The sequence below is a fragment of the Jaculus jaculus genome, chromosome 5 (genome assembly GCF_020740685.1).
Source record: "Jaculus jaculus isolate mJacJac1 chromosome 5, mJacJac1.mat.Y.cur, whole genome shotgun sequence".
In the NCBI taxonomy this organism is placed as follows: Eukaryota; Metazoa; Chordata; class Mammalia; order Rodentia; family Dipodidae; genus Jaculus; species Jaculus jaculus.
Genome location: NC_059106.1, coordinates 36728756 through 36869271, shown reverse-complemented (window position 1 = coordinate 36869271; position 140516 = coordinate 36728756). Strand labels below are relative to the sequence as shown.

Sequence of the window (140516 nt, the reverse complement as noted above, 5' to 3'; positions counted from 1 at the left end):
AAGACATGATCTTAAAAAATAGGCTAGCTTGAGACTACATAGTGAATTCCAAGTCAGTCTGGGCTAGAGGGAGACCCTACCTCGGAAGAAAAAAAGGGAAGGAAGGAAGGAAGGAAGGAAGGAAGGAAGGAAGGAAGGAAGGAAGGAAGGAAGGAAGGAAGGAAGGAAGGAAAGAAGGGGAAGAAAGAAAGAAAGACAACAACAAACCCTGTTTAGTAGACTAGAAAAAGAAGGGATTTTCCTCAAAAGAATTTATGAGCCTTCCCTTTCAGGTCCCTTCAGGGGCAAGACAAAGATGCCTGCTTTTGCCACTCAACATTGTATTGAAAGTTACAGCTATGGTCTGAGAGATGGCTTAGCAGTCACAGCGCTTGCCTGCAAAGCCTAAGAACTCATGTCCCACTCTCCAGGTCCCACGTAAGCCAGATGCACAAGGTGAAGCAGGCAAGGTCACACAAGCACACAAGGTGGTACATGTGTCTGGAGTTTGATTGCAGTGGCTGAAGGCCCTGGCATGCCAACCCCCCCACCACACCCACCCACACACACACACACACTGTCTCTCATTAAAAAAAAAAAGTTACAGCTAGAATAACTAGGCATGGCTTCTATGCAAACATACTGCTCCAAGGACACATGGCAAATCCTGTGCCCAGCCCAGTCCCGGGAAACCCACACACAGGGCCCAACCCCAAGCTCTGGCCTGAGTGCCCTGCCTTGCCTCCTTGGCTGCAGTGGGAGCAGCAGCAGACTGACCGTGAAGGTGGTGAAGACCCAGTCTCTGGGGAGGCCTCTGGTCTTCCTGAACTTGTTGTTGATATAGCGGTTGAGGCGCTCCATGCTCCACACGGTGCTGTCCTTCAGCAGCACGTACAGGGGACTCTTCTTCTGCATGAACTACAGTGAGAACAGGTCCCTGAGGTCACCTTATGAAGGGGCCACTCCATGACAGCCTCCCTCTAGCCTCATGACCCCTTTTCTCCAACCCCTGTGGGACCTGTGAGACTTTCCTGTTGCACACACTTTCATTCTTTGTGACCGCCCCCAGTCAGCAAGTCCTCAAAGACTCTCACCAGGGGCCCCTTGCCCTGGACTCTCCTTTCAGGGGCTTTCCTCGGCACTGTTGGCAGCCGAGCTGGGGCTTGCAGGTTTTAAGGTACTTCTCCAGGTCACTTGAGTTCTTGCTGTGGTAAGAGGTGAGCAGGGTAGCCAGGCCACCTCCAGGCCTGTGCTATGTCTATTGTTGACCCCTTCTTTGTATTCCCATGCAGCAAGAGCCTTCCTCTAAGCTCATCCACACTTATAGAGAAGGGCCTCACCTGGTTGGTTAGGTGGCCACTGAGGTCGTTGGAATGAGGGTCATACAGGCTGAGTGTGAGACGAGCATAGCCATGCCCAAAGAAGACCATATATGGCATGGCGCAGGCAATGAGCAGGTAGGAGCGCACATCAAACTTCTTCCCATCCAGAAGGAGTGGGTTCTGGATATACCTGGGGAGGGGGTTTCCACAAGGGACAGCTGGGGTTGAGCTGCTTGGCTAGCTGGCCTGGGTCCCTCATCCCCATCTGGACCATTTCCTCAGTCCTTCTACCTATCCCAGGTATGACCTCTGGTTCATTACGGTGTCTATAGCCAGGACGTTTATGAGCCTGAACTGGTCAGGGGACTTGAAAACAGGACCTAGTACCTAGATTTCCACCCACTGCAGGTATCTGGACCTTATTAGAGATCTTGGGAGAGAGCAGATTGGGCCCCTGTGGCAGAGAGGGCAGTATGATGGAGGAAGAAGGATTGATATTGAGCCATGAAGGGAGACTGGCAAGATGGTTTAGCAATTAAGGGCACTTGCTTGCAAAGGCTGCTGGCCTGGGTTCAATCACTCAGTATCCATGTAAAGCCAGACACAAAAGTGATTCATGTGTTTAGCATGTGTAGTCACAAGAGGCCCTGGCAACACACACACACACACAAAATTAAAAAATGATTGGCTTTTGCCACAGTTATCCAATCTGATAAATGCACGCATCCCCCCCGCGAGGGGGATCAGCGCCCGTCGGCATGATTGGCTTTTGAAAAGGGAGGAACATTCCAGATGGGAGCTTTCAGGTCTTGAAGACCCAAGGCAGGGTACAGCCACTTGGGAAGGCCCTATGCAAATGAGGGGAGGGGCAGCAGCCAACAGCTGTACCTAAAGCAAGGGTTCATGCTTGCAGAGGGTAAGGGCCCATTGGGACCTTTCTAGGACTGTGTGGCACTCTGTCTGCCCAGTTCTATGTAAGGCTGGGTCTGACCTCCAGGTAGAGGCAAATGAGCCACAGGTCAGCTCTGGGCTGCAGACTGACTGCAGCTGGCTGGCTGGCTGGACTGGAGAGCAAGGAAAGCTGCTGCCAGCAGGACAAAGGCATCAAAGACCCCCTTTCAGCCCTTCCCCAGGGCCTATGTTTGGGGCTGTCTTGTCTGCCATCATAGCCAGTTTGACGCCGTCCCTGAGCAGGCTATATGCAGGGGCTACGTGGTTGGGTACTGGGGGAGCTTCAGCCTACACCCAAGGGCTCCTCCACAGCTCTACTGACCACCATCAGCGCTCGCAGACATCAATGGGTCCAGGTTATCCCTGCCAAGGCCCAGGCCCAGTCCCCCCCCTTCTGGCCACTCCCACACCTCTGCACCACCCGCGCCTGAGGTGCTCTGAAGGACATCTTGCAGAAGATGGGGTCGTCCTCTATGTTCTGAGTCTTGGCCTTCAGGGTGGTGACCTCCTCCTGACTCCTGATCAAAAAGATGCCTTTTCCCTGGTTGGAGGCTGTGGGCTTGCAGATCCATATCTGGGTTTCTGCAAGGAGTGACCTCTAAGCCTCTGGCCTTTTCCACTCCTTGCCCTACCCATCCTGAAGCTCTGCCCTGGTCCTGACCACATCCAGGTCTTGACAGGTTTCTAGGCCTGGTCTTGACCCCTTCCTTTCCCTCTTCCCGGCCCTTAGCCCTGACCACTCTAACCAGGCCCCAATGCAGCCCCACCCCTGATAGCCTGCATACTACCCTCTGTCCCTCCCCCTTGTGCCTGGCCCTGTCAGTAGCCTCTTACCATCAAACACACTGAAGAAGGCCTGTCTGTCATCCTTGATGTCCAAGCGATAGGTCTCTGGGAAAAAGTCTTCCATTTTCAGGACCCTGGGAAGGCAGTGAGGTAGAGAGAGGACATAGGAAGGTCTTTCCCTTGTCCCAGAATTGGCCAGTATTTTAGGAGCCTGTGGGCATCTGCTGGAGACCCTTGTGTCATCAGCCTTCAAAGCTATTTACTTCCTAGGAACTTTGCTCCATCATACCTTGTGTGGTGGTTTGAATGTGAAAGGTCCCCCATTAGCCTCAAGTGTTTGCAATTAAGCCACATACTCCAGCTCCAGGAAGTGGAGCCTTTGGGAGGTGGATCCTTGCTGCAGGAGGAGTGCCGTGAGTGCAGACTTTGAGGTTTGTTAGTCGTAGGGTGTTAGTAGCTTGCTCAGTCTTGCTGCTGCCTCCCAGCTGATGTGGCAATATATGATGCCCAGCCTCTACTCTGCTATGGTGAAACTTCCCCTTAAGCTTGTAGGCCTAAAATAAACCTTTTCCTTCTCATAAGCTGATTTTGTTTGGGTATTTTGTGCCAGCAATGAGAAAGTAACTGCTATACCTTGCAAAGCACTCTTATGGATCTCCTGACCTCTCCTCAGCTGCTGACTTTCTGGTTGTTGGGCCCACTAGTGGCCCTTCTCTATCTCCCTGCTCGCTCCCTTCCATGGGTCTCCCATGTGAACTGGCTTCCCAGTGCCAGGACAGTGCCTGGCATATAGCCATGGCCAATATGGATCGGAGCTCCTCAGTTGAACCTCGGATGTCTCTGGCCCTTTCTGCCTTCTACCTGACACGGGGTCATCCTCTGTTCAAGTCAGGATGACCCCTCCCAGCTTGGCTTTGTGCATTGACCTCTGAGACCCAAGGTGTCCTGGGTTGGCCCATGTGAGCTCCTCCAGGATTGGTGCTACATCCTTTCCAGATCTGTACCCCAGGAAGACACAAGACCTGGCCTAAATGACCACCCCCACAATATTTGGAGGAGTGGGTTGGTAGGATCTGCAGAGTGTGAGGATAGGTGGGTGTGGAGATAGATAGGTAGATGGGCAGATGAATGCTTTAGGAGAATAGATCTGAGCTTCTGGTAGAAGTGGGCAGCTGGGCATGCAGATGTCAGGATGGAGTCATGGACGACTAGGTGGTGAGTGAACTCCAGCTGGCTGCCACCATGAGACGCATGTGGAGGAGGTGGTGGATGACAGGCAATTGGATGAGTGGCGAGATGTGCAAATGTTTGGGTGAGTGAGTGGTTGGGCAACTCATCAGTGAAGTAGCAAGTGGCTCAGTATGGCTGAGTGGTGGGGGTGAAGGAAGGCGATTGGGCATGCCTGCTTAGAAGGATGGATGAGGGCTGGAAAGATTGCTCAGTGGTCAAAGGTGCTGTCTTGTAAAGCTTAAAAGCCTGGGTTCAGTTCCGCAGTACTCACATGTCAAATGCACAAAGTGGTACATGACGTATGTGGAGTTTGCAATGGCAGGAGGCCCTGGGGTGCCCATTCTCTGTCTCTCTTTCATTCTCTCTCTCCAGCAAATAAGTAAATAATTTTTTCAAGATGGGGTCTCATTCTAGCCCAGGCTGACCTGAAATTCACTCTGTAGACCTAGGCTGACCTTGAATTTACAGTAGCCTTCCTACCTCTGCCTCCTGAGTGCTAGGATTAAAGGTATGCACTGCCATGCTCAGATGTTTTTTTTTCATTTTCTTTTCTTTTTTTATTTATTTAAGAGAGAAAGAGGAGAGAGAGAGAATGGGCATGCCAGGGCCTATAGCTGCTGCAAACGACCTTGAGAAGCATGTGCCACCTTGTGCATCTGGCTTATGTGGGTCCTAGGGAATCAACCCTATGTCCTTTGGCTTTGCAGGCAAATGTCTCAACCACTAGGCTAGTCCTCCAGCCCAAATAAAGATTTTTTTTTAAAGGACGGATTAAAAAAATAAAAAAGTCTTCCATATGACCCAGCTAGAGCACTCCTAGGCATACATCCTAAGGACTCATTTCCTTAAAAGTACATGCTCAACCATGTTTATTGCTGCTCAATTTATAATAGCTGGGAAATGGAACCAGCCTAGATGTCCCTCAACTGATGAGTGGATAATGAAGATGTGGCACATTTATACAATGGAGTTCTACTCAGCGGTAAAGAAAAATGAAGTTATGAAATTTGCAGAAAAATGGATGGATCTGGAAAGGATTATACTAAGTGAGGTAACCCAGGCCCAGAAAGCCAAGTGCCACATGTTCTCTCTCATATGTGGATCCTAGCTACAGATGACTGGGTTTCTGCGTGAGAAGGAAAATACTTAGTAGCAGAGGCCAGTAAGTTAAAAAGGAGATATAAAGGGAAGAGAAAGGAAGGGAGGAGGGTACTTAATAGGTTGGTATTGTATATATGTAAGTACAATGATTGAGATGGGGAGGTAATATGATGAAGAATGGAATTTCAAAGGGGAAAGTGCGGGGGGGAGGTATTACCATGGGATATTTTTTATAATTATGGAAACTGTTAATAAAATTGTGAAAATAAAAAATAAACAGAAAAAATATAAAAAATAAAAAAGGTGGGGGCTGGTGGGATGGCTTAGCGGTTAAGGTGTTTGCCTACAAAGCCAAAGGATCCAGGTTCAATTCCCAAGGATTCATGCTAGCCAGATGCACAAGGGGGCGCACATGTCTGGAGTTCGTTTGCAGTGGCTGGAGGCCCTGGCGTGCCCATTGTTTCTCTCTGTCCTTCTTAGTCAAATAAATAAGTAAAACTTAAAAAAAAAAAGAAGGTGGGGTGAATGGATGGAAGAGTGGGTGAGGAGTGCTGAAGGACGCTTAGGAGTGGCTGTTGTGGATGTGGGGGTAAAGATTGCTGGGTGGCAGATAGTGAGCTGGCGTTGGGGTGGAGGCAAGAGGTACGGGGATTGGTGGGGACAAGGTAGGAGCACGTGAAGACGACAGTGGTCAGGACCAGCTTTGACTGACATTTGGGGTGGGTGGATGAATGCTGAGGGACTGCAGAGGAGGTGGTGGGTTTGTGGAATGGGGAGGGTGGTCATAAGAGATAGATGTAGGTGAAGGTGCATGCTGCTGTGGGCCTGGGCAGAGTAGGCCCCAGGCCAGTGGGCTTACTTGGGGTGGGCACTGGACAGCATCTTGGATTTGCTCAGGATGCGTGCATATTCCCTCAGGGCGCTGAGCAGCCCAATTTTGGTGGTCAGTAGCTTGTTGTTGGGGAGCTGAAATAGCAGCTGCTGGCCTGGCAAGACAAGAACCAACATGTGGGCAGTGCCTTGGGACTGTGCCTCCCACACCCAACAGGGGTGCCCCCCCCACCTTCCTGGAAGCTGTAGTAGTTTTCCTTGCACTTGATCTCACACCACTTCAGCCTGTAGTCTTTGCAGTGGCTGTCTTGGGTGCGCTGCCAGCCCTTGCTCTCACAGTAGTTGCTGATTCTAGCGGGGTGGGAGCTGGTGTTGGCTGGGGCCACAAGTTTTCCCCAGGAGGATGGGGGGTGGGGGGCTGTTGCAGGCAGTGGCAGCTCAGAGCTGGGTCTAGGGCAGGGGTGGGAGCATGGACTCGGGCTGCACAGGACTCACTCACATTGAGGCCCCGTTGGTGCCTCCGATGTAGAACAAGGGGCCCTGCCCAGGACTGGGCGGCAGCTTGTCTTCTTCCAGCAGGAACTCCTCCAGGGGGTCCAGTGTGGTATTGAAAGAAGCTGCTGCTTCTTTCAGGAGGTCTGTAAGCATGTGGGTGGCTGGAGGTCTCAGGCTTATAGCCTGCTGTGGCTTTTCCTGACCCCCGGCTGCCACAGGCCTCACCTGCATCTTGGTTCAGCTGGTTTAACTGAGGCTGGAGCTCTTCCTTGACACTGCTTCTCATTTGTCTCTCATGGGTCCAGCCTGGGAACCAGTAGGGTTAGGCATGTTGAGGGGGGGGGTTGAGGCACCTATTCCATCTGCCCAAGCACAGCCCATACCAGCAGTTGCTGGTACTCACCCGGCCCCCTCTTCAGTCTACCACAGACCTGAGCAGAGGCCCTGGGAGCTATCACACCCAAGAAGGGAGGTGGTTACCACCAAGTTTGAAACAGGCAGGATCCAAATAGTGTGGAGACTGTGGCATGGGCAGCCCCTCCCCACCTCCTTACCAGCAGGGCAGGCTCCGTGTAGGGAAGGGCTGGAATGTGAAGCAGGAACCCATGCAGACATATGTGGGGATGTCCTCAGAGGACAGGGGTCACAATGTCAATGATGATGTCATGGATGACCTAAGGGTCTCTGATTATCCAGAAAAGGTAAGGGGCTACCTTGGACTACCCATGGTGGTGACAGAGCCCTCAGACCCTGGAGGATAGTACTCCTGGCATGTGGGCCCCTGCAGGTCTCTCTTAGGGTCTGGCTGCAGGCTAGGCATGACCTAGTCTGATCCTAATCCCCTCCCCATGAGATACACATCCCTGGAGAGCTGACTTAAGGGTAGTCGAGCCAATCCCAAGGCCACTCTGCTTTCACCTGGCACCTGAGTGTGGCACCTCCGAACCCTGGACCGCTTGGGTCTCTTGGACTTGGCGTGGGTCCGAGTGGGCTGACCCCGGCAGTGGATGAATCTGGTGTGGCTGCGCGTTGCAGGCATGAGGGCACCAGAGCGAGGAACCCTTAAAGAAAATGCAGTCCCCACACTTCTGTGGGGCCTTTGAACAGCCCGAAGTCTCAGCCCTTGGATGGGACACACAGTCAGGCCCACCTTGCCTGGAGAAGGGCATGTCTTGGCATCCTGCCCTGTGGCTTCTGCTTGTGGCTCACTCCCTTCTCTGTGGTGGCAATGGGGCTTGCCAGTCTGTGGGCGCAAGGCCATCTTTGCGTCCTTCCTCTGCCGAGTGAGTCTTCCACTGCTGACACTGCGCTGGACTCACCGAGGGCAGCCTCTCTGTCTGCTGCAAGGGGGTGGCCGTCAGTCCTGCTGGAGGCAGGGGGCTCTCCGCAGGCTTGGAAGGCAGAAGGGCTCATAGCTCCAAGCAGGGGTCTTCCCAATCTACATGGCTGCTCAGGAATTCAGCCCAGGTCCTGCTGGCATAGGCCCTTTGTAGCCATGGACAGTCCTCTCCAAGCATCCATGCCCTGAATGCTGCTTTCCTTTCTAGCTTTGGAACAGTGCAGGGCATGTTAAAGCCAGTTCCTGGGTAAGTCCTTCTGCCTCACATCAAGGAAATACCCAGTTTGTGGGCTGTTGATCAAGGGCTTTCTGAAGCCATCTCAGAATTCAAGAATACAAGTCAAGCATGCCTTTGTGAGTAGGATAGAGAAATGTTGTTGACAGCCCTGTGACTGGGAAGGAAAGAACAAGCTGAGGTCTTTGGATGGGAGCAGGTCATCTCCAAAGAGGAAAATTGGTCTGTGAATTGACAGGGCAGCAAAGAAATGCTAACAATGACAGCAGCCATATGATGGTCAGTAACACAAACTTTGTGTCTGCCCACAAAAAGACTAAGTCCATGGAACAGAGAGAAAGCCTAGAAAGAGGGAGGAGACCCATAACCTCTGCAGAGGGCAGGCTACTAGTGCCTGGTGACCCCTCCCCACATAGAACAGGAAAGTTCCTGGGAAAGGAGCCTGAAGGATTAGGCAGGAGTGTGGATATGGGTGACTGTAATCACTGGATGACCCGAGTACCTTCCTACTCATTACCGAGCATCCAGTAATAGTCTAAGGAGCCCTGCTTTGGACATGACATCCCTGGTGTTCAGCATTGTCCACAGCCTACATGGCTGACTGGCCCCAGGAAGATCTGGGGAGGTCTCCCAGGTGTGCACAAAAGCAACACATAGACACACAGATAGAAAGGAAAGAGGGGAGTAGGGTTGATGGGGAAACTGAAGGAAGGCAGAGCTTGATAGATTGAAGGTTCTACCCCTCAAAAGGGAGCTGGGTGCTACCAGAGCAGGAAAGAGCCCACAGGAACTAGATATGCAATGTAAGGGTCAGAATTCAAATCAAGGAATTGCCGGGAAGAAGTGGGGACCTGGCCCAAAGAACTGAATCAAATACAGACCCACAGGGACCTAGCGTCAGAGCCATAGCCTATTGATAAATGAGGAGAGAAGTGCATTCTGCATGAAGTGGGGGGCAGGGTGGCCTTGAACTACCACACCTGGCCCCTAAATTTATATTCTTTTTTTTTTAATTTTTATTAACATTTTCCATGATTATAAAATATATCCCATGGTAATTCCTTCCCTCCCCACCCCCACACTTTCCTATTTGAAATTCCATTAAATTTATATTCTTAAACTATGATTTGTTTCTTGTCATTCAAATTGATAAAAACAGCATAATGACTGGGCATGGTAGTGCATGCCTTTAGAGGGAGGAGTATCACCATGAGTTCAAGGCCACCCTGAGACTACATAGTGAATTCCAGGTCAGCCTAAGCTAGAGTGAGACCCTAGCTCGAGGGCAGGGTGGGGGGAAACGAACAAACAAACCAAAAACCCCAGCATGATGGTGTATGCCTGTAATCCCAGCACTCAGAAGGCTGATAGCAGCTGAATCCAGGCTGGAGTTTGTCTCAAACAAACAAAAAACAAAGGCTGGGGGTATAGCTCATTTGGCATAGTGGTTGCCTAGCATGCATGAAGCGCTGGGTTCAATCCCCAGCACTACCAAGTATTGTGGCTCATGCCTTTAATCCCAGCATTTGGAAGGCTAAGGTAGGAGGATTACCATGAGTCAGAGGCCAGTCTGGGCTATAAAATGATTTCCAGATCAGTTTGGGACCTTGCCTCAAAAAAACCAACCAACCAAACAAACAACAAACAATGCCCAGTACCACATAAACCAGGTGTACTGGAGTACACCTGTAATCCGTATACTAAATCAGAAAGATCAGAAGTTCAAGGTCATCCTCAGCTACATAGTGAGTTTGAGGCCAGTATGGGCTACATGAGACTCTGTCTCAGGAATAAAATGACAAAAACTTTGTAAAAGATCAAGTGTGGGGCTGGAGAGATGGCTCAATGGTACAGGTCCTTGCCTGCAAAGCCTAACAACCTGGGTTTGATCCCCCAGTCTGCACATAAAGCCAGATGCGCATACACCTTTAATCCCAGAATTCAGGAAACAGAGGCAGGAGGATCACTGTGAGTTCAAGGCCAGCCTCAAACTACATAGTGAATTAATTCCAGGTCAGCCTGGAGTGAGACCCTACCTCAAAAACAAAACAAAACAAAACAAACAACAACAACAACAAAAAGAACGATTCAGGGCTGAAGAGATGGCTTAGTGGTTAAGCACTTGCCTGTGAAGCCGAAGGACCCCAGTTGGAGGCTTGATTCCCCAGGACCCATGTAAGCCAGACACACAAGGTGGCACACGCATCTGGAGTTTATTTGCAGTGGCTGGAGGCCCTGGCGTGCCCATTCTCTCTGTCTGTTGCTCTCAAATAAATAAATAAAAATAAACAAACAAAAACGATCCAGTAGGCAGGCATGTGGGTATATAGTTGTCTGTACAAGAGAAGAAGGGCTGGCATATAACATCTAAACTCCCAAGAGGCCGCCAACCCTTTTCTTCCCCTCTCTACCATGTTTTATTTTGAAAGAATCTCATTCTAGCCCAGGTTGACCACTTTGTAGCCCAGACTGGCTTTAAACTCATTGGGCTCCTTCTACAACAACCTCCACTCCAAGTGCTTGGCTTTAAGGTGTCTGTGTGCTACTTGCCTTATAACTGGCCAGCCAGGCCAAATGAGCCAATAGGTGCAATAGTGGCAGGTCTGTCATGGTGGAAACCAACTGCCCTCCAATTGGACTGGAGGCCCGTTCCATGGTGGGGGGGGGACAACACATCCCTGATACTGAAAACTTAAAACAGGGTAGTCATGAGCCCTAGGGGTGTAACATCTGCTGATGTCTGGATAAGTGTATATACTATGCTTATCAAATTGCCCAGTAAGCACTTCTTTTAATATTTATACCCTTATATAAACACTACTCTCACTTTGGGTAGAGAATCTTCTCTTTTCAGGTGGCAGTGACCTTGGGATAACTCAGAAGATATCATAGTGCTGGAAAGAAGTGACTGGAGTACTGACTAACATCTCGATCACACCTTCCAATGCTCAGGGTCTAATGCGGAAGAGGTGGCGGAAAGAATGTAAGAGCCAAAGGAAGGGCAGGACTCCTTACACCGTGTTCCCTCCAGACATAAAATGGCCTGGATATCCATGACCTCACAGTGCCTGACACTACCTACACAAGAACATCATAAGTGGAGGGAAAGATCATGACATCAAAATAAAAGAGAGACTGATTGAGATGGGGAGGGGATATGATGGAGAATGGAATTTCAAAGGGGAAGGTCGGGGGGAGGAGAGAGGGTATTACCATGGGATGGATGGATATATATATATATTTTGGTTTTTCGAGGTAGGATCTCACTCTAGCCCAGGCTGACCTGGAATTCGCTATGGAGTCTCAGGGTGGCCTTGAACTCACAGGGATCCTCCTACCTCTGCCTTCCGAGTGCTGGGATTAAAGGCGTGCGCCACCATTCCTGGCACCATGGATATTTTTTATAATCATGGAAAATGTTAATAAAAATTGAGAAAAAAAGGTGTGTGTTTGTGTGTGTGTACACATGCACATATGCCATGGTGCATGTATGGAGGTCAGAGGAAGAATTTTGGGTCAGTCCTCACCTTTCCACATAATTTAAGGGTTTCTTTCTTTGGATCTCATTCTGCTGTTCTGCTACATTTACTGTGAGTTTCTGTTTCATCAGCAGCAGGCTGGAGTTATAAGAGCCCACAGTGACTTTTTGCTTTTGTTGTTTTTTCGAGTTAGGGTCTCACTCTAGTCCAGGCTGACCTGGAACTCACTCTGTAGTTCTAGGCTGGCCTCAAACTCACAGTGATCCTCCTACCTCTGCCTCTGAGTGCTGGGATTAAAGGTGTGAGCCACCACACCTGGCTCAATGGGATATTACATAGAGGTTAAGGGAAAGCCTGGGGTGAGGGGTCAGGCAGAAACCTAATGAATTTATAATAAATTATAAAATAAACTTTTTACCTGGTCAGATTAAAAACTCAGCAGGAAATTGCACCCTAGTACGATGGACAAGAGATACATGTAAATCTGAAGAAGATGGGCAAGAAAATGACCAAAAGTCAGTGTCCTGCTGAAGTTTCCCCCAAACACGTTTGGTGACATAGGGTTCTGAGAAGGTGCTGACATGATTTGAGGGGCTGATGCTCTGGGCAGCGCTCACTATCTGGGGATATTTTCCCTGCAGATCTCAGGAGGTGGCCCTCCTAGGGGTCAGTTCTGGGGAGACAGACAGTTCTAGGCAAAAAGCTTATCCTGAAGGGGCCCAGTCCTCTCCAGAACCTGAATGTCCCACAAAGGGCCAGTCCCAACTCACAAGACATGCCCTTCCTGGCTTAGGCACTGGGATCTGCATCAAGAGTGACCTTGGCAGAGGCCTCAGCCTAGCCAAACCACCCAGTTTCTGCTCAGACCCCTCTCCCTCCATCTTCTGGACAGGGTCCCAAAAGGGACACAGGAAGGCAAAGCCTCAGCCCCAGCTAGAACCCCTAGCTGGTGGCCAATCTGTCCCTCTTACCTGCCCTATAAGGTCTTAGGAACTCTCTGCTGGGATACAACAGTGGTAACCTGGCAACTGTCTCCAGGTAACTATGATCCAGCTGAGTCCAGAGGTAAACATGAACTTCAGGTGAATGGTGAAAGGGGCCGCGGTGTCAGCTAAGAGCCTCTGGGAAGCTGAGCAGAATGAGGGTAGAGGGTAGGGGTCAAGCTGGGTAGATGGAGGCTGGTGGTGGCCCAGGGGAGGGGGAACCTGAGGCTAAGTAGGGATTTTATGTGGACAACCCCTGGGCTGTATCTGTGGTCTACCCCTTCATCCTTCCATGAATTCATCCCAGGCCTTCTCAGGGACCCTTCAATCCAGACGCTGTTAGTGCTCCAGGACCCAATGCTGTGCATGGCTCAGAGCAGCTCTTGGTACCAGTTTGTAGAACTGCCTACTGAGGCCACTTGGATATGGTGCTACTTGCACTCCTGACCCCAAACCTTGGCAGTCTTTTGGAGCCTACACTCCTGCCATCCTCCAGAGCCTTATAAGGGTCATGAGGGCACCCTGGCAGGGACATGTATGGTGTCCCCAAAAGACAGGAGGACCACACCCTGAGACCTGGAGCACATGAACAGGACCACATTTAGAAAATTGTGTGGATGTGATTAAGCTAGGATTTCAGGTGTGAGAGAGAATCCTGGATTAACCAGGTGGGTTCTGAACCCAATAACTGGCATCCTCCAGAGGGAGGCAGAGATACAGGCAACATGGTTGCAAGGCAGGGGCCGCATGAGCTGCTAGGACCTGGAGGAAGCATGAAAGATCTTCCTAGGACTTCAGTAGGGATCAAGACCTGACACCACCTGCACTTTGGACTTCTGGCCTCCAGAGCAGTGCGAGAATAAACTTTTGTTTTAGGGCACCCAGTCATCAGTAGTTCTTATCCTGTGGGCCTCTTCATCCTCTAGGGTCCTGGATGGCACGGTCCACAACAGGGACTCTATCACCTACCCAAAGGCTGTGTGCCCATGTAGCTCGTTTAACCATGTAGCTCCTCAGCTGCAAATCTCCTCAGTCTAAGCAGCCAGGGTGGTATGTTGTGCTGGGGCATGATGGGAAGGGCACCATCTATCAGCTGTGCCCAGAGTCCTATAGGAATAGAAGTGCCCTATAGATTTCTATTCTCCACCCATTCTCTTTTTATGGGGACTGTTTCCTGTCATTGACCCTGCCCACCTCCCATACCTAACTGTGCTAGAGGCTCTTGTCCTAGTAGCCATGGGTCTGCTAAGCAGGGTAGGGCTTTGGGTGGGCTAGGGCAGACATTTACTTTACTGAACCCTAGACTCAGTGATCGGGGCTCATAACCTTTAGCCTGGGCTCTGGACAGGTCTACTGCTGGCCTAGGGAAGCTCTGACCTTGTGGTAGAAAGGACATGCCCAACCCTCACTGTAGTGTTGACTCTGGATTGGGAGAGGGAGCCCCATCCTTATGGGGCACTGTAATCTTTGGTACGCTCCAGGTTACACATTACAAATAACCTTCTTGCATCCCCGTGCCAGCTTGTGTAGTGACCATGGGAGGCAGTGGCTGGGAGCAGTGGGATTCATACCTTTCTTCCTTGGTGGGAGCACAGACCTTCAGAACTTCCCCTTGTCATCAGTCAGGTCCTTGGCAAAGCTGCTTGTCAGTGTTTCATGTGGTTGAAATAACTCAAAGTATGATTTCATGAACTGCATAATTTATTGTCATACAGAGATTCTCTTTCTGTTTACAATGCTTAAAAGAGGAAAGCACCCCTCACAAGGAGCACACTGGGCAGAAAACTGCCTCAACCACATAAAGAGAGCCTCTGCGGCAGGCCTCAGTTACTCACTTAGGGCAAAGCAAGCCTCTGTGGAGTAAAGTCCAACCTCCATATAAGTGGTTCTCTGGAGAAACTGGCCTAACAGGAGACCTGGAAGGGCATGTTGGGTCCCTCAATGCCAGAGGGCAGTAGATAAGGTGGGGCTTGGCCCTGAACGGCCCAGCTTTTTGTAGCTAACCTTGGGATTGTATGCTGAGGTAAATGGCTTATATACGGGGTCTGAGAATTGGGACATCACATTCCCAAGGGAGGGGGGTTCACTCCAAGTTCTTATCACAGTAGAGCACAAGTCACTCACACAGTAATTGATGTAAGAGTTTGGAGCATTTTCAGAGTTGCCTGGCAGCTTTGCAAAGGGTCTTTTGCAAATTCTCAGGTTCAGTATCCAGAGGCTAGTTTTGAGGGACATCATCTGAACCTCAGTGGGACAGAGCTGGAGGTCTTTAAAAATGAGGCTCGGGGGCTGGAGAGATGGCTTAGCAGTTAAGATGCTTGCCTGCAAAGCCAAAGGACCCAGGTTCGATTCCCTAGGACCCACATAAGCCAGATGCACAAGGTGGTGCATGTATCTGGAGTTCATTTGCAGTGCCTGGAAGCCCTGGCACGCCCATTCTCTCTTCCTTTCTCTATCTTAAATAAATAAATAAAAATAAAAATGAGGATCAGGGGCTGGAGAGATGCTTTAGTAGTTAAGAGGCTTGTCTGTGAAGCCTAAGGACTCAGGTTTGATGCCCTGATACCCACATAAAGCCAGATGCACAACATGGCACATGTGTCTGGAATTCATTCGCAGTGGCTGGAGGCCCTGGTGCACCCATTCTCTCTCTCTTTCTCTCTAATAAATTCAATTTTAAAACTTTTTAAAATGATGCTCAGGGCTAGAGAGATGACTTAGCAATTAAGGTGCTTGCCTGCAAAGCCTAAGAACTCATGTTCCAATCTCTAGGCCCCACATAGCCAGACACAGTGATGCAAACACTCAATGTTGCACATGACCCACAGGGGGTGCACAGGTCTGGAGTTCATTCACAGTGGCTGAAGGCCCTGGCACACCTGTTCTCTCTCTCTCAAAATAAATTTTAAAAAAATGAGGCACAGGGGAAAGCTGACAATACAGGAACTAGAAGCCTTTCAAATACCTGTCTTTCCTGAGTATGGGTCACTGTCACCTGGCCTGGTATCTGGGTAGTGCTCTTGACCACCTAAGCCCCAAACATGGACCTGTGGGGACTGGAAAACAAGACATATGGAGAGAGACGTACCCTCACCCCACTCCGGGGTCTGCCTCTGGCACCTCTTGAGGGTGTCTGAGTCCTGTCTGGTGCTCTCAGATGGGCAAGAGGCTGGACTATTGCCTGCCATCCCCACATCCTCTCCTCTGCTCTGGGTTTGTGCTCACTTGTATGGCCTGAGTCTGTCTGATTTTCCTTGGCCCCACATCTGAGGATTAAAGTTCTGGCCAAGGCTCTGGGCACACTCTGGATCCATTCCAGTACCAACAATATGGAGGCTGCAACATCTACAGGCACCAGCTGACTGTAGCTGGAGGAACCTTAGTGTGAAGCCCATTGGGATGTGGGGCCAGGCAGCACTGTAACAGCCTCAGTAACTGCTCCCAAGAAGGGCAAATGCAAAGGCCTTGGGGTCTCACATCTTTGTTGTACCAACATCTGCTGTGGCTATAATAGAAAGCCACCATGGGACCAAAGGGAAGCATTCGGGTCCTGGGACAGGAAGGTCCCTGTGGTCTTGGGCTGTGTGGCCTGTACTGGGTTTGGAGTATAAGGGTCCCAGCCCTGGGCATTTGTATCAAATGGACCAAGACCTCATCCTCTATACAGTGTCCAGTGAGGGCCAAGGGTGTCTTCTTCAGCGGTGATCAGGCCGTGGATGGACGGCATTACCAGACAGTATTAGACAGAGGCATCCAGATCTAACTGTGTCTGGTAAGACCCCCATCGGCAGGCGGTGGTGCAGGGGCTCCCCATCCAGGATACCTGTGGAGGGAAGGTGGTGATGGCTCCCTCATGTCTTGCCCTCCACCTACATCTTCAGAGATGGCTCAAGGGTCATCCCTGGGGTTATCTGGGACCTTGTAGGACCTAAGACTGAGAACTTTCCTACCAGGCCCTGTCCTAGTGCCCAGCCCCCAGGTATGGAGATTTGTAGGTATAGCCAGGGAGCCATCTGCTCATTTCTCACTCTTATTGGGCAAATGATCATCACGGCACTATGTTGGTTTACTGAATGGCTCCCAATCAGGTTAATGAGTAATGGGGAAGCCAAGTACAGACCCTCGTCTTTATCCTCTCCCCAGGGAGAGGCCTCAGGGGCCCATGCTGGGTGGGTTCCCAGGTTCTGTTCTCTGGCTTCAGATCAAAAAGATAAAACAATAGGCAATCCTGGATTGTGGTTTTGGGCAAAGTTCCTACTCACAACAGCCATGGGGGGAATGGAGACTCCCTGTCCTTAATCAGGAAATCGTAAAGGACATTTGTAGTACCCGGTGTGGAACTGACACCTGAACCCACCTTTGCTTCCCTGGTCTCCTGGACCCCCTAGGGGTAAGTCCTGATGCGAAACAAAGCTGGGTGATGAGAGCTCACTGCCCACCAGGCCTCCTTCCCCAGCCCAGTGTCTTGACCCTGCTGGTTTCTCCAAAAAGGCAGCATGCCAAAATCCAGTCACAGGGGAGTCAGGTAAGGTAGGCAGTGGGTACTGTGGGAGTTGGGGGGCAGGCTGCCTCTGATCCAGGGTCCCTGGCATGGCAAAACCATCCCTTATCCCAGCTTGGAGTAGTGTACCAGGGTTCTCATCCCAGGCAGAAGCCAGCTCCCCTCCTCCCATTGGTTGCTTAGTTGCAGAGCTGAAACAGCCCCTGCTGGCCAGAGCATCCTCAGCTTGGCCTGTCCAGAATCCAGAAGCTTGGATAGCACATCCTCAGACTGTCTCCGGCGAGCAGTGGGTCACCTTTGAACATCGTTACCAGACAGTGTTAGAGTCAAGTCAAGAAATCCAGCACTGTCAGGTAAGATGCCCACAGAAGCCCAGGGGCACCTTGGCGTGAGGGTGCAGGGTAGGACATGCAGTTTCCACTCATGGGGAGGCCCTGAAGACCTGGTGTTATGAGTATCCAGGGACTGTGCCTGTACTGAATGAGGCCAGCAAAGACAGAGAGTGTTTGAGGGGCCCCAAGACTCTGAGCCATACTGTCTGCTCTGTTTCGTCCACAGTAAGGAACCTGGAGACACTGACCCAGGACCAAGGCTGGAGATACTGCTGGTCTGTGCTCACTCCAGTGTCCACCCGGGATGCAGGAAGGGAAGAAGTCCCAGGCCTGAGTGGGCCCCACCCAAGGTGAGCACACAGCTCCCAGGTCTGGGTGAGGCAGCTTCTGGCATGAGGCCCTCTGGGCCCAGGCTGGGCCTTCGCCCTCCAGAGTCCTTTGTGGCAGTTCTACTCAGCCCATACTTTGTCAGGTGTGGTGGCAGACCTGCCAGGTGCTATGGGCAGAGCCCACATACTTCAGTGTCCTAATTCCCAGAGCAGTGCCTGGGGTTGGGAAGGGGGGTTATTCCCAGGACAATGATAGGGGAGACTGAGAGCGACTCTTAGAGGCACCCAGTCTTGGGGGAGGGGGCTGCTCCTATAGCTACCATTTCCAAGGTTAAATTTCTGCCAAATAGTCCTACTCAGAAGCCATTAGGGCAGGATGGGGTGGGCAAACTAAAGGATGGGAGGCGGCCCCATTGCTGCGTGCAGGGCTCCGCCGTCATCATTACCAGGCAGTATTAGAGATCAGACACCATCCAATGCTGCCCAGTAAGATGGCCACGGCCGCCCAAGTTGGGTATGGGGACCGCCTGCCTGGGGTCAAGGAAAACTGAATGGAGGTTGTCCAATATCCTGAGGCAGAGCCATGTTTCCTTTGGACACTTACTTGGGAAGCAGCCGCTTGAGGGGTCAGGGCTACAGTGGAGTTCTTGTGAGCCCTGAAGCCTTGGCCTGCTTTTCTGTATGGCTCAACACCAGGGGCCTGGAAGCCACAGAAGAACTTCACTACCCATCCAGGCCCTTCCTGCCTGTGGGGCAACTAGCTTTGGGCACAGATGGCCTGAGATGTTGAAGATGTCCCTCTCAGTGCTGGCAGACCCAAGGGCTGGGGAAGGCAGGTTACTGTAGCACATACCAGGTGACCAAGGGCCAGGTCAGGGTCAATTCACAGCTCAGATGGAGTCACCATAGAAGAACCTGAGCATCAGACCCAGCCCTATTGGGTTTCTTGTGTATGTGTGTGTGTGCATGCATGTATCTGAGGCTGGTGGGGTTGTAGCTCTGTCTCCAGGATGCTGCCCAGTGGCCATTTTCCTGCCCCATCCCTGCCTGCCTGCCCCTCTCAGAGTCAAGAAAGTGTACTAGAATGAGGAACCATGTAGGTGATTTGTTACCTGCTAGTCTGGGGTCTGATTCCAGATCACATGGGATGGCTGCCCTCAATAGTATGTATCATGTCCACACCTACAAGGCCAGGCCACATCTGCACAGTGGTGTTTGAAATGAGGGTCCTCTTTGGCTCCCTTGCTGCTCAGGGGGCTAAGCTGTGGCCTCAGTATGGAACCAGAAGACAGAAGCACCTGCCATGGGAACATTCGGGACTGAGGGAGGCCCAGCCTATGCCCCTTCTATTCTTTCGCTGTCCCTACACAAGTGTTGCCTGGGCCTGGAGAGATGACCAGAGAAGATCTTTGAGATTTCTGGCACCTTCTATCCAGAGAGGCTATGCAGGGGGCTCGGGCTTTGTGTCAATTTTCCCTAGGCCAGTCACAACAAAGGACGCACTGCCCCCTGGAAGCTGCCAGGTCCACCTAGTTCTCTAGCCTTTCCCTCCCCACAGTCAAATTTTCTCAGAGGCCCTGACCCCAGCACAGGCCAAGTAGGTGGGGGTGGAGGGTTGTGCAAGCACATGAGCCCCTCAGTAGACTTTCCTGGTTTGATGTCCATTCTACTGTGTACTGTTTCTGTCCTGTTCCCTCTCACACCTCCTGGACGTGTTCCCTTTTCCTGTACCTTTTTAGTTCTTTCCCACTGGACCTATAAAATCAGTGCTGTAAGAAGGCTCCCCCCCCCCCCCCCCCCGCTTCTTTCTGAGCTTTGAGAAACTAAGACTTCCCTTTCAGAACTGAGTGAAATTTCAGCTGCTCTCCTGGCTGCCAGGCCACAGGGGGAAGGCAGTGGGGGCTGGGTAAGGGTGAGGGCAGGTGTGCTGCCTTTATCCCTCCTGGTAAGTTTGAACACATTCCCCAGCACACAAGGAAGAGAAGCTGGTTTCCCTTGTACGGCCTCAGAAGCTGGAGCCTGGTGTTCTCGATGACCTTGGCCATTCAGAGCCAAAGCTAGTTCAGTCACAAGCCAGAGGAACAGGCCACTCTGTGCATTGACACCAGGTATGTCAGACATCATGTTCTTGCCTAGCAGGCTGAGAGGTGTGGGAATAGGTGTCTAAGCCTTGAGGCATGGAGGCGCGCAGGACAGCCTTCCAAGCTCAGAGCCCGCAAGTCCTACAGCAAAACTTAGGCCAACCTGGCTCCAGAGCCAAGGGTAGGGAGAGGGTGCCTCAATTCCAGGGCAGAGTTGAACATGCGGGAGACCCTGGCTTCACCCAGCACAGGAGTAAGAGAGAGCCACAAATGTGGCAGAGCTACAGATCAAGAAAAGGAAAGTGAAAACAGGCTCCATTTGGAGCCTTGTGTGGTGCCCACCTTGTCATCTGTGGCTGACAAGAGAGGCTGGGTCGGTCCCAGCAGCTAGTTAATCATCAGCTTCCACTGGGCTCAGCTTGGGAAAATGGAGGAGCCGCTCAAGATGCCCAGAAGCCCCCAAGTTCCTTTGCAGAGCAAACACCCCCCTCCGGCCGGGTTGCCTTGAAGTCCCACCTGCAATACTGGTGGTGGTGGTGGGGGCATCTGGCAGAGGAATGTAATCCCAGTGTGAAAAAGTGAGTTGCCGGTTAACCTGCCCAACGGGCCTTAATCAATGGTGAGGCCACAGAGAACAAAGCTCTGAAATCCAACCTCTCCTGAGGCGGATCGGCCAAACCTAGCCGCCGGCGGCCGTGGGGGGCGGGGGCAGGGAAGGCTTGGCTTGTCTACACAGAGGCTATTTCTTAGCGTCCATTGGGGCTACGTGTCTTAGAGGCAAAGCCGCCATTTCGCCTACGCGGCGGCCAGCATCATCCTTCAGCCCTTCCTTCTTAAGCCCAGTAGTGCGGACTGCGCACCCACCGCACCTAGGAGGAGGGGAGAAGGGCAAGGCTCCTGAGGGTGGGGAACTTCCTTAAGCCATTTCACCTGAGCCTAAGCACACTAAGGATGTCCTGACAAACTGATTTTGCAAATAAGATATTTGCAAGTTACCAAGATGTCTAACAAATAACAGTGGACTGCATCCATATTTTATGTCCGAATTACATTTTCATAAATGCAAACCATTTTGCTTAATTCAACAAGATGCCAGTCATTCCAACATTTTATCTGGGTACTGAAAAACAAAAAACAAAAGACAAAACAAAACACATCCCCAACTATATTTCCAGATGATCATCCTAAAATGTTCACCATGGATTAATCAAAGCACCCTACAAGTTTTGTTCAAGAACAATGAAAACAACGCATTTCATATTATACATAAAGACATCAGCTTCTAATTTAAACTGAAAAAGAGCTGACCATCTGGGTACAAGCTCAGGGCTGGGCATGCCTGGCAGCCATGGCACAGAGGCTAAATATTAGCAAATCCAGGCATGATATGGCTACTCGGGGCTGCAGTGCTATTTGGCCTTTATGTAAATAATAATAATAATAAATAAATAAAAATTTAAAAATCTTTAAAATAAATTCTGGCCTTGACCCTGGGTAATGGTTTGAGGGCCAGGGAACCTATTCTACCTCCTCCAACGTGGTTCCGGCTTTGTTGGCAACTTAGAAATGGGCAGGTGAGAAAAGCCCAAGTCTAGGCCTGACCAGCTCCGACCTCATGCTGTCACTAGCCTGCAGGCCTTGGCTGACCCACAGGCACTCTCTGGGCTATACTACTGGGGAAATCAACCCCTTCCCAGCACAAACTGCATAAACCCACCAACAGAGATGAGGTCTTTAAGCCCGCCAGCCGCACCCTTCTCAGCACCCACCTCTGAGATTGCAGCCTTCTGTGGTGGAAAAGTAGTTTAGAAACAGCAATGGCTGCTTTGAGAAGGAACTTTCCAGAAGGTTCTATTTCCAGGAATGGCAGGAATCTGTCCTCTGTTCTTTGGGTTCCTGAACCCACCTGGCTAGTGGACCCTGGGAGGCTCCCAAGCTCAGCCCAAGATGGCTCCACACTGAATCTCAGCCATGGCACGATCTGAGAGGCCACCTTCTCCCTCAGAAAGGAAGAACTGTGCCGCTCTTCTGCACTCACCGACACCCAGAGCCTCCCTGGCACGGGCTGATCGGCGAGTGGCCCGTCTGTCATTATCATTCGTCCTGCTCCATGTCAGCCACACTGGAGCCCTCAAGCCTCTCCCTGCAGAGTGGCGTCCTCAGGCCTGTCTGGCCTCCCTCCTGCCCGCCCCTACCTGCCCCAACAGGTTCCTGACAGGAGCCTCAGCAACTGAGAGCAAGCTGCTCCACCCCTAGCCCTGCGGCAGCACTGTCCCTGCCCCTAGGACCCACCAGGTGGGGTGTGAGCCAAGCTTCAGAAAGGACATGGAGAGGCTTGGGCATCTGTCACCCCCATATACCTGTCAGCCACGGTGGACAAAGCTGGATACCCAACTCTGGCTTCAGCCCAAGCTGTTCCCAGTCAAGATCCAACCTCAGGTGTCGTAGCTCGAGAGGCACAGGAAGGAATGACTGTGCCTCCTTCAGGAAGGACTCAAACAAAGAAAAGCTAGGGTGCACAGGTGGACAGCACAGGTAGACAGCTCAGAGGACAATGGGGAGGAGAGACACGGCCTGCGGCCAGGAAGGGGAAGGACGGTGTGGCCTGGGCTCGCCTTACAAGTAGCTCCTCACCCCGCCCCATGCAGGTGTCTGCTCCTAGCCAGCCAATCTCTGCTCATGGCCTCCGACAGGTGTGTCCCCCGGGCTCTCATAGGCGGAGAGGGAGGTAGCTCTGGTGACGCAAGCCAAAGGAGGCGGTAGGCCTTGCACATTCCTGCCCCTGCCTTGCCCGCCAAGCCCAAGTTGAACAAAAACCAGGGTGGGGAGGCCTCTGTGGGGCCTGGCTGGCATGGTGCATGGGCGGCAGATCACCCATGCCCAAACCACAGGGAGCAATACAGGCCACAACTCCCTTCTAGGCCCATGGGCACTGCTTACTGGTGGCTCCTGAGGCTGCCTTAGAAGGGTGCATAGTGGGGTCATGACTGTACCTAGGTGCTAGACCTGACTTCTGACCTCCCAGGCCCCAGCCCACACCTGTGATGGCAATGCTGGGACAGGAGAGCTGCCACCTCCAGCTGGATCTCAGAATTCGGTTCCTCACTAGAGCTTAGAGCTACATGTCTCCAGGCCATCCTGGCAAGTAGGTGGGCCCAGACCCACACAGTGGGAGCATGGGTATCTCAGGGGTCCCCATGAAGTGGAACTAGCTTGGTGAAGAGGCTATGGCAGTCCTCTGCAAATGAGTGTGCAAACATTCTCATTTGACTGTGACATTCACAATGGAACCCCTGAACTAGCAGTGCAAGGTTTCTTGGGACTGAAGTCTCTCTGGTCCTGGGGCTGGGAGGGCAGAGCCTCAGTGCAGTAGAGGTACGAGGCCTCTGGTCCCTTTCTAAGACTTCCCCGTGACTCTACTAGACATGTTTGTTTTTTGGGCTCCCAGAGGAAGTGCCTATAATGAAACGACAAACGACCCCAGCAATTACCCGAACCAGCAGAGATCCCAGGAGGCCCAACCATTTTCCATAACGAACTCAGCAGCTCTGTTGAAAACTCCTCATTACGAGAGGCCTGTCCCCTGGGCCCTAGTGCTTGGTCTCCCTCTGTACCCAGAAGTGAAGAGATCTTTGTAAGATCTGTTTGGCTTTGTCCAAGGCCTGGTCTTTAGGTGCAAACTGTTCTCCAGCAACAATGTGGCCAGAGAGGGATGGGCTGGCCCAGGCAGCAGTTGCCAGTACCAAGGCTGCAGCCAGGGTATAGCCCTTCAGTTTTCCAAACTAGCTGCTGTACACAGAGGGTACCCAGTCCACTGCCTGCCCCAGACACCTGGTTCACTTCTCACTTGAGCTCAGTCTGCTCCCACCAAAGGACTATGCTAGAGGTGGCAGTGCCATTGCCTAGTACAGGTTCCTTTCCCAATCCAGAGATGCTGTCTGTGCCTTAGTCCACAGGGCAGGGCATCTGGAAACTGGTCCTCGGGCATGAGTGACCTCTGTCTTACTGGATCCTCATTTCCACAGGCTATGAAAGATATGCCTTTCCTCAAGATTGTTAGGATCCTCACATACCATGATACCCACCCAGGGTATCTGTGTTGGGAGGGCAGAGATAGTCATAATACTCCTAGCCAGTAGGCACCTGGGTTCTGGGGAGATTAAAGCACTGTTCTCTGACACCAAACCTAGGACCTGTTTGCTACAGGCATAGGGGCAGGAAGGGCTATACTCCCTGCTAGCTTCCTGACTCAGGCTAACCCATCCTTGCCTGGTAGGACCCTCACCATCTGAGAAACTGGCCTGGTAAGCTGGGGTATGGACAGACACAATGACCCACCAGATGAGGAAGGCAGCCACCATCCACTGAGCCCCAGGATATGGTGGGGACCTGTCAGGGGCCTGGCTTTCTCGAATCTGTGCCTACACAACTTCGTTTTGATGTCTATAACTGTCTGGGAAGGAGCAAAGTGCTAAGGCCAAGGAAGAGATGAAACATGTGAGCCCAAGATGATATGTATTGTGAAGACATCTGGGTGATGGCTCTGAGATGGGAACAGGACATGGAAATGGCTGTTTATCTTTCCTGATGACCACAGAAGACTGTACAGGGATGGCCAAGAAGGACACTTGGAAAGATGACTCTGTGAAGTAGCCAGAAGAACACAGTGCAGGCTATTGAAGTTCTGAGGGAGTGGAGGGGATAGGAACTAGATTTCAGGGCTTGAGAGGCCCTGGGCTTGTGTGGTGAGAGGCAGATGTACAAGTTGAGGCTAAGGACAGAATGTGGTCAGAGGCTAGCTTTGTGCTCTGGCAGGGAGAGGAGGGTCTTCTAGCACTTTCTGCTTTGATTTTCTTCTGCGATGAATGAGCTGCAAAGGTAGAAAAGACTGTTCCCCAAGGGGCTTCTGACAGGAACACTGTGGCCCATTGAAGATCTGTCTCCCTGTTTTGTCCATCTGTGATGTACAATTCATCCATCCCTTTGCCTGGACACTGATGTAGTGGGTGTAACACTGTCTGGCCTTGATAAAGGTATATGAATGCTTCAATAAAGGAGTATAAATGTTGACCTGGACCCCAGAAGCCCCTTCTATGCCCATGGGATACAGCTCTGAGCCCCACCACAAAATAGGCCTAGCTCTGAAGGCTCTGAGCTCTGGTCAGTTACTCTAGCCAGAGTCTGTGCAGCTCATTATTGGCGAATGTCCTAAGAAAACTCAACAACCTAACCCTGTCTCAAATTGGTACTGGGTGAGGTGAGCCCCCTGAGTGTCACATGGACATGGTCTCTCTGTGCAGGTAAGACTAATAGATCTGGCTTGAGTGGTTTGGATCAGTTGATCTGGGAGGATCCTCTGGTTCCCACTCACATGCACAGCACATTTGGACTTCTCTCTCTGAGCAGGATTCTGGGGGAACAGTGTTCCTATGGTCAATAGGAGCCCTGTGCTAGTAGCATAGACAGATGCAGTCTCTCCTAAGCCAGGATGCTGAAGAGCCAGTGTGTCCTTCCATGGTTCTTTCTGGAATGGCAGAGGGAGCTGCTAACACAGGCCTGGCACAAAGGAGAAAGAACGGTAGGATCTCACTCTGGTCCAGGCTGACCTGGAATTAACTCTGTCACCTCAGGGTGACCTTGAACTCATGGCAATCCTCCTACCTCTGCCTCCCGAGTGCTGGGATTAAAGGCGTGCGCCACTACACCCGGCTCCTTTCATTCTTTTTATTAAATTTTTTTTTTGAGGTAGGGTCTTACTCTTTTCCAGGCTGTCCTGGAATTAACTATGCAGCCTCAGGGTGGCCTCGGCTTTCTTCCTTTTTTTTTTTTAGCTGCAGCAGAACACCTCGTTCTGTTCTCACAGTTCCCACACATCCCACTGCTGATAGTCAGTGGCATTCCACACAGATCCAGAAAGCTCTGGATAGGAGTCTGTCTTCCTGGCCTCACAGTGAAGAGACCCAGTTTTCCACATTCAATATAGTGGCTTGTCCATGCAGCTGCTAGAAGAGTAGGATAGATCTCCTCATGGAAGCCCTTCAGAGTGCCGTTGTACTCCTCCTGCTTAGGACAGTGCTTTCATGGTCCTAGAGGGGAATGGCCTCGACAAAGCAGAGCTCTGGTCCACCTGGCCTATGCCCTCCGCAGAAGCCATACTATATGGCAGGGGACCCAGTGTGTGAATGTTTCCAGGAAATAAAACTGACTTTGACTATCTCTCTTGGCCTATCTTAAAGGCTGGACTGGCTGACCACCAGCAGCTACCTGTCCCTGCAGTGACCACCCACGCATGTACTCATGTTTCTTTGTTCTGCTTGATTTTTTTTTTCCAGGTAGGATGTCACTCTAGGCTGACCTGGAACTCACAGTGATTCTCCTACCTCAACCTCCTGAGTGCTGGGATTATCCTGCCTGATTTCTGAGTAAAGTAAAATGACTAGAGTTTACAGTGTCTGTGGCAGACAGCTGGTCCAGAGACGGCAAGTCACTTAACAAACTAATCACCTCTTTTGGGAAATTCTTACTGCCTTGCTTCCCTCTTGGAGAGATGGAGCCTGGGTGTGGTGGTCATTGAAGTCCGGATCTAGTGTCATGATCCAGTCCAGCAAGCCTCAGGCCAGCATGACTCTTCCTTCTAACAATAGGCCATGCTCTCTTGCCAGCCCTCACCTTGGCCCCATGGGCCCTCAGATGCCTCTGCTGATGACCAGCTCTGAGCCCCCAGACAGGCAGGTGATCTGGGCTGCCATAGGGTTCAGCACCAGTCATATACAGACACACAGGGAGGGAGATCTGGGATCCTTGCCTAGCTCAGATCTTTCAGGGCAAGTCTCAAGCTTCAGGAGAAGACCACTTCCTGAATCCTTCACCTGTCAAAGATGTGAGTGGATGTGGGGTGCAATGGACAGAGACATCATGGACTTGTTGATCAGTTTGGCCGCTTCATATAGGACACCAGGCCAATCTCATGCCAGCCAGATGGATAGCAGCTGCACTGGGTATCAGAATCCCTGTGAAACCAGACAATGGTTCTGCCTGGCCCACCTGCTGGGCAGGGCAGTGTTGCTATGGCAGCAGGAGAAGGATAGTGGGTGGGGAAAGGTGGGGACTCTCTCCAGGGACCAGGGAGGCCTGACTGCTCTCCTTTGTGGCTTCCTCTCAGGAAGGTCTGGGCCTGGGAGGTGCGACAGAAGCCCCCCACATTGGCAGCTGGTGGCAGAGCTGGCCTGAGGGGACTCAAGACCCAGTCCCCTAGCTCCCCAGCCCCCAAAGTCCTGGCCAGGCTGAGGCCTCCCTGGGTGGGGCAAACAGGACAAAGGGCCATTGTGTTGGCAGCCAGGCTACTTCCTGCATGGCTGCCAGCCATAGCCAGCACCAGAACCGGCTGGTGAGGGGTCTCACGTGGTGCCGGGGCTTACCTTCCTCCTGGGACAGCCTGGGAGGAGGAAGGAAGGTCCTGGAGCCTCCATTCAGGGCTAGGATTTCTCTCAGGGCAGGGCAGGTTTTAAGGCTCCCTGACTGTCATGTGCTTAGAGGCTTCTGCCAGCTTGTCCCTTTCTGGCTTCTCCACATGGCCAGAAGTCTTCACACAGGCCCCAGGCTCCTCGAACTTGTATACCAATACCTGGGGCAGGTGAGAATGCTTACTGGGGATAGCCTGATTGGTCTCATGTGAGTTCAACTCCACTGCCTACCCTGGGGTCAGCACCAAGCACCAGAAGACCCGATTCAGGCAGGTCCAACTCTGTAGTTCCAGTCTCTTTGTTCTTTGGAGGGAGAGGCCTGTGAGCCCTCCCTAATTCTCTGGGAAAGGGCCGGTGTCCTCTCCATTCATGGGGGACAGTCTGTGGACTACCCTGGAACACAAACCACTTCCTCTCATAAAACCTGGGAGGGAAAACTCAGCTCATAGTACTGCTCTGTGTGCCCCAGGGACCAGCAAAGTCCCAGCCCAGCATTTGGGGTTCAAGTCATTTGGAGGCTCTGCCTAAGAACAGGCCCCAGGTCTTCTCCCATTCTTCTCTGAGCTGCCCCGTCCTGGCCAGAAAGACCCATGGGGTGACGATGCAGGGGCCAAGGCACCCTGGACCTGTCATTGACTAGTTTATTGCCGTAGATCTATGGAACAGGCCTTTGCCAACATGCTGCTCCCTTCCTGAGGCGGACACTTGCCAAGTGAGCCCAGCTGGGAGGTGGCCTTGCCACAGAGGCTGCACAGAGCAGGGGCCTGCCTTCATTCATCATTTGATTTGCCTTTCCACCCTTTTGACTCCCCTTACCCACACCCAAGGGTTCATGGACTGAGCCTCAGCTATGGAAAACTCTGGGTACAAGGGCTCAAGCCAAGAAGTTCACCCTGTTAACTTGAGGTTACAGCCATTCTGAGCCATTCTAGAGCCTGCACATCATGGGAGGCCTTGAACTTGTCACAAAGAGACACCACAGAGCAGAGCGCCTGAGAGCTAGAAGTCCTACCTTCTCTCCTGAGCAAGTCCTGAGCTAAGCTCCAGGGCCCAAGGGCCCAGCCTGGGCCGACAGGACACCCTGGGCACCACTGGTACTGGGGCAGCTCCTGAAGCCTTTCTCAGCCTTGATGTGGTCACTCTTCCTGCCTGAGACCCCAAGCTCCTGTGACCTCCCCAGGTCACCCTAAGGGTTATGACATCAGCTATACATAGTATCTTCTGAGTTCTCATGAAAATGTGAAGAACATTGAACCTGAAGTCTGAAAACCTTTATCTACGTAGACACAGCCTGAGCTCATACTGCCGCTTACTTTCTCCTTAGTTGTTCATCCAGATATGCCCTACTCCACAGCTCTATCCCAAGGTCCCCAGAGACCTCTAGAGTTCCCAGTGAGCAGTTAGCCCTCCAGCCTTCTCAGGCCAACTTCTGTTGGTCACATGCCTGTGGAGTTTGTGCTCCACTCAGCCACTGGAACAACAGAGAATCAGTGAGATCAAGGATGTTGGTGTCACAGGAAGGCAGGAAATGTGAGGATAGTGTCCTTGTCACCCTAATGTGTAGAGCCTGATGAGAACCTAGAATGTGCTTGCCTGGCAGCTGGGAGGTCTCAGCTCAGACTTCTTACAGGTTTTGAGGAGGCAAGGGAAGGAGTTCCATGTGGAGAATCTTGGCAGTTGGCAGGAGGTACATTGGATGTCTATTACTGGTGGCAGGAATGGAGGCCACACAGCCGAGGGTCTACTGTGCTGCACAATATCCCAGCATTTGGTTGGGAAGCAAATGATGGCTTCACAAAGGACAGTGGGGTCTGGAGAGCCAAAGGGAGAAAGTACCCCCAAGGAGGAAGCTTTGGCAACATCAGGACATCTGGGGAGTTTCCCAAAACAGCCCACTGACTGAAGACAACCAAAATATTAAAGCATATGACACCAGCTTATCAGGCCAAAGCCAGGGGAAAAACATGGCTCAGAAGAGCAAATGAACACAATAGCCCCAATGAGTCAGAAGGAATAAACTTTATTCCAATGGCCTTGAGAGTTGCGAACAGAAATTAAAGCTCAGTGCTCCAACTGGGTGCTTATGGGAATCAGTCAGGAACCCAAGATTCCACCCCAAGGGGAGAATGAAGCTAGAGTAAGTAAGTCCAGTCCTGAGGCCTTACAGCTCCAGTTCCAGACAAGAATTTCTAAGTAGGGTGGTCCTTGGCTGGGAAGTGTCCCGAGACCCTGGCAACAGAAAAACAAACTAGGACAGTGCCTTCCTTAGGCAGCCAGTTATTCTTGCAAAATGGTCAAGTTCAATGACTTGCATACAACCGAAGGTAACTAATCACACAAAGGTTTAAGAACTCACAAGCAAGAAACAGTAGGAAAACAGACCCCAGAGACTTTCAAGGACCTCAGATATTAGAATTATCAGACACAGGCCAAAAGTCACTTAAGTTAGTATGTTGAAAAATAAAAAACAAAACCATACGTGGTAGTGCATGCCCATAATACCAATACTCAGGAGGTTGAGGATTGTGAGTTTGAGGCTGACCTGGGCTGTATAACAGAATCCTGTCTCAAAAATAAATACATATTAGCTGGGTGTGGTGGTATTTATTTATTTATTTATTTATGACAGCTAGCTATTGTTCTCTAGCAACCCCTGGCGTCATTTTTCTATTTTTAAAAAAATCCACTAACAATTTCTAAAAGGCAACAAATAATTAAGAAATTATTATAATTATTGGGAATTATCACAATGATGATTTATAACCCAATTTATATCATTTGGAAAGCTATTTCAATGATGTATAGTTTAATTAGACAATTAAAGGGAATCTACTCTTAAAAAAAAAAAATAAATATTAGCTGGGTGTGGTGGTACCCACCTTTAATCCCAGCACTCAGGAGGCCGAGGTAGGAGGATCCCCATGAGTTCAAGGCCACCCTGAGAGTACATAATGAACTCCAGGTCAGCCTGGGCTAGAATGAGACTCTGCCTTGAAAAAAACAAAAATAAATAAATTTTAAAAATGTTGCTAGGCATGGTGGTGCACACCTTTAATCCCAGCACTCAGGCAGCTGAGGTAGGAAGATCACCATGAGTATGAGGCCACCATGAGACTATATAGTGAAATCCAGGTCAGTCTGGGCTACAGCAAGAGCCTACCCCAAAAAACCAAAAATAAATAAATAAATAAATAAAAGTACAGTTTACAAATAAAAACAAGGGCTGGGGAGATGGTTCAGTAGTTAAAGGTACTTGCTTGCAAAGCCTGCTACCCTGGGTTCAATTCCCCACAAAGTGGCACATGGGTCTGGAGTCAGTTTACAATGGCAAAAGGTGCTAGTGCACCCATTCTCTCTCTCTCTTCTCACAAATAAATAAAAATATAACGTAATAAAAATTACAAAAAAGAAATCAAGTTTAATTTTCAGGGAGCTAGAGCTTTTGCAATTAAGTAGGAAATTTGAAGAAAAAATAAAACAATGAACTTTCAGAAATGAACACATGTGACTACCATTTAAAACTCAATGGAAGGCTGGAAAGATGGCTTAGCAGTTAAGGTGCTTGCCTGCAAAGCCGAAGGACCCAGGTTTGATTCCCTCAGTATCCATGTAAAGCCAGATGCACAAGGTGGCATATGCATCTGGAGTTCATTTGCAGAGGCTAGAGGCCCTGGCACACCCATTTCTCTCTCTCTCTTTCAAATTAGTAAGTAAGTAAAATAATTTTTAAAACCTCAATGGAAGCTAGGTGTGGTGGTGCACGCCTTTAATCCCAGCACTCAGAGGCAGAGGTAGGATTTCTATGAGCTTGAAGACCAGCCTGGCATTACAGAGTGAATTCCAGGTCAGCCTGGGCTACAGTGAGACCCTTCCTCAAAATAAAAACATAACAAAAACTCTCAAAGGAGGGTTGGGGAGATGGCTCAGTGGATGTAGTGCTTGTCATAAAAGATTGAGGACTGGATTTCTTTTTGTTGTAATTTTGAGGTAGAGTCTCACTGTAGCTCAGGCTGACCTGGAACTCACAGAGATCCTCCTACCTCTGCCTCCAAGTGCTGGAATTAAAGGCATGTACTACCATACCCAGCAGGACTGGAGTTCTAATCTCTAGCACCCATATAAATGCTAGATGGGTATGATAGCACACTGATACACATGTGTACCCACTCTTATATGAACACATACACACCACATACATGCACACACACAAAACAATAAAAAAGAAAAAGGTTAATGGCTAGGCTCAATGGATTTAAAAAATAGCTGAAAAGAAAATTATAGAACTATCCCGGTATAGGCTCATGCCTTTAATCTTAGTACTTGGGAGGCTGAGGTAGGAGTATCACAGTAAGTTTGAGACCTGCCTGGGACTACAGAGTGAGTTCCAGGTCAGCCTGGGCTAAAGTGAGACCCTGCCTTGAAAAAAAAATGTGGAACTGAAAAATAAAGAGTGACTTTTCAGGCTGGGCAAGGTGGTGCACACCTTTAATCCCAGCCCTTGGGAAGAAGAGGTAAGAGGATCGCTGTGAATTCAAGGCCACCCTGAGACTACATAGTGAATTCCAGGTCAGCCTGGGTACAGTGAGACTCTACTTGGGCGGTGGGGAGGGTAAATTTTCCAGAATAGAGACTATAGATTATAAATTACTTTTTCTTTCTTTCTTTTTTCCACTCTAGCCCAGGCTAACCTGGAATTCACTATGTAGTCTCAGGGTGGCCTTGAACTCACAGCGATCCTCTTACCTCTTCTTCCCAAGTGCTGGGATTAAAGGCATTCACCACCATGCCCTTTTTAGATTAGAGATTTAAACTGAAAAGATAGATAATAAAGAGTAGAATCCATATATTAACCAGAGAGGCTAGGCATGTTGGCTGCACAGTCAGGAGGCTAAAGCAAGAAGATCTCGATTTTGGTTTTGGAGTGTGTGTGTATGTAGTATGTGTGGTGTGTATGTGCAGTATATGCATGTGTGTGTGAAGATGTGCATACCCCATGAAGAGGCAGGGTGTCTTCTGTCACTCTTCTGCTTCATTTCCCTGAGACAGTCTGTCACTGAACCAGGAACTCACTGCTGTTTTTCTCTCAGACTGGCTGACCAGTAAACTCTAGCAATCCTCCTATCTCCACCTCCTTCAGTGCTGCGGTGACAGGCACGTGTAATCATGCTTGCCTTTGTATAGGGTGATTGAATTCAGGTCTCCATACTTGCACAGCAAGTGCTCTTACCTGATGAGCCATTTCTCTAACCCCCAGGGTCTCAGGTTTGAGGTCAACCTAGGGGGCATGAGAAGACCCTGTCTCCAACTCTCCCCACCTTCAAAAAAATGAAAAATCATACAGAATTAGAAAGAATAGGACAAATGAATTTTTTGCATGCATGTGTATATGTGCATGTATGTTCTGATGATTGTGGGCACACGTGTATGTGGGGGTACACATGTGTGTATGTACATGTGGAGGCCAGAGGATAACCTTAGGTATTGTTCCACAGGACCTCTTTCAGAGACAGAGTCTCACTAGCCTGAGCTCATCAATTAGGCTAGACTTGCTAGTCAGTGAGCTCCAGGGATCTGCCTGTCTCTGAGTCTCTGGTGCTGGGATTATAGGCACATGCCACCACGACTGTCATTTTAATTTGTGTCCTTAAGGTCAAGCTTGGGTCCTCATGCTACTGAGCCATCAGCCCCAGCCCTTCCCTATATCATGGCCATTCAGTAATCACTCTGAGCCAGCAGCCTCAAGGCTCAGCTGGCCTGTGGCACCTGAGGGCCATCTGCCAGAAATGGAACTTCAGGGTTGTTCCCTGAGGCCTAGCACAGTGGGAAGCAGGGAAGAGAAATCTCAGCTGGTGGAGCGAAGGCGGCTATGGAAATATGAGGCAAATCAATACCCAAAAGGCCCAGACTCAGTCCATCCCCCTCTGCCCAGCCTCACTCCTACTGCCTGCCTGACCTTCTCTCACCCGCTTACCTAGACTCCTGGAGACATAGAACTGGGAGTGTGGAATCTGATATGGTATGGGGGTGCTGCCCATGTGGAGGGGTCCCTGAGGAATTTAAGGGTGACCTACCATCCTGTCGGATGAGAGATGTCCATGATGAGTGGCCATCAGAATGGTCACTTTTTATTTATTTATTTGGCAGAAAGAGGGAGAGAGAGAGAATGGGCATGCCAGGGCCTTCAGCCACTACAAATGAACTCCAGAAGCATATGCCATCTTGTGTCTCTATCTTACGTGGGTCCAAGGAATTGAACCTGGCTCCTTTGGCTTTGCAGACTAGTGCCTTAACTGCTAAGCCATCCCTCCAGTCTGGCCACTTTTTTTTTTTCCCAAGGTAGAGTCTCATAATAGCCCAGACTAACCTGGAAGTCACTCTGTGGTTCCAGGCTGGCCTCAAACTCTCAGCAATCCTCCTATCTCTGACTCCCTTGTATTGGAATTAAAGGTGTGCACCACCATGCTTGGCTAGAGAGTGGTCACTTTTTGTCCTGGAGGAGCAGTTTTGAGAGCTGATGGGTCATGAAGGAGTATCACCTCCCTTACAGACTTGTAGCCCAGGATGCCCCTCAGCCCAAGTGGGGAAGTCACTAGGAATCAGGGCAAAGGAAGGGCCAGTGCCACTTCTTTTCTGGATCTGGTTGGCTGAGTCTTACCCACACCCTGACCTCTTACCAGATCCTACCCTGTACCTTGGCTTCTAATCTCCATGGTTTCCCAGCCTCCTCCACCCCTCTCTCTCTCTTCTCTGTCATGTTTCCATCTGTCTACCCAGTGCAACTATCCAGGTCAAAAGAACAATAGGAATGACAACTCCTCAGACCTTCAAGGACAGTGACCACTACCCACAGCATGGACATACAGAAGGGGCAATACTCCTTGGCCATACCAATTTCCTGGCCACCGGTAACTCAGGCAGGTTACTACCTCTGGGTTCTATTGCTCTATTTTCTTATTTTATTTTTTTATTTTTATTTATGAGAAAGAGAATGAATGGGGTGCACCAGGGCCTCCAGCCACTGCAAAGGAATTACAGATGCATGTTCTACCTTGTTCATATGGCTTACATAGGTTCTGAGGAATCAAACCTGGGTCCTTTGGCTTTGCAAGCAAGCGTCTTAACTGCTAAGCCATCTCTCCACCTCTCTATTTTCTTTTTAGTTTTTCAAGGTAGGGTCTCACTGTAGTCCAGGCTGACCTGGAATTCACTATGTAGTCTCACAGTGGCCTGGACCTCACAGAGATCCTCCTACCTCTGGCTCCTGAGCGCTGGGATTAAAGGCATGTGCTGCTGTGCCCAGCTTTCTTTTCTTTTTTTTCTTCTTCCTTTTTTTTTTTCATTTTTGTGTGTATGATGTAGTGTGGTGTGTGGGGGAGTGGTGTGGTATGGCGACCCATATGCTCACTAGTGGTGCAGAACTCTTGCTTACAGTGACTGAAGGGGAATATGATGTGTCCCACTCCATAACTCTTCTGCATAGTCTTGTTTTTTCTTTAATATTTAATTAATTTATTTATTTGAGCAAGCGAGCAAGAGAGAGAGGGAGAAAGAGAGAGAATGGGCCTGTCAGGGCCTCCAGCCACTGCAAATGAATTCCAGGTGCATGTGCCACCTTGGGCATCTGGCTTTATATGGGTACTGGGGGATTGAACCTAGGTCCTTTGGTGTTTCAGGAAAGCATCTTAAGCATTAAGCCATCTCTCTAGCTCCAAAATCTTTTTTTTTTTTAATTTTGTTAAGCCTTTTATTATGGTTATTTATTTATTTTTATTTGAGAGCGATAGAAGCAGGTAGAGCGAGAGAATGGGCATGCCAGGGCCTTCAGCCACTGCAAATGAACTCCAGACATATTGTGTATCTGGCTTACGTGTGTCCTGGAGGATTGAACCTTGGTCCTTTGGCTTCGCAGGCAAACACCTTAACTGCTAACCCATCTCTCCAGCCCCCAAATCTTGTTTTTGAGCCAGAGTCTCTTTACTGGTTCCAGAGCTTGCGGGGCTGAGACACGACCACAACCAGCTGTTTATGTGGGATCTGGAGATTCTCACTCTGGTGGTCTCAAGTCCCCTTAAGCCCCCGTTCTTGGGCAAGAAGAGCATTGACTGCTGAGCCATCCCTCCAGCCCCAGGCTCTGCTTCTTTGTCTGCATGGACAACAATGAGGTAACAGCAGGACAGCCTACTCTTGGGCCATGGGAGGTGGTGCCCATGGAGATAGACTATTTCCTCAGCCACATAACTAGGAGAGAGCAGGAGGACTTGTATTTGAACAAACTGCTGCTGAATGACAGGATGGGTGAACTAACAGCTCAGACCCTTGGAGCCCATGCATAAGGGATAGGCCAGCTTCTGGTTCTTGGTCATTCCCCTCACCAGCTGCAAGTTGTGGTGGCCCAGTGGGAATTTTGTCTCTGTCCAGAGTCACATGGCAATGCGGCCAGTGTACCAGAAGCCCAGACTATGCCTAGCAATGCTGGACTCAGAGGGCCTCAAGAGGAACTACCAATGCCTTAAAGGGTTATTGGATACTTCCTTCTGACTTTTCTACTCCATCAGCACCAGTGCCATAAGAATCTGGCAGAAAAGAGTAACCTGGGTAGATGATGCCAGACCTGAGGATAGGTGGGGACTTGAGGCCCTAGAAAGGACATGTGACCATACGTGTCAGGCATTCAGCCAAGCCAAGAAACCCTCCTGCCCTGCTCTTAAAGGACAGAAACAGTGGACACCAGGGTTCTCACTCTTGATGTGCTGGGGGAAGCAAGCCCTTCTGTATCCGCTTAGGAGAGCCTGCTCTGCCTGTCACATGGTCTGGCTCTGTCCAGTAGGAACAGGGCTGATGACTCACTAACTCTCTAGCAAGAAAGACAAAGACTTTGAGGCCAGCCTGAGACTCCAGAGTGAATTCCAGGTCAGCCTGGGCTACAGTGAGACCCTGCCTCAAAAAATCAAACAAAGAAGAAAGAAAGAAAGGAAGAAAGGGAGACAGAGAGAGGGAGAGAGAAAGAAAGAGAGAGAGTGAAAGAAAGAAAGAGAGAGAGAGAAAGAGGGAGGCTGTTTCTTCAGGTGCCAGATGAAAGGACCTGAGCAGCTCTCTCTAGCATCTGAAAACAATGCAGCCAATAGTCAGTCCAAGCACATAGCTGGTTGGTGACAGATGAAGTTGAGTCCTACCCACCACCAGCCCTGAGCTCAGATCTAAAACCGCAGGATGTTTGCTCAGAGCAAGCACCACATCGTTTTGGCTCCAGGCGGCTGTCCTCTAGAGTGGTCCACACTGCCCTGGGCCTCCTTGCACATCTCAGTGAAGCCCTTTCCACCTGGTCAAGCTGAGCGCTCATCCCATGTCCACCCACTGCATTTCACCTTAAACTCAAGTGGGACTTGCATGGCACAAGGTGGGTCCAAGCCAGGTTTTGTGTCATGTGGGGTAACCAGGAATGTAGGTGGGAGCTGCAGAATGAATGAATGAGGAAATAAGGCCTGTATTGTGTGTTTTCGGTGGAATAAATTGCAGCTCCCATGAAAGAGGGAAGCAGAACATTCCCCACACAGCAGCCTTGGATCTACTTCCACGTGGTTCCCATGGTCAGCTCGATGCCCGTCTTGGCCATACCATTAGATCCTAGCAAAGCCACTCTGGTTTCCTCAGGTGGGGATAAGAAAAACAAAACCTTTTACTGGTTCTGTCTTTTTGTGGCTATTTATTTTTATTTATTTATTTTTTTTTAAATTTTGAGACAGGGTCTCAAATAGCCCAGACTGGTCTCAAACTATGTAGCCAAGAATGACCTTGAACTCTTGCCTCCAAGTGCTGGGATCACAGGCATGTCTTTCATGGGCTAGGTTTGATAGAGTGTTTGCCTAGCATGCATGAGCCCTGAGTTTTTGTTGTTGTAGTTTTATGTTATTTTTTATTTTCTTTTATTTTAGAGGTAGGGTCTCACTCTAGCTCCAGCCGACTTGGAATTCACTATGTGGTCTCAGGGTGGCCTCGAACTCATGGCAATTCTCCTACCTCTGCCTCCTGAGTGCTGGGATTAAAGGCGTGCGCCACCACACCCTGCATAAACCCTGAGTTCTATCCCCTGCACTGCATAAAACCTCAGTGTGGCGGTGCCTGCGTGTGGAGGCCACAACCCAGGTCCTGACTGGCAAAACTGGTCGGTGTCAGTCAGCACACAGGAGGGATGGCTCTGGGTACCCAAAGGCAGAGCCAGATATTTTCTCCTCCTGGTGCCCACACTCTTATGGCACCACCGTGCTGGGGAATTGCAGGGAGTCTGGACATAGCTGAAGCCTAGTCCATTCCTAATCCCTGCTTAACTTCTAACTCTGGCTCTGCCTCAAATCCAAGCCCTGGTAGGACACAGCGTTGGTACAGGTGACAGATTTGCGTTCACAAGCAGCAGCTGGAGCCAGCATTAGCATCTAATTTGAGTGGAAATTCTCAGATTCCGGGGAAAGGTGGAGGCTCCTGAGCCCAGGCTACAGCCAGGCAACTAATAATAGGGAAAGTTCTTTGGGAGGGTGTGGGCTGCAAGGGCACCCTCCAGGAAGTCCTGTGGAGTGAGGCCAGTGTATTAGCCCTCACCCCTGCTCTTGAGCTGGGGCAGCAGGAAGTACCACCTCACTCTGGGTAAACATGGTATCCCCTGAGGCCCCCAGGCCTCCTGACTCCCGTTTTCTGGTACTTGTCTGGCTACTACTGACTCTTGACCAACCAGACCAGGTGTCTGCAGCTGAGACCTGCTGCCCTAGCCACAGGCAGAACCAGGCAGAGCGAGGCACAACCTCTCGGGAAGTGCCCAGGGGGCTAGAACTGGTTGAGGGGCAATGGACACCCTACCCTACCATTGGGGCTCCTCCTGTGACCCATACTGACACCACCTTGGTCCAAGCCCACAATGGTCCTGAGCATCTCCTAACCACTTAACATGTTCTCCAGCCCCTTCTCCCCTGAGTACTGCCCCTTCCCCTTGGACACCTGCATGTTTCTCCCTGTACCCGTGAGGGACTTCGCCTTGGTGCCCCTGCAGGCTGGTTGATGAGAACATCTGTCCAAGGCCTTAGGTGGCTGGCACAGCCTGGGACCTTTGAGGCCTCAGTGACATCAGAGAGGGGTCAGGATGAGGTGGTGGGGTCACAAAGTAGTCACTCTTGATCATGCACACCCTCTTTGCTTTTCTTCGTGGGAGGTGGGAGAACACTCTCCTGGGGACCCTTAGGCTGCTGTCATTCTCTTGCAGGTCATGAGTTGGGTTCAAGCATGACTGGCTGGGTCACAAGCTAGGGGCTGGGAGGAGTTAGAGGGTGTGGTTCAGTGCGGCAGATGACTTCTGAGGAGAAGGGTGGCAGGGTTTAGGGGCACTAGATGACCTTGGGGTAGCTGCTGCCCTAAATACAGGAGGAGTTTCTGAAGGCCTAGGCTGAGTAAAAACTAGGAAGTCTCTGCAGTGGCTGGTGCAGGGGAGGCTCCCGGGGCCTGTGAGAGCCAAAGCCCAGGTAGGATGGGCATGTGGGGCTCAGCTGCTCCTGCTGCATGTGAAAGCAGGAGGTAGGAACAGAGACAAGCTGAGAACTCTAACTCCTTCTGTGGGAACTCTGGGAGGCCTCACTGGGAAACTGCTCTGAATCAGTCCTGCCAAAGCTGAGTTGGGACCTTGTTTAGGCCTGCATTGCAGAGAAGGGAGACAGACCTATCCAGAAAGCCCATAGGATTAGGGCCCCCAGCCCCAGAGGCCAAGGGCCCTCCCTGCAGCAAACTGTGGAAACCAAACTGGTGTTCCAGTCTAAAGTCAGAGCCCTGTGCCTGGCAACGGTGCCAGGTGGGAGAGCTTGTCACCTGTTTTCTGCACTCCTCGGGCCCCAGGTGCTGCAGGTGGGCCCCAGGGTAGTAAGTGATGCAACCCAGGCCCAGAAATGTGGCCACGGTGGGCTATGGCCACATGCAGTGCTGGTGCCCACCTCTGGGACTCTGGCTCCTGGCAGACACCTGAGCCCAGCAGGTCTGGTGTAGCCTCTCAGTCCCTTCAGGTGCCCAGCTGCCCCAAGTCCTAAACTCTCTGTTCTTGCCAGCCAGACCCTTCCTCTTCCCCTCCCTTGCATAGTGGAGTCTTAATGAGGCCGCTGGGTCTCCACCCAAGTAATTGGTCTCCAAAGGAAAGTGTCATGGAGACAAAGATGCTAGGGCCTTTTGGGGGATAGGGAGTGAGAAAATCACCTCCCTTTTTCCACTCCTGCTGTCTAATTGTGCTCCAGGGTTACCCCCTCCCAGTACCAAGAAGGCTTGTTTTTCAGAGATGAAAGAGGGGAGGGGAGACTCACTGGATTCCCACTCCCAGGGGCAAAGGCCCACTTTGCTATGCCAGGGTGCTCAGATAGTTCTTGGAGCCAGTAATGGAGTGAGGGGATGGGGACAGAGGTGATAGGCTGGGGCAACCGAATTAGAGGTTGGTGTCCAGACTATTTACCCAGCAAGGGCTGGTGAGGTGGGGACTCAGGCAGGTTCTGAGTGTCTTGAGGGAGGGTGTAGGCATTTTATATCTGGATCCTGGCCTAACTGAGATGTGTGAAGTTGGAGGGTGTGTTTTGCAGTGGTGTTTCTAATTGGGATAAAATCACATGATATAAAACTAACCATTTTAAGGAGACAATTCAATGCTCTTCTGCATGCATGGCATTTCAGCTACCACCAGGTCTAGCTCCAGAGAAATCTCATCAGCCTGAAGGGAAACCTGCTAAGCGGCTTTTCTTAGTCCTGACCACCCTTTGTGCTGTCTCCAATGATTGGTTTGTTCTGGCCACTTCCTAGAAACAGTCACAGTACACACAGTAAAGGGGTTTTGCTGGGAACAGATATTTTAATACAAAATGGAGGCATCTGATGGGAAGATCACACACACACACATGCCATGAATAAGCCACCTTTTCTCAAACTGTGCGTAGAGGTTGGGCACCAGACTGTGAGTCCAACAGAGGAGGGGGAGTAGAGGCAGGGAGGGGGCGCTGGCTTCAGAGTGGAGGAAAGCCTCACTTAGGAAGTGGAGGACACATGCTTGGGTGCTGAGGGGGCAGAGATGGGCACCCAGCAAGAAGGGCCCACTAGGAGATTCCTGACAAGGTGATACATGATCATTTGGTGTCCACCCCAGCGAAAAAGAGATTGCCCTCAGGAGAGTGAGAAGAACAGGCACCTGAGGGGTACAAGTGTGCAATATGTCCTGTGAGCCCTACTTGGCCAGAAACTTGTTTCTCAACAAGGCTTTGGTAAATCTTGCTTTCATTTTGGAATGATGACTCAGGCCAAACAAATTCTATGATTGCACTAGCTGGGGTCAGAAACGGAGCACGCCTAAACACAGAGACTTGCTTTCCTAGCCATAGGTTAGCAGCCACTGCAGTGAGCACCTGCACCTGGAGACGTGGAAACCATGCTGCCCTCCCCCCCCCCCAAAAAAAAAAAAAACCATGATTTCCCATGGCTCCTCATTCAGGATAGCATTTACTGCAGCCAGAGACACCTGCAAGGCCAGGTAGTGACTTCTGATCAGTTGGTGTTTGGTGGTGCTGGGTGTCAAAGTCAGGGCCTCAAAAATACTAGGCAAGGGCTAGAGAGGGGGCCGGTGGTTAAAGGTACTTTCTTGCCTGCTGGCCCAGGTAGCTAATGGCTTCTGATCTGCTGGCTCGGGAAAGGCTGCCCCTTGCCCTCACCACCACATCCCACTAAAGTACAGTTTAAACTATTGTCTTCCTCTTCTTTCAAAACATGGACCTGAGGCTGGGTGTGTAGCTCTATGGCAGAGAGCTTGTCTAGTATTTAAAAAAAAAAAAAAAGATTTTATTTATTTGAGAGATAGAGAATAAGAATATGGGTGTGCCAGGGCTATTGCCACTGCATACAAAATCCAGACACATGAACCACTTTGTGCACCTGGCTTTACATAGAGACTGGGAAATTGAACCTCGGCCAGGAGCCTTTTCACTGAGCCACCTCTCCAGTCCTTGCCTAGTATTTCTGAGGCCCTGACTTTGATACCCAGCACCACCAAAAACCAACACACACACACTCACACACACACAGATTCAGTCAAGACCTGAACAAGACCCACTGTTCCTGACTTTGAGAACATGTGTTTGCCAAAACACGCACACATGCACACATTAAAAATGCTACCACTGGGCTGGAGAGATGGTTTAGTGGTTAAGGTGCGTGCCTACAAAGCCAAAGACCCAGGTTCTATTCCCCAGGACCCATGTAAAGCCAGATACATAAGGTGATGCACGTTTCTGGAGGAGTTCGTTTGCAGCGGCTGGAGACCCTGGCACACCCATTCTCTCTCTTTTTTTTTTTTTTTTTTTGATAGAGTCTCTCAAATAAATAAATAAATAAATAATTTTTTTAAAAAATGATACCATTGAGCTGAAGAGATGGCTTAGCAGCTAAGGTGCTTGCCTGCAAAGCCTAAGGACCCAGGTTTGATTCCTCAGAACCCAAGTAAGCCAGATGCACATGGTGGCAAATGTGTTTGGAGTTAGTTTGCAGTGGTTAGAGGCCCAGACATGCCCATTCTTTCTCTCTGTCTCTCTGTCTCTCTCTCTGATAAGTAAATAAATAAATAAGCAAAATATATTTTTAATTGCTGGGCATGATGGTACCTGCCTTTAATCCCAGCCCTCAGGAGGCTGAAGTAGGAGGATCACTGTGAGTTTAAGGCCAGCTTGAGACTAATTCCAAGTCAACCTGGGCTAGAGCAAGACCCTACCTCAACCCCCCCCCAAAAAAAGTTACCATTATGGGATGGAGAGATGGCTCAGCGGTTAAGGTGCTTGCCTGTAAAGCCTAAGGACCTGGGTTCTATTCCCCAGTTCCCACATAAAGCCAGATGCACAAGATGGTGCATGTACTGGAGTTATTTTGCAGTGACCAAAGGCCCTCCTCCTTCTTCCTTCCTTTCCCTGTCCTGATTCCTGTGTCCTTGGGAATGAACAAGATTGCTAATATTCAGTGCACAGGTACACAGGAAGTCATGGCTGGCTTCCTGTAGGAACAGAGGAGACCTTGTCAGTGCTTCCCAGTACCCAAGATGGAGAAAGTAGAGCCTGTGGAGTAAGAAAGCCTAGTTCTACAGCTGAGAGGGCCCGTCAAAGAGGGCCATAGACCTGCTGAGACCCCAGCAAAATAGTCTTGCTGCCCAGTTTTTTTTTTTTGTTTATGGGCCGCCCCACCTCCTCCCAGACCCTATGGACTTTGTCCCAGGCCAGCAGGAAGCAGAAAACCCAGAGAGGGTACACTAGGAAATGGGCTGTGAGAAGCCAAGCTGAGACAGAGTCCTCTACAAAGCTGTCTACTGTCCCCCCCACCCCCCCATCCATCCGCTTTCCACAGATCAAAAGCTAATGGGGCTGACTCCTGCCTGTGGGGAGGGGGCAGGTGCAGAAACCCAGGGTCACAGGCTGTGCCACACTTTGAGGATGTGCCTAGGGAGAGAGGTTTAAGGCTGCTCTCTACAAAGCCCCTTCCTGAAAGCCAGTCTAGTAGACTCAGCTGCTGAAGCCGACCCAGACCAGGCACGCCCGATGGGCTGCGGGTTCTAACCCTGAGAAGCGCAGTAGGGGGAGGGAGGTGGAGCACAATCCCACCGGCAGAGCACCACCTGGTCCCACGGAAACCAGGGGACTGAGGTGACTTCAGACCCGATGGGGGCTTGGCTGCGGAATTCCGGGGGCGGCGGGGGGATGCTGCCCCTCGCTGCGGCTGAGGTCTGAGGCCCGGGGTTCTCGGCCCTGCCCACGCGCTCCTGGCTCGGGTCCAGGGTCGTTGCGCGCCCGGGAGCCGAGACCCGCCCAGGGCCCGCGGGCGGGGCCGCCTTTGTGGCGGGCACCTGGCGGCTCGGGTTTCCTCCCGCCCAGCTGGCTCCGTGCCCGCCCGAACCCAGAAAGACCGGAAGGGGGCCACGCCCCCCCCAGCACCCCCACCCATTGTCAGCGGGAAACCGAGGCGGGGCGGGGCGGGGAGGCGCGGACAGGTGCGCGCGGGCTGAGCCCGGGAGGAGGCCCGGGGGCATCGCCCGCCCGCTGCCTGGCGTGCCCCGGGGCTGCGGGCTTCCGCGCGCGGCCCGGTCCTTGCCGAGGGCCGGTGGTTCTCCAGCGCGACACCCTTTCCGGCCGCGGCCCAGGCTCGGCCCGCGCTGGCGGGAAGGGTTGCGCGGCTTGGGAGCCGCGCCTTTGTTTGCCAGGGATCCGCACCTGCGCCCAATTAACCCAGACAAACGAAGGCAAGCATAAGAGGGCATCATCGTCAACAACAACAAAAGACCCTCGGCGGGGGGTGGGGGCTCTCCCACCACCTGGGCGCCTAGCCCAGCAGGTGCCCTCCTCACCCTTTCTGCCGCACCCCAGAAGCCTACTTTACAGGCAGGTTTTTGCTGTGCACTTCCCAAAGGGTGCGACCTTACCCCGCCTAAAGCCTGGGGACTCCCCCATCACCGCATGACCTGGCGCCTCACCTGAGATCCTGGGAGACCAGTACCAGCTGCCCCAGCCTGCCCGCTGCCCCCCACGATGCTCTCTACCTTTGGCTACCCAAGGAGTGCTAGAATGGGCTGAGTTTTGGGCACTTGGCTACAGAGATTTAGCCTGGAGGTATGACAGACATAGCCTCAGCCGCAGATCCACAAAATCCATCTCTTTTTCAGCCAGGAACATCCTTGTTTTCCCCATGCCTGACCTTGCTCTGGGTAGCTTCTGCTTTTCCCCCAAACCCCTCAACCCAGCCCGTCTTCCTATTGTGGACTTTGAGGTTCCTTCCCAGGGCAAGGCCATCAGATATCCTGCTGACAACGTCCCCCAGGTGTCTGCTCAGCACCTGCTCGGCAGCAGCTTCCGGTGCAAGCTTGATCCTCAGCCCTCACTTGGATTCTCGGAGCTTTGCCCTCCCCTTGCCAGCTGCTGCCCCACACCACACAGGCCGAGGGTTGAGTAGCCACTCCCATAAGCCCCCGCCTAAACAATGCTCAGAGACTGGCAGACTACCTGCTCCTTTTAGCCTTGCTGGGCACACAGTATTAACCAGGTCCCAGCCTCTGCTGCTGCTCTCTGACCCAAGCTCTAGTCACTGGATAGAGAGACACATTTCTGATTTTAAAATAAAAAAACAAAGCCAGGTGTGATGGTGCAAAGGTAGGAAGAGCGCTTTGAGTTCGAGGCCTCCCAGAGACTACATATTCCAGGCTGATCTGGAATTCACTATGTAGTCTCAGGATGGCTTCATACTCACCATGATCATCCTCTGACCTCTGCCCCCCTCCCCGAGTGCTGGGATTAAATGTGTGTGCCATTACGCCTGGCTGAACTTTTTAAAGAAAACAAAACACTTTGTATTCAAGAATATTTATTTCCCCACCTACAGGGGCAAATCCAGGGAACTGCCACATCTAAGCCATCTGAGGACGCTGGTGCTATACATAGACTGATGGGGGGAAGGGAGTACTTCAGAGCACCTGACACCCTTGGAGAGAAGGTTCAGACCCCTCCTTGAGAGGCAGCCAGGCCACCTTGTGCAGCTAGGTTCAAGGCCATGGGTTAATCATACTTGGGAGCAAGTGAAAGATTAAAATGTAAAATGAGAGGTGGCTGCCTTCCCAGTTTCCCCTTCCAAGGAAGGCTGAGGACAATGGCAAAGGCAGGTCATCTATAAGACCAGACAGGTGGTCTGCACTGGCTAGCCAGCCACCTTGCATCAAGACAGGCAACATCCACGCATAAGGAACTGCCCACTGGGAAGGACACACCAGGGACAGCAGACTGACCAGCCTCACCCAAAGCTGCAGGACCTCTGAATGTGAGTGTACTTGGAGATGGGCCTTAGAGAATGAAGTACTAGTGTAGCCCTTGTCCAGTCTGACCAGAATCCTCAGAGAGAGATCAGGACATCCACAAGACATGAGAGAAGAGCAAGTGCAGAAGAAAGACCATGTGAAGACATTCAAAAATGTGCCAGGGGCTGGGTGTGGTGGCGCACGCCTTTAATCCCAGCACTCGGGAGGCAGAGGTAGGAGGATTGCCATGAGTTCAAGGCCACCCTGAGATGACAGAGTTTATTCCAGGTCAGCCTGGACCAGAGTGAGACCCTACCTCGGGAAAAAAAAAAAAAAAAAGGTGCCAGGGATGGCTGTGGTGGCAGACGCCTTTAATCCCAGCACTCTGGAGGCAGAGGTATAGGAGGATCGCTGTGAGTTCTAGGCCAGCCTGAGACTACATAGAGAATTCCAGGTCAGCCTGAGCTAGAGTGAGAACACGATCTCAAAAAAAAAAAAAAAAAAATTAAAAGAGTGCTGGGAAGAGAGGCCTAAAGAAACAGCCCTGCTAGCACCTTAAACTTAGCCTGTAGCCCCCAGAACTGTGAGAAAATAGTAGGTTATACTATTGCTGAACTCTTCGATGTGTTTTTTTTTAAAATATATGTTATATGTGTATATTTTTTAAAAATATATGTTATTTATTTGAAAGAGAGAGAATGGGCATGCCAAGGCCTCCAGCCACTGCAAATGAACTCCAGACGCATGTGCCCCCTTAATCTGGTTTACGTGGGTCCTGGAGAATCGAACTGGGATCCTTTGGCTTTGCAGGCAAACGCTTTAACTGATAAACCATCTCTCCAGCCCTGTTCTTTGTTTGTTTGTTTGTTTTTGATTTTGTTTTTGTTTCTGTTTTCTTTTTTTGAGGTAGGGTCTCACTGTAGCCCAGGCTGACCTGGAATTCACTCTGTATTCTCAGGGTGGCCTTGAATTCACAGCCTTCCTGTGATCCTCCTACCTCTGCCTCCTGAGTGCTGGGATTAAAGGCGTGCACCACCACGCCTGGTTGGTATTTTTTTTTTATTTTTTTATTTTTTTTTTAGTAGCAGCTTGATCTAATTCACACCCACCTAGCCTTGAGAATGTTCCCTCAGCTTCCCACCAGGCATGGCAGGAGACTGCAGGAATGCCTTCATGGGGCCTGGGCATCCTGGTCAGACTCAGACACCCTTTCTGGGGTAGCCTTGGAGTGTCAGGCGCAGACAAAGTTTATACTAAGGTCTACAGACATCTGACTCTTGGCTGATGCGACCAGATGGCCTCCCTGAGGCAAAGGGTCCACACTCAAGCCCTTCAGAGGGGCTTCTTTGCCTTTTGGCCAACAGATATATCCAACACGACCTCAGCTGAGGCATCTTGAGATGCTCTTGGTAGGACTCAGGGTTCACAGCTGCCAGCTGCCTATGTGCATCATTTAACCTCAAGTCAGATTGGCTTTTTGGCTTCCCTGGAAACAGCAGCTCCTTCCCTGTTAACACTCAAGGTGGGAACCCAGTCTCAGGCTCTGGCTAAGTCCCTATTCCACATTTGTGCTTCCCTGACATTGATTCCTAGTCAAGTCCCATGACTCCAGATGTGCTCAATGGACACCTCACTCTTTATCCTAAACTGGGCATGGTGGTGCACGTCTTGAATCCCAGCTCCTGATAGGCAGAAGTAGGAGGATCACTGTGAGTTTGAGGCCACCCTGAGATTGCTTAGTGAATTCCAGGCCAGCCTGTGTCAAAGCGAGACCTTACCTTGAAAAAACAATTACATATATATTATTTGCAAAGAGAGAGAGAGAATGGGTGTACCAGGGCCTCTTGCCATCGCAAAAAATACTCCAGATACATGTGCCACCTTGTGCATTTGTTTTTACGTGGGTACTAGGGAATTGATCCCAGGCCGTCAGGCTTGGCAGACAAGTGCCTTAACTGCTAAACCATCTCTCTAGCCCCCATTGGTTTTTCTTGAGGATTTTAAGAGCAATCAGCACAACATTGAATGTAACCATTTGTCATGGTTGTGAAAATATTTTCCCACATCTGTGGTTTGCTGCTTTGCTTATGGAATGCTTTGCTTTGCTAAAGTTTTTACTTTGATACAGTAAATGTAACTGTGAGGCAATTTGGAGGTAGATGTTACAGTATTTTTATATTTTGTACAGAGTCTGTACAAAGAGAAGAAAACTAAAACCAAGACAAAACAAAACCTATAAACTCTTATTACTACGCTCAAAGAAATAAGACAAAATAGCTGGGTGTGGTGGCGCACGCCTTTAATCCCAGCACTTGGGAGGCAGAGGTAGGAGGATCGCTGTGAGTTCAAGACCGCCCTGAGACTACATAGTGAATTCTAGGTCAGCCTGAGCTAGAGTAAGACCCTACCTCAAACACCGTCCTCCCCCAAAGAAATAAGAAAAAATATTGTGACCATGGAAGAAGATTAGAATGCTATAAAAGAAGTACAAAAGGAGAAGTATAAAAGAAGTATAGTAGGAAAAAAATGAGCTTGGGGAAATTAGTATGATCTACAACAGTTGGAGGAACTGGGGAGATGGCTCAGGGATTTAGACTGTTTGCTGCTTAAGCATGAAAACATAGGCTTGAGTTTGATTGTCTCAGAACACACATTTTTTAAAAACCTGGGAGGGGCTGGAGAGATTGCTTAGTGGTTAAGGCACTTGCCTGCAAAGCCTAAAGACCCAGTTTTGATTCTCTTGTACCCATGCAAATCCAGATGCACAAAGTGGCACATGCATCTGGAGTTCATTTGCAGTGGCTAGAGGCTTTGGTACACTCATTCTCTTCTCTCTTTCCTTACAAATAAATTAAATTAAAAATTTAAAAATTTATTAAAGAAATGCTGGGAGCAGGGCATGGTGGCATATACCTTTAATCCCAGCACTCAGGAGGCAGAGATAGAACTGCTGTGAGTTCAAGGCCAGCCTGGGACTACAGAATGGGATTTGGTCAGTCTGAGAAAAGCTGGGTATGGTCATACATGTCTGTAACTCCAGTCTACAGAGAATGGAGATGAAGACGGAGAATTTCTTGCTGAAAACTATAACAGTGGGGGAGTACAAAAAAACACACAGGGGCTGGAGAGATGGCTTAGTGGTTAAGCGCTTGCCTGTGAAGCCTAAGGACCCCAGTTTGAGGCTCAATTCCCCAGGACCCACGTTAGCCAGATGCACAAGGGGGCACACACATCTGGAGTTTGTTTGCAGTGGCTGGAGGCCCTGGCACACCCATTGTCTCTCTCTCTCTCCCCCTCTTTCTCTCTCTGTCACTCTCAAATAAATAAAAATAAGCAAAAAAAAAAAAAAAATTTAAAACACACACACAAAGCAGCTCCAGGTTGAAGGTGGGACCCTGTCTCAAAGAAGTACACAGTTGAGTGACAGGAATGGCTCCAGAAGTCCTCCTTTAGCCACCACATGCTTCTGCATGCACACACATGCATATTCACACCACACTATACCACACTTATTACACATACACACACACAAATACGCCAGGTGTGGTGGCACACACCTTTAATCTCAGCACTCTGGAGGCAGCCCCTGATAAATTTTTTAAAATTTATTTTTGAAATGCCGAGAGCAGGGCACGGTGGCACAAGCCTTTAATCCCTTTAATCACTCGGGAGGCAGAGATAGGAGGATTGCTGTGAGTTTAAGGCCATCCTGAGACTACATAGTGAATTCCAGGTCAGCCTGAGCAGAATTTGAAGGATAAATGTGAGTTCAAGGCCAGCCTGAGACTACATAATGAATTCCAGGTCAGCCTGGGTTAGAGCAAGACCCTACCTCAAAAAAACAAAACAATTCAAAAAGGTTTGGAGAGATGGTTTAGTGGTTAAGGCACTTGCCTGCAAAGCCAAAGGACCCAGGTTTAACGCCCCAGGACCCACGTAAGCCATATATATGCACAAGGGGGCGCACATGTCTGGACTTCTTTTGTGGTGGCTGGAGACCCTGGAGCATCCATTCTCTCTGTGTCTCTGACTCTGTCTCTCTCTCTCAAAAAAAAACGGGGGGGGGGTGGCAGGAGCGGTACCTGGAGCTATGGCTTAGTGGTTAAGGCATTTGCTTGCAAAACTAAAGGACCTAGGTTCAATTTTCTAGGACACAAGTCAGATGCACAAGATGGCACATACATCTGGAGTTTGTTTGCAGCGGCTGGAGGCCCTGGTGCACCCATTCTCTACCTGCTTCTCTCTCTCTCAAATAAATTTAAAAAATTAAATTTTAAAAATGATTAAAAAAAATTTGAGGGCTGGAGAAATGGCTTAGCGTTTAAGGCATTTGTCTGCAAAGCCAAAGGACCCAGGTTCAATTCTCCAGGACCCACGTAAGTACAAGGGGGTACATGCATTTGGAGTTTGTTTGCAGTGACTAGAGCCCTGGTGTGCCCATTCTCTCTTTCTCTCTGTCAAATAAATAAATATATATATATTGAAAACATTTTTTTGAAAGCTGGGTGGTGATGGCGCATGCCTTTAATTCCAGCACTTTGGAGGCAGCCTGTGCTAGAACAAGACCTTACCTCGAAGAAAAAAAAAAAAAAAAACAGTTGGAGGTTGGATATGGTGCATTCCTAAATTCCCAGGACTCAGGAAGCAGGACTTGGTGACATGATCCTGTTTCAAAACATGAAGAAGGAAGGAAGGAAGGAAAGAAAGAAAGAAAGGAAGGAAGGAAGGAAGGAAGGAAGGAAGGAAGGAAGGAAGGAAGGAAGGAAGGAAAGGAAAGGGAAGGGAAGGAAAGAAAAGAAAAGAAAAGAAAAGAAAAGAAAGAGAGAGAGAAAGAAAAAAAAAAGAGAGAGGTGGGGGAAAGGAAGGAATAAAGGAAGGGAGCCACAGCTCCTTAGAAGTTAAGTAGAAGGATAAGAAATGGAAAATACAGGACCAGGCCAAATCTCAATGTTTACCAGAGAAACTAAAAACAGAGAAAGCAGAAAAGAGGAAATAATAAATTCAAAGAAATTCCCCTTGCTAGGTACGGTGGAAGTATGAGTCTGAAATCCCAGCACTTGGGTAGGATAGGCAGGAGAATCAGAAGTTCAAACCAGCCTTGGCTACATATCTAGTTTGAAGGCAGCCTGGGCTACAAGAGAACCTGTCTCAACCAAAAACCAACAAAAAAAGAAAAGAAAAGGGAAGGGGAGGGGAGGGGAAAGGAGAAGAGAAGAGAGGAGAGGAAGGGAAGAGAAGAGACGAACTGAAGGGCAGAGGTTTCCAGATTAGAAGAACCACAGGGCACCTAGCAGAAGGGAGAACAAACCCACATGAAGGTTCATATGGGTGAAATGTTAGAATCATGCAGACAAAAGTCCCCAAACTTTCCAGAGGGAAAAGACAAAAACCAAGTGTAATAGTTGCACTCAGTCTATGCGGGTAACCAATGGCCTTCTGATTGGATAAAATTACCACTCAGTGGGTGAATTCATAGCTGGTACTGGGAATTATGTCAGAATCCTATGAAGATGATGGTCATAGATTCCAGAGAAAAGCTCCCACTAATCTTTGGCTAGAAAGAGTGGCTACACCCATCAAAACAGTCTCCTATTATCTATGCCTATCCCCTTTAATCCATGCTGCTCTCACTCTCAGTTGGAGAATCTGTTTTCTTTTTTATAGAAGGCATTGAAAACCAACGAGAACCAAAATCCATCAACATGACAAGAAAATATATCATGAGATGAGCCCCCTCTTGCACATCAGCCAGGGTCCAGGTGATACCACAGAGGAAATGGTTAGTTAAACATGAGTGCTGCTCTCTTGCTGAGCCTGACAACCTGCACCAGGGTGATGGTGACAGACACTGCGGATACTCAAAACATCACAGCAGACAACCACCAAGGCTCAGGAAACATTGTGGAAGAAGGGGGTGTAAAGATTGTAAGAGCCACAGGGTAGGAAGGAGTATCTAGAGGCATTGCCCATCCCCCGCCAACAAGGACTGACCGCTGCATTCATAACCCATAACCCAGTGGGTGAATACCAGTAACCCCACTGAGGAGGGCCCTCGGTGGAATGGGGATGGGGGAACAGGGGATATAATAGGATAATGTGAAGGGAATGGGACCAACACATGATTTGTCCATACAAAAAAAGTTTCTAACTAATTAAAAAAAAAAGGTATCACTCATGTTCTCAGCCCCAAAGGGACTCAACCCATCTAGTGTCCAAATGGGATCATGAGGGCTGGAGAGATGGCTTAGCGGTCAAGCGCTTGCCTGTGAAGCCTAAGGACCCCGGTTCGAGGCTCGGTTCCCCAGGACCCACGTTAGCCAGATGCACAAGGGGGCGCAGGCGTCTGGAGTTCGTTTGCAGTGGCTGGAAGCCCTGGCGCGCCCATTCTCTCTCTCTCTCTCTCTCTGTCTCTTTCTCTGTCTCCGTCACTCTCAAATAAATAAATAAATAAATGAACAAATGGGATCATGAAATAATACATTTAAAGCCACATGCTTCCCACATTGCCTTTTCAGGTCACACTTCACTATGTTAAGAAACAACCCAAGAAAGAAGAAGAAAAAAGAGGCATGAGACCCAGGGAGTCTGGTAGGGGAGGCTTGGAACTCTTTAGGGTGAAGAGCATGGCTGTCTCAGTATGCCAGCCCTACCCCCAAGCCCGGGAGAAGTCAGCCAGAGAGGCCTCCTCAGAAATGCCCAGTGTGGATGAATTAGTAATGAGCTCACAGAAAACTAAGCAAGAAGAAAGGAAGGAGAAAGACAATTATTAACTCTGTGGAAAAAAGCACAAGGGCTCAGGCTACAACAAGTACCAGAAGATATAGGCCCCTTGAACGCAAATAACTGAGCTCTGAGCGCAACTGTGGGGAAGATAGGAAACCTAAGGGTGCGCAGAGGTGGGATGGGACGTGAGAGGAAGACAAACACCCTGTTATCCAGGTGAGGCCTGTGAGTAGCAGCTTGTCGCCCTGTCAGGTGGAGGTGAACCCCACTAGGGTTAGGGATTACCAAGGTGTAGCCAAGAGGTTGTTGGTCCTACTCTTGTAAAATATTTTGTCTCTTAAACAACATTGAGTATCGCTAATAGAAAATGAACGTAAGCCGGGCGTGATGGCACACGCCTTTAATCCCAGCACTAGGGAGGCAGAGGTAGGAGGATCGCCATGGGTTCAAGGCCACCCTGATACTACATAGTGAATTCCAGGTGAACCTGAGCTACAGCAAGACCCTACCTCGAAAAATAATTTTTTTTAAAGAAAATGAAAGTAAAAGTTATGTTGGTTCACAGTGTGAGCTGGGAGTGGTTGAAATGATGCTGCTGTGACTGGTAACTATCAGCTGAAACTTGGCTGTGAAAAGCTGTTCTTGTTTGCAAGGACATGTCTCCAATCACCTTCTCTACTCTTTTTACATTTTACACTACCTCTTGTTTGTATGGTTGATATTGGCTGGGTTTTCCTGTCACAGCACAGCCTCGCATGGTACAGCTTCCCCCATCCAAATGCACTGCCCTCCCCAAGGCCTCCTGCCTGGCAGAGTCCAGGAGCCTTGCATTTGAGGCAGGTCCACTCCTGTGGCTCACTGGACTTATGAATCCCCACAGGACTGAATTTAAGCTTTGATAAAGCAAGCTGGGGACACCCAGACCTGTCTGATTCCAGATCCCATACTTACAGAGCAATTCACATACATATGCATGCAACGTAGAGAATGGAAGCAGTTTGTTTTCCTCATAAGCAGTCCAGAGCACCAGGCGCAGGCTGAATGCAGCTGGGTCAGTTTAGAGTTTCACAACCATCTTTTCTTATGGGAAGCTTAAGACACCCACAAAATGTCATGGTGGTTCAAGAACCCTCAACTTTTCCCTAGGAGCACGTGGCCTTTGAATTTCCCACAGGCCACAGTCGTGAGGGAGGAAAGAACAGACCCCCAGTTGTCATAGCAATTTTCAAATGACCCAACCCTCACCCCACCAGCCACCACACACTGGAAGTGGTCACAGCTTTCTGGAAACCCCGCTGGTCTCTACAGAAAGGGCCTCTTCTTCCACAGGCTTGTGTCTCCGCCTGACCTGCCCTGGCAAACACTCCCTCAGGACACTGACACCTAGACATGGGGCCAGAAGAAAAGCTTTTAGGGCAGGGCCTTTGGGCTGTTCAGAAGCATGGAGGTAACTATGATAAGAGCAAGCCCACAGACAACTGCTCTCAATTCCCCACAGACTCCAGTGGAGTCTCAGTCCTACCTGGTCCTAGGGCAGCGGGTGCCGTGTGGGCGAGAATGGCTGTCTTATCACGGCCTGGCCGGGTGGAATGTGGTGGAAACCTTTGCCTGGTACAACCGCTACTGCTCCACAGCCCAGGAATTTTACGTTGAATAATTTTTAACTTCTGCTCTGAGAGAGAGAGAAAAAAAAAAAAAACAGGGTTTGTGTATAGTGTCCATCTACACAGGAATGCCAAAGGGCTTTCATTGAAAAGTGAAGACCTGGGAATAATGAGGAAAGCTTGCCTTGAAGAAACAGGAAAATGAACAGCAAAAAAGATCAGAAAACCTGGGTATGGTGGCACACTTGGGAAGCAGAAGTAAGGATCACCATGAGTTTGAAGCCACCCTGAAACTACATAGTGAATTCCAGGTCAGCCTGGGCTACAGCGGGACCCTACCTCAAAAAAAACAAGAAAGAAAAAGGAAGAAAGTGGTAGGTGGATGGCTCAGTGTTTAAAGGTGTTTGCATGCAAGCCTGCTAGCCTAGGTTCAATACCCACATAAAACTAGATGTGCAAAGTGGCACATGCATCTGGGGTTTGTAGTGGCAAGAGGCCCTGCTGTGCCTATTCTCTCTCTTACCCTCCACTTCTGCTTTCAGATAAATAAGTAATTATTTTGTGGTTTTTAAAAATTAACTTAATTTATTTATTTGAGGGAGCAAGAGAGAAAGAGAGAGGGAGGGAGAGAGAGAGATTGAGAATAGGTGTGCCAGGGTCTCCAGCCACTGCAAACAAACTCCAGACGCATGCATCACCTTGTGCATCTGGCTTAAGTGGGTCCTGAAGAATCAGACCAAGGTCCTTTGGCTTTTCAGTCAAACACCTTAACCGCTAAACCATCTCTCCAACCCCCCCCCTTTTTTTTTTTTGGTTTTTCGAGGTAGGGTCTCACTCTATTCCATGCTGACCTGGAATTCACTATGGAGACTCAGGGTGGCCTCGAACGTGCACCACCATGCCTGGCCATGTTTTGTTTTTTGAAGGTAAGATCTTATCCTAGTTCAGGCTGACCTGGAATTCACTATGTCATCTCAGGGTGACCTCAAACTCACGATGATCCTACTACTTCTTCCTCCTGATTGCTAGTATTAAAGGTATATGCCACCATACTCTGCCTAAATAATTTTTTGTTTGTTTGTTTTTTTTAAGATCTCACTCTAGCTCAGGCTGACCTAGAATTCACTGTGTAGTCTCAGGGTGGCCTTGAACTCACGGTGATCCTCCTACCTCTGCCTCCCAAGTGCTGGGATTAAAGGCATGCACCACCATACCCGGCATTAATAATTGTTTTAATTTTTTTACAAAAGATTTTATTTTTATTTATTTATTATAGTCAGAGGGAGAGAGTGACAGAGTGAGAATGGGCATGCCAGGGTTTCTAGCCACTGCAGACAAACTCCAGACGCATGTGTCACTATATATGCATCTGGCTTACGTGGGACCTGGAGAATTGAACCTGGGTCCTTAGCCTTCACAGGCATGCGCCTTAATTGCTAGGCCATCTCTCTAGCCCAATAATTGTTTTTTGTTTTTTTTTTTTAAAGAAAAAAATAGCCAGGTATAGTGGCTCATGGTAGCAGGATTACCATGAGTTCCAGGCCACCCTGAGACACCATAGTGAATTCCAAGTTAGCCTGGGCTAGAGCAAGACCCTACCTCGAAAAGAAAAGAAAGAAGGAAGGAAGGAAGGAAAGAAGGAAGGAAAAAAGAAAGAAAATAAATCAGTCCTAGGGGCTTATAAAGCCTGCTGGTATCCAGCCCTAGCTACCGAGTCTTGGTGAGTCCCGCCTTAAAGATGGTATCTTTTTTTCTGGGGAGAAGCAGAAGACATCCTAGAAGTGGGGGATCAACTCTCTCCGGGGGAGGACTGTATTTGCTGTTAGAGGTAGAAATGCCTTCCTCCATGTTGCTGGCTGCACTACTGGCTCTGTGGCTGTTCACTCTGCCTGCATCCCTGGCCCCTACATCAGTGAAGGAACCTATGACTTTTTTTTTTTTTTTTTTTGTTTTTCGAGGTAGGGTCTCCGTCTGGTCCAGGCTGACCTGGAATTAACTATGTAGTCTCAGGGTGGCCTCAAACTCTCGGCGATCCTCCTACCTCTGCTTCCCGAGTGCTGGGATTAAAGGCGTGAGCCACCACACCCGGCGAACCTATGACTTTTCAAGATCTTTGTACTACAGAGACTTCCCAGTCAGGTACCACTCTGAGCACTGCATCCAGCTTTCGCAATGCCTGTGTTCAGGATCTATCTCAGGGGAGGAGGAAGGGAAGGGGTCAATCTTCTTATCCAAACCTCAGGCCTGGCTAGGCATGGTGGTGGTGTGCGCCTTTAATTCCCAGCCCTCAGGAGGCAGAGGTAGGAGGATCGCTGTAAGTCCGAGGCCACCCTGAGACTACAGAGTGAATTATGGGTCAGCCTGGGCTAGAGCAAGACCCTACCTGAAGGGGAAAAAAAAAATCAAACCTTACGCCTGTTCCCTGCCTGTAGGTCATACCCCTCCCACCTTCGGTTAAAGATAAACTCAGCCTGGGCCCCTCATGGGAGGCTGAGGCGATGATAACATCAAGATTCTACAGCTGGGCAAGAGGAAGGCTGCCAATGGCTCCTCTGGACCCTGTGGCCACCTGCCCCAAATGATTGTCATAATCAATGAGTTGAAAAACTCCAATCCTGAAGCCAGACTTGTCCTTCAGAGACTATGTGTTTCACCACCTGTGAGAAAGGCATGCTAACTTCCATCCCAAGATCCCATGTGGGGAGTGTCTGCCTGCCAGGGTCACCAGAGCTGACACCATGAAAGAGCTGTGGTGGCTGCTCAACCCACTCTGTCTAGCTACATGGCCCGTGAGTCACTGCCATTATGAAGGCAGTTCTGTAAGTGGGTGGGCCCAGGGAGGCCAAGGGCAGGAAAGGTTATTAGCACTGTGATCTGTCGGAGCCCCTCACATCCCTGGATCCTGCTGACACTGTAATAACCTGGCCAGTGCCATCACTCCAGACTCACACAGGAGGTAGACTGCTATGGAGCTCTTAGGAACTCGTGGTCAGTTGGCTGGGCCCACCAAGAACAGATGTTATAGATTTACCTATCACACTGCAGATGGCCATGGATCCTCAGATAAGAGGGTCCTTGCTTTCACCTCAGGTGGGGGTTGCTGGCCTGCCATTGTGCCACTGAGCCCCATTTCCTGTGGACTGTCAGGTAAGGGTTATTTTAGATGTCAGTGCTCTCAATCTCAGGTACCATACCCTGGATCCTTTAAATCCCCCCTATTTCACCCAGCATCAGGTACAGGGTACATCTACTAGTTAGCCCCTGAGTATTGCCCATTCATGTACTAGGATATTGTCCCACACATAGCTCTACAGAAACACTCAATCTGGTTCATTAGGTCCTCTGTCAGACTTCCCTGTCTACACTGCCTATCAGCCCTGGAGTCCACACAAGCATCAGGGTTTGACCTGTGAGTGGTACCATCCCTTGGGCTAGGGTCCCAGACTGAATAAAAAAGAAAAAGCAAGCTGAGCATGAACATTCATCTCTCTGTTTCCTGATTGTGGACAACATAACCAGCCACCTACTGCTCCTGCCACCATGACCTCTTCCCTTAAATTATTTCTTGTCAGGTATTTGACTATAGTAATAAGAAAAAAGTAACTAACATACACATTATATGTGCTTTTCTGTCTAACTTCTTTAATTCTATTGATTTTTGTGTGTGTGTGTGTGTGTGTGTGTGTGTGTGTGTGTGTGTGTTAAAGTATATATAACAGCACACGCCTTTAATCCCAGCACTTGGAAGGCAGAAGTAGGAGGATCAGAGTGAATTCTAGGTCGGCCTGGGCTACAGCAATACCCTTCCTCGAAAAACAAACAAACAAACAAAAAGAAGTAAATATAACACAATGTACCATTTTAACAATTTTTGTTTGTTTTTCAAGGTAGGGTCTCACTCTAGCTCAGGCTGACCTGGAATTCACTATGTAGTCTCAGGGTGGCCTCAAATTCGTGGTGATCCTCCTACCTCTGCCTCTCGAGTGCTGGGATTAAAGGTGTGTGCCACCACACCCAGCCTTGAGAGGTGTAAATTCTATTGACACTTAAAAATACTTACATAAGGGCTGGAAAGATTGCTCAGCCATAAGGCACTTGCCTGCAAAGTCTAATAACCCGAGTTCAATTCCCCAGTAACCACATAAAGCCAGACACACAAAATGGCATGTGCATCCGGAGTTTGTTTGTAGTGGTCAGATGCCCTGGCATGCCCATTTTCTCTCTGTATGTCTGTCTCTCTTCTCTCTGACTCCCTCTGCTTGCAAACAATTTTTTAAAATACACCAGGTGTGGTGGCTCATGTCTTTAATCTCAGCACTTGGGAGGCAGAGGTAGGAGGATCTCTGTCAGTTCTAGGCCAGCCTGGGATGTAGTAAGTCCCTACCTTGACAAAACAAATAAACTTATTTGGGGCTAGGAAGATGGCACAATGGGCACTTGTTGCACAAGCATGAGCACTCTGATATGGCCTGAGCTCGATTCCTAGCACCCACATAAAAAGCTGGGCATGGTCACATAGACTTGTAACTTCATTCTGGTAGGGAGTGGAGACCAGAAAATTACTGGGGCTTACTGGTCAGCTGGTCTGACTGAAAATAGCAGCTCTGGGTTCAGTGAGAGACTCTGTCTCAAGGAAACACATGGATGATTGATAGAGGTGTATACAACTCCTCTGGCCTACACACACACGGGGTATGCACAGCTGCAAACACAGGCACACATCACTTCACACATATACACCATATCACACATGCTACACACTCATATAAACAAAAAAAAATGCTTAAACATCATTTCAGGAAGGAAAATCTGTGCACAGTGAAGAGATGGCATTTCGGAAAACTGACCATCACATGGGAGAAGAGAACATATCTCAGTGAGAAACACGACAGGAAAACTGTGTGATCAGTAGAATGTCTACAGAACTAAACCACTAGAACCTACATGCTCACCTGTTCTTCCTGCCAGGAAAGGACCCCCAAGAAGCTGGCCTTGGAGATATCAACCCCACAAGTCAGAGGAACTAGTGTGAAGCAGCGGGCTAACTTATAAAAGAACATAACTTGTGACCTGGGAAGACGGCTCAGCAGTTAAAGGCGCTTGCTTGCTAGCCTGCCGATCAGAGTTGGACCCCCCCTCCCACAACACCCACATAAAGCTGGACGCAAAATAACACACAAATGCCATCCCAATGTGCCTACAGCAATGAGAGCTGGAGCCAGGAAAATACAGAAGCTTATGAGCCAGCTAAACTGGTTTCCCAGTGGCAAAACAAGAGAGACTCTGTCACAAATAGGGTGGAAAGAGAGAACGGACACCTTGAAGTTGTCCTCTGTCCTACACACACACACACACACACACACACACACTGTGACACACTTGACCATAATACACACATATACAAACATACATACACAAATAAATTTAAAAAAATATTAAACCATAACTTGCTCCAAGGTGCTCACGTAAAAATTATAAGCCAGGGGCAGAGGAGATGGCTTGGCAGTTAAAGGCACATGCTTACACAGCCTGGCAGCTTGAGTGCAACTCCAACACCCACATAAACCCAGGCACAAAATGACACATGTGCCTGGAGTTGTTTGCAGCAACAAGAGATCCTGGTGCACTCCCCCAACCTCAACAAACATGTGCAAATAAACAAGCATATGAAGTTTAAAAAAATTAAAGCTGGGTGTGGTGGCTCATGCCTACAATCCCAGCACTTGGGAGGCAGAGGGAGGAGGATTTCCAAGAGTTTGAGGACACCGTGAGACTACATAGTGAATTCCAGGTCAGGCTGGGCTAGAGTGAGACCCAACCTCAAAAAAAAAAAAAAAAAAAAAAAAAATTAAGGACTAGGGAGATCACCCAGTGGTTAAAAGCACTTGCTTGCAGAGTCTGCTGGCTCAGGTTCAATCCCACCTAAAGCCTGATGGTTCGTTTGCAGTGATAAATGACCCTGGTGCACCCATACACATGCATAATACATAAATAAGTAAAACTATTTTGGGAGTTGGAGAGATGGCTAAACTGTTAAGGTGCTTGACTGCAATGACTAAGGACCTAGGTTTGACTCCCCAGAATACGTGTAAACCAGATGCACATGGTGGTGCATGCATCTGGAGTTCATTTGCAGTGGCTAGAGGCCCTGGTGCACCCATATTCTCTCTCTAATAAATAAATAAAATCTAGCCAGCATGGCAGCACATGCTTTTAATCTGGGAAGCAGAGGTAGGAGGATTGCTGTGAGTTAAAGGCCTCCCTAAGATTACTAAATCAGTTCTAGGTCAGCCTGGGTTAGAGTGAGGCCCTACCTCAAAAAACCAACCAAACAAACAAGAAGAAGAGGGAGAACCCAAGCATGGTGGCACACACCTTTAATCCCAGCAATCCAAATGCAGAGGTAGGAGGATCACTATGAGTTAGAGACCTTGAGACTACACAGTGTATTACAGGTAGGGCTGGACTAGAGTGAAACCCTACCTTGAGAAACCAAATATATATAGTCTAGGGCTGGAGAGATTGCTCAGTGGGTAAAGAATTTGCCTGTAGAGCCTAATGATCTCAGTTTGATTCCCCAGGACCCACGTAATGCCAGATGCACAAAGCGGTACATGCATCTGGAATTCATTTGTAGTGGCTAGAAGCCCTGGCTTGCCCTGGCATTCTCTCTCACCTTTCTCTCTCTTCTTACCTCCTTGCAAATGTACAAATAAAAAAAAAATTAAAGAACACAGTCTTGCTGGGTGTGGTGGCACATGCCTTTAATCCCAGCACTTGGGAGGCAGAGGTAGGAGGATGGCTGTGAGTTCCAGGCCACCCTGAGGCTACATAGTAAATTCCAGGTGAGTTCTAAGCAACTTTGAGACTACATAGTGAATTCCAGATTAGCCTGGGCTACAGTGGGACCCTACCTAAAAAAAAAAATAGAGTAAAACAATAAAAAGTATAAACCAAACATGGTGTGTGTGAGCTGCCGCCACTCAACCCACATACCTCCTTCTGAGGTATGCTGCAGCTACAGCGGAGCCTTCGGGGAAGGAGGGGCAGAGGATGACCTGCTCCCAGTCCACATGCTATTGCGGTACCACGCACACGCTGCCACAGCTAAGGATAAGCACTAGGTCTGAAGTAAAGACATCTGTGGGGAAGCCATGTTACCTTTAAGAACAGAGAAGGGGGGCTGGCTTAGCAGTGGGGCAGGACGTGGTGCCCCACGCCTTTAATCTCTGCACTCGGGAGGCAGAGGTAGAAGGTTCACCATGAGTTCGAGGCCACCCTGAGGCTACATAGTGGATTCCAGGTCAGCCTGGGCTATAGTGATATCCTACCTAAAAAAAAAAAAACAAAAACAAACAAACAAAAAAAAAACCTGGGGCTGGAGAAATTGCCTAGTGGTTAAGACATTTGCCTGCAAAGCCAAAGGATGGTTCAATTCCCCAGGACCCACATAAACCATATGCACAAAGTGGTGCATGCATCTGGAGTTCATTTGCAGTGGCTAGTGGCCCTGGCACACCCATTTTCTCATTCTTTCTCTCTCTCTCAAATAAGTAAAAAAAAAAAAAAAATCAGAGAGGATGAGTTACCCAGGTCTTGAAGGAACAAGGAGTAGAAGCAGCAAAATAGGGTCCTGGAGAAGCCATGTTGCCCAGGGACATGTCTGAGAGCAGGGTGGCCAGCAGGATTAAGTCAGAGAAGGCCAGACAGGAACCACGCTGCAAAGCAGGGCCACTCTTCTCTGTCACTCAGCATCAGAGGTGGGAGCTGTTCCCTGACAGGCATTGCCTTGCCCAGGGACAGAGAGCAAGGTGGGTACTGGTGGCCTGGTGGCCTGTAGAAATGTCCAGTTCTCTGTCCTCTGCTCAGTAGGATTTCTTCAGATTTCCAGATGAGGTTCTTTTAGCTCTGCAGGAGGCCAGGGCACCGAGGACAGAGTTCCCATACCCACTGAAGTTTGCAGCAGCAGGGATCCAAGAAGGCAGCCAGGGACGGTGCCAAAAGAGTGACTACTCTGGACATATATGTGCACTTGTGTGTACGTATGTGTGTACTGAGTGTCTGTGTGGGCAGCTGTCTGTGGCTAGGGCCAGGTGCATGAGGCCCAGGTCTAGTTCTAGACCTTTGACTGCAGAAGATCCAGTCTGGCCCCTGACCTAGGTTATCTGAAGTGCTAGGAAGCCAGGGTCAGCCAAAGGTCAGAACCAACTGACTCCAAAGGCCTTGCAAAGCCAGCTGGACTAAGTGTCCTTCCTCATAAGGCACCAGTCCACTTAACAAGTTCAGCAGCCCAGGATGGAGAGCTGCTGGCAGCTGGGAATCCTGCCCAGTCTGGCCAGGTGGCTGCCCCACTGTCTTCCTCAGAGCTATCCTCAGGCATCTTTCCAGAAAGTAACCCTCACACCCTGAAGGTGCTCCCACCTCAAGTTCCTTTAATGGTCTGTATTTCCAATATCACCTGTCACAGCACAGAGACCAGACTGGTGGGCGACAGACATCAGGATCTGGCCTGTGCTGGTGTGAGCTACCAGCCTAGCTCCCAGCACCCAGAGTTCCCCATTTCCTCTGCACAGTTTAAAGCCCTCACCCCTGCCTCATGCCAAACGGGGTGTCTTTGCTTTACATCTTTACCTTGAGGCCAATCCTAGCTCCCTCTGTGGCTCAGGGACCACTGGCACCCACCTGCCTGCTTCCCCATCCTCCTGGTCCCTCCCCCCACCCACACTCACAAACCCTTCCTGGGACCGCTTGAGGCTAGTTTATTCCTGTGCTGCCATGGCTATAAGAACCTCCATGGCCTTCATCCTGGTGAGCCCTTATTTGCCAAATAAATATTTGTACAGGGTGGGGCTTGATGCTCAGGGTTGAGTATTAAATGGGTCTAAAGTCGGAGGATCCTGCAACAAGGGCTGAAGAAACATGGTGTGAAGCTGGACCTAGGGCTCTCTCAGCTTCACTTCTCCTATCTGCATACAGGTTGGTGCCTCAACACACAGGCACAAAGACTTCAGAAAACAGAGCCAACCTGCCTGTGCAGGACACAGCGCTGCAAGTTCCCAAAGGAAGGACAGACGCTAAGGCACCTTTTCAGGAATGCGGGTGCATGCAGGCCACGTCCAGAGCACCAGAGGGCTGCAAGGTAGTTAAAACGCGAGAAAAGGGCTCGTGGAACAGCAGTCATGTCAGTCATCGCCCTCTGCACTTGCGTGGCCATCCTGCATCCATCCCTGCTGTGTAACAAGTGACCCCAAGCCTCGTGGCTGAGAATAGACATTTATCCTTTCTGCTGGGCGTGGTGGCGCACACCTTTAATCCCGGCACTCTGGTAGGAGGTAGGAGGATTGCTGTGAGTTTGAGGTCAATTTAGAGATACAAAGTAAGTTCTAGGTCAGCCTGGGCTAGAATGAAACCTACCTAAGAAAAAAAAAAAACCAAAGAAAGAAAAGAAAAGAAGAAACAACCTATAATCTATAGTCTCTATTCTTTTTGTTTTTCTTCTGGTTTTTTTTTTTTTTTTTTCCTTTTTCAAGGTAGGGTCTCACTCTAGCCCAGGCTGACCTGGAATTCACTATGGAGTCTCAGGGTGGCCTCAAACTCATGGCAATCCTCCTACCTCTGCCTCCCAAGTGCTGGGATTAAAGGCGTGCGCCACCACGCCCGGCTTCTTCTGGTTTTTTGAGGTACGGTCTCACTCTAGCTCAGGCTGACCTGGCCTTGAACTCACCACAATTCTACTTCTGCCTTCCAAGTGCTGGGATTAAAGGCATACACTACCACACCAGCCTCTTTTTTTTGTTTGTTTGCTTGTTTTTTAAGCAGGATCTCAGGCTGGAGAGATGGCTCAGCGGTTAAAGGTGTTTGCTCACAAAGCCTGATAGTCTGGGTTCAAATCCATAGTACCCACATCAAGCCATAAAGTGGTGCGTGTGTCTGGAGTTCTTGTGCAGTAGCAGAAGGTCCTGGCATTCCCATACTCAGTCTATGTCTGCCTCTACATAAATAAAAAATATACTTTTGATAGCTTTTTTTTTTTCAAGGTAGGGTCTTACTCTAGATCAGGCTGACCTGTAACTCACTCTGTAGGATCAGGCTGGCCTCCAACTCACAGTGATCCTCTTACCTCTGCCTCCTCAGTGTTGGGACTACAGGTATGTACATCACACCCAGCAATAATTTTGTTTTTAAAGCAGGGGACTGGGGAGATGGCTCAGCGATTAAGGTGCTTGCCTGCAAAGACTAAAGACTCAAGTTCAATTCCCTAGTGCCCACATAAAGCCAGATGCACAAAGTGGCCCATGCATCTGGAGTTCATTTGCAGTGGCTGGAGGTCCTGATACGCCCATTCTTTTTGTCTGTCTCTCTTCTGTCTCCCTCTGCTTGAAAATAAACTAGCAAAAATATTTTAAAAATTAGGCTGAGACATAGCTTAGTGGTAGAGTGCTTCCTTAGCATGCATTAGGCCCTAGCTAGGTTCAATCCCCAGTACCGTAAACACACAATATTCATATAGTACTCAAAGCCTGAGGCTTCTGTTGCCTAACCTTGAATTACTGCCTGCCACTTTTATATCTGTCAAGAAACAAGTCATCGTGCATGTGAAGAGATACTAGGTGGATGTGGGGGGCACAGAGAACCTGGGGCTGCTGTCACCACAGGTTCTGGGTTGAGGACAGCTAATGGTCAGGATCCTGGCCTACCAGCTTTGCTTGCTTTGGCTTTTTTCCTGGAAGCCAATCATCCCATTTGTGGGTTTGTCTTTGTTTGCTGACGGACCAGTGATTGGTTAATAGTATAAAGTCAGAAGACTTTTGACAAGACCCACATTTTGTTTTAACTTTACTCATACAGATGTACAGCATATATCTACCTACTTTGTGTCTAGAGATCAGATTCTAGAGAAGGTTCACAGAGGCCTGTAGGCCGGTACCAAGCCAGCTAGAGCCCCTCATTCTAAAGAAGCCTGTGACATGCTGTCTTCCTCCAGACCTCCAGAGGTTTTTGTTTGTTTGTTTGTTTGTTCTTTTTTTTTTGAGATAGGGTTTCACCCTAGCCCAGGCTGACCTGGAATTCACTATGTAATCTCAGGGTGGCCTCGAACTCATGGTGATTCTCCTACCTCTGCCTCCTGAGTGCTGGGATTAAAGGCATGTGCCATCATACCTGGCTCTGTTTTTTTGTTTTTTAATTTAATTTATTTATTTGAGAGAGAGACAGATAGGGAGAGAGAGAGAATGGGCATGCCAGGGCCTTCAGCCACTGCAAGTGAACTCCAGACACATGTGCCACCTTGTGCATCTGGCTTATGTATGTCCTGGGGAATTGAACCTGGGTCCTTTGGCTTTGCAGGCAAGTGCCTTAACCACTAAGCAATTTCTCCAGTCTCCCTCCTCCAGTTTTCAAATGGTTGTACTTAATTTCCATTTAAAAAATAGCTCTACTTTTGCATTTACTCCATCCATTTGTGTTTTGTTTAATTAAACCCTATCCTCTTGACACTAAAGCTCAATATCACCTTTGGGGGGAGGGTTTAATCTTTTGAAATTTTTGTTTGTTGTTATTTCTTCTGAGGTAGGGTCTTGCTCTAGCCCAGGTTGACCTGGAATTCACTATGTAGTCTCAGAATGGCCTCAAACTCACAGTGATCTTCCTACCTCTGCTTCCTGAGTGCTGGGATTGAAGGTGTGTGCCACCATGCCTGGTTTTCTTTTGACATTTGATAACAATATTGGAATCTACAAAGTTTACGCATGAGGAGTATGCAATTGAATTACCAAAAAAAGCACAAAAATTTTTTTCTTGCTGGGTGTGGTGGCGCACGCCTTTAATCCCAGCACTCAGGAGGCAGAGGTAGGAGGATCGCCATGAATTCAAAGCCACCCTGAGAATTCAGAGTGAATTCCAGGTCAGCCTAGACTAGAATGAAACCCCACCTCGAAAAACAAAAAAAAGAATTTTTTTTTCTTGGCTGGGGAGATGGCTCAAATCAAAGGTGCTTGCTTGCAGAGCCTGCTAGTTCAATTCCCCAGCACCCACGTAAAGCAAACACACAAAGTGTGCTGCGTCTGGAGCTCATTTGCCATGACAAAAGCCTCTGACATGCCCATTCTCTCTCTCAAATAAATAATAAAAATATTTTAAAAATAAAAACCCATAATATATTTTAATATTTTATTTATTTGAGAGAGAGAGAGAGAGAGGATGGATAGGTTTATGATTTTGTGTTAGTTCAACTGGTGGGGGCTGTGGGTTGGACACTTCTGTATGATAGTCACCAAGAACCATTCATACTTTTCAGAGTGAATGAATGACTTTGAGTGCCGATTGGAAGGCCTGTGTGTATCACGGGAAAAGCAGGACCTACCTAGGTCGATATTTAGACGTAGGGTTGGGAAGAGAGGGGGGCACTCAGTAGTTCAGAGAACAGGCCTGTAGTGGCTGAAAAGCAGCTTGTGCTCCAGAAAGAGCCCTCAGGGCATGGAAGCCTGCTGTTTGCATATTGTGGGGTTTTTGTTATGTTTTGACATTTAAATAAATGTCAAATGTCAATTTATTTATGTGTGTATGTGTCCATGGGCCCACCAGAGCCAGCTGCCCCTGCAAAGGAACACCAGATGCTTATACCATTTTTTGCATCTGATTTTATGAGACCATGGGTGCTAGGGAATTGAGCTCTGGCTGGCTGGCTTTACAAATACGAGCCTTTAACAGTTGAGCCATGGTCCAAGCCCCTCCACCACCACTTTTAAAATATATTATGTTTTGTTATATTATAATATATTATATTATTTATTTATTTTTAAAGTAGGCTGATTTGGAATTCATTATGTGGTCTCAAGGTGGCCTCAAATTTAAGGTGATCCTCCTACCTCTGCCTTCCAAGTGATGGGATTAAAGGCGTGCACACCATGCCCGACCTCTTAAATATATTATTTTAAATATTATTTGAAAGAGAGACAGATACACAGAGAGAGTGCATATGGCTACACCAGGGCCTCTTCCCACTGCAAACAAACTCCAGATGCATGTGCCACTTTGTGTATCTGGCTTTATGTGGATAATGAGGAATCATACTTGAGCTGTCAGGCTTTGCAAGCACCTTTAACTGTTGAGCCATCTCTTCAGCTCCCTTGTTTTTTTGTTTTTGAGACAGGTTTTCCTGTAGCCCAGGTTTGCCTCAAACTGGCTATGTAGTAGAGGATAACCTTGAACTCCCGATCTTACTATATTTGTCTCCCAAGTGCTGGGATTACAGGTGCGTACCACCACACCTTGCAATACATGTCAACAGTAAGCAGTGAGAGGTAAGTGGAACTCTGTTTTAGAAGGATGCACTCTGGGATTTGAGGACCAAAGAAAGCCACAGCTTGAGGCTGGAAGGACTAGTGATATGTTGTGGGCTCTTCCTGGGAATAGCTTTCGGGACGATGAGGTAGGAAGTTGTGACAGGTTCAAAGTGGGGTCCTTTCCTTCCTCCCTCAAAATCCAACTTGACCTAAGAGAAGATGTGGCCTTGACACCTACTTTCAAGTGTGATGTAAATTCTTTGAGGTGGAGGGTTCAATGGTCAGATCCTGAGAATCTCCAGGAAAGAGATCAGGCCACACTCTGCCCCACTTTCTCCCTTGGTCCAAGAGGGAAGCCTGGAGCAGCAAAAAGAAGCACTGGCTGGCCTAGTCCTGGTGGGCAGCTGCTGGAGAGGGATGCCACCTACAGGCCAGCCCAGGTATCTATGACCTCAGAGACAGCGTCCTCCAGGATGTTCCAGCTTTTGCCCCATGGTCCTGAAGCATTTGCGTCAGAATCCCAAGCTAGGGTGCAAAGCCCACTTGAGTCGGAAGGGAAGGGCAAGTTCCATGTAGACAATACAACTGGATGAGGAATGTGGCAACCACGGTAATGTCTTGCCCCCAGCCAGGAGTGACTGAGACCAGCAGCAACTATGAGCAATCCTCTCAGCCTACCATGAGGGTAGGAACATGCTGCAGCCATTGAGGTTCAATGATGACAACTAGGCCATCTTCTTGAGGAAGTAGGACTCCTGTGTGTGGCCAAACTCTTCCATCTCTGAGGTTCCTAATATGATGGTTGGCTTCTGAAACAAGCAGGGTTCATGGAGCCAGTGGCATAGCCTGAAACAGTAGCCGCAAGGCTGGCACTCTATTCTACAGAGCACCCCAAAGCCCTGCCTTCTCAAGACTATAGCAACTCTCATGTTTTTATTTTTGTTTTTGTTTTTCCAAAATAGGATCTTGCTCTAGCCCAGACTGGCTTGGAATTCACTATGTAGTCTCAGGCTGGCCTCAAACTCATAGAACTCATAGTGATCTTCCTATCTCAGCCTCCCTAGTGCTGGGATCAAAGGTATGCAGTACCACACACGGTACCTGTAGTAACTTTCTAAATCTGTGCGTTCCACTCCACATAACCTCCTTAAACCTGAAAGCAGAGCACCTGGACAGGCCAGTTGTGTCCACCCTGTGTCCCTTAAGCTCAGAGCTTCTGAGGCTCAGGGGCATCCTTTAAACCCATCCATAAAGCAGGTGCCATTTAGAGACAGCAATGCCCCCACTTGGGCCTGCTGGCCTGCTGTGGGTGGTACAAGTGCCATGCAGGGCACAGTCTGGGGTGCCAGTGGAAGACTTGTGCTCATCACAGCCCACCCAGCCAGCAGGGTGCTCTCCCTTCCTTCTGTGTTTTCCCTCATAGGATTCTACATAGGATGCTGAGTTCTGCTGCACCCTGCCCTGGGCCTGGCCTTGGTTAGAGGAGATGGGAGGTAAACATAGCAATTAGGCCTCCTCCTATTTCAGGGATTATCCAGCCTGTTAACTGAGCCTCCCGCAGCTCCACCTGTTTGGGAAGGAAGCACTGAGGACTCTCATCTGTTCCTCCCAGGTGGGCAGGAGGCCCCTGGGCCTTGCAGGTGGGGGGTGGACAAGGTGCTTCAGACCCAGGTGGGATCAGGAAGTTCTTGGGGTGAGACAAGGGTTTTCTGTGCCCTGTGGGGCTGGCCCTAAGCAGTGCCGACTTCTGACCAGCAGGTCAACCCTGATACCCCATCCCAGGAAACTGTGGGCCTCCTTCTAGAAACAGGGGATCCAGGAGCAATTACATCCAGGAAGAGCAAGCCTCTGGGAACAACACTGGGATAATTGCTTTCCTGTGAGGCACATAGAGTCAGCAGGTCTGGGCATGCCCGCCCCAGGTCCCTGCCTTCCTGATGTGACACAACAGAATCAGCTCTGCCGCTATCTCTAAGGATGCCTGAAGGATCTTCTGAATGGCCACTCAGCCAAACCAGGTCCTAGGGCCCTCAGGAGAAGCCATGGAGCTATCAGCTCTACCTCAGTTTCCCCTCTTCCTGATGTGGCAGGGCTGTAAGCTCTTTGTCCAAACAGCCTTATTGTAGAGAAAAAGAAGCCAAGCCATTTGAATCACACAGCTCAGGGATCTTGGACATCATCAGAACTCTGGTCTTGATCCATTAGTGTACCTTGCAAAATACAATGTCACACAGGATTGGAGGAATGGCTCAGCAGTTAGACACTTGCTTGCAAACCCTAACGTTCTAGGCTTGATTCTCCAGCAACCATGTAAAGCCAGATGCACAAAGTGTCACATGTATCTGGAGTTCATTTGCAGTGACAGAAGGCTCTGGCTTGCCCATTCTTCTCTGTGTCTGCCTCTTTCTCTCTCTCAAATAAAATATTTTTAAATTTAATTAATTTATTTATTTGACAGTGACAGACAGAGAGAAAGAGACAGAAAGAGAGAGAGAGAGAGAATGGGCACACCAGGGCCTCCAGCCACTGCAAAAGAATTCCAGACGTGTACGCTCCCTTGTGCATCTGGCTAATGTGGGTCCTGGGGAATCGAGCCTTGAACCAGGGTCCTTAGGCTTCACAGGCAAGCACTTAAGCTCTAAGCCATCTCTCCAGCCCATAAAATATTTTTTAAAATACAATGTCAGGGGCTGTAGAGATGGCAAAACCTATGGACCTAGGTTTGATTCCTAATACCCATGTAAAGCCAGATGCACAAGGTCTGAAGTTAGTTTTTAGTGGCTAGAGGCCCCTGGCATGCCCATTCTCTCTCTCTCTCTCTCTCTCTCCTTTCACTCTGCTTCTTTCTCTCTCTCTCTCTCAAATAAATAAATAAAATATTTTGAAAAAATACAATGCCAGCTAGGTATGGTGACACATGCCTTTAATATCAGCACTCAAGAGGATGAAGTAGGAGGATCGCTATGAGTTAGAGGCCAATATGAAACTACAGAGCGAGTTCCAGGTCAGTCTGGGCTAGTGTGAGACCCTGCCTTAAAAAAAAAAAAAAAAAAAAAAGTCAAACAAACAACAACAAAAATACAATGTCACCATTAGGAAATTGAAGTCACAATTTGTATGAATCTATATTATTTCATCACCATTGTTCCTCGAGCCACTTCCCCCACACAATTGTTCTGTCTCCTTAAGTCTTCCTCCCCACCTTACTCCTGACCCCCAAAAACCCCCATTGTCTGCTTCACCTCTAAAGTCTCAGGGAAGTTAGGCGTGGTGGCACACACCTTTGATCCCAGCACTCCAGAGGCAGAGGTAGGAGGATCACTGTGAGTTTGAGGCCATTCTGAGACTACATAATGAATTCCTGGTCAGCTTGGGCTAGAGCAAGACCATACCTTGAAAAGTAAATAAATAAATAAATAAAGTCTCAGGGATATTAAGGTCCAGGTATCACCCAAGTCATGGTGGATATGCATGGATGGCTGGTTCCCTTTCATGCTAGGTGCTGGTCTTTAGGGTGGTTGACCTAACCAAAGCCATACATTGTGGCTGTTTCCAGGCTTGAGTTCATACAAAGAGAGCTGTTATGCACATTGTTCACAGGAGAGCATGGGAAGTAAATTTTCGCTCCTCTGGGACATGGTTCTGATCCACACGATAAGCACGTGTTCACGAAGGAGCTGTCAGGGCACTGCACTGTGTCACCTGCACCAGAAGCACCGACCTGCTTCTTGGCATCCTTGGTAGCAGATGCAATTGTCACTGTTTTCAATGTTATCCCTATTGTGGTGGAACAAAACACCTGACCAGAAACGACTTAAGAAGAAAGGGTTTATTTTGAGATACAGTTTGACGTTACAGTTCGTCCTGGTGCGGAGGGCATGGTGGTATGACTGAGGCAGCTGGTCACATTCAGTCTACAGTGAGGAAACAGAACAATGAATGCTGGTGTTCAGCTTAATTTCTCTTTTTTATTTCTTTTTTAAAATATTTTATTTATTTATTTATTACAAACAGAAGGAGAGAGAGCGAGAGCGAGAGAGAGAGAGAGAGAGAGAGAATGGTTGTGCCAGGACCTCTAGCCACTGCAAACAAACTTCAGACACATGTGCCACTGTGTGCATCTGGTTTACGTGGGACCTGGAGAATTGAGCCTGGGTCCTTAGGCTTTGCAGGCATGCGCCTGAACTGCTAAGCCATCTTTCCAGTCCCCCCCACACACACACCTTTTTTTCCCTAAGGCAGGGTCTCAGTTTAGCTCAGGTTAACCTGGAATTCACTATGTAGTCTCAGGGTGACCTTGAACTCACAGTGACCCTCCTACCTTGCCTCCCAAGTGATGAGATTAAAGACATGTGCCACCATGCCCAGCTTGACTTTCTCCTTTCTTTCTTTTTCTTTTTTTTTTTTTCTGGCTTTTTAAGGTAGGGCCTTGCTCTAGCCCAGGCCGACTTGGAATTCACAATGTAGTCTCAGGGTGGGTTTGAACTCACTGTGATCCTCCTACCTCTGCCTACCAAGTGCTGGGATTAAAGGTGTGCATCACCATGCCCTGCTGACTTTCTCCTTTTTATGTAGCCTAAGATCACAACTCACGGAATGGTGCCACCCACAGTTAAAATGGATCTTCTTACCTCCATTTAATCAAGATAATCCCTCACAGGCAGGCCCAGAGGCTAACTGAATCTAGATAATCCTTCACAGGCCCACATACCCATTTCCTTCATGATGCTAGATCCTTTCAAGTTGACCATCATAAACCATCATAGCACTTCTGGTGGGTATATGGTGGGACATCATTCTCTTCTTGTACATTGTCTAATAGCAATGACACTGAGCATTTTACCTGCTGTCTGCCTCCCGAGTGCTAGGATTAAAGGCGTGCACCACCACGCCCGGCACTTGCAGTATTTTAAACAGTGTTCACAAACGCAATGCTTTTCTTTTCTTTTTTTGAGGAAGGGTATCACTGTAGCCCAGGCTGACCTGGAATTCACTCTGTATTCTCAGGGTGGCCTTGAACTCACAGCCATCCTCCTACCTCTGCCTCCCGAATGCTGGGATTAAAGGCGTGTGCCACCCTGCCTGGCTTTGCTTTATTTTCTTTTCAGCAAGGCATAGTGGCACAAACCTGTAACATCAGCATTTGGGAGGGCGGGGCTGAAGGATTGTTGCAATGATGGCCTGGGCTATATAGCAAGTACCAGGCCAGCCACACTATAGATGAAATCCTATCTCAAAACACACAATAATGCTTTCTTTTCAAATACTTTTTTGTTTGTTTGTTTTTGTGTTGAGACAGGGTCTCATGTATCCCAGGCTGGCCTCAAACTTCCTATATAGTCAAAGTAATCTTAAACATTCTTTTTTTGAGGCAGGGTCTTGCTCTAGCCCAAGCTGACTTGGAATTCACTATGTAGTCTCAGGATGGCCTTGAACTCACAGCAATCCTCCTACCTCTGCCTCCTGAGTACTGGGATTAAAGGCATGTGCCACCATACCCAACTTTTTTTTTTCTTTAATATATATTTTTAATTTATTTGAGAGAGAGAGAATGGGTGTGCCAGGACCTCTAGCTATTGCAAATGAATTCCAGATGTATGTGCCCCCTTGTGCATCTGGCTTACATGGATCCTGGGGAATTGAACCTGGGTCCTTTGGCTTTGCAGGCAAGCACCTTAACTGCTAAGCCATCTTTTTTTTTTTTAATTTTTATTAACATTTTCCATGATTATAAAATATATCTCCCATGGTAATCGCTAAGCCATCTTTTCAGCCCCACCTTTTTTTTTTTTTTTTTTTTTTTTTGCTTTTTGAAGTAGGGTCTTGCTCCAGTCCAGGTTGACCTGGAATTCACTATGTAGTCTCAGGGTGGCCTTGAACTCACAGTGATTCTCCTACCTCTGCCTCCCAAGTGCTGGAATTAAAGGCCACCATGCCTGGCTTAATCTTGAACTTTTTTAAAAAAATATTTTTGTTCATTTTTTATTTATTTATTTGAGAGCTACAGACACAGAGAGAAAGACACATAGAGGGTAATCTTGAACTTTTGATCCTTGCCTTCACTTCTAGAGTGCTGGATTTACAGGCATGCACCATCACACCAGGTTTATGAGGTTCTGGAAATTGAACCAGGGCTTCATATATGCTACAGCAAGCACTCTACCAACTGAGCTACATCCCCAACCCCTCTTTTCAAATATATTGAATAATAAAACTAACCCAATTAAATGACTAATATGCACCTAAACTAAAGAAACATAGTTTTTTTAAAAGCTCCCTTACTACATAAAATTTTTAGTAAGATTTAGTAAGATTTTTCCCTAAGGTATAGAGTCTAAGAAATTTTCTTCCTTGTAGTGATTCAGTGACCAAGCTGACCCTCTCATAGGATGGTCTCCTAAATACCACAGGCATAAAATGGACAGAATTCTGTTTAACACAAACTGTTAGTGCATAGATGACTATCCTCCCCCACACTGAATCTGAAGTCTCACAGGGTAGAAAGAATTAACAGCACTCGACCCAGGAGGTTTCTATGGGATCACTGGTAGATTCATGGGCCCCTGCTCACAATCCATATGGTTTGGATTTCACATCTCCCACCTGGGAGATAGCTTTACTGTTGCCTTTTAGATAGTAATCATATTTCCTATTTTAGTCTAGACATTTTTTTTTTTCAACTTGCTGGAACCTTAGGAGATATCCTTGCTTCCTGGAGACCAGTTGGAAGTGCAGCCTGGTTTTTCTCTGCTCACCTGGCTGAGATACACTGGACAGAAAGCAGCCGAGGTGAGCAGGACATGGCACACAACAGCACATCCAGACACACGGATCTGACATGGCCACTGCCCAAAGTCTCTGCCAACAATCTAGCAGGAAGAAGGCTAGAAAGCAGAGGGTGTTCATTTGGCACAGAATAAAGCCATGGAGAATTATACAAATAATGCAACTCAGAAATATTGGCTAAGGACATTTATATTCTCGTGTTGTTAATGTCCTGCCTTGCTCTAGTAAGGGCAGAGTAACCTGTGAAATTAGTGAAACATGGGAGACAAGAGTTAAACAATATGTGTGCAAGTGTACAAGGTGGAGGGACAGGCCCAGGTTTGTAGAGATGGGCCGAGGGGGGGGGTTTGGGGGCCTGTCCCTCCTTCTAGACAAGCCTCTTGGCTCTGGCTTCTCTTCTACATGGTGATACTATCTGGGCATTGACCAAGGACAGGTCTGCAGGACAGACTGGAATAGGACAGTGCTTACAGAGTGGGCAAAAAGGAATCCCAGGGCTGGAGAGATGGCTTAGCAGTTAAGGCACTTGCCTGCAAAGCCTAAGGACCTAGGTTCGACTCCCCAGAACCCACGTCAACCAGATGCACAAGGTAGTGCACACATCTGGAGTTCATTTTCAATGGCTAGAGTTTCTGGCATGCCCATTCTCTCTCTCTTTCCTCTCTGTACTTGGAAAGAATTTTTTTTTTTTTTAAAGATAAAGAGGGGCCGGTCATGGTGGCATACACCTTTAATCCCAGCACTTGGGAGGCAGAGGTAGGAGGATTGCTGTGAGTTCAAGGCCACCCTGAGATGACATAGTGAATTCCAGATCAGCCTGAGCTAGGGTGAGACCTTATGTTGAAAAACCAAAAAAAAAAAAAAAAATGTTCAGAGGGATGGAGATGTGACTTGGCAGTTAAGGCACTTGCCTTCAAAGCCTAAACATTGGGGTTTGATTCCCCAGTACCCATGTAAAAGCTGGATGCTCAAAGTGGTGTACGCCCTGGTATGCCCATTCTCTATCTCTCTCTGCTTACAAATAATTTTGTGTTTTGAGGTAGGGTCTCACTCTAGCCCAGGCTGACCTGGAATTCACCATGGAGTTTCAGGGTGGCCTCAAACTCAGCCATCCTCCTACCTCTGCCTCCTGAGCGCTGGGATTAAAGGCATGTGCCACCACGCCCAGCAACAAATAAATATTTTTAAAAGAAGAGTTCAGAAAGTCTGAAGGCCACAAGCATTCACCCCAAAATTAAAAAAAAAAAAAAAAAAAAAGGAAAGGAATAGACATGATGGCTCATGCATATAATCCTAATACTTGGAAATCAGAGGCAGGAGGATCACTGCAAATTCAAGGCCATCCTGGTGTCCACATTGAGTTCCAGGCTAGCCAGGGCTATACAGTGAAACCTTGTCTTAAAAAAAATATCAGCAAGACCCCCAACCTTAGGCTACATAAAGGGAAACAACTGCTTGGGCATGAGACTGTCTAACTGAGCTGCCTGCAAGTGGTATGGTGTGCTTGAGACTCTTTGACCAGCTCAAGCTGCCTGCAGGTTGCACAATGTGCTCCAGAGATGTGGCTTCAATGAATCTTCACCAGTCATGCAGCTGCATTTGAGTCACCTATTGCTCCTGTAAGCAACCCCTCACTCTGTTCTGTTAAGTAACCCCAATAAACTCATAAGTTCACCAAAAAAAGAAAAAAATCAAGTCAGGCTTTGTGGCACACACTTTTAATCTCAGGCATCTGAGGAGGAGTGGCAGTGGCAGCACACATCTGTAACTCCAGCACTTGAATTTGAGGTTGAGGCAGGAGGATGACAAGTTGGAGATTGGGCTACAAATCTAGACTCTGTCTCAAAAACACAAAACAAACCAGGTGTGGTGGCATATGACTTTAATCCCAGCACTTGGGAGGTGAGTGCAGGAGGATTGCTGTGAGTTTGAGGCCAGCCTGAGACTACACAGTGAATTCCAGGTCAGCCTAGAGTGAGACCCTTTCTCAAAAAAATCACACACACACACACACACACACACACACACGGAAAACAGAAAATATGATCTAATGGTGGAGTGGCCACTTAAGACCTGGAAGCCACCCTAGACAGCAGAGCACTGTCAGACAGTTTGGATTCCCAAGGGTGGCCACTGCCAGTGTGTCCTTCCCATGGGCTCCAATGTCAAGGTTTCTCCTGTTAGTTCCTCTTGCTCAGACAGGCATGCATGCTGCCACATTCCTAAGCGCAATCAGGTCTTCAGGTTTTATCATCCCCTTCCTGAGCCTCACCATCTGGAAACTTGCTGCCTCGAGGGAGTGCCTCTGTGCTGGATACCATGCTAGATGGATAGATGACTACAATCACTCAGAGCTGAGATCATTCTTGGAGACAGATGACATCATTGCCACAGAAAGCCCTACAGACACCCAGGGATAAACGAAGGCACCAAAAATACTATCCTTCCTGTTCCCAGTACTGTTGCTTAGAAAACATCCTCTTGGGCTGGGCATAATAGTGATGAGCCTCCCTCTCTCTCTCTCTCCATATATATATATATTCTGGACATTTAAACCATGGACAAAAGTCCTGAAGTGGGGGCTGAAGAGATAGCTTAGAGGTTAAGGTGTTTGCCTGCAAAGCCAAAGGATGCAGGTTCGATTCCCCAGTACCCACATAAGCCAGATGCACAAGGGGGCACATGCATCTGGAGTTCGTTTACAGTGGCTAGAGGCCTTGCACGCCCATTCACTCTCTGTCTGTCTCCTTTCTCTCTCTTCTTGTAAATAAATAAATAAATATCCTGAAGTAGCACCCAGGAGGGAGAGTCAACCCTAGCCCTCATACTGGACAGCCAATGGTCAGAGATCAACTGAGAAAAATGGTGGCTTATCTGCCTCCAGGAGCAAAGGGATGGAAGGAGGAACCAGTGCCCTGTGGCCCCTCCTCTTCATCTCCTCACTTCCACTGGCCTGGCCAGCTCTTCACTGATGCCATACCTCTGATGAGCATACACTTGTGCAATCCTTTCAAGGAGTTCCTTTACAAATATTTACCAGAAATACTGGGGACCTTGGAGCTTTTCTTTAGAGCAGCTCAGAGGCAGGGCCCAAAACTACGCAGGCAGAAATCTCACCCGCCATGAAGTCACCCTGCTAGGCTGAAGGCAGCCCATTTTACACGACAGTTCTTCCACTGTAGACCTTACTGCTCACAGCCCTGCCAAAGCCACCCACAGCCCCACCCCCTGACTCTTCAGAGCCACTGGGCCTTAGGGTAGAGTTTCAGGGAAGAGTGAATCAAGTTGACCCTGAGAATGCAAACTTGTCTGACCGGCTTCACCAGCTCAGAGAAACTGAGGTCATACCAGGATGTTTCAGAAGTGAGGAAGAGCTGGGGTGTCTGCATGGGTGCTCTACCTGGTTCATACCAACAGCACCGACCTCTTGGCTGCTCCAGGCCAGAGTGGAAAACTAGCTCCCACCCAAGCACAGAACACAGCCAGACACCCCTCTTCCTTTTATTCACACATCCCCCTGGTGTCCTCGCTTGGTGTTGTCCTTGGGGCCCAACCCCATTTCAGGGACGCTGAAACTCGCCTGGACTGAGACAGGCACAGCTTCCCCCCTCCATGGACAGACAGCTAGGCGTGCCTAAAGAGCGCTGGGAGCCGTAAGCAGGTAAGGCTCTAGACACCCGCCATGAAGCTAAGTTGTCTGAGGTCTCCATAGGTGTGAAGACACCCGGGCAATGAGGCAGCCCAGGGACAGACCCCTGAGGGTCTAAGGCAGGGTTCACATTCCGTGCGGGGACCTCGGACACTCCCTCCCGGTTCAGTGCGGGCGTGTCCTCCCACGCTGGCTGGAATCCAAGCACCTGAGCAGACAGCCAAGACTAGGCAGAATGCCCAGATTTTACAATAGGCTTCATTTGAATTTCTCAAATGAGCGATCGCTTTGGAATACATTAGTTAGCTTCTTGCCAATCAAATCACGCGCTCGAGGTACGTTATAAAATGACATCTTCCTCAAGGGCTTCTATTGGGTAGCTCAGCTCAGAGCGCACTGCTCTAAGAAACCGGTAGGTGGCCGAACACCCCAACTACCACTGGAGCCACTAAAATGTTCAAAGGGTATTGTGGCTGCACTATCTGCGGGGGTGGGGGAGGGTTGGAGTGGGGTGGTCCTTAATTTCGAGGTCTGTTAGAGCTGGTGAGACTCACGAGCGACCCCCAAACCTGGAGCTGACTCTAACCTGCCCAGACCCAGCTCCGCTGCCGGTGTACCGCCCTCTCCTGCCACCGGTTCTGTAGCAACGACAGTTGTCACGAGGGATCCTGGGGAATGTAGTCTCCTTCCCGCCCCCTCCCCCAGCCAGGGTACAAATCATTCCAGACTACACTTCCCAGGGAGCTCCGCGCATACCTTCTTCAGCCTCGTGAGAATCCTGGGACGAATCCGCCTGGGCGAAGGCCTCCGGGAGTTGTAGTTTTATGTCGGAACGGCGTCCGCAGGCGTCCTGGTGGGGACGTAGAAAAAAAACTACAAGTCCCAGGGGCGCGCGCGGCAGCTCGCAGGGCGGGGGGTACGAAAGAGGAATCCATCCGGCGTAGGGTGAGTGAGGGCCTCGGCCGGGCAGGGCGGTGGCCGCGAGACAAAGGCTGAGGTCTTGGGCGTCGCGCAGACTGTCGGGCTTGCTCGAGACCCAGCGGGGAAGTTCCCTCCTGGAGTGTTCCACTGTCCTGGAGTCAGGGATGTGCCGGGACGGGCCGAGCCGGGAGTGGAGCTCGGTGGTCGTGCGAGCAGGCATGGAGGGAGGGAGGTTGAGAGAGACCGAGACGGTGTGCGGAGATAGGGAGATATCCTAGAGCTGGACGGTACATGGAGTACCCTGGAGGTGTGGCACTTCCCTTGGTGTCGTGGAGTTGAGATTTTGCAGTTGCTCTCTGGGTTTCTTGAGGACCTCGCTGGCGTATAGTACTCTAGCGGTGTCTAGTTTCTAATTTAAGCCAAAGTTGTGTGGTACGTTTCCTAGCGTATGTCGAAAACTACAGTTTTTCTCCTCAACCCCGTTCTGAGTATATTCTCAAGGGTGTAGGCCTATTCAATTTGAAGGCATCAAGCTTGTTTTCGAGACAGGTTTTCACTCTGTAACTCAGACTGCCTCGAACTTGCAATCTTCCTGCTCCAGTGGCCCACTTATTTGTCCCTTTTCTCTTAGTATTACTGCAGTGTACAGAGCTGCCTCTTTCTCCGTGTGTGCATGTTTTATTTTTCCAGTGCTGAGGGTTTAATCAGGGCCCCTCACTTTTTGGGCACTGGCTTGGAAACTCCATCCAGGGTGATCCAGGCGTCAGAGGAAGTTTAGTGATTTTTCTGTTAGAACAGTTAATGTCTATTTTATTTTTAGAAGGAACCACAAATCTGCAGTTTATTTTCCTGGCCCACACATAGTGTCTCCAGTATTCTTTCCCAAACCTCAGCAAACAGATGGGCTTTGAGTCCTCTGGTCCATAGGCCACATCCCATGAACACAGACACATGTCACCACCTCCTTGCATTAGTGTTGTTCTCCATGTTAATTTGGATCCCTAGCTGTCCCCATAGAGCACTGAGGATGTCACATACTCAAGGTAGAGCTCAGACTGGATAGGCTTCAGACCACCCAGCCCCACTCTGGTGGCAGTGAGAGCCCAAAGATTTGTCATCTGTACATGTACCTCAACAAATTGAAATGTTTCCTTTAAAGCCAATCAAATGATTTTCAGCAATTTTGTTTTCTTCTGTTTTCAAGGTAGAGTCTTACTCTAGCCCAGGCTGACCTTAGAATTCACCATGTAGTCTCAGGCTGGCCTCTAACTCACAGTGATCCTCCTATCTCTGCCTCCTGAGTGCTGAGATTAAAGGTGTGCTCCACCACCCCTGACAAACTTCTTTTTTTTTTTAATTTTAGAGAGAGAATTGGCCTGCTAGGGTCTCAGCCACCACAATCAAACTCCAGACGCTTGCACCGCCTAGTGGGCATGTGTGACTTTGTGCTTGTTTCACCATCAGTCTGGCTTATGTGGTATCTGGAAAGTCAAACGTGGGTCCTTAGGCTTCACAGGCAAGCACCTTACCCTCTAAACCATCTCTCCAGCCCCGCTTTTTGTTGTTTTTTTTTTTGAGGTAGGGTCTTGCTTTAGCCTAGGCTGACCTGGAATTCACTATGTAGTCTCAGGGTGGCCTCGAACTCATAGTGATCCTCCTACCTCTGCTTCCCAGGTGCTGGGATTAAAGGCATGCACCACTATACCCAGCCCCACGTTAAAAACGAACAAACAAAAAACACCATGAAACACAATGTAGAATTTTATTTTTTATTTTTTTTTTAATTTATTTATTGGAGAGCAACAGACACACAGAGAAAGACAGAGGGAGAGAGAGAGAATGGGCGCGCCAGGGCTTCCAGCCTCTGCAAACGAACTCCAGACGCATGCACCCCCTTGTGCATCTGGCTAACGTGGGACCTGGGGAACCGAGCCTCAAACCGGGGTCCTTAGGCTTCACAGGCAAGCGCTTAACCGCTAAGCCATCTCTCCAGCCCGACAATGTAGAATTTTAAGTGAGAGGTGTGTTTATCTGTCCTGGGCTATTCTTTCATGTTGTTCCTTTGCTATAACAGTAGCAATAGCACCTCAGTGAATATACTAGGAACTCTAAGCCCCTGTGCTATGGTCCTCACAGTTATGTACCAAGAGAAACAAGGTGGTGGTTACCTATACCATCTCCTTTTCAGTAACAGTTGCCTGGGAGCTGCATTTACTGCCAGTGTTTACATGATATACCCTGGGGGGGGGGGGCGGGTGGCTGTTCACAGGGTGGTCCTGACAGGCCTCAGCTCCTCACTGATGGACCAAGATCCCTGGTTTCTATAAGTAAAGGATGGTCTGAGAAACCAGGGTATGGACACAAGTTGTTACTACCAGGATGTCACATCTAGGACTTCTCAGTAGATGGAGGTAGCTGTCTTAAAGATTTGGTCATGTGTGTCTGTGTATAATATGCAACCTTCCAGGCTGGCAATGATAACCTGGCTCCCACCAGCTGTTGACCATTTGTTTAAAAGTTTTATTTATTTATTTGCATATTTTGTGTTTGCGCGCACACACATGCACACATGCATGTGCAGGCTCCAGGGCCTCTTGCCTCCTCTACTAACAAAACGCCAGACACATTTTTGCATCTGGCTTTTGTGGGCCAATTTGGGAATTGAACCTTGAGCCAGCAGGCTTAGCAAGCAAGCACCTTTGACTGCTGATCCATCTTCCCAGCCCCTCCCACTGTCACTGCCCATTTACCCGTTTGTTCAACACTAGCGTATATGCAAAGCTGTGCCAGAATTATTCACCCATTTCCTACCCCAGTCTGTAAGACAGAGTGACCAACTAGAGTATAGAGTTAAATTGGGTTTGCATCACCCTATGGTTTCTACTCAAAACACCATTTTCTGAATTTATTAGACCAGCCTATTCCTCATCCCTCTGTGCATGTGGTGGAGCTGGTCTACTAGTCACATTTCCATTCCATCTCTGACTATTGGGTTGGTGTTGATTTGATTTGTTTTGTTTTGCTTTTCGAGGTAGGGTCTCGCTGTAGCTCAGGCTGACGTGGAATTTACTATGTAGTCTCAGGGTGGCTTCGAACTCACGTCAATCCTACCTCTGCCTTGGTGTTGATTTTTATCTGTTCTTATATATTGCAATTTATACTTTATGAGGCACAGTTTTGTGTGTTCACATAAATATAGTCTTGTTTCCACTGCAGTGCTGTGTTTGTATGTCTGAGTATGGTGTCACATTTATAATCCCAGCACTTGAGATGCAGTGGCAGGAAGATTGCTGCAAGTTTGAGGCCAGCCTGTTCTGTCTATATAGTTCTAGGCCAGTCTGGGCTTCCATGCATGTATGTATGTGTCAATAGACACTCCAGTAAGAAGACATACATGTGACTCATGACATGAAGTGATGTTGATTGTTAATAGTCATCAGGGAAATGCAAATAGCAGTGAGATACTACTACATACCCACCCATGCATTATCAGATATTGATGATGCAAAGCAGCTGAATTCTGCTCTGCTGGTGAAAGGTAAAAGGTGCCAACATGTGGAAATAGTTTGCCAGTTCCTAACAGAGTTATACACTCCTCACTGATCCAGCCATTCCACTGCTTAGTATTTTTTCATGGGAAATAAAAATAGGTCTACACAAGTATGTGCCCAAGGATCCAAAACTGCTAAAATCTAGAATCAGCCTGTGATGACCTATCAGCAGGTGAAGAGGTGTAGCCACACAGCAGAATACTATTTAACCATAAAAGGAACAAAGCCCTCATAAAACAACACAAAACATCTAAAACTCATTGGTTATGAAAGGACTCATTTGTACTGGATGTTCCGTTTATATGAAATTCTAGAAATTATACACTGCTTTGCAGCTATAAGGCCAGCTCCAATACCTGAGCCTGGAGTTGAGGGAGGAAGGCTCTAAGAAGGCTGCTGTCCTTTTTGGTGTGTGACAGCCTCACACATACATAGTTTTCCATAACTCTGGCTTATGTACTTTAAATGGAGATGGTTTGTTTTATGCAAAATAAGTCTCAAAGTTGACCAAGTAGCCAATGGAAGTATTGATTGAAATCTCTGATTTCTGCAGCTATTTATTTGAGAGAAAGAGTCAGAGAATGGTCATGCCAGGACCTCCAGCCACTGCAAACAAACTCTAGATGTATCCACCACCTTGTGCATCTGGCTTTATGTGGGTACTGGTATAAAGTGAACTACTGGACAGGTCCCACTCCTCTCTATCAATGGGGCCAGAGCCTGAGTCCTGAGTCTTCACCCCCATTGGCCATGTAAACCCATAGAAACCTCTCCCTAGGATTCCCCAAGGAGTGCTTCCCACTGCCCTAGACCAAAGAATATGGTTCCTCATTTTCCAGTCCTAAATTGAAACTTCTCTGTATTCTCTCTGAGGGCCTGCCTGGAAGTAAAGCTGAAACCACTACCATAAAAGTTTCCAGAACCAGAGATGGCCAGCTCACCTGCTTCTATGCTTCAGCGACCCCCATCAAGTAAAACATCGTAGAGGTCATTTTACTTTATTTATTTTATTATTATTATTTTTGTTGTTGTTGTTTTGAGGTAGGGTCTTGCTTTTGCCCAGGCTGACCTGGAACATATTCTGTCTTCCCAGGCTGGCCTAGAACTCATAGCAATCCTAACCTCTGCCTCCCGAGTGCTGGGATTAAAGGCGTGTGCCACCATGCCTGGCTAAATAATTTTATTTATTTATTTGAGAGAGAGAAAGAGATAGACAGAGAAAGATTGAGCATGCCAAGGCCACCTGGTGCATCTGGCTTATGTGGGTCCTGGGAAATTGAACCTGGGTCCTTTGGCTTTGCAGGCAAGAACTTAACTGCTAAGCCATCTCTCCAGCCTGCCCCCCCTTTTCTTTTGGCTTTCTTTTTCTAGTCTTTTTCTAACCCAGGCTAACCTGGAACTTACTCTAGTTCCAGGCCGGCCTCCAGCTCACAGTGATTCTCCTACCTCTGCTTCCCAAGTGCTGGGATGAAAGGATTAAAGGTGTGTACCACACTTTTTTGGTGGGAGTGGGGGAGGTTAGAGGTGGCCCAGGCTGACCTGGAATTCATTATGTATCTGGGGCTGTCCTTGAACTCACAGCTATCCTCCTATCTTAGCCTCCCGAGTGCTCAGCCATATTTTTATTTTTATTTTTTAAAATATTTTGTTTTTATTTATTTATTACAGAGAGAGAGAGAATGGGCATGCCAGGGCCTCTAACCACTGCAAATGAACTCCAGATGCATGCACCACATGTGCATCTGGCTTACTTAGGTAGTGGGGGGAATTGAACCTGGGCTTTGCAGGCAGTGCCTTAATCAACTAAGCCATCTCTCCAGCCCCATATTTTTATTTTTTGACAGTGTCTCTTGTATCCTAGGCTAACCTTGGACTTACTATCTAGCTAAGAATGACCTTGAATTTCTGGCCCTCTTGCCTCTACTTCTTGAGTGTTGGGGTTATGAGGGGCTGTATGATGCCCAGATGCTGGTGATCAAACTCATGCCTGCCTAATGCATGCTAGACAGGCACTGTACCACCTAAGCTACATCCCTAGTTCCCTTTAAGGCTGTGTGGTAGGTGCAGTTTTCCTCTACCATTAGAAATAGGGTGCACAAGCTCTAAGCCAGAAGCTGTCAGGAATTAAGTATTCCTAACACTTCTCTGAACACTGTTTTTTCTTGCAGATCCTGCTGTCAACTCCCCAGCATGGCACTTCAGTGCCTCATGCTCCTGGCTGGCCTCCTGGTGGGAGTCAACAGCAAGTCCACAGAAAGCAAGGTTGGTTCTGTCACGTGCCCATGTGGCCAGCAGCATGAAATTAAGTTGAAGCCTCCATAGAGGCAATGGATCCTTCCCCTCAGAAGAGTTTCAACCTCAGGGATTATTGAAATCTAGCTCCAAGACCTGATAAAATCCACTTGGAGTCCACTACTGAGTCAGAAGTGCCTGGACCCTGCTTGGCATCTGCTCTGTTTTATCTTCTAGAAGTTTCTCTTCCAAGCCTAGTTGTTGGTATATCTGATATAGGGTCTCTGCAGAACCACTCTCTGAAATTGCCTGTAGCTCAGAGCTACCTGCTCAGTTGCTACTTGCTCACAATGGTTGGTGATCTTACGGTGGCAGGGTATCCTGGCTCCCACCAGAAGTGGCTCTACTAAGCCAGTAATGCTGTAGTATGCTGAGTTTTGCTGTCAAAAAGGGCTAGACCCATCACTGTGGCTTCATGCCAGGCTTTGTGGGGACTTCACAAGCTAGGATGGCAGTGGAAGTGTAAGGAATCCCTCACCAAACCGGCTAATGCAAGAAATGAGCTACCGCAGTGAGTCTTGCTCTCTTCCATGGTGACATCGACCCTCCCCTGTGCCCCTACATCCCTTAGACACCTCTCCCTGTTCACTAAATTTGGGTCACAATGTACAGTGTGCCAAGCATGATGGTACACACCTGTCCCATCACACAGAAGGCTAAGGACTGTGAATTTGAGAACAGCCTAGCTATATAGTGAGACCCTGTCTTAAAAACTAAACAGGGCTGGAGAGATGGCCCAGCAGTTAAGGCACTTGCCTGCAAAGCCTAAGGACCCAGTTTCAGTCCCCAGTACCTATATAAAGCCACATGTACAAAGTGATGTGTGTGTTTGGAGTTTGTTTGCAGTGGCTAGAGGCCCTGGCGTACCCATTCTCTCTCTTTCTCTATCTGCTTGCACATAAACCAACAAAGCCAAAAAGTAGAAGCCCAGTTATAATAACCATGTACAATGAAATCACCCTGAAAACACCCCACCTCCACCTATCCAGCTACCCTGTGGTCAGCAAACAGGCCTTTGTGCACAACTTAAACATAACATTTGGGGTTGAGGGTATGAGATGGTCCTCCCAAAATTATGACCGACTAGACACTTTTCTCTAGCACTAAGCTGTAAACCCCCAACTGAAGGTGTCTATGGAGTTGCCTGTAAAGCCTAAGGACCTAGGTTCAATTCCCCAGGATCTGCATAAGCCAGATGCATGCATCTGGAGTTCATTTGCAGTGGCTAGAGGCCCTGTTGTGTTCATTCCTTATCTGCCCCCCCCCCGTGTCTCTCTCTCTCTCTCTCTAAAAATATTAGAAAGACAGACAGATAAACAGAAAGGAAGAAAGAAAGAAAGAAAGTAGAAAAGAAAAAAATATTGGCCTGGGGAGATAACTCAGTTGGTTTAAAGGCTTGCCACTCAAGCATGAGGACCTGAGCTCAATCCCTAGAACCTCTCTGGTCAGTGCAGTCTAGTTGGTGAGCTTCAGGCCACTGAGAGACCCTGTCCTGAGGAACAGCATGGGAAGCTGTCCTCTAGCTTCCACTTGCACATGGGCACACATGTGAACATGTGTACACATAAACACACTAAAAAGAAAAGCAAACAGCATATGCTTTATATAACATGGGAGTCTCCATAACGAAACGGGCACCTGTTTATGCTCAGGTTTAGGAAAGAGGGATGTTTCTGAGGAAGTGTGATTAGACAGAGGGTGTGATCGGATGGTCTTGATCCAGGGGCCTAGCCAGTCTGGTTTGTTCAGATTTTTGTTCTTGTGGCTTTAGAGATAAGGGCTAACCTTTCTTCAGTACACTGCTCCAAGAGAGCTTTGGCCTACCCTTGGGATCAAAAGGCATTAGGAAGTCAAAGTTCTGCTTCTGTGCTCTCTGAGAGGTCAGGGTGCTGTATTTTGAGGCCGTGTGTTCTGAGCCACACGATGCTAAGATATCCAAGGAAGGCCCAGGCCTCTAGGCCACTTTACATCAGCTCCCTGTGTCCTATCCTTCTTGGCCTTTGGGAGGGCAGGTAGCTGGTGTTGGACATACCTGGACAGGTCTTGGCCCTACAGTTGGAGACCTAATTAGCCACCAGAAGTTCACTGGCAACATGTACTACACATAGCAGACCTGGTGTCTGGGGCTATTGTGAGGAAAACAATGGGGGACCATGACCTGTGATGTGACAGCTGTAGTCCTGGTGCTTGTAGAATATCCCCAAGGGGCCAGACATGGTGGTGCACACCTTTAATTCCAGCACTTGGGAGACAGAGTTAGGAGGATTGCTATGAGTTTAAGGCCACCTTAAGACTACATAGTGAATTCCAGATCAGCCTGGGCTTGAGTGAGACCCTACCTCAAAAAAAGAAGAAAGAAAGAAAAAAAAGAAATATCCCCATAGGGGGATATCCTCAACCCTGCACATGCCAGTACTTCTCAGTCTTGGTCATTCTGTCTAGGGCTGAAGTTTTCTCTAGGCACTGCCTACATAGTGGCTGTAGCAGGGTGTGGCAAGAGTCCTTACCTACACGTGGGCCAGTAGGGATGGTGTAACCCCACACTGACCTTAGAGAGTCTGGGCCATGGGTACTGAGACAGGTGAGACAGGTAAGACCCTGCTATGACCTGTGCTGTTGTAGGCATGATGGCATGAGCTAGGCATCTGCCAGCCTGTCTTACTGCTGTCTCCCCTCCAGGCCCAGCAACCCGAGTGTTGTGTTGATGTGGTAGACGTCAATGCTACCTGCCCAGGCACAGGCCTGTGTGGCCCAGGTAAGCCACCTTGTCTCAAGCAGTCACCAAGCCACCAAATTCCCAGGTATCCCCATCCTACTCCTCATTGACAAAGGCAACCAAGGGCTTGAAGGAGCTGGAGGCAGCATAGGCAATGACATTGGGCAGAGGGGACCCACCTGAGCCTCCTTCTGTGAGTGGCTTGACTACCCTGTCTGTGACCTAGCCAAGGGTTCCATGGGGACAGTCTGCAGTGGGCTGAGAGATGGAGAGGAGGCAGGGCTCAGAAGGAAGCTAAGCCAAAGCAGAGCTGTCCTTGAACTCAGTCCCTCTCTGAGGTGTCTTGATTTGGGCACCTCCCGCAGTGTGTGGAGGTACTTCTGGTTATCACCGCCGATGCTTGATAGGGAAGTGAGTGCACTTACCATCTGGAAATGAGGCCAGGGGTGCTGCTCACCTGCCTCAGTGCACAGGAGACACCATCACAGAGAGCACTCCAGTCCCAATGTCAGCCAAGGGTAAGGCCCCTGTTCCTTAGAAGGTTCTAGCAGGCCATGTAGGCAGGACTTCTTGGAGGTAGCTAGAAATCAGGCTGGTGAAAGAAGCTGCCTGGGAGAGCCAGAAGAGGAGGACCCAAATGAGAAGTTGTTTGGACCACCACTCTCCTGTCCTGTCCCAAGGCAGAAAGTTCCTGTGAGAGAAAGATAGTTAGTCCTGGATGGACGACAATGGGCTGCTGTGTAGTCTGGGTTCAGCGATAACCCTTGATTCAGTAAGGGGCAGACCTTGGCACCCCATCCTGGGTTTCCTCACACCCAAGAGAATGTGAACCCAGAAGGTGTGCTCAGGAAAGCAGGCACCCTAGAGTACTGGTCAGGAAGACATAACCAAGATGTGGAGGCTGTGGGGAGGGCTAAAGCTGAGTGTGTTAACAAGGGGAAGAAGGTGTGGTTTCTAGGGTGAGCAGAGATGTGGGGTCACCAAGAGTCCTTACCAGTCCTTTGACCAAAAGTCCTGGCAGTTGGGCTACAGCCCATTCTGTTGGGTTCCTTCATATTGGCAGAAGAAGTTCCCTGGACCTGGCATCTCTCAACTGGATATAAACTGTCCAGTGCTGCTACAGTAGATGCAGTTAGCTATGCTGAGGTTACACTGCCCATGGAGGGACTGGAGTGAGGATGGGTCTTAGGAGCCTCTGATGTTCAAGGTGGCTCTGGGAACAGTGCAAGGATAGAGATACTCAGATTAGTATGAGACACAGGAGTTCCACAGGCCTACAGAGCTTCCACCTGGCTCTCTGGCCTCCTTCTGTCCCTGCATAAAACTTGGCAGTCTTGGGGAATCCCATATTGGAGCCTGGTTGCTTCCCAGCACAGAGGAGGCAGGGCTGCTTCTCGGAAGAATCTTGGCGCTGGGTTTTGTACTGAGGACCCCTGCTGCTTGGTTTCAACTTGAGTAGACAGTACATGCTTCCCATGAGATGTACGTGTGCCTTGTGATGCCAGTAGGGCAAGAGACACTGCCAGAGGTCTGTTCCTCATCTTATGATTTCATGTTGGAGCAGACAGTCTGTACCCAGCTAGACCTGAGCAGTTAGATTCAGCTTCTGTGCAGTCGTTTATACCGTACTGGAGCTGTGCTGTGCTGATGTTCCTCTCAGGTCCCCTGTCCGTTGGTGTCAATCACCAACTCTGTTACTACAGAAAGAGCTTCATCTCCCTGCATCCCATCTATTCAGCTCAAGCATAACGTTCATTTTCAAGGTCCTGTGGTGTGTGGTTTAGCCCCAAATATGGACCAGTGTCCAGCTCTGGCATCTAGCGCCTGTAAGCAACACTGATGAACATGTGTCGTCCCAGCTTCTTTGCTAAATGTCGGGGGAAGAAGTACAGGTATAAGACAGTTTGCCCTTCAGGGTGCTTTGGACAGTGGGAAAATAGCTGTCCATAAATCACTGGTTAGTGCAGACTGGGACACTCCCACTGCCCGGGCAGAGTGAGGGTGGAGCTTTAACAAACATTAGTCTGATATAGAAATTTGACTTTATTCTACTATAGAGACCCTGGGAGAAAGCATAGAGATGAGAGACAGATCAAGAGTTTGTACCTACCCCAGTGGGGGCCAAGTGAGGGTGCACATTGGTCCAGGCAGTTGTATCATGCCTCAGAGGCAGTGTTCATGGGTGAGGACAAGCCCACACACAGTACCTGATAATTTTCAATTCTGTCCCAGACACTTCTGAATAGACTACTGAGGCATCCAGTAAAGGAAATGTGGCAGGCAGTCACAGTGAACCTAGGTGAGGGGTTTTGCGCTTCCTGTTCGAGTTTGTTGCTTTTTCTAGAATCAACAATTGGTCCCTCCAAACTTCAATAGCATATTAGTGTTTTTGAGTTGAAAATTACTTTACAAATGCAAAATACAGAAAAGTTTGCAAATATAGTAAACTTCGGTGAACTTACTGTGGCTGAGAAATCCTGTCTCCTCCTGGTGCAGGTTGCTATAGGCACTGGAACACGGACGGGAGTGCCAGCTGTGTCCGGTGCCAGAATGGAACCCTCCCAGCGTACAATGGCTCTGAGTGCAGAAGCCGTACGTCTCCACCCAGCTGTCCATTCCAGTTTTCCTGTGTTTCCCAGGGGTCCCCATGTCCAGTTTGGGAAGAAACTGAGGGAACCTCTGTCCTTGTCCTCACAATAGCAGAACTGCCTTGTACAGGAGCATTTTCCATTAGTGAGCAGCCCTAAGGAACCCTCTCTTTCTGAGTACCTTGTTCACTGGAGACAGCTGTGGGTGAGGCTGCTCCTTGTTTTCTCATCTGTGGCCTGAGATGTCCCTTTAAACTGTGGAGGTCCTAAGCAGGGGCCTGGGCTATGCCCAGGCCTTGCCTGAATTCTGCTTTCTCACAGTCGCTGGCCAGGGCATGCAGTTTCCCATGAACAGGAGCACAGGAATGCCAGGCCGGCCATATTTTGGTAAGTCTCAATTCACAAGGCCAGAACTAGGCCTCTGCCTGGGCCCTGGGGCTGGGGAACTTTGTTAGAGCTGGTGTTGGTGCCAGTGCTGATATGGGCCACAGCAGGGCATGTCCGTGGCCAAGGTTTCTCTGCAAGGAGCTCTGTACGGTAGGAGCCCTGGTCAAGGAATGGCCAGGGAAGAGCCCAGCAGCTCCTTTGGTCAGTTGGCTTAGGTGGGGCATGTGTTAGAATTTTTTTTTTTTTTTTTTTGAGGTAGAGTCTCACTCTAGCTCAAGCTGACCTGGAATTCACTATGTAGTCTCAGGGTGGCCTCGAACTCATTGTGATCCTCCTTCCTCTGCCAGTAGTGCTGGAATTAAAGGCGTGCGCCACCATGGATGGCCCATGGTTAGAATTCTGTGGGGTGTGCATTTCATGGTCTCCAAAGAACTTCAGTTAGCAGCAACCCTCTCTACCACCCACTTGGCCTTGTTCCATGTCCACTCTGGTCCTCAGCCCTTGAGGACTGCACTGCCTTTATCTCAAGTGCCTCTTCTAGGATATAGGCCTCCAAGGAGATTGCTTGCAAGTGCATAGGCCACACTTCACAACCACAGTCCTCGACTCCAGGTGGCTGTGTCTCCAGAGCCTTTGAGGCCACCTGAAATGAAGGCATGGGAGAATAAGGGATGGGAAGGGCCTGGCTGGGGTGGAGATGTGATCAGGAAAGGGATGTAAATGGAAGGGGGTACTACAGATACTGGTGCTGGGAGAAGGGGTGATCCTGAGGCAGAGAGGCCACATAAGTCAGGGAACCAGACCCAACTCTAACACAGTGCTTCCTCTGCTGAGATGACCAAGTTTGGGCATATCACTCTAGACCCTTAGTCCTTTAGCAGTGCTGAACCTTGATCCTGGGCTCAGAGCCTATCTCTCTCCTCACCAGAAAGAAAAGTTGAGCTTTAAGGTGGCCTTGGACCCAGTGCTGGTCCCAGTAGTGGAAGACAGCTGCACAGAGCAACAGTATTTAGGATAAGTCCAGTGTAGACAGGCTCTTAGTCAGCCTGTCACACAGTGCTGTAGTGAGGCCCACAAGTCAGGAATAATATATACTTAATCTCAATGAGAAAGATGCTTCCCCCAGCTGGTGTTCACTGATTGCCTTGTCAGCCACTAGCCCACCAGTCTGTCCTGGCTGCAAGCAGGTAGAGATGGACAGTGGGCAGCAACCAGTATCTGAGAGGTGAGTTGTAACAGGAACTAGATAGATTAGATTTGTATGCCAAGGATCCTGGGGAAAATCTGGTGGGGCATGCAAGGCTGAGTACTTTTAGAACCTGGATCAGGAGGGAGTGAGCATTGACCCTGCCTGGTGGTCAGATGTACTGTGCCTGCGGAGGAACCCAAGGGTAGAGCCTGTACTTGGCCCCTACCAGAGGTTCAGGTGTATTTGGGCAATGGTAGGCCCCAGAGGTTAGATGACGAGCCCTGGATAGCCAACCTCTAAGGCCCCAGTTATTCACTGGCAGCTGTTGATTTGTCTGCAGGGGGTCCTCACATAGCAGCCTCCCTCTTTCTGGGAACACTCTTCATCAGCGTGGGCCTTATCCTCTCTGTGGCTGGGTTCTTCTACCTCAAGCGCTCCAGTAAGCTTCCCAGGGTCTTCTACAGGAGAGACAAAGGTATTCTCCACTGTGCCTGAAGTGCCACCTGCCAAGCCCCAGGGGTGCTAACTACAACCTGTCCCCTACTCAGGGCCTGGGTGGTCTCCAAGGGGCACAGAACAGCTATAGCAGCCCCGCTCTGCCCATGCTCACCAATGCAGAATGCCTTTGGGGGCTGTTGTAGCTGAGAGTTCAAGGCTGGGCCCCTGCTGATTAGGATCCCCCAGGTGAGGAATGTGGCTGGGCACCTGGCCAGACTTAGGGCACTCAAGGCAGTTGCTGGGCTGCAGGGTAACATGCCATTCATTTTCTTCCTCCCCCAGCCCCTGTCCTGCAGCCTGGTGAAGCCGTAAGTAACCCATCCAACTGGGCTGAGCAACCTGGGCCACGTGTGTCTGTGCCAGGCCACTGAAGTCTCACTCTGCTTTTCTCTTTTCAAGGCTGCGATGGTCCCCCCACCACAATCCTCAGGTACGGGCTGCAGCATGTTGCCCTGGGGGGTGGTTCTTGCTCTGGACCAATCTCTAAAAGCCTGTTCATTGGGTTTATCCCCAGACATGTAGGTCCCTCTTTACAATCTGACTTGTCCTCCTGTATCCTTCAAGACAGGGACAAAGACAAATGCTCGACAGGCACCACTCTTTTACCTTCCCATCAACTCACATGGTTTCCATGCTGTCCTCCTTTCTCAGCACGGGGCCATACTCTCCCTGCTTCCCTTCTGGCCATGCCCAAGCCCAGTACTACCAGAGAGCTGTAAGGAGCAGGTCAGCTCTCAAGCTTTCCATTTCAAGGCCCATTTGAGGAGATGTGAACCTCTATATAAGAGTCCATAGGCATAGAGGTTGAATGAGTAGCCCATGGTCACATAGCCACAAGCCCCAGAGAAGATTTACCCAGCCTTCTGCCCTAGCTCATGGTCTTTTCACTGTGCAGAGGTCTGGCATGGGGAATAGATAGCAATCTCTTTTTTGGAGAAGCTAGACCCACCCTGTTCCAAACAGTACTTGTTCTGAGTTCTGCAAAGCAGCCTTGTGCCCAATTACCTTAGTAGCATAGGTGTCATGAGTGGTGGGTATTATATAGTAGAGTGCACATACACTGGTTGCTTCAACAGATATGTATCATCCCCTGATAGTTCTGGGAGCCAGAAAAGAGAAATCAAGGTGTGGGGATGAAGGACATGCATTCCAAGGCTCTAGGAAGATTCCTCATGCCTCTTCCAGCTCTTAGAGGCTCATGTGTCCCATGGTTTATGGTTACATTGCTATATCTCTGTGTCTCTGTGATGAGAATGCGAGTCATTGGGTTCAGAGCCCACCTAGTTAATCCAGGGTGTTCTCACCTGCTATCCTAGCTTAATCACATTTGTATAGACATTTTCTAAATGCGGTCACATTCATGGGCTCTAGAGCTCAGAGTATGGTCTTGTCTTTTGAGCCCTCTGCAGTACATAATGCAGACATAGCCTATTCCTCTCTCTTTAGGGACAGCTGGGCCCTTACCCTGGGGTACAGGGTCTGAAGGTCTGACAGGAAATAGCTGGCCTCCATTAGGAGGAACTACCTTTACACAAGGGGAGCATGGTGGGGCATCTCTTTTCTTGTTTAGCATAAACAGATTCACATGGGCTCTGTATCCTTTAGCTGCTCACCATACTTCTGAGAGCTTCTGGTGTTGGCAAAATCTGAGATCCTCCTTGGCACTGACCCAGCCTGTCTCTAACCCATTTCAGTGAGAAAGCCAAGATACGTCAGACGCGAGCGGCCCCCAGACAGGGACAGGGACCCCTCTGCCTTCTCCACAGTGGAAGCCCACATCAGCAACGTCTGACCTGGAGGCCAGCTAAGACTTCACTCTGTGGCAACGGAGAACTGACATCCCTCACCTCACCCCAGCTCCAGTCCAATGAGCCTAGCACATAAAGGGGCTGGAGTTTAGGACAGGTCAGAATTCGTTCCCAGTGCCAGACAGACAGATAATAGAGGGAGCTCACTCCCAGATGATGAGATCCTTCTGTTTCATCCTTAGCTCAGGAGTAGCCATTCATTTGTAAGACCCAATGGCTTACGAGCAAGAAAGTTCCAGCATCTGTAGCAGCCACAATACAGACCTGATTCAAAAGTCAAAAACGGACACAGCCTGTGGAGGCCACCCTCTTGGAGCCCATGGTGACAAGACCTCCTCTACCACCAAACTAAGAGGAATAATGCCAAGGCCTAGCCAATGAGGATGCATACAGCTGACACTTGACATAAGTGGTTCTAGGATGAGCCTCCTGTGGCTGCTGACCCCCAGGCACATGTTTCCAGGGGCTGCAGAATTGAGTCTCCTGGACTTTCTAGCAACAAGGCTATGCTGTCCTTTGATCCCAGGGAGCTCCTACCCAATAGAACCTCCTCCACCCATGGACAGACTCTAGCTAGCACAGTCCCAAGCTAAGTGCCCACGGAAGTTTTTACTCACGGGGCCTCCACATCTGAACTGTTTGGGTCACTCATCTCAGTGGGCCTGTGAGGGCATGATGGTTGGTGATTCATCTGCCCCAGGCCACAAGAAGCTTTGTGAGCTACCAGCCTAGCTGGTGACACTGGGCTCCTGTGGTAGTGGTATCTTGTAGACCAATGCCACCCATTTTATACTGGGTTCAGCACCCAGCAGTCTATTGTGCCTAGGGTGTCTAGCATCTCTGGCCCACATTTGAGGTCTTGACTCTGCAGGCCCTACACTCTTCACTGAGTAAAGTTCATCATTCGTCCTCTTGCTGCTTGCTGCTGATGGGAGCTCACTCCCCCTGGGCTTGAACCAGCAGCTCAGGTTGCAGTAGTACTGATTTAAAGTTGGGCAAGTAAACTAGAGCTTCTTACTGTCCAAGGCTCATCTCATCTATTCTCTTCAGTATGTGAGGACCAGTCATCCCACCACCATGTTCAGGGCACAGAGGTACAGGAAGGAGATGAGAAGAGCCTTGGCTGACTCTGCCACCTGGGGCCTGGTCAGTGGCTGACAGAGTACAGCCTGTCTCCATGTCCATCCTCTGCTGGACCTGCTCCCCTTTCAGAACATGGCTTCATATGAGGGGACACTCAAACCCCTTAAGACCTGAAACAGAAAATGCTTCTTCAAGGCTTTTCTGCAGAGTAGCCAAATCTGGTGTGGTCCTACAAACAGGACAACAGAGCATATCACAAGGCTTTGTTAAGGGCAGTTGCCACAGAGACTCCCAGGAAGAGGCTACAAACAGTTTATGGACCAGGGTCACCCCTGGGGAAAGTGAGGCTCTCAGTCATTGCCACCTGAGTCCAGCTTGGCATTCCCCACCCAAGCCCATGGGTGGATGCTCTTTGGAGGGCCTGGGGGGTGTGAGATGTTTGTTGGCTGGTTATGGTACTAGCGAAGGAGTGCTGAACGGGAGCTAGAGGGATGGTTCAAGTCCTGACCCTGTTTCATTACTGCTTTGTGACCTGGAGCACTGTGTCCTTAGACACCTACTAGAATGCAGCTCGAGTTTCTTGCCTCTGAGGATCCGGGGAGCTTCCCTCTGCCCTGAGCCTGGAAGACCTCAGAGAAGTGCTGGGGAGTAAGATCCTTCCAAGCCAAGATGTAGGGCTTCCAGGCCTGGCTCATTTGTGTTGGGGGTCACAGGAAGGAATCTTGCCCAGTGCCCCTCTACTGGCAGCCTTACTGATGAGTTGCCTGAAGCAGGGTGAGGTGCTCTGGCCAAACTGAGGGACCTTGAGGTCAGTAGGGATCTATGGGTTCTCAGTGTAATTATTTATTTATTTTATTTATTTATTTTGGTTTTTTTTTTTTTGTTTGTTTTTTTAAGGTAGGGTCTTACTCTAGCTCAGGCTGACCTGGAATTCACTATGTGGTCTCAGGGTGGCCTGGAACTCATGGTAATCCACCTACCTCTGCCTCCCGAGTACTGGGACTAAAGGTTTGTGCCACCACGCGCAGCTCTCAGTGTAATTTCTGGTGGGAGGTGAGAAGGGACATTGGCAGCAACCAGCATGAGGAGGTAGCCAGGTGCCTTGGAGCCATAGATGGCTTCTACCCCACCTCATCCTGAATGGTCTGTGCCCAGGCACTCCTGCTTCTCTAGGTTCTTTCCCACTCTTTCATCCTGTGGCCCAAACTGGAAACCCTAGATCACTCCAGCTACCTCACAGCCTGGTCTCTGCCCACATGTTCCTTTATTAACTCACTCAGTGAATTTTTTTTTCAAGGTAGGGTTTCATTCTAGCCCAGGCTGACTTGGAACTCATTCTGTAGTCCTAGATTGGCCTCAAACTCACAGAGATCCTCCTACCTCTGCCTCCCAAGTGCTGGGATTAAAGGTGTGCCCCACTACACCTGGCTGTCATGGATTTTTAATGGACAACACTAGGAAAGGCTTCTAGACCGTGGCCTAAGGCAAGGACCCAAGAGTGATAGGGAAGGGGTCCAGGAATACTGGGCCAATAGCCTTAGAAGAGGTAGCACAGAATAGGCCCATCAGATCGTAGATCCCGAGCAATGGGGATTTAAATCCTCACTTCTAGGTGAAGAGGGAGTGTTGGCCAGGCCTTCTGTCCAGGAGGTAGGAAGCCAAGCCTAGTGCCAGCCCCAGAAGGTGGAGCAAAAGGCCAAACCCAAGGGCACCTTCCAGCCCAGAGCCCACCTGTTCCAGCCCAGCATCCACCTCCTCATACTTGCTTGTGGGGAAACCAGTTTCTGCCCAACTAGCAGCACACATCTGTGCCAGCAGGAAGGAATTCTAGCCTTGGGGCAGCAAAGCCAAATGATGTACAGCCAGCCTTCCATATCAGTGGTTTGGAGGACAGCAGAGCGATCAGCAGAACACCCAGTGTTTGTGTCAGGGTTCTCTAGAGGAACAGAACCGATAGAATGAATTGTATTACAAGGGAATTTATTGGATTAGTGTACAGCAGCCCAACAATAGCAGGTTGCAGGCCTGAGAGTCAAGGAACCTGGTAGCTGCTTGATTGACGAGACTGGATGCCTCAGCAGTCCCAATCCGGCACTGAAGCTTCAGTCCACACTGGAAAGCAGCACTGGCAGCCAGGTCGGAGGAGGGGGTACTTTCCTTTTCAGAGCTTAGAGCTTCTTTAGGTAAAGCTGTCCAACCCCCAGAGGTGCCACCCACTCTGGGGGAAGGTTCTTTTAAAATGTATATATATTTTATTTTTATTTATTTATATATTTTTTGAGGGAGGGTCCCACTCTAGCTCAGGCTGACCTGGAATTTACTCTGTAGTCTCAGGCTGGCCTTGAACACACAGTGATCCTCCTACCTCTGCCTCCCAAGTGCTGGGATTAAAGGCGTGCGCCACCACGCCCAGTTCTAAGTATTTTTTTTTATTTTATTTATTTATTTGGCAGAGAAAGAGGGGGAGAGAGAGGGAATGGGTGTGCCAGGGCTTCCAGCCACTGCAAACGAACTCCAGATGTGTGTGCCCCTTGTGCATCTGGCTATCGTGGGTTCTGGGGAATTGAACCTGGGTCCTTTGGCTTTGCAGACAAACGCCTTAACCACTAAGCCATCCCCCCAGCCTGGGTTCCTCCTTTAATTAATCCTTCCTGGAAGCAACCTCAGAGACCCACTTACAAGGAATGTCTATGGATTCCCAAACAGGTTGAGTTGACAGAAACTTAACTATCACACCCAGCATTGGACAGGAAGAGATGGGGCCAAGGCTAAGGACTCTAGCAAAGTGGAGGGACTCCTCCACTGGCCATACCTTTGTCTCTTAGCAGGGCATTGCAGGGACTTGAAGCCAGGTCCATGTCCCTGGCAGTAGGGACCATGGCTAGGGTGGGCCTAGGATACTCTGGAAAGGTTATACCCACTTCAGAACAAGGAAGGGGGTCGATGAAGACTTATTTCATCCAGGAGCCTGCAGTAGTGTTGTGGGGTCTAAAATGAAGAGATGGGGGACTGATTGGTCGCTATCATCGAATGCATGTATCTATTCAACCATGCTTACATGCCCCCCCACACACACACTTGGTTATTCCCATCACTTGCCTGATGGTCAGGATGGAGTCCAGATGGGCACCATTCACCTCCCTAGACACTGCAGTACAAGACATTCCTCTGCTGGCTAGAACTCTCTCCCCTTGAAGATCTCCACCCCTGTTAGCAGGAGGTTGGCCTCTCGTAGAGTCTGAGCTGGGAAACTAAAGACTGGGAGGTTTGATAACATTCCTAAGCTCTCATAGCAAGTTTGCCTCTGGGTACTGGCTGTCCACTGGGTAGTCCTGGTGACCTCAGAGCTCTGATATTCCCAGGAGCTCTCTGGAGGATGTTCCCAGAGCATTTGGCCCTCCAGCTTCCTGGAGGCAGCATGTGACACACAGTCATGATTCTCATGGAACACAGGCTGGGACCTAAGCAGATCACCGCTCAGAGCCTCATCTTCACGATCTTTAACACATCAAGGGCCCCCATCTCTCCCCTTGGGCTGCTATACCCTGTCTAGGCACCTATCCACTACCTCCTCCTCTGTACCCCCACTACTCCTCTGGTTGCTACATTTCCTATGCCACACACCCCCCCCCCATTCTCGCCTCTCATGGAACAGGAAGGAAGCCGTAGTCCATTTCAGAGCTCAGGCCCCCTCAGAGGACATTGCCCCTAGGTTCCCTCAGTCTCTCACATTTCATCTCCCTTGGGAGTCTTGACCTTGAGCACCAGGACACCCAGAAACAACATTGTGGGGAGACCTATAGGTAGGTGGATGACTGAGGTCATTCAGGACCCCAGGGTCCACTGTTGTGGGCCAGCTGGCAGAGAAACCTCAGGGCTGGGGAAACTGGTCTGACCAAGAGGGTAAGAAAGGTAAAAGTGCACCTCAGGGCCTTCGGCCAATGAGCAGAGCTGCCTCAATTTACACTGTCTAGGGCCACCCAGGGACTGTCTCTGGACCCTTTTGTCTGCTAGGGTCCTGTGTCACCTGGCCAAAGCCCTGGCTGAGTGAAGGGCTTCCTTAGATCCCAAGGCATAGCTGAGGGTGGCCCAGCAGGCACTCACCCACAGACTGTTGTGTCCCTAACGTCCTTATCCTGACTCCACTCAGCTTTGACCTCTCACTCCCACTTCCTACACCTCAGAGCAAGGAGTTCCCCAACAACAGCAGGGTGCTGAGGCAGCAGCCAGTGAGGGTTTTATGGGAGGCATGTGTGAGAGGAAGCAGCAGAGGGTAGGGCATTAATACAAGTAAATGGGATTAGGGAGATGACAAGCTAGGCTGTGTCAGAGAATATTACCAGGATCAGTGGAGGGTCCCTGCTGGGTGGCAACCAGGAATGGGAGTAACAGAGACCCCATACTGGCAGACCTGCTTCCCAAGGAGAGGGGCTCTGAGTATCAGCATCTATTCCCAGCCTAGAGCTCCCAGGTCACAGAGGCCTGTGCTAACGCCAGATCCATCCCAGCCCTGAGTCTCACCCTGGCTCCCCACCATGCCCGTCCTGCTAGGGAGAAGGCGGGAGGCCAGCCAATCCCTGATGACCAGGGCCACACCCCCAGCCACTATGACTGAGAGGGTATAAATACACCTGTCCCGCAGTTCATGCCCCAAGAACTCATACCTGCCTCAGAGACCTGATCCCCACCCAGACGAGCACACGCATCACTACCCCCTCACACACAGCACAGCAGTGTGCCAGCCAGACCGGTGCCACAAGACAGCTGCTGGCTGCTGGCCTGTGGAGGGACACCTGCCAGGTGGAACAGAGGCTTGGCTGGATCCCAAGGAGAGGGAGCAAACACTGCTGGAGTTGGTCAGCCCAGAAGCTCAGAGCCCTGCCCGGGCTGGTGGAGAGGATCATGTTCAAGAACCGTTGACCCGTGGCTACAAGAACTGTTGACCCCTCCAGCCATCAGGTAAGGCCGCCTCAGCCTGTCCTCACCCTTCACCTATGCAGCCTCAGGGTGGGGTCCCTTCTTTAAAGGTGAGACCTGGTGCTTTGCCAAGGAACCAGTCCTCTGAGGAGCACAGGTAGCGGGGAAGATAGACCTAAAATCCCCTTAGACCCTGTCAAGATCACTGCTGCCTCCAGGAAGTGGTGATACCACATGCCAGAAGGTTGAGGCCCACATGACATCACAGCGATGTCAGATGATTCACATGGCCCCTGTGATGATTTGGTAGACCTGTGAATCTGGGTGAGGGGTCACCACTGGTGTGGCTGCCAGGCTCCATGAGACACAAGGCCAAAGCCTTTGTGGTGAATTGCCTTCTGGGTAGGAGCCCTGGGGTGGAAACCTGGCCCAGGAGAGGGTAGCAAGCAGGGCTGGGTGGGTATTGGATCAGCAGTCTCCAGGACTCCTATCAGAGGTGGGGTGGGCTGTTGAGGAAGGCTTCCTTCCTTGACGTGCTGTAGTGTGGCTCAGACTTGTTTGGGGGTGGGCTGCAAAAAGCATGACTGAGGCTGCCTCATCCCACTCTTTCTGGCCATGGACTCGGGGGCATTCCTTATCCCTATCCTTTGGTACCCAGATCCTTCTACTGACCAGACAAGCTGGCCCATAGGATCCTGGATACAATCAGGAAAATTCTTCCCTTGCCCCCAGGCTCTCCCTATCTTTCCCCAGCTAGATGGGCCCAGTTGGTCCCCCAGAGACTCTGGAGCCCTTGCGTAGCTCCCTAAAACTTGGGTATGTGCCATCCAAACAAAGCACCCCACACTGGGGTCCGAGTTTAACCCTATTTCATTTGACCCAGAGCTATAGGCAGCCTGTGAACCTGTCAGGGCTGCATTCACATTCACTGTGGTCTGGTGACCTGGCTGATGTGCCTTACCTTGGGGCTGACTTCTCCACATAGGACTGTTGTGAGCATTGTGTGATGTGGGCCCAGCCTTACAGAGCATGAACATAAATAGCAGCTGTGGGGCGCCACTGTCATCATCTGCACGAAGTGAGGGGCAACATGTCCAGCCATCTGTGTAATATTCCTGTGCACGTGGCCTGTGTTCCTGAAACCCCTTTCAGACTGCAGGCCTGGGGTACAATGGGTCTCTTGGCCCTCTGATGATTGGGGGAGGGAAGGTTATAGCTTGGACACAGGTGGACAGTGTCCTTCCCTGGAATCTGGGGCCAATGCTGGGTAAGAGGAGAGGGAGAGGGACAGGCTGACCTCCCAGGAAAGGGACAGCTCATGTTGATCTCTATTCCACAGCCCAGAACCATGTCATCAGGCCAGCAGGTATGGCACACATTTGTGACACCCCTCCGCAGAAGCAGCTCTACAGCTATGACACCCAGGTCCCCTGGCCCTGCTGGCAGCCCCAGATCCCCCAGCACACCTGGCTCAGAGAAGGTGGCTTCTCCATTGGAGTGCTCCATCTGCTTCTCAGGCTATGACAACATCTTCAAGACACCCAAGGAGCTCTCCTGTACCCATGTCTTCTGCCTGGAGTGCCTGGCCCGGCTGGCGGCTGCACAACCTGTGAATCGTTCTGGCAGAGAGACCGTACCCTGTCCATTCTGCCGGCAGCCCACACCAGTGCCAGCTGCTGGGGCCCCTGCACTGCGCACCAGCCGCCAACTGCAGGCAAAGATGCCAGTACACCTGCGGAGGGAGGAACCTGTGTGGCTTGAGGGCACCAAGCTGTGCTGCCGCCCACCACCCACCACACCTGGCCAAGAGGCCCCTGACTTTGTGTGTGTAGATGTGGGTCTGAGCAAGCCACCTGAGACTACCCCACCTGTACCAGTCCAGGACCCTGCCCCCCGCCAAGGCCGCCTGGCCCGCTGCTGGGCACGTTGTAGGGACTGGCGGCGAGTAGCATTGGTCTCCGTACTGCTGCTGATGTTGTTTTGTGTGGTGCTCTGGCCTGTGCAGTGTGCGCTGAAGACTGGGAATCTGCGCTGCCTCAGCAGGCCACCTGTGGCCACTGCCACTGCCTCCGCCACCACTGATGCCTTCTCTCTTGGGCCCCTGGCCAACAACTAGGGTCACCAGCCTGGGCTAGGCCAACCACCCTACCAGCTCCATGAATGAGTCCCTGGCCCACTGGGATTGAGAATATAGCAGCCTTGGAAGTTAGTAGTCTCCAAGGATCTTGGTGAACCTATTTGGGTTCCTCATTCTCTAGGGGTTGGTCTCAATGGGAAAAATAAAAGGATCTCCAAGGTCTCCAGTAACTGCAGGTTCCTAAAGACCCCAGAGACCTCTCTGACCCCCATTACAGATATGGGGAAAGGGGCCCTCCCTGACCATACTGAATTGCCAAAACAGGAAGAAACATCCTTTCTTGAGACATTTCTCTGTGATCCTCCCTGGATTCTTTCTCTGGGCAGGAATGCCCCTCTTCTGCTGAGTGGGGCTGCTGAACAACTTGCCCTTTGGTTGACAGAAGGAAGAGGCAGGGCATCCCTGTGCCCAGGCCACTACAGGAAGTTTCCCAACTGTCCCTGGATATTGTGAATAGTACATTTTAAAATAAATTATTTTGCATTCACGTTTGGTAAAATTCCTTGTATACCCCTTCCCCTTGTTCTGCTAGAAAGGCCCCTGACATCTACATAGTCCAGCCTCCATCCAGGTGACCCTATTGGACCATGGTTCTGTGGGGGAATTGGTACCCATTCTCTTCTGGCAGGCAGTTCTAGGCTTGGCTGCTCCCCTACACCATGAAGCTCTGGGAGTCCCATAGTACTGGGCAGGGCATGTAGAATCATTGTAGGGTCTCACCTGATCCAGAAGCCTGAAAGGGCTTTCTCTCCGCATTCCCCACCATGGCTGTCCCTTAGTACTCATGCCCCATATCCTTGCTGGGAGGCCTGTTTAGAGGACCACAGGACCCAGCACCCATATAGGAACAAAGGACTAAGTCTCCAAAGTAGAGGTAGTGACAACCATGTGAAACCCCATAGAGCACCAGGGTCTCTCCAGCAAACCCTCAGCCCTCCCAAGGCCAGCCTGGCTGCTTAAACAAAGTGCCATGTCACGAGGACTAAAGTCTTGCCCACCCCATCTTCACCTGGTTCTGCTACAAACCCCAGGAATCCCTCACCACCAAACGGGCATGATCAGGAGAGCCTAAGTCAGTTCCAGCTTGGGCAGGTTCCAGCCTGCTCACCTCTGACCCTGAGGCCCAGGTACTTCCTGTTCCAACTAGTTAGTACTCTGGCCAGGTCAGAGAGTTTAGGGAGATACTGAAGAAGCTGGGTGCAGCTGTGAGCAACCCACCCACACCCCTGGTCCAGGTCCCAGCAAAGATACAGAACTGAGACTAGCACTTTACTAAAGGTACCCCTCAGCCACAGAGCCCCTGTGATGGAGGACAATGCCTCCTTAGACCATGGGGCCGGTGACATTGCACCCTGTCACACATAGTCATGCACACATGGAGCCGCACCCTTGTCGATGGCAAGACCAGACACGTGAGACTGCACATGTGGTCACATAAGCATTTCACACATGCCTTCATTCCAGCAAGTCTTATCCACTGTGTGACCAGGTCAGGCTGAGTCACCACAAGGTCCACATCCCAGACCACCCTGAAGTAGGCAGTGTTGACTGGTGGACATAAGGACGTTGCTCTCCAGCACTGGCAGCTGTAGTCAAGCCCAGACTATCCCTGTTCCTGTTGCTCGTGTCATACACAGGGATCAGAGTGGCTGCAGTTGTGGGGCACACAGCTTCACTTGTAGCAGTCAGTTGTCACAGTCCTGCAAGCATCCACCACATCTCGTCTGGGTGTCTGGAACTGCTCCACCCCTGCTGGGAGCTCAGGACCACGAAGGGGACTCTGGGACCACTTATTTTCTTTTTTTAGAAGAAGGTATTTTTCAAATATATTTTATTGATTGATTTAAAAGAGAGACAGAGACATAGAGAGAGAGAATGGCCATGCCAGGGCCTCCAGCCACTGCAAACGAACTCCAGACACATGCGCCCCTTGTGCATCTGGTTTACATCTGTCCTGGGGAATGGAACCAGGGTCCTTTGGCTTTGCAGGAAAGCGCCTTAGCCGCTAAGCTTCTCTTCAGCCCTAGGGCCACTTTTGCAACTTCTCTTGGTCTGAGAGGCACATCAAGTTCTAGTTCTCAGCCCTGCGGGTCGACCAGCGGTTCAGCTGGATCCTGGCTCTATCCCACCCCACACCCTGTGGGGACTCCTTTGGTTCCCACAACGTCGCAGGCAGCCTGTTTCCAAGCTTCTGTTAGGACTCTCCAGCAATTTTAGGCATGTCCATTGGGGGTGGAGTGGGGAGGGAGGTGCCAGTCACCAAGAGACCTCCAACTCTGGCCCCACTCCACTTCACCTGTTCACGCAGGCGCAGCTCTGCAGCTCCTGGACACTAGCTTACACCAAGCCTCAGTCTGCACCAGCCCCAAGCCCTGACTGGATGGTTTTTCTGGGTGTCGATGTCTTAGTCCAATCATAGGGACAATCGGGTTTAGGGTGGCAGGGGCGGAGTCCGGGCATAACCAGAGGGCAGGGCCGGAAAGTGAACGTGTGGGGATGGGTTAATAAGGATTGGACCCAAGAGAGAGGTCTATGGGCAAGGGGACAGGGGGCGGTATCGGGGAGGAAGAAGGGTAGTTTGGTAAGGGGCCAGTGGACAAAAGTGAGATTGGAGAAGCCAAAGGGCAGGGCGAGTAGGGGCAGGGCCTCTCAGGGACGGAGCCTGAGTGGATCACATGCCTAAAGATGATGCCTACTAGGATGCCTATCACCGCGGTGTCCATGCGTCCTAGACCTGAACTGTGAGGCAAAGTTTGTTGTGGCGTTTGGATCCCTGCTCATCCAGGAAGCCCAGACTATGGTGGGATGGAGCTGCAGGCCGTGGTTAGGCCCATTGCTTCACTGTGCCTGTCGGTGAGCATGAGACCCCCTGTTTAGCTGTGTATCCCTGGTGGGACTGCACATGGGGCCACAGCACACGTCGGGTGCAGGGATGAACCAGAAGTGACCAGGTAAAGAGGCTGGGGATGTGGCAGAGCCAAGCAGGATGGGAAGTAAGCAAAGACTAGGGGTTGGGACAGAGAAGCCAACTGGCTCAAGGGTCCAGGGAAAAGAAGGAAAGGGGTTTGGAGAGATGGTTTAGGGGTTAAGGCATTTGGCAAAGGACCCAGGTTTGATTCCCCAGGATCCACGTAAGCCAGGTGCACAAGGGGGCGCATGCATCTGGAGTCTGCAGTGGCTGGAGGTCCTGGTGTGTCCATTCTCTCTCTCTCTACCTGCCTGTTTCTGTATCTCTCTCTCAAATAAATAAAAAGAAAAGAAGGAAAGGGGAAAGGCAAAATTGGAGTCATTGAGTTCTATTTGGGAAGAGCCATCCTGAGGGGTTCCTATGGTTCTGGAGATCTCCACCCTCACCCAGGGGTGATTAGCTGTGAGCAGACTATAAGGGGCAGAAATAGACACCATTTATTTCATAAAAAGGTATACAAAACTGCTGACATGGACCAGGAAGAGTAGGGATGCAGATGTGCGTGTGGTCACCCCAGAGCCAGGGGCCTGAGACCTGGGCCTGAGACCTGCAATGACCAGAGCCCAGGCCTGGACTGTAGCCAATGGGTTGAGGTACATGGAAGTTACCAGATCCAATGAGGTTGGGTGGAGGTTGCTCAGCCGAGGTGCAGATAGGGACTCCCTGACTACTCTGACACACAGTCATCACCCAGCAGGCTTGGTCTCCTGCATGCACTTCCCCTGAGCCTGGTGCTCAGCCATGTTACACACACTCAACACAGCTGTCCCTGGTTGTAGCTCTGGCCAGGACCCGAAACAGTTGTTCTGGGGAACAGTACTTTACCCCAATCTGTCAAGCAGACCATTAATAATACACTTGTCTGCAGATATACACACACATACAATCACCCAACTCTCTGGGTCTTCCCTCTACCCCAGTGCCCCACAGACTCCTTTCCCAATGAGAAAGGGCCATGTTCTTGACTGGAAGAAGTAAAACTGGTCTAGCTACTGCACAGGGTGACCCAGAGAGCTACTTGGCCTCCCTCTCTCACCTCCCTGGTGGTTAAGACAATGATTTGTGTATTTTGGCTGAACATAGCCCAGAATATAGTCACCAACCTTGAGTGGTCATATAAACTTCTCATTCCTCAGCCTGCCTTTGGATTTGAGCCACTCTGGAAGGGATAGGTATCTACCTACTGATCCCACAGTTTAAGTGCCAAGGTACAGACCTATGCCTAGGCAAATATACACAATAGCCCAGGTGGTCAAAACGCAGCTTCTCAGCCTTGAGGCCAGGGAGGGACTTAGGATCTATCAGGTACTGCCCTGCCTCACCAGCCTTGAGTTCTGCCAGTGTCCACATCGTGCGTAACTTCTCTTGGGACCTTAGCAATTTGGAGGGAGAGTGAGCGAGATAGAGAGTGGGCATGCCAGGGCCTTCAGCCACTGCAAACTCCAGATGTATGTGCCACCTTGGGCATCTGGCTTACATGGCTCCTGGGGAATCAAACCTGGGTTCTTTGCCTTTGCAGGCAAGTCCCTTAACTGCTTAGCCATCTCTCCAGCCCAGAACCTTAGCTCTTTTTGGACCTGCCAACAAGAGCTCCAGTCTAATAAAGGGTTGTGGTGACTGGCTTGTGGTTTCTGTGATAGACTGGAGCACACCACCCATACTTGTTTCCCTTGCACACCCACCCTGACAGCTGATGTCACTACACTGATGTAGTTCTTGCCCACATTATACAGGGTGATATGGGTGTGGCCAATGGAGAAGGGAAAGATGCTAGTCACATCTCCTAGGTAGACCCCACCCTGCCTTCTTGGCCACTGACCTATTGTGAGTAGAAGTGGGCAGCTGGGAAAAGTCCAGGTATGTAGACATAGTTCCATGAAGCCCCATACATGCACGTACTGAGCATGAGCCTTATGCCTCACAAGGCAGAAGAAATTTGCAGCCTTTGTTTTACTATAGGATCTGGCATTTTTGCTACTGCAGTGTCTAAGGGAATGGAGGCTTCAGCATGGTTTCATTAATATCCCTTCATCCTCCCCCTGCCCAAGTCCTAGAGGATGACAATTTGAGGTGGGCACCAGTGGGAGCAACTCCAACTTCTCCAGGAGTCTTGTGTGTCCTTCCTGCAAACATCTTCAGGATGCCCAAGCTCCCTTATATATCTCTCAAGGCTCTTGGCACTGCTGCTAACCCTCATGGCCTAAAGGGGCTAGCAGGGAGAGAATGTGCCAAACTTTTCAGAATCGCTACAGCACTTTCCACAGGAACTGTTATTTTGCTGCCACTGCCATTAAGCCATTCTACCTTGAGCTTCACCTCTTCTGGGAGAAGTCACACTGAAGTTGCTCTGTGAGGGGTCAATAGCCAGTGCCTTGAGGAGAACCTCCCTTCCCTTGGCCGTCCACTTCCTACAGCCCCACTGTAGAAAGTCCTACTTCCCTGTGCAGCATCCTCAGGGTCCCAAAGAGGGCAAGCCTTTTCTGGATCCAGGGTTCATGTGGGGTACATACCTGCTTAAGGCGCTTGCCAGTTCCTGACTTCTCTATTACAGCATTCTTCCTGCAGTGCTCAGCCAGGCCAGAGCCCGTGGAGCTGCTCCCTGCCTCCCACGCTGTACTGGCTCATGTCTGGCTGTGGGGCAGCAGTGAAGGGTCTGACATTGCAGCCCATTCTTCTCGGAGCCACAGCCCAGCTACACACCACTTGCCACCTGGAAGCAGACTGTGATGTGGGGACACATGGCTAGCAGTTGGCACCCTGTGAGCACAAAGGCCCCAGAGCTGCTGAGTCTCTCATACCAGGAGGCTGCCCAGATGCCCCTCCTCCACCAGCAGTTTCTTGGCCTTGAAGTACCGCATGGTCCAAAGGAAGCTTGGAGGCTACATCCTGGCCAGGTGAGGGCCAAAGTCCCTCACCTAGGACTTTGGGCAGCACTGTACCCCAGTAAGACCCTGGGTTTGTCTGGCCTACTTCTCTGACCTCAAAGCCTCCAGGAGGCAGCTGTGCAAGGTCCAGTGTAGTAACTGCATAGCAGCCTAGTTCTCAGAAGTTCGGGACGGGGAACCTCCCAGAACACACCCAGTTTGTTTTTTTTTTTTTTGACAGATACAGCTCCTTGCAGTGAGAAAACTGTGGCCGAAGAACTAGCCAGGAGAGCTTGAAGAGATGGCTCAGTGGTTAAAGGTGCTTGCTTGCAAAGCCTGATGGCCAGGATTTGATTCCCCAGTATCCACATAAAGCACATGCACAAAGTGGCACATGTGTCTGTAGGTTGTTTGCAGCATCAGGAGGCCCTGTATGCCCATTCTCTCTCAAGAAATAAAAACATTAAATATTAAAGGTGCATGCCTTTAATTGCCGTGAGTTTGAGGCCAACCTGCCTATATGGTGAATTCCAGGTCAGCCTGGGCTACAGTGAGACCAGGATGTGGCTTCTGCCCACCCACCCCTACAACTGGGGCCTTGAAGGAAATGAGTCCAGAGCAAGGGACAGGTGCAGACACATCTTCAACTTTGCATGTATGTGCAACCTTCAGCACTTGCATCACTGTGCATCTGGCTTACGTGGGACCTGAAGAGTTGAACCTAAGTCCTTAGGCTTTGCAGGCAACCACCTTAACCACTAAGAAATCTCTCTAGCCCTTTATTTTATTTACTTGAGAGAGAAAGAGAGAGTGTGAGGCAGATAGGGAGAAGAGAACAGGCACACCAGGGCCTCCAGTAGGCTTGGCTAGCACCTTTAACCATTGAGCCATCTCTCTAGTCCACAAAAAATAAAAATTAAGTGAGGGTTGGGCTGGAGAGATGGCTCAGCGGTTAAGGTGCTGACCTATAAAGCCTAAGGACCAGGATTCAACTCTCTAGAACCCACATAAGCCACAGGTGATGCATGTGCACGAAGTCACACATGCCCACAGGATGGCACACGTGTCTGGAGTTTGACTGGTTGGTATTCTAAAGGATTCCTGTATCTGCATTGGCACCTCTTTCCCAGTTTGGGGCAAGTTTTCTTCTATGATTTTGTTGAAGACGCCTACTATGCTGAAATTCTCCTTCTACTATGCTCTGAATTCTTACATTTGATCTTTTCATAGTGTCCCAAATATCTTGAAATTCCCATTCATACTTTCCTATTAGTTTGTCTTTCTCTTTGTTGGACTGTATTAGATCTGCCACCTAGTCTTCTAGCTTAGATATTGTCCTCTCCTTCATTCATTCTACTGGTGAGATTTTCTACAGAGTAATTTTATTTCATTAACTGTGTTCTTCATTGATAGTAATTCTGACTGGTTTTTCTTTATTATTTCTATTTCATTACTTATGTCTTGTATTGACTTCTTTATTTCATTAAATTGGTGTCCTGTGTCTTGATTTCCTCTTTCATTCCTTTGATTTCTTCTTTGAACATATTTATAATCATTATTTTGAAATCTTTCTCAGGTATTTCCTCTAACTTGTTCTCACTGGAGGTCATTTCTGATGCACTAATACTTTTTGGTGGAATTATATTGTCTTGATTTTTGGTGTTTCTTGTTTTATAATGTATATATTTTTGCATCTTGGATTAATTTAATGCTTGGATTTTCTAGTTAGCTGCAGTATTATTAGATGTATCAATCTGATGTTATATATCTTCAGGGTAGGAGCTTAAGGTGCTAGGTATGGCTCTCAAGACTCTCAGAGTATCTACAAAAGTGACCCTAGGTGTTGGTTTTCCTGCTATGAGAGTATTCAAGTAGGCTGAGTGGAACAAAATACAGGGAGATTCTAAAATTTAACTAAACAATGTACACTTTCAATGAAAAACAGCACAGAGTATTTATGCAAGCATAGGTATTATGACAACCAGATCCTCTAACAAAGTCACTGTCCCTTAGGGTGTGTGGTGCCCCATACACTTAATACCAAGTAGGAGGTTAAGATATCTGGTCTGTGGACGGTTCCAAGTCAGCCTGTGACCAAATGAGAGCCTTCCCTAATGTACAACAGAAGAGGAAACAAAGCCACTATAAATCAAGAAGCAACAAATAACAAGCCCAAAATATAGCTTATTTAAGAATGGCAAATCCAACCATCCATCAGATTTAACATATAATTTATCCTGATATGGAAGGTGCAATTAGCACTTCCGGTTCAACCCTATATACCAGGCTTATTTGGCAGGTACTGACCTGGTGTAATTCCAGTTACCTTTTGGCATGATTCTGGTCTTAGTTATGCTGCGCTCCTGCTTGGGTCCCTCTTTGGTGCACTGTGGGTTCAAGTGGGCTGGCTGGGTCATTGGACCGCTGCTCTGGTTGCTGTGAGCTCCCGATGTTCTCTCGTGCTCGCACTGGCAGTGGGGGAGGGGAGGCTGTCAATGGTGGCTCGAGGTCTCTCACTATCTATGTGATCCTCTACCTCATGATCTGCTCCTCCGTTGTTCACTGCTGTTCTCCCTTCACGTTTCTTGAGTTTGGGAAGAGCTCTGGTGTGAGTGGAAAATCCCCTCACCTGCCTTTTCCTGCGGCTCATGCCGAGCCTGGCGGCTATGGCCCCGCAGACCTGGTGCTGCTGCTGCTGGAGCTGCTTCTGCTGGCTTTACGTGGGCTCTGGATGCTCTGGATCTCTCCTACTTCTCTGCTGCTGTTGGTAATTTCTTATACACCTCACTTTTTAGTAGAAGAGTGTATTTTGCTGGGGTATTTTTTGGCTTCTTCTCCCCAGGCTGCTTTGGCGTGGTTCCTACGCCGCCATCTTAACCTAAAGTCCACGTATCTGGAGTTTGATTGCAGTGGCTGGAGGCCCTGCTGCACCAATTCATTCTCTCTCTCTCTCTCAGTCATTTAAAGAAGTGAGGTTTGGCAGATGCCTTTAATCCCAGCACGTGAGAGGCAGAAGTAGGATCACCGTGAGTTTGAGGCCACCCTGAGACCTACGTGGTGAATCCGAGGTCAGACTGGGCTAGAGTGAAACCCTACCTCAAAAAACAGCAACAACAACAAAAAGATAAATAAATCTTGTGTACCCAAGGCTCCTCTTTCCCAGAAACCTGGCTAAACCAGGCACCTCCTCTTCCTGGGCAGGGTGGCCTGTGAGACAGCAGGGCCCATATGCCTTGCCCAGACCCAGGACCAGAGCAGGGAGGGATTTCCCTGCCACATATCTCCCCCTTAGCAAGCTGGCCTCCTCACTTCCCCACAGCCTCCAGTATCTACAGGGCTCTAATACTCCTACAGCCCTCACCAGCAGCCATTTCACCAAGCAGTCCTAGTAAGACGAGGCCCATGGCCACTGTTTGCAGGGAAGCCCATGGTGCCTTGGAAGCCCTACCCAATCCCACCACAGCTGTCAACTCCTCAGACTCCCGCTCCCAGCCTTTCATTGATGTCAAGACTTCTAGAAGTCACCTGGAATCACAGATAACCATGTCACCCTTCAGGTGACCTTTGAACCCACCAGCCACAGGGACATTTTTTTTTCCTTCATAAAACCCCTCTCCTGGTCTTCCTGACAAATTTTCTCACTTTTTTAGCCTCCTCTGTGGCTCTCTACTTTCCAGAACAGTGGATGGAAAACACCAAGTAGGCCCTTGGGTTCCTCCAGACCATCAGATATCTCCACCCAGGTGCCCCTGTCATCTTTCCATCCCTGCCCCCAGCAAGCCTACCAAAGGCCTGTGTATTCTACTCTACATGGCCTGTTCTCCATATGGCCAGGCCTCTTCTAGGTACTGTCCTGAAGCCATAGCTCTCTAGCAGAGTGGGACCCGCCCACTGGCCCTGTCCACCTGAAGGACTCTGGCTTGGATTTGCTCGTGGTGGAGAGGCTTCATGTGCGCAGTGCTCTAGCAGGAACTGACCATCCTTCTGCTAGCCATTGCATTGCTCCCTAGCCTCTTTTGAAGACCAAGATGCTCCAGAACCCCCCCCCAAGACATCTGCCAACCCCTCAACACCTGCCAGAATGGTGGCCTCCCTTTCCATCCCAGCACCTGACACAGGAGCTAGTCGACCAGGAAGCAGGATAGAGAATGCCTGGGCACACAGACTTACTAGGCCTCCTGGGTAAGCTTATCACCTGGCTGCACAGCCTCCTCCTTCCCCTCTAGCAGTCCTCCCTTCTAGTGGGGAATCTCTGAATATCTCAGAGAACTCCTACCTCCCATGGTTGTCTATAATCCCCTTGTCGGGGCTTCCTAGTTAGGATCTCCCAGAATTGCAATGGTTGACTATACATACTGGAACCAGGAAAAAAAATGGGGGGGGGGTGTTGCCAACCTGCCATTTCAGCTCGCATGTGCCCACACAGGCAGTCCCACTCCACTCGGCTTAGTTCTGCCCTCAGTGCAGCCACCAGCCCACTCAACCATATCTTGTACTCTGATTAATACACATACCCCCCCCACCAAGAAGATTATTTGAAGTTAGCTTCTTTGCCCCACCCCAGGGGACCAACCAGAGTCAGCCCCACACCTCATACTGCTCCCCTCAGTGCACAGGAGGTGCTTGTTCCCATTGGGGATCCTCAGCCAAAAAGAGTCCTGGGCCCCAGTACAGGATCCACTTCCTCTTCTCAGGGCCAGTGGGGCTAAAGCCAGCGCCCTCTAGAACCTAGCAAGAAGCCATCAGGCTGGGAAGCACAAGCACAGCCCTCTTCAAGTTTTCCGGTTTTATTTCACCGTGTTTGACATGGACATATACTGGAGTTAGTAACATGACACCATGCAGCTCCCTCCAGCCTAGGCCCACCCCAGCAAGGCAAAGGTCAGGCTGCCCCTCCCCCCAGCTTTATTTGATCTTGCTCCCAAGATAACTTATGCTGGACACTGAGGGCAAGGAGTGGGGGTACGGACAGCAGACATTGCAGTTTAAGGCAGATCTGGCTCCACAGCCATTTTTGCCTCTTCTGCACCTTCCTTTGGCCAGACACTGGACCCATCCCTGGTCACTCAGGCAAGTCTGACCACTCTTCACACTGGCCCAGTGGAGGGCTACTGTGAGGCAGCCTTAAGCTGCTCTGGGGCCAGGACAGGAACAAAAAGTCCACACATCAGACATCAAATAAAATCAATGCTTAAAGAACTGGGAGTCAGGCCTGAACACGCATCCTTTGAAGGAAGGCTGCTCAGACAGGCAAGCAATGGAGGTCAGCCACATCACACAGTGGCCCACTCCCTCTTAGTGACCTGGAGTGGCAAAGGGGGATGGCTCTGTCCAGGGGAACTGGGCAGGGCCAACAGAGTGCCAATCAGATCAACCTAGACAGGACCTGGCTTCTGTCCACTAGCCAGCCGTTTGGGACTGGCAGATACATTGGGGGAAGTGGAGTACAGCTCCAATAGTAACATTGTTTCTAAGTCACAGTATTGGCACAGGGAATATCAGGGGTTCAGGCTAGCCTAGGATGAGGCTAGCCCACAGCACATGAGGGAAGAGCAGCTTAAATGGGAACCTACAAAGGCCCTCTGGGGCTTGCTTGAAGGGCCCCATCAAAACCCAGCAGCCCTATCCAATAGAGCACAGTGACCTGGGGAAGCAGGGCCTGCCAAAGGGCCAGGGGACACAAAGGACGAAAACAGGTGGACAGGCAGGACTGCACAGTGCAAGGGGCTGTGATGTGGCATCCTTAGGCAGAGGGGTGTGTCCTGAGACTGCCTTCAGAGCCCAGGGCTCCAGGCTGCCACATTACCCCTTAAGAGTCCCTTGGCACCAGTTTGTCTCTGTAGCATAGCTGCCTGGACGGAAGGGAGGCCAGGCCAGCAGTCCCTCTGGCCAACACACAGGCAAGAAAATCATATCAAAAAGCAACAAGTTTACAAAAATAGAAAATAATTACAACAGGAAGGTGAGGACTCTGGTGGCAGCTCAGGGAGAAGGGCAGGGCCTTAGCTCTGGCTTGGTGACAGCATCCTCCAGTAGATGCAGCCGTCGGCGGCCCACCACCACATCTCGCAAGCAGCCCACAAATCCCGTGCCATAGGCCTTGGGTAGGGCCTGGCCCACAGGCAGCTTCTGCAGGCCCCCTGCAGGACAGGTAGCAAGAGGTCAGTAGGCAGTACTGCTAATAGGTGGGGCCCACTGGCACCTGACTATGGGGAGGTAGGATAGTGGGCAGTATACATGTGTTCCTGCTTCTTGGTGCTGTGGCCTGGGATCTGCAGGGGTTAAGGTGGGAGACGGCACAGCCCTGCCCTGGCCAGTTCATCTGCTCACTTAGGTACCAGCCCTAGGGGCTGGAATCTGTCCCTCAGATAGTCTAAAGCTCTTAGGTGTGCCCTGTCTTGCCCACATCTAAATACTCACCGAGCCATAGGGTTCCATCTGTGTCCAACTGTGTGGCTCCCAGTGGAGAGGAACCAGTCACAGGAGCCTCATTGCCCACTTGCAGGGAACCTTCCCTCTGCTCCCTGAGGGGGTAGGTAGGATGAGGCTGTCAGAGGCTCTTGGCTTCCTCCACAGCCTGAGCCTCACATCCCTTCCACACCATGCACTGTGGATATCACACCCTGGGGACTACAGCAGGAGTCACCCTGGGGGACAGGATGGTGGCTGAGAATCTCCAGAGGCGACTGCTTTTCCTGTGTCTTGTTCCTTAGTCATCCCCTCCCCTATCAAACCTTGGGTCAGACAGTTGGTGACCATGAGTGACCCAGACAAGTTTGGGTACTGCCTGCTGTTGTTCTCAGAGGGGAACCCACTGACCTGTGAGCCCGGACCCGCAGCCAGCGGTTGGTGTTGACCCTCACAGTGGAGCGCAGCACAACTGGCTGGGAACCCAGGTCATAGCTCAGCTGCAGGCGTCCATCTACAATGGCTAGGGCCACGTAGTCTGCACGCTCTGTGGCCTTGCCGCTCCACAGCACCAGTCCCTGTGTGGCCTCAGTGCGCAGGCTCAACTCAAAGTGGTTGCTCTGCAGTGCCTTCTCACTGGAAGGTGAAGGCATGAAATCAGGGCCTCCAGGAAGGTGGTGAGAGGACTCAAGCCACTACCATAGAGGCCTTGGAGGCTGGTGATGGGACCCAGGGACAGCTAGGTAGGCAGGGGCAACACCAATGGAGAGACAGAGGAGAAACGGCAGACAGGGACAGCTCAGCAGAAACGATCAGAGACAGGAGACGACAGGCATATGGCAGGGCGATGGCCAGCCCAGGGTCTTGCAGGCACTGCGGTGTGCTTACCTGAAATGGGCCCCGGAATCCAGAGTTTCGGGGCTTAGAAGCAGGAAAAGAGGGAGGCAGTAAGCAGAAGACAGGCTGAGTTGCATACTAAAATCCCCTGGTCAACATGTGCAGATGGGAGAAGGAGCAAGCAGGACCTCTGGGTATCTGGGACCCATCCCACAAGGGGCCCTGGCAATGCGCATATGCAGGCGCAGCTGGGGGCACGGCCTGGTGGGTAGCTTAAGGAGTGAGGTACAGGTGCTATGGAATGATACGAGAACTCATCTGCTGGCAGGACCCGTGAAGATGCCTCAGAGTGCGCACACACACACACACACACACGCGCGCGCACGCGCGCGCGCACACACACACATACATGGACATACATGCTTGCACACGCACCTCATGTAACATGCATACAAACTCACATTTGCGTACTCTCATGTTGCATGCACACATAGGCATATGCAGACATCCCAAAACATATGGAGATACACACACAGGCACAGGCACACACTTGCATTAGAACCTCACTGGTGGGGCAAGTGGCTGCAGGGGGTGAGCGAGGTGATGGCCCTTAGCAGATGTGTCCTTGGGAGGACACGGACCACTTCTAAGGCTGGAACCTGGGCCATGCCCCATCCTCCATCCAGGATGAAAACTACTCTTAATGGGGTGCAGGACTGTGATGCCAGGAGCAGAGGATGGACATGAGTGAGTGCTAAGATGTGGATGGGGCCAGGAGCCTACTTACGCTGGGATCTCATTGGTCAGCTCGCTTGGAAACAAAGAGACAGACAGTGAGAAAAAAAGGAGATGGGGTAGATGCCTTCTCTCTTGGCCAGAAGCTGAGAGGGGTAGAGAGGGGTCTAGCACCCCCACCATGCATGACATATACAGGCAGGACCAGACAGACAGCAGAGGGTGGAGAGGGTGCCTGGCTCCTGGCTGCATGTTACCTCTCGGTCACGGCATTGAGGTATTCGATGTAGGTCCGCCCATCAAAGGCCAGTGTTTCTAGGTCCCCTGCTGACTTCTCAACCAGTCCTGGAAGACAGATGAGATAAAGCAGATCTGGGTGTGTGTGTGTTGGGGAGGGGGGTCCTCCAGCCTTAGCCCTGGGCTGCCAATGCTTACCCTTCTCGCAGTGCAGTCCAGAGAAGCCGCCAGGACACAGACACTCGTAGGTAGCTTCCCTTGGGAGACATGTGGCCCCATTGAGGCAGGGATGGCCCGAGGCCTGGGTACAAGGGTGGTCTGTAAAAGGTGAGACGTCTACTGCCTGTAGCACATGCTCCCGGGTCAGCAGCTGGCGGCCTCTTAGAGACACCTGCAGGGGAGAGGGGAGAGTACCTTCATCCCACCTACTGTCCTTCCTAATGAGCCAGCCCTCATCTGTGATGGAAACCCTCCCTCACAAACAGACACACAATGCTTTTCCTCCACCCCACAATGCAGACTCCTGGTTGGTGTTCTCCCATACCTGCTGAATGGCACCATCAAAGCCAGAGGATACTGCGGCTGCCCGGGCCAGCTTGCTGAAGTCAGGGGCCCCCCCAATATAGAGGGGCTCCTTGAGGTTGAGCATAGTGTGTGGCACCTGTAGGAGGTATGGAGTAAAAAGCCATGTGGGATCCACCCATTGGGCAGGAGTAGGCAGAGTTCCAGGTCAGTGTGCCCAGGTGCCTGATGCCCCACACCCAGCCCCTTACGTCTAGGAGGCAGTGTTAATCACACAGAAATGGCAGACGTGGGCCTTAGTGGGAAAGAGCTACTCTAAGGGTGGGTGCAGGAGACAATGACTAGGGTGATAGACTGACAATACCTTGCGGGATTTCTGACATCCGGAGAGCGAGTGGGGGATTGCAGAGCAAGAGCCAGAGAGCAGTAGGGTCAGAAAGGAGACAGACCAAGACACAGGTCAGATGAGAGAAAACAGTTCCATGAGAGGCGGCCAGGGGGTGGGGGCTCCCAAGCCCCTAGGGAGGAGGGAGGCAGTAGGAATAGGGTAGGGAAAGCCTGTACCCTCCTTACACCCTGGACACTCACCGGGGACTCCCCCAGCATGCGGGGCCCATCGCCAACGCGAAGAGCACCCTTGCGGCCATTTCGTTCCAGGGAGACTCTGATCCAGGTGCCCAAGTCTATAGGCTCCTTGCTCCTACAAGGAGGTATCATGAGTAGGCATGGGCTCTGCCCACCAAGAGCCCTGCCAAATGTTCTCAGGCTCTTCCTAACCTCAGGCCAGTCTCCCTGTGGGCTGTGTGGATGATCCAGGGCTAACCCTCAAAGAGCCCAGGCCTGGCCCCAGTCTAGGCCCCACAGCCCACTCACACGTGCCCACCTGATGACTGCAGCACCCTTGCCAAGATCGTAGCGGAATTCCAGGTGCCGGTCATGCAAGGCCAGTGAAACAAAGTCCCCCTTGCCATCTGTCTTTTGCCCATTGTAGAGGAGCAAGCCACTGGGGCTTCGGGCCAAGAATACCATCTGCAGGGCCATCTTCTCCCTAGTGTTATATAAGGTTATGGAAATTGCCACTGTCCCCTCCTCAATTAGGCTAGCTCTCTCCCTCACCCCTTCTGCCCTACTGACCCCAGGTCTCGCTCAAAGGTGTGCAGGCCTTTCAGCTCCAGGTAGGAAAAGCCGCTGAAGTCAGCCAGGAAGGGCCGGGAGCCAGCATCTGTCTCCATGACTAAGGAGGGCAGAATGGGTGACATGGGACTTCAGGGCCTGGCCCCTGAGGTCTCCTGTACCCCTACTGTTCTGTGATGAACTGAATTCAAATTCCATACTAGCCTAAATTCAAGCCCTGACTTGACCCCACATTGGACCCCAAACACATCATAGAATTTAGCCCCAATCCAAAATACTTAGTAGCAGAGGCCAGTAAGTTAAAAAGGAGACATAAAGGGAAGAGAAAGGAAGGGAGGAGGGTACTTAATAGGTTGATATTGTATATATGTAAGTACAATGATTGTGATGGGGAGGTAATATGATGGAGAATGGAATTTCAAAGGGGAAAGTGTTGGGGGTGGGGAGGGAGGGAATTACCACAGGATTTTTTTTTTTTATAATCATGGAAAATGCAAATAACAATTTAAAAAATTTAAAAAAAAAGAATTTAGCCCCAATCCCTCATCCCAAGCATCCACTTATCCTCACCTGTCTGGCAGAATGCACCCCTACGTCCCAGGGGGCACTCACACTTGACCCCACCACCAGGCAGCACAAGGCAGGGGGCTGCCCCATGACAGGGGTTCGGCTGGCAGGGGCTCTTCTCATCTGCACAGGTTGGGCCTGAGGGGAGATTGGATGAGGGTCCCAGGAAGCATGATACCCTGCCCACAATACCTGGTTTCTCCCCCAGCACCTGACTGGCTCTTACCAAAGCGACCAGGTGGGCACTGACAGTGGAACATGCCAGCATCCAGCACCTGGCACAGGGCCCCTCCACGACAGGGGCTGGGCAGACAGGGGTGGTCTCCACATTCTCCTACTCCAGAGCTTTGGGTTGCCGTCCTCTGCCAGCTGCCAAGCTCCAGCTGCTGGTTGTTGACATCCAGCAGACGAATGCAACCCCTCAAACCAACGCCCACAGAGGTCCGCTCAAGCACCCTGCCACCGAGAGTGTCAGGGTCAGAAGCCAGAGGAACCTGTGCACAATCAGCTGTAACACCAGCATGCTCCATAAACTAGGGCCAGGGGTCAGCTGCCCTCATGCCCAACAGCCTGTGTGCTCACAGCACGGCCAGTACCACAAACATAACAAAATAAGGAGATGAGGATCAAAGTCAAGGGTCAGGACTAAAGGTCGGGGCTAGTTATCTCTGGGGGTCCCACCAAAAGCATGCTGCCCACAGACAAGACGGGAGCAGGAAATGGTCAGGGGTTACTCTGAGGTCAAGGTCACAGCCATCATCTACACCATCCCTCAATCCCCCATTCACCACCCACGGAGTCAGAGATAAGCGGCCCAGCCATTCCCAGGGCAGTACCACCCTACTCCTGCTCACACAGCAGCCTGGTCCTCTGGGACGCCACCCACAAAGAGATCCGTGTCCAGGTTGAGGCCATCAGTGCCACTGGGGCTCTCACCCACAACAGGGGTCTCGCCATCCACAGAGAGTGTACCCTGGCGCCAATGTCGCGAAAGTTCTAGGCGGTGCCACCGGCCTGGCTCCACTAGCACTGAGCTGGTTAGCACTGCTGGCCCTGAGCCTGTGTCAAACCTGAACATGGGAGCAGTTACTTAGGACCCGCGGGTGCCCTCCAACAGCCTGGCCTACGTCATCCCACCTGTGACTCACCACGTACCTCTGGCCCCAGCTTCAGAAGGCCTGGGCCTAGCCTTGCCACCAGTTAGTGCGCTTGAACTATAGAAAGCAGCCCCCCCCCCACTCTGCTCATGCCATCATTTTCCCCTGCCATCATGGATTTCCCCTCAAATCTGTAAGCCAAAACAAACCTCTTTTTCCCACCAAAAAAAAAAGAAAAGAAAAGAAAAGAAAGAAAGAAAAAGAAAGCAGTCCCCCATCTTCCTGCTCTATCACACTCACCTGAGTTGCACATGCCCACCCAGCAGAGCCAGTGCCAGGAAGTCTTTGCCACGTGCATTGCCGTTGTAAAGTAGCAGCCCCTGAGGCTCCAGCGTTCGGAACTCCAGGGCCAGACGCAGCGTATGGTAGGCGCGGAGGGTGGGGAAGGCCAGGAAGGAGTGGCCCTCGAAAGCTGGCACAGAGGGCGGCAGCACTGTAGGGTACAAGGAGAGTCAGCTGGGGGAGTGCTCAAGATCCTGCCCCACTATCCCAAACTGCCTCTTTGACACTGCCACGAGTGGGGGACCTTACCCTCCTCACAGATGGTGCCGCCCCTGCCTGCGGTACAGCTGCAGGTGAAACCAGAGTCCAGGTCCTGGCAGGTGCCCCCGTGCAGGCAGGGCTGGGAATCACAGGACTTTGGGGGCTTGTGAGGGCCTGGGAGGTGAGGCCAGTCACGGCTGGGGGCAGTGGTGAGCGGCCGACGTGTAGTGGGAGGTGCTGTGGTCCTCCCAGTGGCCCGGCTGGTGTGACTGGGGTAGACCCGCGGAGAGGAGGGCAGTCGGCCCACAGTGGTGGCTCTGGCTGTAGCCACAGCAGCTGTGGCTCCTGTCGCAGCTCCCGTGAAGAAAGCTGGAAACCAGTCTGTGGGTAGGGGAGCTATCAGGTCTTCGGGGAGAAGGGCACAGGAAGGGAGGGTAAGGGTGGAGGATAGAGAAGGGAGGACACAGGCAAGCTGCAGTCCAGCCTGGGGCTCACCGAAGTCCATGAATCGCACATGTTCCTGCAGTGGCCTCCTCACCACCAAGGACCGGCGCCTGGATGCCTGGATCTGCCTTAGCAGGGCCCGGCCCACGTCGGGTGCCTTGAAGGCTGTAGCTGGAGAGGAAGGGGTTCTGAGCATGACCTGGCCCGATGCAGCCCGCACCCGTCATCTCTTAGGTTGGGAAGGAGAGCTCACTGGGGTCAAAGTGTACATCCACAATGGCTCGGACTGATCTGCCAGGCCCCAGGTCCCGCAGGTGGACACTACGGAAGTCCTTCTTGACATCTGAATTCCGGAACAGGTCATCCAGCTGTGGGCAGGGAGGGGCACTGTCCAAACCTGGCTAAGACTGGCCCCAAGTCAGTCTTCTTGGGAGGAAACCCCCAACCCCGCGGCACCCGTTGCATACTGCACTCTCAATGCTCCTTGCTGTTTCCCCAAACAGCTCTGACTTGGGGTCAGCCATCTCAGGAGTGTAGAACAGCTCCTGCCCCTCAACGCCCTCGAGCTCCAGTACACCCTGGAACGCCTTGGTAGCTGTGGATAAAGCGCAGTGAGACCTTGCCCACCCCACCTGGCTTCCTGAGTAGCCATGTGGGGCACAGGGCAGGGGAAGTTAGTCATATGATCATGGGGTTAGTGGGGACCCCAGGGCAGGGCTGGTGTCAGTTACCAGGCAATTCCTAGGAGCAGGTGCCCTAAGCTGGCTTGCAAGGAGAGAGACGGATTAGGCACAGGGTCCTGGACACACACGCATATTCAGGGACTGAGACCGGAAAGCGTGTATGTGCCAAATCCCCCAAACCCCACACACATACATGCTGGAACCAGAATGCCATAACCCTGTACCCACCTGCTGCCGGGGGGGTGGGGCCAGCACTCCTGGCATGTCCACGCTCCTCCTCAAGCTCCACCCTGCCCCGTCACCCACTCACCAGGACAGTTGGAGCCCTCTGAGTCCAGTGAGGGTGTCTTGCCATCCGAGCAGCAGCCCAAAGGTGAGTTGTAGCAGGAAGCCCTCTCTATGGGTGGCCCATGGGTCACCACACTGCTGCCCGTGGGGGTCTTGAGTCCTGAGGAGGTGCAGTCTGAGCCCAGCCCTAGGTGGAAGCACTCGTGGGCCCTGCCCCCACCCCACCCCCAGACCTGCCCCCACAACCCTGAGGCCTTGCTCACCCCCAGACCCGCCCCCACTGGCCTCCTGGTCCCCGCTCAGCTCCTCATCGCCACTCCCATCGGCGCTGCCAGATTCGCTGAAGACTGACGTAGCGAGGCTGGTTACAGCAGAGGGTGCTGTGGGGGGCACAGTCAACACAGGCCAGGCGGTGGTCCTGGGGACGCTGGCTGTGGTCCGGGGTCGTGATGTAGGTAGAGGGGTGGGTCTGCTACGGGAGGTGCTGCTGGGAGCCAGGGGGAGGGCGCTGGGGGAGGGGGGCAGTGCTTTGCTCAGGAGCTGCTCTGGGGTGGTCGCAGATGCAGATGGTGGAGAAGCTCTGGGAGCAACAGCCTCTGCGGCGAGAGGGATGTTAGAGGGCTTGAGTTGGGTCAGAGCCAGGCTCTCCTGCTCATTTCTAGGTGTTGGCACCCTGGTCTTACCCTGGCATGGGCCGAGACTCTGAATAGAGATGTCCAGGCCCTGGCGGCAGGCAATGGTCTTCAGCTGGCACTCATTGCCATACGTGATGCCATCTGATCCACAGACCTGGGGTACAGGGCAAAGGTGCTCGGGCAAAGTCTCCCTAACCCCAGTATCCCCCCCACATTCTCCACCCCTCACCTTAGTGGCATTGGCCTCTGCACATGAGAGAGCTGGGCAGACACAGTGGGCAAAACCAGCCTCCTCCACACAGGAGGCGCCAAACTCACAGTGCATCTCCACACAGGTCACAGGTGTCAAGGAATCTGGGGTAGACATGGGAAACCCCTGCCAGCTCAGGCGCCTGCACTCCTGGCACAAGGATCCCTGGGCCAGCACCAGCCCTTGCTCTCACCTGCTTCACAGCCAGCAGGGCCCAGCGTTTGACCATCTGGACACTGCCCGCACTTGGGACCAGCCACTCCAGGCCTACAGGAACACAGTCCAGTCATCTGCTCACAGTCATCCCTCACAGCACCCTGGGGGTCACAGCTGCAGGCTGGGGGCGGGAAGGAAGAGCCTAAGGTCTGTACTTGCCCTGCTCCAGAGCCCTGCCAGATACTGGTCTGGCTAAGGCCAGCACACAGTGACGGGGGTGGACAGGAAGGAGTGTTTGGTGTCCCTGTCAGCCACTCACGAGTGCAGCCACTTCGGCCATCAGTGACAATGCCTCGAAAGTTCCAGAAGCCAGGCTCACAGCGGTCACACTTGAGGCCTCCCACACCTGGTCGACAGGAGCACTGGCTTGTGGCTGGGTCACAGGTGCCACTGTAGGAGCCATGAGGGTTGCACTGGCAGGTGTCTGCAAGGGGAAGAAGCAGTGGTCGCTGCAACCGTACATTTCTGCCAGACAGTGGTCAGGTCTGGGTTCAGGTACTCACTGGGACAGCCAGCTAGGCCCACACCCTGGGCAGCAGTGACATTGTCCTGGCAGCAACCATAGGGGGTTTCGGCACAGTGTGGGAGGACCACGGGCAGCAGTGGAGCCAAGGTAGGGCCTGCAGGTGGGGCACAGGGCTCAGACTTGACGCGATACTAGAGGCCTACCCTAGGCCCAGCCACTCCTCCTCAACTTCTCTTGCCATCACTACTCAACTCTCTTGACAACAGCCCCTACTGGGGCTTGAAAGTCTAGGGTTGAGGTCACGAGTGAAATCAACACACCACATATAAAAATGTACCTGTAAATGTAGGCCATGGAACCCACAAAACACATGGGGCCACAGACACAGAATGCCCAAAGATAGGGACACACAGCCACAAGCGAACATTACCGGAGTCACTTATAGATACACACAGAGACTGTGTCTTTGCAAAAACAAAGACAAAAAAGCACACATATTTATAAAGACACGTGTTCATATATTCACTCACATTCCTTCAAACAGTGCATTTACACCCATGTGGACACCTCTGTGTATGAGCACAAGCATGTGCACATGGACACACTTACACAGTAACTGTCTGTCCCGCAAGAGCAAAAGTGCCCAGTGGGTGCCCCTCAGGCTCCACTTAGCCTCTGTATGGAAGACTTGCCTAGCTCTTAGGAGGTTACTAGTGCACACTTGCTGACTGATACACACACCTGGACATGCACCACCACTGTATGTTTAACACACAGCCCATGCATATGGCCACCCCAGAATGCATGCACATCCTCAACCTCATGCCTATGTGCCACATACAAACAGGGCATCAGAAGCTGCTGCACAAGCCGGGCGTGATAGTGCATGCTGTGAAGCCCAGCACTTGGGAGGCAGAGGTAAGAGGATTGCTGTGAGTTTGAGGCCAGTTGAGACAACATGGTGAATTCTAGCCTGGGCTAGATTGAGACCCTACCTCAAACCCCACCACCACCACCAAATAAAAAATAAAATAAAGAAGCTGCTGCACAAACGCACAGGAACGTGCCACCACGCATCAGCCACAGCCCGTGATGCTCACCGCGGCAGGCTCCCTGAGCAGCAACGTAGAGTTCTCGTTGTGATTCACACCTGGCCTTCTTCAGGTCACACTCGGTGCCATAGGTGACCCCATCTGAGCCGCACACCTAGAGGGATAGGGTCAGTGTGGCAGTCTCAATCCCTTCCTCATTGACTCCCTAGGGTCAGGGGAGGGTGGGACGCTCACCGGGCTCCTTGGGACACTCTGGCAGCTAAAGTCACAGACACACGGTCCATCTTCCGAGTCTTCGTCCCAGACGCCACCACGCTGCCGGCAGAGTTCCTGCTCACACTCGCTGTCCTCGCCAGAGCCAGAGCCTCCCGAGCCACACTCCGCTGCACGGAGGAAAAGTAGAATCATCCATGTGGTCTTCACCACGGGCTGAGGCCCGAGGGCTCGCACTAGCTGCCCAAACCTACCCTGCTCACAGGGCCCTGCCCTGGCCTCCTCAATTTGCATCTGCAGTTGGCAGGCAGCTTCCCGCAGCTCACAGGCACTGCGGTAGGTGACACCGTCGCTGCCGCACACAGGGCCGGGTGGAGGACGCTCGCACCGAGGGCATACACACTGTCCAGATGAGCATACAGCACCGAAGGCACACATTGTGTTTCCACAGGTCTCTGAAGCACACAGAACGAAGCAGAAGTCAGCAGACTCTGGACTGAGGAGTCATGGGAACCTGTCCCACTTGACCCCACTCACGGCAGTGTCCAGCCGAGGCCACATGCAGATTGATCTGGTGTGTGCAGGCGTGGACATGCAGCTCACACTCGCTGGCATAGGTGTGCCCATCAGAACCACACACAGGCTGGTTTAAGGCCACACATTCAGAAGGGCAGACGCAGCGCCCGGTCTCCACCTCACACAGCGCTCCAAAGCGGCACTCTCCACATCGGTCTGTGGAGAAAACTCCATCACCACACTGAGTAGATACCTCCCTCAACCCAACCTACTTGCCCAACACTGACCACAGGGTCCTCTGCGGGCCACCTGGATCTCTCGCCCAAGAGCACAGGCCATGGATTCCAGTTCGCACACACTGCCATACGTGATGTCATCACTGCCACACACAGGATCGTAGACACCTGAGCACACCTGCTGGCACTCACACACGGCTTTCCCATTCTTCACGGTGCACACTGCCCCAAATGCACACTGCACCCCAAGGCATGGAGATGGGGCCTGATCTGGGGAGGACATGGCACTCAGCTTGCAATCTCCCCCAGTTGTGGGCAAAGCCCCTGCCCCACGCAGCAGCCCCTCTCCAAGGTAGGGATGGTGAAGGAAGAGCCAGATGCGCAGGACACAGCAGAGAAAGGGACAGACACATGACAGAAGTGGATAGGGACACAGGAGTTCTTGAATGCCCACAGCAAGCTACTGACCCCGGACCACCAGCAGCCTTGGGACACCCCCATGCACATGGCGGGGGGGGGGTTCTCCTCAGGTGGGAGAAGTCTATACCCCATAATAATCACACCCAGAGCCACACAGGGGAGGAGGTGTCTGTCCACTTGCTCTGAGGACCACAAGGCCAGGCAGCAGCGAGCCACTCCCCCCCCCCAGCCACGCCGGGGGCAGACCTCGGGCTGTGTGCTCCTGGCGGGCAGGCGTAGCACCTCATCCTGCCAGCAGGTCAGGCTGGAAGACACAAGAGGCGGAGCCGAGAGGGAAGGAAGGACCGAGAAGAGACAGATACAGAAAGACCAGGAAGATGGACAGAGAACCAAGACGGACACAGAGGCAGGCAGAGCCACAGCAGCCTACAGCCCCGATGGGACACACTGGCCACTGTCCATCTACCCTCTCCATTGGCTCCTCAAATCCTGATTGAGACTCCACTTCAAGGTGTCTGGGGGCTGTGTCCTAAGAGCATGGGACTTCTAGCAGCATATCCATTCCTGCCCACCCAAGTAGTCTGGGCCCAGTGCAGTACAGAGATGGATGGACAATGGACCAGGGGACCTGCAGGGGGCAGCATAGTCAAGTGCACTTTGCCTAATCTCCCAGATGTCTCTGCTCCCCTCCCCAGCTTCCACATACCACAGCCCTCCAAAGTAACCCCAGCCCAGAGGCCCCAGAGGAGAGTGACAAGGAATGGAGATGATGTGTGATGGGGGCAAGGACCGACGCAGGACCAGCTGCTCCCAGCCAGTTCCCAGGCTGCTCACCACACGGGCCCTGGTGCTTGGGGGGTATGGCACGTTGCTGCCGACATTCAGCCTGCTGGCGCCAACAGTCATTATCATATGTGTGCCCACCCTGGGCGCACACAGGCCTGTAAGCTCCGTCACAGGTGACACGGTCACAGGAGCAGTGGGGACGGCCACGGCGGGACAGGCACACAGAATTGAACCGGCAGACTTCTGGGCACTGGTCTGGGGGACAGGCAAGAAGATCAGAGAGGCCACAGCACCACAGCAGCCACCTACCATGTGCAGGGACTGTGGACATGAGGTGTATATGGGTAGGGCCTCATGGGTGACGATGGCTGGGCTGGGCCTCTCCCCTGGAGCACAAACCTCGAGCCTGGCACTGGCCGGAACGCACTTTCTGGATAAGTAGACCACGTGCGGCCCCAGTACGGCCCATGATGCAGTCATTTTCATAGGTGACACCATCATCACCACACACAGGAGCATGCCGGGAAGGGCAGTTCTCTGGCCGCAGGAGCATCTCTGGACTACGTGTACGTGGGTTCACACGGCAGATATGGTTCAGGTCTGAGAGGGCACCCTGGCAAGGGTCTGGGGTGGGAAGAATGAGAGTCAAGGGGTTGTCACCAGTGAACATGATAGGAGTCATGTGCCATTCAGAGGGCTTTACTTACCACAAGGGCCATCAAACTTCCTGAAGATGTGTTTCTGGTGGGCACAGGCATGATGAAGCAGCTGGCATTCACTGGGATAGTCAACACCATCACTGCCACACACAGTACCCTCTGGGGTCCCGGGACAATTTGTAGGACACAAGCATGAGGCAGTCTGACCATCAGCTGAGCGCACACAGGTGCTGCCGAAGCTGCAGGTCACATTGTCACAAGGATCTCGGGACCCTGTGGAAAGGAAGGGTGGCATCGTACTTGCTGTCCGCTAGGTCTCTCCCGCCACCCATACTCACTTACCACACGGCCCCCGACGGATCAGACGGATGCGCCGCTGTTGGCTGCACTGCGCCCTCTGCAGCTCGCACTCGTTGCTGTAGGTGGAGGCATCTGACCCACACACTGGAGCCACCAGAGCAGGGCACGCACTTTTCTTGCACACACAGGATGCCTGGCCTGGGTCCTCAGCACTGGGCTCACACACAGCACCAAAGCCACACAACATTCCTCTGCACACTGAGGTTGGACCAGAGAAGAGTTATTCAGAGCAGAGCTCCACTGACTGTGTACCCACTCCCCTCTCAGCGTACCTACAAGCTATCTGAACACATATTATGTATGCCCAAACCTCACAGGCAGAACCACACTTGAGTGTTCACCCATCTCAGCTTACACTCATACCCACTAATTTTGGGTGACCACAACTGCCACAACAAACTAGCACCCATTCTCAACCCTGATTTTTGGAAGGCTCCCCCACAAGGCTGGGACCTTTTCCTTGTGGGAGGACAGTTTCCCTCATCCCACCTCCACACTCGACAATTATAAAGAGTTCATGCCCCCGTAAAGCACGGCATTCACTCCTAGCCCACTCAATGGACTCTCTCACACAAAAGAAGGTCCTAGCTGAGAGTGCTCCAGTTACATCCACATCAGCCCCAAGGCCATTGATCTGTTAGGTTACAAAGCTCAGGGTTCCCTAGCTCCTTCCTGGGAGCTGCTATTGTATCCACCTGACCCTTGCTACTTCTGAGGGAGGACCACCTTCACAGCCTTCCAAAGCCACCCTTTAGCTCCCACCCTCACCGCCATCTTCCTCTGAGTTTGATGATTACCAGGTGCCAAGAGCCCAAAGCTAGTTTCCCACCCCCATTTTGTTCTTTCATCTTCCCTCCCCTTGTCTGGCTTTCGAGTACGCCTCCCCCACCTCCACAGGTGCACTCTCCAGCCCTGCTCCCACCATCTCTTCTCCCCTAAACTCTTCTCTCTGGCCACTCACCTAAACTTCCAAAGCCCCCACAGCCAGCCTCTACTGCTCACATCCTCCCCAGCCCCCAGCCTCAAACTAGGTGGCATGGGTCTGTCTCCCTGGGGTCTCTACCTCAGGAAGTATATCCACCTCCATCTCTGGAGCCTCCTCTCAGTGTGACTTCCCCTATACTTGGCCTCATTCACCCGTCCACACAAGAGATGGACCTGTCACTTCATCCTCTAACACATCAGTCTTGATGTTGCAGACAGCAGTGTCCAGAACACACTCTGTTGCTGAACTTCAACAGCAGCCTGTGGGGCTGGTTCATGGAGGGGCTAATTATTGTCCAGTAAGTATCGGAGTCAGGAGGACGCACACATATTGAAAGATGGGCAACCCCCTTAGCAGCCCTCCTGAGAACAGCACTGGGGCTGGAGCCCACCTCGGAAGATGCAGCATAAGAGGCAGGCCCCATAGGGGCTACAACTGCCTGGATCTAATAAATGTTTAATTAGGTGAAATTATCATTAATAAGTCATGGGGACAGAGCCCCTATCACCTCCCAGCATGCTCATAAATGAACCAGAAGAAGCTCTGGACATCTAGGGGGACAGGGTACACTGGGAGCTGGAGCCAGCTGCTGCCATAATGGCCTATCCAGCCTCCCTTGGTGCTTGTCTGGGTAGACGGCCTCCACCCTTGAAGGCTGAGGAAAGGAGAGCCTCCGCCTGCCTTACCTACAACCTGTTTTGCCTCATGTTTAGCCCCCTTGGCTCCTGGAGCCACACTGCTCATCCATCGAACTTTGATGTCCCCTTTTCCTTCTGTAAATGGGGACAGTAAAGACCTACTCCCACAGATGTGATTTTCCCAATGCTTGCAAAGCCTAGAGAAGGGGCCCCAGACAAGTGCTATGTAGAGTGTGTGCTGCAATATATGTAGTAATAGTGCTGCCAGCACACCAGTGGCCTTCCCTTGGGTTTAGCTCAAAATAATCCTAAGTCACATTAACCATGGCCTCTCTTTATGTCTGGCCTCAACTCTGTCCCATGCGACCTTCTTTCTTCCTATAGTACCATCCTTACAGTTGGCCCTCTGTTTGCCCAAAGTTCCTGGAACTCCTATGCCAAATCCAACAGGTTCTTATTAATGCCAGGTTGGCTATACTCTTGGGCTGCAGCTGGAACTGCTAACCAAGGTCTCCCCATGTCCATCCTTAAGGTCAAGGACCCAGTCATCTCCCTGTGCCTAGCACCTGGACCCCTGGCTGGCTACCGAGTGTCTGTGTTCCTTGGGCCTCTGTCACTGATCTGCACTGATCTGATCACCCTGGGCTAAACCAAGCCTTTTCAAGTTCCAACCCCATAACCAAGGGCAGCTATTCCTCAACTCCTAAAACCTATTCTGAAGCCAGATGTACATAGTGAGTTCCAGACCAGCCTGGGCTACAAGGGTGAGGCTTTTTATCTAAAATGAAACAAAACTGGGCATGGTGGTGCACACCTTTAATCCCAGCACTCAGGAGGCAGAGGTAGGAAGATCATTGTGAGTTTGAGGCCACTCTGAGACTACACAGTGAATTCCAGGTCAGCCTGGACCAGAATGAGACCCAACACCGCAAAACCAAAAATATATTAAATAAATAAATAAATAAATAATTAACACAACATGTCACAATAGGAAAAGGACCTGTAATGAACTTCTGTGGCAAATATAAGGTTTGGAGTACATGATACTTGTCTTGACTTTAGTCCCTGGTCCATAACTTTTTTTTTTTTTTCCTGAGGTAGGGTCTCACTCTAGCCCAGGCTGACCTGGAATTCACTATGTAGTCTTAGGGTTGCCTCAAACTCATGGTGCTCCTCCTACTTCTGCCCCCAACTGCTCGGATTAAAAGCATGCGCCACCACGCTCAGCTCCAAGTAACTAAAAGTCAGCATGGGTATCATCAGAAGACCCCTGCCTCATGCTCACACCATGAAGAAGATGAGGGCCACTCCTTATACCATGTTAATACCTCATTCACAGCAGCCACAGGACTGTGAGATCACAGGGTCTCAGGACAAGTTTCTTGAATGAGTATAGAAACAAACACAGACGGGTGCGATAACTACACACATGTACACACACCCGAACAAGCAGAGCTGTTATAAAGCCACATCCTGGGCCTTGGGCAGCACCCAAGGGTCATCACATACAATGTCCCATGCAGCAGGAGAGGAAGCAGAGGCTCAGTGGTCTCTTGACAAAGCCATACTGCTAATAAACACCAAAGATGGGTTCAGTTCCCTTCTATTTCTGGTCGCTTGTCCATGCTTGTCCCTCATAGATGCAGCTGGCACACCTAGTCACCTATGAGTCTCCAGTGGATCCCCTCGGGGGTCTCTGAGCCCTTCTTCACCTCTGAAGCATCTCCTTGTCCCCTCCAGCTTCTTGCCTGGGTGATCTCGTTCCATGCAATGCTGGAGGCGGCAAGGGCTTTTTATAGTCATCGCAGTGGCAGACGGTATATTTATCTTCTCTCTCTATCCTGGGTGGATTGGGGGATGGAGAGGATATCTCTGGGCTCTGCTCGTGGTCACTTATGTGTGGTGTCAGTGCTTGTGTGTGTGATGACCATGGCATGTGTCCAGAGCGTTATCCAGGCATGGATGAAGGACCCACATGTGCATATGTAAAGGAGAGGGGATACTTGTTAGTTTGGGGGCTTAAGGACAGGGAGCTGGTGATGCCATAAAGTATGTTCTCCCCACTGTTCCAGGATTCTTGTACCTGTGCTGTGGACACTCATGCACGCCTACTTGGCCTCAGCCCCAAACCAGTGCACACCTACCTCCTCACAGCCCATCCCACTGGGAGGGACTGGGCCAATTTTTATAATATGTGGAGTCATTTTCTCCTGCCTCCCAGTCCAGCAGGGGGATGGTGGTCTAAGACAGGTTGCTCACTCAACCACCTATCCAGCCAGTACAGTCTCCAGAGCTCCAGTAAGACTGAAGGTTACACATAACGCACTGGTGCCATACTATCCTGACAAACCCTTAGGCAGAGACTCCCACCCAGAAGTCACAGGCTCCTCTCACCTCAACCCAGGCTGGGCTTGAGGGTCTGAAAGGTATGGAAGCAGTCTGAGGAGGGGCACTGATGTCAACACTGTCCAGCCCAGGGTCCTTGGGATCATGGATCTGATGCCTAAGTATGTCAAAATCATACTGCTAGGGCTAGGAAGATGGCTTAGAAGTTAAAGGCACTTGCTTGCAAAATCTGCTGGCCTGGGCTTAATTTCCCAGTACCCACATAAAGCCAAATGCACAAAGTGGGACATGTGTTTGGAGTTTTTTTACATCGTCAAGAAGTGCTGGTGCACCAAACTCTAACTCTCTCTCTTTCTCTCTGCTTGCGAATAAATACATTTTTTGTTTGTTTTGTTTTTTGTTTTTTGAGGTAGGGTCTCACTCTAGCCCAGGCTGACCTGTAGTCTCAGGGTGGCCTTGAACTCAAATGATCTTCCTACCTCTGCCTCCAGAGTGCTGGAATTAAAGGCATGAACTACCATGCCTGGCTCAACAAAAATTTTTTTTCTTCTATTTATTTATTTGCAAGCAAGGGGGGGGGGGGAGAGAAGAGTGACAGAGAATGGACACTCCAGGGCCTCCAGCCACTGCAAACAAACTCCAGACACATGTGCCCCTTGTGCATCTAGCTTATGTGTGTCCTTTGGCTTCGCAGGCAAGCATCTTAACTGTTAAGCCATCTCTCCAGCCCAACAAAAACAACAAAAAAATTTTTTTGTTTGGTTTTTTGAGGTAGGGTCTCACTCTAGTGCAGGCTGACCTGGAATTCACTATGTAGTCTCAGGGTGGCCTCAAACTCATGGCGATCCTCCTACCTCTGCCTCCCGGGTGCTGGGATTAAAGGCATGCACCACCATACCCAGCCCAACCAAAATATTTTTTAAAGCATGCTGCCAGCTTGCTAGCCCCAGAAAATTTAAAGGGCAGTTTTCTAATGATGACTCTTGCCCAGATGGTCACTAAAGAACAGGAGACACCTCTACTCTACTATCCAGTTGAGCCCAGCTTCTGTTTATGGGTGTCCAGGCTCCCCATTCCCATGAAAACTCCCTACCAGATTTTTCAGACTGCTGAGGCCCCCAAGGCTTCCCTGACCCTTGCCCTCAGGTCCCAGAACCAGAGAGAGGGAGGGAGGCCCTTTCAGTGCCAGGATACCTCCTCCCCTCCCAAGTTCCAGGAAGTGACCCAGACAACTATGTAAGCCAGGGCTGTTTCCTAGGAAAACCACAGGGTCTGTCCCCAGAGTGAGACCCACAACTCCTATTCCAGGACTCCCAAAATCCTCCCAATCCATTCCCTGGTTCAGGACAGAACCACAGCCCCAACCCATGCAAGGTAACTCTGAACATACAATTTCTGTAAAACTGGACAGGTGTTTATTCAGCATACTTCATAGGTCAGGTACTAAAAACAAACCTAGGAACTATGGTCCACCTACTTGTGAGGGCCTAGGCTGGGCAAGCAGAGCTGCAGGCCACCCCTGGTCTTGGCTTACTGCAATAGTGGCACTTCTCTAACATTAGCTTAATTACAGAAGCCCATATACCAGCAGCCCCTTTGGGAGGCTTGGCCTCAGCCCACAATGCTGTCAGAAAGGTCAGCCTGCCCCCTTCCTCACTTATTCCCTCTCCCTCCCAAAGACAGACTCAGGCACTCCAGGCCCCAACTCAAGACAGCTGTCACAGTCCTCGCTGGGCCCTCCCCCATCATCCAGCCCAGTTTCCCTTCTGTGCTCTGTCTCTTTCCAGCCACTGGTAGCCCCACCCTTTCCTGATTAGGGAAAAGGTAACACAAAGAAAAGGAAGCCCCCTACAAACAGCCTTACTCCAGTGCCCCAACCAAACCTCACACACATAGTCTGATGTCACCTCACAATTTATGGGTTCAAGGACTGGCTCCTCATTTTCAGTCTAAGGTCCAGAGAATGTTGAATCTTGCTAAAGAACACTGTCTAGCAGCCAAGACCCTGTGAACACCCCAGAAAAGATCCAGGTTCCCTTGTCCAGCAGCATTCTCCCACTCCAGACAGTCTTGGTACATACCCTAGAACAGCCATTTGGTATCACACAATTGGCCTGTCACTCACTGTGGCCCCCACTCACCATCAGGGGGCGTCGGAGGTGCTGGTGTGAAGTAGGTTCCAGGTTTGTCTGGGGGAAAAAAAGTAAATTCCCAAGTTAGGCCCCACTGAGTGGGGCCTCTGCTTACCCACATCCCACTCCCCAGCTCCAGTTACAGTCAGCAAGACTATGCCGCTGACTGGCCAAGGCTGAGAATCAGGCACAGTGAAGACAGAGGTGCTTCTTTTTCTGATCCTCCAGCTGCAGGGTCGTGGTTAGGTAAGGCCCAATGGCAGGAGCCAAGCATGGGTTTCCTCAGATGAGCCCAGCTTTGCCCGTACTCCCCACCTCAGTACAAATGCCCCTTTGCCAATTCCCACAGAAAGTTTTCTGCAGCTGAGGATGATGGTCAGCACCAGGACCCCAAGAACACATCTCAGGGGGCTCTGGAGTCCAGAGTGGCTCAGCAGAAAGATGGCCCAAGCCCAGTCACAGCCCTGACTTGCTATGACCACGCCTGCCCCGAAACCCTTGGCAGTTGAGATGAGGGGCTCAGACAGCAGAGCCGGGCCACACCCAGCAGCCACGTACAGTTGCTGAGAAAGAGCAGCACAGCAAAGCCCAGTGTGGAGGTAGCCAACAGGATCAGGCAGATGTTGCAGGGAATCATGAAGTACCGAACCAGCAGGGAGGCGCCGGGCTGCTGCCGGGGGCCGCGCTCCAGCGGCAGTGGAGGCATGGTGTAGCTCCAGCCCACTTCCTGGTGTGGGGGTCCTTATGGAGCGCCCTTAGGCCTCTTCGGGGCTATTCCCTCCATGCTGGGTCCCCTGGGCCAGCAGACAGCAGCCGGTGCTCTCAAAGTTCAGCCAGTCAAGGCCTGCGGGGCGCCAGGCCCTCCCAAGCACTCCAGGATCATGGTGGGAAGTGTGCAGAATTCTCCCAGAGTAGAAATCCCAAATCGGGTTCAGAAGAAGGCAGAGGATGATGATGGAGGGGCAATGCAACCCCTGACAGCCACAACCCTTCTGCCCACCAGCCGGCGCTGTCCTCCGGAGCCCCTGGAGTCCGCACTGCAGGAGCGGCAGCAGGGCCTGCCTGCTTGCTCCTAGCAGAGGCGGGAGCGCAAAGGCAGCAGCGGGAGGAGCAACTGCGTTGGAGAGAATAAAGAGCCGGCTGTGGAGGCGCCTGCCCGCCTCCTCCTCGAGCAGCAGCAGCAGCAGCAGCAGCAGCAGCAGCCCAGCTCCCCTTGCCTGGCTGGGTGGTGAGTGAGGGGCGCCGCGGAGTGGGGGTGGGGGAAGTGAACAGAGAGACAAAGGAAGATGCCTCCCGGGACCCCAGCGTCTGCAGGGAGTCACAGCTGGGGCAAAGAGGATGCCTGGATAGGAGAGAGCTGTACAATAGGGGAAGAGAAGCTTTGGGTAGAGGTAGAGGCAGAGCAGGGTGAGGCTAGAGAAGGGGGCAGGGGCCAAAGGGAGGAGTTGGAGTGGGCCAGGTGTTGGGATGGGGGAAGCCTGGGGTGTGGTTGGGGTTGGAGAAGTGGCAGGTGCTCGCCAGGCCAATGGAGGGAGGCGGGGCAGAGGAGTGGCCAGGTGGGAGGGGCAGCTGGGGCAGTGATGTGGGCAGGGGCGGGTCCTTTCCCTCTCTCACCCTTTGCCGACAGGGCTAATGCTAGCCTGGGCTGAGAGGTTTAGGAGTTGCCACAGGGGACTTGGACCTGCATGAAGGACCTAGTTCTGGGATTTGGTTTGTGTGTGCTTATGTATGTACCTGTTTTTATTCCTGCTGGCTCTGCTGTTGTGGAGGGGGGTCCCGAGATGGGATGCAAGGTCTTCAGTTGGGGTACAAGCAGGAGGGTGGATGTGAAGTGATGGATCCAGAAATCACCTCATCCCTTCCCTACTAATTGACAGCAACACATCAAACTACCTGTGTACCCAACTCAGGCAATGAAGACACATGCAAATAAGTTGCATACAAATAGCCGTGTAATTCCTAACTGTCCCACAAGCCTGAGCCTGGAGTGCCCCCTAGAGGCCACCCTGGAAACTACAGCAGAGGCACCACAGTAGGGGTAGAGTGAAGGGGACACAGCCCACATGGGATCCATCCCTTTTCAGTAATTAGGCATCTGCACCTGTGAGGTGGCCTTAGCTGTCCAGAAGTTTGGGTGGGGGAATATGTGGGAGTCCTGTGTCATTCTCACCTGTCACAACGACCCTCCTGTTGCCATCCCTCCTCTGAACCTATTCACGCCCTACTTGCTCGTTGGCAAGAGGGTCCTTTTCGCTAGGCCAGGCTGCACCCTACTCTTGCGGAGCTCCTACCCCAGCTGAAATTACACTGAGAGCCCTGCTACGCCACATACTCTGTTACACTGGCAGGCACAACATTTAGACTCTTTAGACATCTGTATCTGCTGTCAGCAGGTACTCCTTTCAGCAACCTATGGTGACTCTTTGTCCATCTTTGCAAGATGTTAGCCACACCTCCCTGGAGTCCTGGGCTTAGGTCTGATGGGTTCCTCTTCTGACCCTCAGTGAGCCCTTCCTAGGGCCCCAATACTCTGGTATGGTCCCACTTCCATATGGCCTACTGGACTTCCTCCAAGGCCACTGTAGCTAGACAACTGGAACCCCCACTCTATACTCCCTCCTGGTCAGTTAGGTTCCTCCACAAGCCCCACATCCCAACTCATTTGGGAGCACTTCATCCAGCTCCTCTGCTCACTCCTCTCCATCCTACAGCCAGATACACCCCTGCTCTCTCCCCCATCACCCATGATTAAGAGTCTTCCCACCTTTTGGGGGGTGGGAAGGGAGGGAATTACCATGGGATTTTTTTTTATATAATCATGGAAAATGCAAATAAAAATTTAAAAAATTAAAAAAAAATTTAAAAAAAAGAGTCTTCCCACCTTTTATGGCCCTGAACTCATTCTTCTAGCGAAACCTTGCAGGAAACTGCAAAATAAAGAGAGGTTCCCTAGCCCTTTGCCCCTCCCCCACATCTAGGATATCAACAGACCTAACCATTGAGAGATCCCCAACCCTAGCTTTCTTCACTGCCCCTCGCTGGACCCTGGCACTGCCCTGGCACATGTCTCAGTTTCTGTGATGTGAGCTCCCCCAGCACCAGGGACAGGGTCTGAGTTTTCACCTCCTAGGGCAGGTTTTGGCTTAGTGCCTAAAAGGTCAAGAGGACTTAGAATGGGGGGCCCACTGCAACTCATAACACATCTTTCATTTGCCTCTCATTGCCCAATGTACAGTGTTCCACAGACAGTGCCAAGGAACAAGCCCCAGGCCACACCCAACAGGACACATGCTGCTGTAGCTCTGAGATGTCCCAATGTGCTCTGGAGGAAGCAAAGGAGCCAGAATCTGGGAGGGCTGCGTCCACATGGTAGTGGGAACTCTGGGTTGGCAAAGGGAGGCCTCAAGTGCTCTTGGGAAATGTGCTGCCGCCCTCCCAAGCAGAGACCCTGGCATCTACCACTAAAGGGGTCTCAATAAATTAGTCTTTCAATGCTCCCACAGGGTCCTAGCCATTCTGGGCTGCCACTGGAATGGGCCTTGAGGCCCACTGGGCTCAGCCAGGGGAAGGGGAACCAGGCAGGCAATCTGGCCCAGCCAAACCCCAGTCAGTGTCTGAGCCCCCTGCAGGGGCGGGATGCCTTCAAAAGACAAAGAGCCTTTGAGGCTCCAGGCCCAGTGGGGGGAGGGGACTGCGGGCTACTGGAGCTATTTTGGGATCTTTAGACAAAATCATTCAGCCTTGACCAGCCCACGCAGGCTCATGCCCAGGAATGAAGAGGATGCTGAGCCAGGCATTAGCCCCCTGGTCTCATACCCCACCGACATGCAACCGCACACGTGAGCCCACACTAGGTGTGCCTGCACTCCCGCACAGTCACACCTCCCATCTACCTGCATACACACCAGGCATTCTTCGTGAAGGAAAAAAAAAAAAGCCTGCCCCTAACTCCTCAGACACAAGAGGTGGGGCCCCATAGTCTGAACACTTAGTGGGTATACTTAAGCTCTGGCTGGGAACCTCGGGGTACTTCTCTGGACCACAGAAGAGTGGGGGATGGGATCTGGAGAGGGTGCAGAGTCCAGCCATTGTCAGCCCACTGGCCTATTCTCATGCAGATGTCCCCGCCTCCTCTCCGACAGGCTTCAGACTTCCTCAGGACTCCCCAGGAAAATAGGGGTGGGATGGGATGGCTGGGAGGAGCCCACTGAATGGGCCTCCAACCTCTAGCACACAAGCACATGTGCACACATCCTCCAATGCTTGGGCCTCAACCCCTCACCTCTTGTCTGGCCAGGGTGAGGCTCACTCTCCAGTGGGGATCTCTAGGCACGCATAGCTCAGAAAGGAAACAGCTGGGCCCACTGTGTGGCTGCCCTGGTGAGAGCTCCCTTCCATCCTGCAACCTCCCAAAGTCTGCTCTAAAACTAGGCTTGCCCTTTCCGTCCTCCTCGGCTTTGGACAATGAGTGCTTCAGAGCAGGGTCTCAGTGCTGAGCTCAGGCTAGCTGCAGGTGGCCGCCAGGGTTCCTACTGCCAGTCTCAGATCCAGTGCACCCCAAGGACTCCTGCTGCATGTGTGCCTGGGTCAGACTTGTACCCACCCTTTGATAGCCTGCTCTGCAGGGTGGTTGCATTAAATAAAACTTTTCTGGCCTAGGGAGATAGCTCAGTGGTTAAAAGTGCTTGCCTGAGAAAAGCCTGCCAGCCCAAGTTCAAATCCCCAGTTCCTATGCAGTAAAGGGTTCATGTGTCTAGAGTTTTGTTTGCAGAAGCAAGAGGCTCTGACACGCCCATACAATTAAAAAAAGAAAAATTTGAGTAGGGTCTGGCTCATAGGGCAGCTGGCATATCTGCTGCCCAATTGCTCCTTCCCCACTTCTTGGTTTGCTGGACCTCCTAACCTAAGGTATTCCATCAAACTAATCAGCCAGTTTATACCTCCCTGAGCAGCTAAGTATCCCTTTCTGGCCTTGGGGAAACATTGTGACAATTTCAAATGGAGTTCAGATATCTGAGTGGTATGGCTTCTAGGAGTGAAATTTGCCCACAGACCTAGTGATGGGCAGAGCCAGGGCCGTCACAAGTCAAAATCTCCCAGAATGAAACTACAAGCAGATAGCGAGGGTAAGAGGAGTCTTTAAGACAGATCCTTAGTCTTTGGGATCTGGGGGAGCCCCATGGGCTTCTTCTAGGATAATCAAGCTGACTGGACACTCAAGAAAAAGCAGTGTGGGATAAGCCACCCATGCTTTGTTCTTCCCCTTCCGGGAACCCCCAAACCATGCTAAGCCAGGCCCTGTCCATCTTCAGGAGGGAATAAAAGAGCCACTCAGGTTTGATCAGTGCCTGGTGAAGCAGGAGACCTTGATGCTTCTCCTTGCAGTGAGTCGAGCTATGCAGAGATGATGAAGGGAAAGGGCAGTCACAACAGAGATCTTACGACTCAATGCCACAGGCAGAGTTCCAGGGGGCTTCATGGAGGTGCCTGCCAGCTAGGCATTAGAAACAGAGACGACAGACAAAAGGGCAGAACTGACGGGAAGTAGAGCAAGGAGGGAAGAGGAGCATTCCACTAGAGGAGTGTTTGGAATTGGCAGATGGGTGGGAAGGAAGGTTCAGAGTAGGGTGTTCTAGGTGTGTGTGTGTGGGGTATCAGGCAACTGAGGACTCTCCTCTCCCCATACCCACAGTATCTCATCCACCTTTACCCAAGTGGCAGGGACTACCTGTTGTTCCTCAGTCACCGTCACATCTGACCTCTTTGGGAGGCCATCAGAACCCCAGCAGGGCCCTGTGGCCTTGGCAGCAGCAGGGAAAAACCAAGTGGGCACCACAAGGAATGGCTTGGTGCTCTCTTGTTCCTTCATATGGATGAAGGACCAGATGGATGGATGGATGACACTGCAAGCCATTCCTCATGCCTGAGGGCCTCTCTGGAAGACTAGGGGACACATAAACTCACACACGGAAACCGTGCTCATTGCTTCCAGATGTGCTAGAACCTTACACTTGTGGGCACAGAAGGAGCCTATACAGCTGCTCTGGCTGACCTGCTTCTCCTGGGGCCCAGGGTGGAGGTGGTCAAAGAAGGGCTCAGACCCACCTTAGGTCAGCAACAAATATTCCCTGCTCCTTTTTGTCTATCTCTGGGGTGGGGGGTAGGGGCTGTGTCAGCGTCAGGGTCTGGCAGGTTTGCCCTCTCTCTTGTCCTCAGGGTAGTCTGCCAAACATGTCCTTCATCTTAGATATTCGCAAGACAAACGGCCCACAGGAGGCACCCTGGCTCTCCAGAAGGCGGGGGCCCAGCAGGATACACAAGACGAGGCCAGACTCAATCAACACAAGCAGGGGCTGAGACACAAGCATAGGTTGCCTAGTACAAGCCCACTAGCCCAACACTCCCTACTCAGGCTAAGCCAAGGGCAAACCACAACCCCTAACTCCCTGCCAGCCTGAAACCCTTCCCCCCACCACCACCCAGAGCTGCGGGCCTAGGTTGCAGACCCAGGCTTACGTGCCCAAGTGAATTCCACACAGCTGGAAACAGCCCTAGCCTGTGAGGACAGAGCCTCCCCCTCTCCCACTCCTGCAAGCCTGGGAGGGGCCATCTCCTTTCCCAGGTCCAGCTGTAAACTGTCCCTGCAGGGAGCCTTCCTCAGAGGAAGTTCTCAGGATCTGTGCTAAGAAGGGGAGTTGGGGTGGCTCCCTCTCCACAGAAGCTTCCAGAGACCTTTCCCAGCTTCCAGTCACAATCCTGCCACAGCACGGGTTGCAACATGAGCCCACCCCTGAACTCCAGCAGGAGGTACAGGGGCATAAAGTCTTCCTCCAGCTGGTAATGGCTCCAGGCGGACAGGGTGACTGTGTGGCAGCCTCCAGTTCAGCTCACGAGGGTTTCAGTGACGCCCCCCCCCCATGCCCCATCCAGATCTCATCCCCAGCTCTAGGGTGAGCAGCTGACCAGTGGAGGCAGAGGATATCTGCTTTCCACCATCTTGCAGTGACTGGGGCAGCAGAGCAGTCAGACAGGGGAAGCAGTCCCACCTCCAGTGTGTCCCAGCCTTCTCTGAACAGCTCCATTCTTGTCTCCAGTCCTTGCACTCCCCTACCTCAGCCTGCTGTGCAGTACCAGATCTGGGAAAGGAGCCTCAGATTGGGGTGGAAGGGTAGGGTAGCCTCAGACCTGGGTCAGTGCCCAAATCAACCTCCCACTTCCTTGGCTCTGCAGTGGGGGGGGGGGGTCCCTATACCCACAGAAGTACTATGAAGGCTCACACAGAAATCTGCTCCACTCACTGGGAGTTACCAATGTAGACAGAGGTGGTTTCAAAACAACTTTTTTTTCCATTTCCAATCTGCAGGGGACATGGGAGGAGGTGTTATTCTTTGGGTGGGGATGGAGGAGTGGGATGGGTCTGGAAAGAGTCAAGAGCAACTTCCACCAGCTCAGTCTTGCCTGTTCCCTACCTAAATGAAGGACCTATCACCATCCATTGGTTTCAGCCAGCAAATTCCACACCTAGGACTACCTCAGTGAGCCTAGGTAGAAAGCCAAAGACGAAACAAGTCCGTTCCTGCAGCCAACTTCCTACCAGAAGCCCCTAGTGGGGAGAAAGACCTTTCCTACCTAGGCAGGCCCTTCTCCCAAGGCAGAGGAGGCTGGGACAGCAAGTACCCTTTATTGTCAGCAGCCTCTAGTCCAGACCTGCCTGGGGGTGGGGTAGGGGGAGGACCCTTGAGGGCTCTGGGTGGGGCTGGAGGGAGATGGAGAACCAAGAGAACTACCTCCCACATCATAAGGCAGGAAAAATGTAGGGAACTGTGGGGGCAAAAGATGGCAGAGGGAGTTCAGCCCAGCCCGAAGGGTGGTCCTCCCACAGCTGAGGGACC

The 140516-nt window shown here is 50.7% G+C and overlaps 4 protein-coding genes across 17 annotated transcripts in view; 2 read left to right on the top strand and 2 right to left on the bottom strand.

The window, feature by feature from the left end:
• The window catches only part of Ttll10 (tubulin tyrosine ligase like 10), a 17781-nt gene extending 9134 nt beyond the window's left edge, over positions 1-8647 (bottom strand). Inside the window, exons 1-9 of the mRNA XM_045149067.1 lie at positions 7614-8647; positions 6921-7001; positions 6700-6838; positions 6433-6551; positions 6229-6355; positions 3087-3172; positions 2663-2834; positions 1320-1491; positions 757-897 (exon numbers count right to left, since the gene is read on the bottom strand). Of these exons, the coding sequence (XP_045005002.1) occupies positions 757-897; positions 1320-1491; positions 2663-2834; positions 3087-3172; positions 6229-6355; positions 6433-6551; positions 6700-6838; positions 6921-7001; positions 7614-7956 (1380 nt within the window). The 5' untranslated portion in view covers positions 7957-8647. The remainder of the gene's footprint in view (positions 1-756; positions 898-1319; positions 1492-2662; positions 2835-3086; positions 3173-6228; positions 6356-6432; positions 6552-6699; positions 6839-6920; positions 7002-7613) is intronic.
• A 36525-nt stretch (positions 8648-45172) lies between these two features.
• Positions 45173-94272, top strand: C5H1orf159 (chromosome 5 C1orf159 homolog). Of its 8 annotated transcripts, none has more exons than XM_045148878.1 (11): positions 78120-78245; positions 82646-82759; positions 83182-83254; positions 83941-84034; positions 86744-86819; positions 89277-89372; positions 89690-89755; positions 91285-91419; positions 91725-91750; positions 91842-91872; positions 93137-94272. In XM_045148878.1, the coding sequence occupies exons 4-11, from the start codon at positions 83963-83965 to the stop codon at positions 93232-93234; spliced, it is 600 nt and encodes a 199-aa protein (XP_045004813.1). In that variant the 5' UTR covers positions 78120-78245; positions 82646-82759; positions 83182-83254; positions 83941-83962; the 3' UTR covers positions 93235-94272. The 8 variants fall into 8 exon arrangements, with proteins under 8 accessions (XP_045004810.1, XP_045004813.1, XP_004657828.1 ...); XM_045148877.1 differs by lacking the exon at positions 78120-78245 and adding an exon at positions 78277-78528; XM_045148875.1 differs by lacking the exons at positions 78120-78245; positions 83182-83254 and adding an exon at positions 45173-45278.
• A 4884-nt stretch (positions 94273-99156) lies between these two features.
• On the top strand, positions 99157-101874 carry Rnf223 (ring finger protein 223). Its single transcript, XM_004657772.2, has 2 exons — positions 99157-99292; positions 100590-101874. Exon 2 carries the CDS (start codon positions 100599-100601, stop codon positions 101364-101366), a length of 768 nt encoding a protein of 255 aa, XP_004657829.1. The 5' UTR covers positions 99157-99292; positions 100590-100598; the 3' UTR covers positions 101367-101874.
• Positions 101875-111990: 10116 nt separating this feature from the next.
• Agrn (agrin) lies at positions 111991-133755 on the bottom strand. 7 transcript variants are annotated; one of them, XM_045151010.1, is made up of 38 exons: positions 133183-133755; positions 132634-132681; positions 126506-126721; positions 126212-126436; positions 125904-126128; positions 125553-125759; positions 124350-124568; positions 124084-124278; positions 123801-124001; positions 123568-123716; positions 123382-123487; positions 122319-122435; positions 122075-122239; positions 121793-121936; positions 121579-121703; positions 121398-121503; positions 120978-121310; positions 120737-120874; positions 120211-120338; positions 119997-120111; positions 119795-119914; positions 119348-119680; positions 119057-119249; positions 118514-118729; positions 117886-118115; positions 117663-117797; positions 117093-117192; positions 116842-117006; positions 116547-116658; positions 116323-116334; positions 115981-116097; positions 115635-115827; positions 115457-115544; positions 115252-115275; positions 114516-114548; positions 114039-114263; positions 113640-113743; positions 111991-113359 (listed from the first exon to the last, which is right to left on the bottom strand). In XM_045151010.1, the coding sequence occupies exons 1-38, from the start codon at positions 133328-133330 to the stop codon at positions 113202-113204; spliced, it is 5868 nt and encodes a 1955-aa protein (XP_045006945.1). In that variant the 5' UTR covers positions 133331-133755; the 3' UTR covers positions 111991-113201. The 7 variants fall into 7 exon arrangements, with proteins under 7 accessions (XP_045006945.1, XP_045006950.1, XP_045006947.1 ...); XM_045151015.1 differs by having other exon boundaries at positions 133269-133753; XM_045151012.1 differs by lacking the exon at positions 115252-115275.
• Between the last annotated feature and the right edge of the window lie 6761 nt (positions 133756-140516).

Coding starts and splice junctions, on each gene's coding strand:
- C5H1orf159 (XM_045148875.1), top strand. CDS start 83,963: ATGGCACTTCAGTGCCTCATGCTCCTGGCTGGCCTCCTGGTGGGAGTC. Junction 86,820..89,276: donor CACAGGCCTGTGTGGCCCAG/GTAAGCCACCTT, acceptor CTCCTGGTGCAG/GTTGCTATAGGCACTGGAAC. Junction 89,756..91,284: donor GCCAGGCCGGCCATATTTTG/GTAAGTCTCAAT, acceptor ATTTGTCTGCAG/GGGGTCCTCACATAGCAGCC.
- Agrn (XM_045151010.1), bottom strand. CDS start 133,330: ATGCCTCCACTGCCGCTGGAGCGCGGCCCCCGGCAGCAGCCCGGCGCC. Junction 124,569..125,552: donor CAAGCACCAGGGCCCGTGTG/GTGAGCAGCCTG, acceptor TGTCCTCCCCAG/ATCAGGCCCCATCTCCATGC. Junction 113,360..113,639: donor AGATGGAACCCTATGGCTCG/GTGAGTATTTAG, acceptor CCTGTCCTGCAG/GGGGCCTGCAGAAGCTGCCT.
- Rnf223 (XM_004657772.2), top strand. CDS start 100,599: ATGTCATCAGGCCAGCAGGTATGGCACACATTTGTGACACCCCTCCGC.